This window comes from Falco cherrug, chromosome Z, assembly GCF_023634085.1.
Source record: "Falco cherrug isolate bFalChe1 chromosome Z, bFalChe1.pri, whole genome shotgun sequence".
NCBI classification, from domain to species: Eukaryota; Metazoa; Chordata; class Aves; order Falconiformes; family Falconidae; genus Falco; species Falco cherrug.
The window spans coordinates 15836216-15972166 of record NC_073720.1 but is presented as its reverse complement, the minus strand read 5'-3'; the positions used below and the strand labels follow the sequence as shown (position 1 = coordinate 15972166).

Here is a 135951-nt window from a genome sequence, read left to right as displayed (position 1 = left end):
ACTTAGTCCAGCTGGGATTTAATAAAGCAGTTCTATTGTATTTTACGTTGTGGAAAAGTATGCTGAAGGAAGAACACACTCAGTAGGAAAGAGGCTGTGCCTTTCCTAATGTTATCTTCCTCAGGAAACACCGCTGTGGCTGTAGGGACTTGCCCTTCTACCACTCTCTGGGAGCTATGGGGTCATGGTTCTCAGTCCTATTAATTAATGGGAGTCACTTCTGTGCGTGAAAGCAAGCCTGGCTGGCAGCAGGGAAAATTCAACTCACTCTTTCCTTCCTTTCTTCAAAGTTTTTGTGAATTTTGTGAATGACTGCAATTAGTATTTTGAAATGAGTAAGCTCCAGAATTGACAAATTACCGATATACCACTGTTTAAAAAACAGAAAGACAAATTGTGGCAATGTGAAAACATTGGTACTGATAGTAAATACAGTGTGTGAAATGAAATCTCTCGTGTTACTACCAGAAAATCGGTAGTGATTATCAAGTGAATAGAAAATTCAGGGATTATTCCCAATTAATTTGATATACATGACATTCATTCCCTTTGCTGTACACACTAGCTATTTCTACATTAGCCAAAATAATTAAGCTATCCATAAACCTGAAGGCTCTGCTCTCATATGCAGTTTAATATGCCAATAAGAACAATGCAATTTCCTGAGGATGAATAACTAGGTCCTTGCTGGGAGCTAATGGGCCAAGGTGTGCACAGAAACACCCTTCTGGTCATTAATCCCTGGGATCAGCATGTTCTGATTATTACTGTATAATTAGTTAATAAAACCCCTTTCAAAGTGGAAGAGAACTGCTTTCTCTGAGCAGAATGTGCACTGCACCCGTCATAGTTTATTCATTCTGGATGAATATGATTCTCATTTAAGAGGATGTATTCTGGGAATTTAACAATTCTCTTGTAATGTTTCTGTTGTTTCCAACACTGCAAAAATAAAAGACGGTGAAGCTTATTCATTATTTTAATCAAAAGCAATTTTTAAAGATGCAACTTATGTTGGGAACAGTGGTTTTAGCAGGGTATAAAAATTAGAGGTGAAGAAGGGAAACTGATATTTCAGAGGGAGACATTTGCATGTGTGACTTGGAGAAGATGACATACAATCTGAACAGCAATTATTTTCACTTCCTTTTGTCCAGAATTGAGTGATATTTGATTTACTAGCTGCTACTAAATTACTATTAAATGTATTTTTTTAAATAACTGTTTTGAAGAGTAGCTTTTCTTTAAAAAGAATTACCTTGAGCTGTTTTACTTCAATGCATATGTTGCATGGCATTTAAGTATAAGTTGCCAGTCCAAAGGTTTTGGAACTCACAACAACTTAATATTAGTGCTTTCCACATGAGATCAGAGTAAATTCATTGAACAGAATATTCACAAAAAAAATGGAAAAGAGACCTCATTGTAGTGAGGTGAAATTATTGTAAAATCTTAAATGAATATCCACAGATAAGGCTTTTGTTTTCCTTTTCCCGGCAGTACTTGGACCAGGTTAACCGATCAACTTCTCCAGTTAGAAAACAGACCTTTTCCGTTCCTCTGTGGAATTCTGATGAGTTTAGGTCCTGTTCCAGAAGGAGGTGTAATGAGAATCAAATCCAGGCAAAATTGTCTCAATCCCTGATCAGCAGCAGCCTGATCTTCTTCATGGGTGTTTTCAAGATACAGATGCCATTGTCAACATCCTGAAATGCTGACCATCTTACTGACACTGCCTGACCAATGGAGCTCTTATGGGTTTGTGCAAGCAATGAACAACAATGTCTCTCTCCTAATACCATCAGATCAGCAGTAGACAATTTTAAATACAAATCTTTGCTGGGAAATTAATGGGAGCACATTTGTAGCCTTTTATTGTGTAACAAAACCTGAAGAAGAGGTTGATTAGGTGAAGTGAGCCCACTAGAGGGCCACCAGGATGCTCATGGGCTGGAGTACCTGTCCTGCAATGGGAGCCTGAAGGATGAGCTGCTTCTGCCTGAGGAAGGGAAGGCTTTGGGTGCACAGCAGAACGCCTTCTCCTGCCTATGGGCAGGTCACTGAGAAGAAGGAGACAGGTTCTCCACAGCAGTGCAAGGCAGCAGGATGAGAGACTGTGGGTCTAAGCTGAAACAAGAGAAGCCCACTATATACATAAAGGGAAACCTTTTTCCTATGGGGACAGTCCAGAGTGGAGCAGGTTGCCAAGAGGGGCAGTGGTGTCCACGTTCTTGGAGCCTCTCAAGACTGGGCTGGAGAAGGCCCCAGGCCAGCTTCTTGCCGCTGCTGTTTTGAACAGATGGTTGTACTGGGGACCTCCTGTTATTCCTTCCAGGCTGAGTTGCCCAAGTCCTTTAGAAGGGAGGCCAGGGACGTCTCTGTGCTACACTCATTTGCTTAAGTTGTGGTGTGCTGAATTTGATAAGCCATGCAGTCTCTTCCAGTCCTGTCCATGTAAGAGCTTTACCTATTTGCTCACTCTGTTTTCTAAACCAAGTTTATAGTTTGAAACCCTTGCTAACCCTTTTTCCATTCAATGCCTGATTCATGCTGTGACACACTTATGCTATACTTTTCCATATCTCTAAACTTCCCATTTTAAGTAATGGTTCTCTCTCACAAGCTAAGAAGCTAAGTTAAGATGTTTTATTGAGTACTGCAAACAGTCACTCCTTCAATTATTTTTTTCTATACACCTCTGATTATCCAACCATCCCTTCTTTAGATGCATCGTTGTGTGCAGTTTTGAAAGTCAACTGGATCCCTGGGTGCAACAGAGCTCATAACACATATGGAAGGTCGGTACAGTCTGTATTTGCATTTTTAGTTAGGTCAAGTGAATGTTTCTTCTTCTACAACTAAATTTGTTTAGCTTGGGGATTATCTTGGTGAGGATTCCGCTATACCTATCTGCTCTCTGCTGATTTCTCAAATGCATTCTGCCTTATTTACAGCCTTCTGCTGTTACCATGCAAAATTTCTGTATAACTGAGTTTGTTTCATTTTTTAGCTCATTGCTTAGGTTATGAGCAAGCTGCTGTGCACTGGAGCTCTAGAAACTATAGCTGACAATGTTTTTTCAAATTTCAGGCAGCATTTTTCCCTATTATCTTATAAGAAACATTCCAAGTCATTAGCCAAATCATGTGCTTTGAAGATAATTTAGAGCACTAATTTGTCATTCATCATTACTTTGTAAAGAACAAAGTCAAGTACATGTTACCACCATTCAGGACTTCAAGCCAGTTACTTTCAGCCACCCAATAAATTAAATCGACTGTTTGGCAAGACTTGTTTTCCATAAAATCGTATTAACTCAAATTAATTATTGTCTTCCTCTAAATCTTTATCAATTAAACTCCTATGACAGATTTGATAGACTCTACCTAATAGCAGCCAGCAGAGGTTCAATGAATAAGCTGTTTCTTCAGTTACAACTGGAGAGCATTGACTCAGTAAAAAGGAAGAAGGAGGGCAAGGAGCACAGAAAAGACAGAAAGCTGGGGGTAAGGCCAATAAGGCCTTAACCTTTGAGATTAGATATATCTTCTTGCTTGCAGAGCATCAACCTTCACTAAATGTTTGGGCAAAATAAAGTGCAGCAGTGGAAAATGTATTGCCATGGCAGATGTAAGATGGCTCATTTTCTGTGGGCTGAATCTCCTATGATTGATTATATGATTTCCCACTATTTTGCCTGAGATTACTATCAAATTAAGGCACAACCTGTCATTCTCCTTGCTCCTCCTGAAGTGTGGACAATGTTGCAGCTCTTCCAATCATCAGATATTCTCTCTGGCCTTTCCTAAAACTTACACAGAATCTTCCTCAGAAAATTTATTTCATGGTTTGTGAAAAAGTTATCTGGCCCTGTTGATCCAAGTGTTTATCCCCTATATACAGCTTGGTGTGCTGCTTCGGTTGCTGCTGGCCTGGGAATCATTTCATCATTGTCGTGGAAATACTTCATCTAGTACCTTGTCTTGCCTTTTTACTGATACAAAGCAGTAAATGATCATAGAAGGCTGTTGCTAATGAGGTAGAAAGAGATATTCAGTAAATGGGTGCCCATGATGCTTTCCTTTTTTTTTTTTTTCCTTTCTCCTTAAAACACTTAAATGGAAGTTGCTTTGTTCTTTGCTCTGCCTGCCATGGATTTTTATCTAACGTCATTAACTTATTACACCTTCCTATACTCTGACCTACACATCATATTAATTTTACCTGTTCCTACCTGTTTCTTTATTACATAGCTAGCTTCTATCTGGTCTTCATTTATCCAATAGGAACTTTGGCTCAAAAAAATTCTCTGCCCTGACTGTAGCTTTTGACCGTCTAAACCCTTTCTTAAGGAACTACAATATTTGTTCTTATTCCTTCCCTTTCATCTAATCTTTTCTTTCAGATGAAGTTGCCTAAGACTTTCCTGATATACAAGAAAAGCACTGTCTCCTTTTAATCAGTACTGATGCTAATCCATGAATCTTACGTTACAGGATTCAGAAAGAACTGGAACAGATAAAAAGCTTAGACTTTGAAAGACTTCTAAGTGGGAGTGTAAATAGTGAAACTTTGGGGAGAAGAAACCCAACTTTGTTCAGTGATCTTTTAACTCTGAATTAAAACCTATGAACATTTACAGAAAGCTTAAAAAAACCCCACAGAAACACCAGTTAGCAGTCTGAAGGGGTGAACAGATAAGGATAGGATCCAGCAGCATGCCAGGTAGCATCCAAGTCAAAGATGCAAATTTCAGGATAGCAACCTGGCTGAGATGACAGTCTTACTGCCTACATACATACTTTCTTAATTGGTTTACTGTGTTCTATCTACTTTTATGTGTGAAACATGGAAAGAGCAAGCTAAAAAAAGCAAAACAAATCAACTTGTAGGTGGTATAGCCATCTTTCAAGTCCAGTGGGTTGTTGGGGTTTTTTTTACTTTTAAAAAAAATTATTTTTGTTTGTGCTTTGGACTGTAGTTTCAAGTCCCTAAGCTGAACAATGGTGCCTTTGACCCATGATGTAATTCTTGTACCAAATTACACCTGTTTTATTCTTTTTAACCTGGTTAAAAGCAATGTTTTTAACATTCCAGAATGCAGTTCCTCCCACTAGATATCTATAATGCCAACTATATTAAATGTCTTCTTTTAAATGAGAAATTTCCAGTTCTTTTTGCTTCTTGCTGTACATTCCAGCAGTCGGAATGCTATTTCTTTTCACTTTTTCTGTCATTGTAGGTCAATTTGTTCATGGTTTGCTGAGTTAAATGTCTGTGTTATGTTTGTTTCCTTTGCATAGTCCCTCATATTTTCAAAGTACTACTGTCCTTACTGCTCTGCTTGCCTGCTTTCCCAATAATTATTGCTACAAAGCAGCAGATAGTAGTCAACCAGTCTTTAAAACAAAAATCTTCTGTTTAAGGCTCTGCAAAAAGAAAACCCATTTCATTCTAGTAATACGACTAACGATGTGTCCCTGTTATTTTTATCCTCTTCCCTTCTCACTCTTGGGGACATAAAAAAATGGAGACGAGGTTTTTTTTCCTCTCATCTGTCTGTTTTTGTTTAATATATTGGTACCAGGGTGTATCATAACTAGCAGTGCTTTTCTGGGTGTCTTCATAATTCTATTCAATTTCTGCAGTTCAAATAAAAAAGTCAGGATTTGTGCTTTTCTCCTCCAAAGAGACTGCATGCACTATCTCGTTCTTACGCTATCAAGAGGAATGGTGTATGATCCCAGTATTCATAATGGTTGTCTATGATCTTGATACAGCTGAAGAACTCTTGGTTGGTGCTTACTTCATACCATGAGGATGCCCGGAGAGTTACATCCTGTTTAGCTGAGTTTTGCTTCTTCACAGACAAGTTTCTAGGCAGCTGACCTGCCAACAACCTGGTAACCATCTGATGTCTCCAACTGCATTGAAAACTGTTTCTATTTCTTGTCTTTGACCAGCAGTCTCCACTCTGGAATGTACATGAGTATGAGTACCAGAGTATGTAAGAGAATAGTGCCTTTTATCCAGTCTTGTCGAAAGTCCTGAATACCACCAAGAACCTGAAGTGACTTTATTTTGACATTTCAATTAGTTGTTTATTGAAAGGGTCATTTGATCTGGACTAACATTGGTATCTGCCTAGTTTTGTAGAGTGAAAGATGCTTTAAAACTGATAAAGGTCTCAGCTGAAGTTTCCGCATTGGTATGGCTGAGGACAAGAAGGTCATGATTTTTTCCTACACCTTGAGAAACATAAGGTGCCAGTGGGGTTCCCCACACAAAACTGCAGAGCACATCTTTGTTATTTATGCATAAGCAAATACAGACATGCTAGCAGAGTTAAAGAACAAACTGTATAAGGCTATAGTGATATTTTGTTATTTTGTTCTTGCCAGTGGAAAAACCAGTGCAATCACAGGGATGAGAAATGTCAGAAGTTCCAATATTTGGACAACGACTGCTAAATATCCTTCAGAGAGAACAATTGCTTCAGAGAAAGGGACTTTAATAACTGCTTTTAAGATATACACAGGGCAATTTTGGTTTTAGTTAATATGATGCCACCTTCATTGAATGCTGAGCTGCACCTGGGTGTATGAGAAAAGCTTAAAGCCATGATTATTTTGTAAGCAAACAGTGATGTTGCAGTGCTACCTGTGAGGTGTGATCTTGAGGAGCATAGAAAAGAAAGGGAAAGAATTGTGCATAAAAGAGTGCAAAACAGAAAGGGCTCAAAATTACTCTGCAGAAACAAAGTTACTTTTCAACCACGCAAGACTGTGCTATGTATTTTGAGTGGTAGCCTGTGTCCCCTTTCACACAGGGAAAGGGAGTACGTATACCTTACGCTGTAACTCTGCTAAACTCTGAGCATCTTCCTCCTGAGCTATGCTCCTGTTCTGACAGTTTCAAAGTTCCCAAAGCTGTTCAGAAAGAAAAAAAGGAAAGGAAAGAAGAAAAAGGAATTATCTAGAAGCTTGAAGCTACATGCTCATGTGAAGACTTCCTTAGACGCTTGCTTACGAACAGAGCAAGAGGCAGCCTCTGGCCAGCCTATGGTCCCTCAAGGACTGCAAAGCTAAACTGAATCACATCCCTGTGCCTTAGTGCAGAAAGGCAATAGCAGATCTGTTTCCTTGTTGCTTGAAAATCTTATGCCTTATGTATTCCCTGGACAAACAAACCATAAAAGCAACTATATTGGGGAGCAAAACAATGAAAATGGGTCCCAGTGAGTTTAGGGCTGTTTATACCAGGACACTGTGAACAGCAAGCCTGAGGCAGCATGCCTTGGCTTTGCAATGTGGCTGAGGGACTGGAAATTGATATGAATGAGAGAAAGGAAAGATTAAGAAAAGTTGCTAAGCAACCAGGGGAAATTATTCTTGGAAATGGCATTTGGACTGGGAAGGGCCAATACCTGACCTAAGCCTTCCTGCTGCAGAGGGGTTAACCTAATAAGAGTGCTATGCACAGTTATCTGCAGTGGGCTCTTCACCATCTTAAATGGAAGTACTTAATAGCAAGAAAACTGATTTAAGGATGGAAAAGCTGTAACTTGCAGAAATGAAATGGGCTAAGGGGAAAAGGCAGAATAATAACTGTTTGCAGCAAGAGAGGTACATCCCTGTCATTGCCACAGCTGGAGCACAGACAGCATTAGAAAGAGCACATAGCTGTTCAGCACATCAAGCTGCATGCAGTATGTTTACAAGCAGCATGTTCGGTATTATTTGTTCAAGAATGCAATGTGACAGTATAGTATGTTTTTGGGAAACATAACAGTACATAAAAAGAACAGATTATAATGGATTGCAACAGCCACTTGTTCACCAGCCTCCTGAATTCACATTCAGTATGAAAAATGTATGTAGCTCATTCCCAATGATGAGGAGGAGTGGGACTAGTCCCCTGTTAGCACCGCACAGATAACCTGATAGCACAGTCATATATATTTGTGTGCATGTATGCCACATACAGGAACGTATTATTGGGTGTTGCTCTGGCTAGGGCAGTATCTTTGAAGGAAGCTAGGGAGCAGATGAGAGCCACAGCAGTAACAAGGCACCTAATCTACCTCTAGTTCCAATGGGAGATTGAGTATTTGCTCTCTCAGGGATATGGTCATAGTTCCTACCAAATAGACTCTCATCTCTAATTCTAGACAGAGTCAAGAATTCAAGAATGAAGCTTTTATACCTAATAGTTCTAATGATTGAAACATCTTTTGGACAATAGTCTGACTTGGCAACATCTTTTATACTAGTGTAAATTGCCTTAGGACACTGTGAGGACAGAATTAGATTATTCTGGTGAAAGAGGGAAGTGCAAGAGAGTTGAGCTGAGTTCTTGCTTTTCCCTGGGCAGAAGGAAGCTGCAGGCAGCTCCAGGGAGCAAGGAATAGGATCACACTAAAATGATGAAAGATCCTCTTTCTATGGCCCTAACTCTTACCTTTCTGATTTAACCATGTTGTCTTGCACCAACCATTGAATCTAGCCTCATGTTTTCGGCTAATTAATGTTAAGTTTTGTGCTAACTGGAACGAAGAAGCTAATTTTGTGCCTGTCTCTAGTATGGACATTTGCTCTGGTATGAAAGAACCACATCAACACAGATGCTTCTTGTAAACTCACTGAAGCAAAAGGTATTGGCCTTCTTGCTACAAAACTAGCACATCAGCATCAGCAAGTTAAACCACTCCTTTAAAAACAAACTTTTTTGTGGTTTAACTTCTAAGCTGATCTCAGGAAATGCTAAGGTCTAAATGGGCTATCACCTGCTTATATCCTTTTGTTATCCCTGTACCGCAGTCGTAGACAAGGGGAGTTAGCATCTCTGATTCTTGCATTTCTTGCTCTCCTATCATATACTTCAGAAAGTTATATGCTTACATCTCTGCCACACCAAGAAAAACAATGCCAAGCAGTGCATGTTTCTTGTCAATATTTTAAAGCATGTCAAAATCCTGAAATATTACGCACTGGCTATGCACCTAAAAAGAAATAAATTGTTTGAAATGATGAACCAGCTTTTGATTAAAATATCCTGTTTTGCATCTGCACAGACTAGTCCATTTTCCTTATTTCTACCAAAGATGATTTCCCTTAAAAATGAAAAGCCAGTGGGAGCAGAAAAAGTAGACAAGCTTGTTTTCCAGTTTATGAATAAAAATGAAGTGTGGAAGTTAAATTTATTGGTTCTAAAATCTTGAAGGACATAGTCACCAGGAACAATTTGTTCAGTTCATTGTTGTTAAATCAGTTTTTAATGTTGAATATGATTTGATAAGCTTTTTTTTTTTTTTTATGTCCAGCAAATTCAAGGCAATTTAACAAATAAAACTGCTTTTAAATTCTGCTGCATGTAATTTAGCTGACTTCCAATTTCTATCTAAATGTTGCTTTGACATATCACAAATACATTTTTTAGAAAAAGTGCATACACTGTTTACATTTATGTAAGCAGCTATTGAATTGTAAATGGCTATGTACCTTAACAGTTATTCAGTTTTATTTAGTCTTGTGAAGACATTGTATGCATTCTTTGTTATCAAGAATTATGGAATATAGTGAAAGACCTAGAGAAGTTGAAAGACCTATGGGAGTTGAAAATTCACATATAGTTATATCTTCACAACATTAATCAACCTTTCTTTAGGGAAATAAAGAGAACAAAATTATAATGCATGGCAACATGAATGAAGACTTCTTCTGTCATGTTGGGAAAGGTATTTTACATCAAGGTTTTTGAGTCAACCTGTTATAATTTGAGCATTATGAAATGTTAGATACGCTAAATCCAGCATGGTGGGGTTTGCCTTTGTTAAGTAGCAGTGAAATGCACCTAACACTGGTAAGGAGCTAGAAAGCCAGCGCAGCAGGAAAACACAAGTGTTGGAAGTTGCAGGAAGAAACTTGCTAATGGACCTTGAGGGCATCTCCATTTTCACCAGCATGTCCCACCTCAGGGGGAGCTGCCTCTTCCAGCCCATGGCACAGCAAGCACAGGGCTGTGGTAGTGCAACAGTGGGATGCGCTGCAGACTGGTGCACACGGCCAGGCAGCTCTGTTCTCGAAACCATTGCAGGACCAAGTCTACAACGGTACCAAATTGCTAGAGACAAGCAGTTCCAAGGCTGAAGATGCTTTAACCTTCCCCTCTGATTAAACCAGTTCTGAGAAAGTATGGCTATAAGAGTAGCTCTGACCTTGTGCATGGCCAGTGTCCATACAACCACAGGCAGCAATGCCAGGGACGAGCTGGCAGCAGTATTGCCTTTGCCTTCCCCTGAGTTGTAATACCACAAGGGCTGACCTGGGCCAGGGAGCAGCACTGGAATTGCTTTAATACATACAGCTAGTAATTTTTATCAACAGAGAGTGTGCTATGACTACTCCTGTTCCAGCTGGGGAGTTGGATGTAAGTGGCTTAACTCTGGGGTCACAGGATCTCTGGAATTAAAGCTGTCTCTCACTCCTGGGAAATCTCCTGCTTCTAGAAGAGTGACCTTCTGGCCTTTTCTGAGATTAAAGCACTGTTTTAAAGTGTTACAGGAAAACCTTTAAAATCTATTTGCACACATCGGCTGCCTTGTTTTTCATGCTGTTGTGGTATCTAAATATTCACAAAAAGTGTTGGCAGCAGAGTTAGTCTTCACATGCAATGGAGTGGTGGCTTGAAACACCATGGCTGGTTTCACAGGAGGCTGCAGCCATAAGCAGGCTGTCCGACAGCCCAGTTCAGTTTTGTCACCAGAGGAAGAGGTGACACGTGCTGAAGAAGCCCCACTGTATAATGAACTGCCAGAACATGAGAAGCAATATGGCTTGTTCGCTGCTGGGTCCTGCTTCATTGCAGGAGAGCATGGGAGGTGGAAGGCGGCTGTATGGAGTCCCCTGCAACTAGTCACAGAAACTGCTGAAGGAGAAGGTGAATTGAGCCAGTTTGCAGAGGTGAAAGCTATCCAGCTAGCTTTAGATGTGTCTGAATGAGAAAGGTGGCTGATACTTCACCTCTATACTGACTCATGGGTGGTGGCAAATGCCCTGTGGGGGTGGCTGCAGCAATGGAAGCAGAGTAATTAGCAATGCAGAGGTATACCCATCTGGGCTGCCGCATTATGGCAAGATATCGCTGCTTGGGTAGAGAACCTGATTGTAAAAGTACATCATGTAGATGCTCAAGTACCAAGAGTCAGGCCACTGAGGAACATCTAAACAACCAGCAGGTGGGTCAAGCAGCCAGGACTGAAGTGGTTCAGGTAGATTTAGATTGGTAACACAAAGGTGAATTATTTATAGCTCAGTGGGCCCATGACACTTCAGGCCATCAAGGAAGAGATGCAACATATAGATGGGCCCGGGCTCAAGGGGTGGACCTAACCATGGACAGTATTGCACAGGTAATCCATGAACATGAAACATATGCTGCAATTAAGCAAGCCAAGCAGTTGAAGCCTGTCTGGTATGTGGGAGGATGGCTAAAATATAAACTGAGGGGCTGGCCACGGCTGGGGATTACTGCTCAGGGACTGGCTGGGCATCAGTCAGCAGGTAGTGAGCAGCTATATTGTGCTTCACTTGGTTTTCTTTTCTCCTTTCCCTTTGGATTTCACTCCTCTCTCACTCTTCCCCTCTTCATTATAAAGATTATTAGTAGTATTTTTATTTTATTTTATTTTATTTTATTCCAATTACTAAACTGTTCTTACCTCAACTCTCAAGTTTTACATTCCTTTCCAGTTCTCCTCCCCATCCCTTGGAGGAGGGGAGTGAGCAAGCAGCTGTGTGGCATTATTTACAAGCTGGGGTTAAACCACGACATACCTGCTTGCCTTCAAAGCTCTGCTGTGATGTTTGTGTCCCCGTGCCACATACACCCTGTGAGCCCATGAGGTCAGTGGCTCCACTAAAGTGAAGTCCACTGAGGAAGATGAATGGTAGTAGTTCCTGGTCATGCAGCCTGGTACCCAGGACAGATGACATGCTCAAGCAGGTTGTCTCCTTTAGCAGAGCTCTGAAGGATGCCCATGCATGGGCAGGAAGAAGCTGAGAGCCCTCCTGGACTCACTCAAGGGATGCATTAAACTGGGGTGAAGGCTGGGACTTTGTGCAGTACCTGAGTGTTAGATGGTAGCATGCTGCTGTTTCTTGAATTTTTCCTTTGCATTAGAGTTCCTAACCTGGTGCTGACTCCAAGTCCAATGGTTACCTTAGATGGTAATCTCAGAAGACCTAAAGTTTTTTTTAAAATTCAGGATCAGATGAAAACATGAAAATTAACATCACTATCACATTTTGTTTATGTGTAACAGGAATTTAAGCTTTTTAAGCTCTCATTGCAGTTGCATTAGTAGAAAGTTGTGTGCGACTATTTTATTTCATCTGACAGCACTTACAAGTTCACAAACTGAAAAACATAATGAAATAAAATGTGGTGTTAGCTTGCTGAAAAGCAATGGTGTCCTTCCTCCATTGTGCCCACATTTCCAATGCAACAGGAATGCAAGAGCCACAGTATTGGGGCCTTTTGGAATAAGGATGCTAAGCAGATTGAATTTGGCAATACAAGTAATATTTGCTTAATCTTATGTTTTTGTGCTGGCACAAAATAAATATCACATCTAGGTACACAGGAGCACCTGCTGCCTATTTGCTTATGTGTTGGTAATGGCACTCCAGCTTGGTTTTGGCTGCCTTTTGTTCTGTCTGAGCAGCATAAACACATAGAAAAGATGGTTGCTGCTGCTCTCCACCAGCACAGGAGTTTCTGCACCTTGGCTTGAGACAGGCCATGGGGCTACCACCACTCTGCAGAGAGCCACCTTCTTGGCACAGAGCCTCCAGGACACGGATGCCAGAGGTCTCACCTCCCTGCTTCCTAATGCTTGCCTCCATCATGTTGAGATTTTAACCCTGAAATGTAATCATTTTAAAAGGCCAAACAGGGCAATTTTTAATCAAGAGTGAAAAATTTTACATTACCAACTCAGGGAGTGCCTCTTCCCTGGGATTGCTTTTCCTACCCACTAAGGGTCATGCCCACGATCCCCATGAGGGCAGTGCTGTCCACATGCCTGCAGTAACAGCCTTTCCTCCATCACCACTCCTAGTTCAGTAATTTTTTGTTTTGGTTTTTTTGGTGCATATTCTTAGTAGTAAAGTGTAACCCCAGAGACACCTAGGGAATAATTATGATCCTCATGAAGCATAAAACCACTCAGTATTTCCCACAGGGATGAGGCAAAACTTACACTTTTCATTTTCAACCCTAAAGTGAAAAGAACATTTTCCCTGTATTGTGAAACAATGGCCTCACACTGTGAGACAAACAGTGCTGGGGCACTATTGAATATATTTATTTTCGTGATGCTCTTTGCCTCTGCTTTTGGGCGGATTGCAGAACAGTATTTTGAGGCAGAGATCAGTGCTTGTGCTAGGGCTGGGGGTGAAGGCTGTAGAGAGGAAACAGGGACAATTCAGAGGAGCATCTTCAGATGAGCTTTGCAGAGAACAAAGTGTCTCACCTCCTTTTAGTTTCTGAGAAAGAAAGGCGTAGGGGTGTTCCTGTCCGTATGTATGTATGTAGATGTTTATATATATAAAAGTCTTGAATCATTTTTTAAAACTCTTCTCTGGGAAGAAGGACTTATAAAAACAAGCAGCTGGAGATTAAGAGGAAGGAAAGTCATCCAGGCTGTTTAAAACCCTAAATCTCATTTACGGTCTCTTTTAAAACAGGCCAATTGAATATGTGAGTGTTCCTCGTAATAAATAGATGTATTTTATTGTGCTGCCAGATTATCTCATGGGAAAGATACCAGAATCTTAAAAGCAACCATAATCTGGTTATCAGTTACAAACACTATTGATTTATTTTTTTAAATGAAAATGTAACTGGGAAGGTACAATATTTGCTTTTAAAAGATGACAGTTTTACTGACTTGTGTGGGTTGAGAATAAAGAGGCAGCTGATGGAAAGCCTGCGGATCGGATTGAAGAATTAAGCAGAAAATTATTCCTGCATGAGCTGAAGCATAGATAAATAGCCCAGTTGGCTGTGTTTATGATGGCTGTTAGTGATCTGGGACCAGAGAGGAGGCAGGATTAATAATATTTCTTTGCTTATTAGGGAAACTTTAAATGAAGCCATTGTGATCCTACACTGGTTAAAGCTTCACTGGGAAATGAGAAATTACTTTTCTAGATAGTGAGTAAAGAAGTAGGAACTTCTTATAGATGGGTTTTGCATGTTGATTGGAAATTGGTACTTCTAGGGCTAATGTGTGTGTTTATGGCACAGAAGACTACTTCATTAATGTTTTTGAAGTCACATATGCCAGAGAAAAATGTTCAGGAAAGAACATGTATGTCATTGAGAGAAATCTGCAAATCTGCAACACAGTTCAATGGGAGCCAAGGACACCAAAAATTTAGCAACCCCTTAGGTATGCACTTAAACTGGTGCTAGAAGAGGTGTGCCAGGGCTTGAAACTCATCTCAGAAATGTCAAGCATAGACATTTCACAGATGCTTTTCTATTTCTATGGTAATAAGAAAGGAAAAAAAATCAGAAAGTGTAGAATTCAGGACATGAGTCCAATGATGAGCTGTCTCAGAGGGTCTCTAGCAGTGCAACCTGTTCACTGTTTTTTTCCTGAGGTGTAGTGAGTCACTCTACAAGGAAGAATATTTGTCTGCCATCATTCTACCTGACATTTTCGGTCCAGCAAAGACAGGGGACATAGGACTGTGCTCTTATCTTAGCCTTTCCTCTTGTGAAAAACTAGCTTTGTGGATTTTCAGAAAGAGAAGGGTGTCTGGTGGACCTTAGATTTGTTTAGGAACTTTGACGAGGGAAGAGGGAGGGATAAAGAGAACATGCACTTTTGGAGCAGGTATGCGCCAACTTGCAGTTGCTGGCTGGTGCTCGGATCTCCAGGTGCTGCTATCCAGCCCCAAGTGTCACGAATCCATACAGACCCCATGGCTGTGTTTGGGTTTCTTTAAAATCATCTTCCACTCAGGCTTCTCAGATGATGGATATAGTCATTACCATTTTGCATCCACTTACTCCTAGAACTGGGGTGGTATTGCAGAGTATTGATGGAAAAGATTGCCTCCAACTCATCTAAGGGAACTGCAATGTGCAGACCCACTGACAAACTGTTTCACCTCTGAATTTATTTAGTGTTACTGGGACTGATGCAAGGCACTGTCAAAATCAGCCTTTTATTATCCCATAGTCTGCTTCTCTGTGCAGCACTAAACATACACTGAAAAACTATAAGCAGTCTCACTAGGATGCTGAAGAAATCAGTATTTATGAACAAGCTAAAGGGTAAAAGATGGAGATAAAAACTTCTCTCTAACAATTGCAGGCTGCTTCTTTTTATTAAAATAACAAACCAAAATAAAGTCACGCCATTTAGAACGAACTTGCCAAAAGCAAGCAAGTGCACATAAGGCATAATGGCTAATAAAAAGGGTAGACTGCTGATGAATAATAAAACTTTTGACACTTCTAGCTAGTCCTCAAATAGTCCTATATGGGAGGGGAATCAAAGAAAAAAATTAATTGGGTGCCTTGAACTATTTTGGGTTTGGGGTTTTTTGCTCTTTCAAGCATAAAAAGCTGCAACCCAGTGAAAGCATAAAATACAGAGGTTTATTTCCATTGTAATCCTATCAAACTTCATATTGAAAGTATATACAAATTTGTTGAAATATATATACAAATAATAAGCATGAGAGCATTAAAACAACTAATGGGTCTGTATTTTCCACAGCTCTACTTCTCCTTTTGCAGTGGTTTTTTTTTTACCAGAAAAACCTTATTAATGTCCGTGTATTTACATATATAAAAGAGACATTCATGGTTTTCACTTTTCTAGAAGGATCTAGAAACTCTTTAGTTGCAAGGATGAGAAGAGCCCAGGCAGCCTTTCCTTGTGTTTTAAAGAGGATCAGCTGCTTGATTTTAGCACCTCGTGCCACTTCACAGGGGGAAGCAGCATGCCTCCCTGCAGAGAGCAGAAAACAGGTGCATGTCATAAAATTGATTCAGAATTTACATCCCAAATTGAAGAAAAAGATATTCGAGCTTGTTGATAGCACTGGGCATGCAATTACTCCCAAAGATTTGGTAGTACTATTCATGTGATTAGTTTTCTGTAACTCATAAAAGAGATTAGATGCATAATGTAACTATTTTTATAGTGATAGGGCCAACTAGTGGTTTTTGAACCTCTGAGGGATTGCTGTTTGGTGTAAAAATCTATGTTTGATTATGTTGAGTTAAAAAAGGGGAATCGGAGAACAAGCCTGATTTTGATATGCATTTGATCTCAAAGACAAATTATATTTTCTTTTTAAATGTTCAAAATTGCAGTGAGACCTAATCTACAGAAGCAATGTCAACAGGAGTGTATATCTGCAGTCAGGCAACAAATCCTGAAGTTTTCTTTATCCAATATTTAGCAATATCCAGGCTTATATTACAGCAAGAATTTAACACTTGAGGAGAAAATGTTATTAAAAGTTTTCAACATTATGCCTTACAGTTTTATGCTTTTTTAAAATGAAGGAACAACTGCCAGCTAATGAGAGTTTCTGCAGATTATCATAAAAAGTTTTAAGTGAGAGCTCTCCTAGAGAAGCTCTACAGAAAGATAACTTTTGAAATCAGAACAAAAATATGAGGTACAGGGGGATGGCCTAATAAGTAGAAAATGTCCTGCAGTAAGACTTTACTGTTACTTTTCCAAACGGATGCAACCCAAGGAAAAGAAAAAAAAAACAAAAACAAACCAACAACCCCCCTCACTAAAAACACCACCAAAAAAACCAGCCCCAGAGGAAACCATTTAGCACAAACCTATGCAAGTGAAAAAAACCCCACCCAAGTGGTCTAGAAGCTTTTGCAAGTACAAGGCAGAGAGGCTATTGCCTAACATGCTGAAATTAGGCAGGTTGACTTCAGAGTACAAATACTTAGGTAAGACTTCAAGAAGTTGAAAGTTTGAAGGATGATGTTAAATGAATTTCTGCCTGGGAAAGGCTGGAACTGTGTTTAACCATGGTTAGCTGGGCTGCGATAAACCCTGACTGCTGCTGCCAGGGGCAGTGATACAAACCTGACCTCAGTCCTTCAGAGACCTTCACACCCCCACATCTTGGCTGCAATTTCAGAGCTGATCCCTAAAACCGAGGGATGGTCCAGTGGTGCTTTGCTAAGTCTTTCCCCTCTACTTACAGATATTTTTAGGCTGTAGATGCTGGCATTATGCCCAAGCCACACAGGTGCGAGGTGCTGGCCAGGGAGTGTTTTCCATCTCACAAAGCACCAAAAGGAAATCCTCTCCACAGGGCAGAGGTTCATCCTGATGCTGACATAGCAGGGAAGGGCCAGGGACAGGTGATGATGGTCCCTGCCTGCTCTGCCTCTCCATTAGGCTTGGCATGCATGGGTAGTGTGTGCTCAGGGATGTGTCAGTTCCAGCACCACCAGGCGGTGACCCTTGGGGAGATCCCAGCATTTCCATGCTCCACCCTCACCTGTTGGCCAGCAGGTCTTCCTTGATTTCAGTGTTACAGTATCTGGCACTTCCGACACAGATCACTGTGTTTTCAGCAGTGGAATGAACACTGGTGTTTCAGAAGTTTTATGGATTTCCAGTAAGAGTAAACTCGTGCCAGGGATGAAATGTTGACACGAGGGAGTGCTTGCTTGCTTTTTGTAACCCACAGGTGTTAGCTCTGCACCTGAAAAGCACCTAAAAACATTTGCTCAGGGAGACTGATGCACAAACAAGTAGCTTTTGCTGCAAAACCTCAGCTTCCAAAGCAAATTTCACCTTAACTAAAACAGTAATTTTTTTCAGGAAAATAATGCTATCTGTCATGATTGCACTTGGCAAGCCTCACTAGCTTTACAGTTGTTATTTAGAAACACAGTGTTTGCCAACATGATACAATCGTAGCTGCAAGTGTTCTTCAAAGAGGAAACAGCTTTGAAATGGCAAATGAAATTTGGCAAATTTTGGCAACTACTTCAACAGTGAATTATTACTGAAAATATTTTTTTTTGCTACGTAATTACTGTATTTCCTATGAGAACTCCTGCTGAGCCAGCTCAGGGACACCAGATGCAGTGGTACCACTTTCATAAGCTAAGGCAAATCCTCAGTAAAGTATTAACATGCATCTACAGCTGTCACCTAACTGCTGACAGATTTAAAATAGATGATTCTTTGCATACTGAGCATTTGGCAGGCTAAACTTGGATGCTTAGATTTTGATTGATTTCCATTTCTATGATAATCCTGTGTTTGGTCAGTCTTGCCTCCTGTTTGATGCCAGGGACAGGTATTTGGGCTCCAGAGTTTTCCCCCAGCCCCCTCCGCACACTGTGTGTACAAGAGTTGGCATTGCAGTTTGGTTTGTTGCTTGGAGACAGCTGCAGGGATACACAGGGGCATAAATCACACCTGACTCTGTTGCTAAGGAAATAAGACTGTCTCCTTTTCCTTCAGGCCTTGTAATAAGAGAGGCAAACGGAATTCGTATTCAGGATATTTAAAGTATTGCTTTAATTTACAAAAGTGAAAAGGAAACTACATAATGCACATCTGTAACAGCTTTCCTGGGGAACAAATACTGAATTTTCTTTCTTCTGGAGGTGATTACTGGAAGCACAGGATTCAAACACATTGTGTGATAGAGCAGAATAATTAGACACAATCTGGATTTGGGGCATAAAAACTCAATAAACTTTGTGGAGGGTTTTTAGACTTGCAGAGTGGAGCCTGCTGCTTACCCTAATGTTTATGGAGTTTCAAAGAAAAAAAACGAGAATTTTTTCTAGCAAAAGCTTGACTGCAAAAGTGAAAATTGGACTTGAGAAGCTAGTTTTTCCTTCAGGATGCCCATAAAATAAATGAATTTTTCAAGCTAATGAAGAATCACAGATGCATACTTCAGTTGTCCTTGACAAAACACTCATTAAAGAGTTAGCTAAGAAAATAAATCTGGGGAACAGAGAATCTCTGAACACATTTCACAGTCTCTCCAAGCTTTCCCTTGGGCTTCTTTCCTGAGAGAAAACTGGGAAGCGGCATGAGCATGAAGGCTGATCAGATGGACCTATTGCTGCTCTTGGTCCCTCAGAGCAGTGGGAAGGAGTCAGGCATCTTCTGCTCTGAATCATTCTCTCCCCTTGGTGAAAGTGGTCTGCAAATAGCTCCCTTTCTGTAAACACAGCTTCACAATATGCAGCATACGCTATTTTGCCTTTTTTCAAACAAGATGAAACTTCCTTATCTTTTATCCTTTGCAAAACTCAGGTAAGTCCCTAATCAGCACAGGATACCAAATCTATGTGTTGGCTTCTTGTTGGAAACAAAGTTCATCACTACAGAGAAAAAAAGTCCTTGGAAATTTCACTCTTGAGAGGTATTAAGAGATTTAGACATACTTAAACGTTTAGAGTCTGTTACCAGTACTGGCTGATTTGCAGGTCTTCTCATTTATTTATTTTGATTTATACAACCAATAAAAGAAGAACCTATCTCTGTCCCTAAGCATCCCTCATAATTTTTGAGATTTGTCTTAAACTTCCCAAGCTTTATCAGACAAAGCACAAACATTTATTCCCTTTTATGAATCTTTTGGGAGATCAGGCCCAGTAACCATGGGTCCTGTTTGACTAACCCCAGCTCCTTCTACGACAAGATGACCCGCCTAGTGGATGAGGGAAAGGCTGTGGATGTTGCCTACCTGGGCCTTAGCAGAGCCTCTGACGCCATCTCCCACAGCATTCTCCTGGAGACACTGGCTGCTCGTGGCCTGGACAGGTGCACTCTGCGCCGGGTATAAAGCTGGCTGGCTGGCCGAGCCCCGAGCGTGGTGGGGGATGGAGTTACATCCAGCTGGCGAGGGGTCACCAGTGGTGTTCCGCAGGGCTCCGTGCTGGGGCCGGGTCTGTTTAATAGCTTTATCGACAGCCTGTACGAGGGGATGGAGTGTCCCCTCAGAGAGTTTGCCGAGGGGCACCAAGCTGCGGGGGAGCGTTGATCCGCTTGAGGGTGGGAAAGCTCTGCAGAGGGACCTGGGCAGGCTGGAGCGATGGGCCCAGGCCAGTTGTGTGAGGTTCAACCAGGCTCAGTGCCGGGTCCTGCACTTGGGTCACACCAAGCCCATGCAGAGCTACGGGCTGGGGGAAAGCTGCCTGGGGGTAAAAGGACCCGGGGTGCTGCTTGATGGCTGGCTGAACATGAGCCAGCAGCGTGCCCAGGTGGCCAAGAAGGCCAAGAACATCCTGGTTTTTTATGTGAAACAGTGTAGCCAGCAGGATTAAGGAAGTGATGATCCCCCTGCACTGGGCACTGGTGAGGCTGCACCACAAATCCTGTGTTCAAGTTGGGCCCCTCATTCAAGAAGGATGTAGAAGGGCTCAAGTGTGTCCAGAGAAGGGCAACAAGGCTGGCGAAGGGTCTGGAGTTCAAGTCTTCTGAGGAGTAGCTGAGGGAACTGGGGTCGTTTAGCCTGGAGGACACCTGGGGGGACCTTATTGCCCTCCCCAACTACCTGAAAGGAAGTTGCAGTGAGGTGGGGGCAGGTCTCTTCTCCCACATAAGAAATTATAGGACAAGAGGAAACAGCCTCAAGTTACACCAGGGCAAGTTTAGATTGAGTATTAGGAAAAATTGCTTCACTGAAAGGGTTGTCAAGCATTGGAACAGCTGCCCAGGGAAGTGGGGGAATCACTGTCCCTGGAAGTGTTTAAAAAAATGCCTAAATACAATGTTTAGGGACATCATTTAGTGGTGTATTTAGCAGTCCTGGGTTAATGGATGGACTTGATGATCTCAAAAGTCTTTTCCAACCTAAATGATTCTATGATTGTATGATTTTAAAGACCCTAGTTTAAGTGCCCATCATTTATTCTCCTGAGAAGTTTTGCCTTCAAAATTCAGGAAACAGAGCTGGGCTTTGTAGACTTGACCAGAATACCTTTCTTTAGGCAAAACAAAAATGTCAAACAATACCTATCTTTCCCAGTAATTCCTTCCCTCTGATGCAGGGCAAGGCTGGTGGCATGAATGGCTGGTCCTGGTGATGGCCAGCAGAGGGTTGGGCGGATGGTGGGTCCCCTTCCCCACCACGAGGGACTTCAGAGCTGTGGAAGACATTGAGCTGAGCTGTAGGAAAGCAAAAACTACAACGTGCCCAGGATTTCACAGGCACATTTAACCACCTGAATACTAGTGTGCTAATCATGAAGGTTATTAATTTGTATTGCATTAGTGAACAGAGGACCCTAACAGCATGTCGATGTGAACAACACCTGAGCTGAAGGATTTACTCCTATAGTAAGGAAAGTGAATTGTGATGGAAAAGTGAGGAAACAATGAGGGTCAGGGTAGTGTATAGTGCTGCCAGACCATTTGCCTAACCATTCAAAGGTGTTTTGCAGGCACTGTGCTGTAAGTGGATTACAAGAACTTAAAAGAAATTCCTGTTCTTTCTCTTGCCCTCTTATCTCTCACAGACAGAGGCAGTTTTAGCAGAGAGACTCATTGCCTTTTCATACTTACATTTTTAAATATTTTCTTTATGTTTATCCATGAAATGCCAGAAGTTCCTTCTGTATCTAGCAAGACTTCTGTTTTTCAAGGACGGGGTGCACAGTGAAAGAACATTCAGATTATACCAATGTATTTTCATGGGGATTTTGTTTTTTCTGAAGGTATTATTCCTTGGTTGGCAAACCATTTATCCACTGCTGGCACACACAGAGCTTCTGAAATCCTTTCCTCTCATATTTTTCTTAATTATCCTTCTTCATTGTCCTAGAGCTCCTCTCTGTGCAGCAGAAAGAAGGTGAAACTCCAAACCAATCTCAGCTGAACTTTTCTAACTTACTGAAAGCTACTCAAAAATTTTCTCCCAATAAAGAGAATTTCTAGAATATATTATAGTGAGAAGTACTGGACAAGAGAGCTGGGGTGGTCACTAACAGATATTCTTCTCTTAGACTGTTGAAATTCTTCTAGTGTGGGTGATGAACCATGTTCCAGCTGGACTTCCAACTTCAAGTGTGTGTGCGTGAAGCACAAGTTTCTCAAAACAGCTTTGCTCTTCCTAGAGGAAGTAGGGTTTCAAAGTACTTCATTTGCCCTCTGGGATGCCTTTAGTTTGGGGGTGTAAGGACATCTGTCTCTACAAAGGTCAAGAAAATTTTCAACCTGGGGTTCCAGGTTTGTTTCCAGGGAAGAGGAACAATGCAGGAAATCAGTACATATTTCTGACTCTCCTTTGCAATGGAAAAAGCAGCCTCTGCTTTTCCTCCTGCTTCCACAACACTCTGGATGTTTAGCCAACAGTGTGTCTTGCAAAGTTCTTGCAACATCCAGGGAAAGCCAAAACAGTGTTTGTGAAGGCTGGCTCTCTCACGTTTGGTGCCGAGCCTCCCACCAACTTCAAAGGGGTGAGGATTTTACCCACTGTGTCTCCTCAGTCTGTACGTGATTCAAATTATTTATCATCCAGATCATTCACAAACCTCCCGCTGCCACTTACATTTCAGCAGTGGAAAAATCTTCCAAAAATGAAATTCTAAAAATGGGAGAGAGTTTTGCTGGCTTTTTCACTTCATATGGCTAGTGGAATAACACACCAACGCTCCTGTTTCTCAGATGGCATATGCTTAACATAGCGGTGAGGAGACATTATCAGTCTCTCTTTACAATTTAGCCACTGCTGAATATGCCGTACCATTCCCACACAGACATTTTCAACAAAAGAGTTGTGCTCTGAATCAGTGTGCATTTTCTTCCATTCATAAATATGTATTGTCTGATTTTGATATGCTTACATATGTACACTTGCGTAAATGCCTTGATTTACAGAGAACTGCATCTCACTGCACTTCAGCCCAGAAAGAACCTTGTTAAAAAAAGTCTACTTCAAAACCTTCAAATTGAACCCAGCACTTAAAATCAGACTGCTTAAATGTAATAATAAATACTTTGTTATGTTCCACCGCTGTGCTCCACTCAGAAAGGTCTTGTCATTTGTCTGGAGGATGATGAAACCAAACACTGGGCTTTTTTTCTCTCCAGCTTCTTCCTCTTCTCCAAGTCTATCTGTGCCACCTTCATTTCACAGTGCCTTTGCTAACACTGGGGGCTGCCCTGACAGCAGCTGTGGATACAACCCAGCCATCCCCTGGCTTTCCAGACCCAGGCTCCCTGTCAGCTCTAGTGCCTGAGGAGCTTTCTCTGCACTGTATTCCCAGCACCGCTCCTGCCAGCCTCCTCCTGAGGTTAGTTTAGCTTCACCCTCAGGTATGTGGGCTTTGCAAAGCTGTAACTACCACAAGGAGAACACCCTGGCTCTCCCCTTAGGTGAAAGAAAACAGCACTGTGCTGGCTGAATTAAGTTTCTGTTTTGCACAGTAGCAGAAATGGTTTTGGACACACAAGAAAGGGTATTTCAGTGAAGTTTGTACATCTGTGTGCTACTTATTGCAGCATTCTTTTGCTTTTCATTGTCTTCTCTGTGTGAGCCCCAACTGACATCCACAGGTTCTGGAGCTGACATGAGGAAGAGCAGACACTGCACATTAAATTGTAGTTGTGCTCTAACCTACTCAGCCCTTTCAAGAACACATGTTGAAAGCAACCAGTTTGTGGAAAGGTCAGGAAATATTTATTGCTATAAAAGATTACTTTTCACCTATGGCCCTGAAAAATTGTAAAGGGAAGACTGAGTGCCTGAAAAAAAGCAGAACAACTAAAAGATCATTTATATATTAAGGTGAAGTGATGGTATGCTGAATTCAGGCTATGCTTCAAGGAGAAGAGCTGGCCAGTGCTGTTGTGGGAAGCACTGGGGCTTTGTTTCGTTGTCAGAGTGATTGGATTTGCAAGTGACACTTCGAATTTAGACTCCACTTTGATGAGACTTCCTTCTTCCCTGAAAAGAAAAACACCAAAACCAACCAAGAACACCAAAACCAACCAAGAACACCAAAACCAACCAAGATGACCTCTGGTGCTCACAGTGGGTGTTGTGGGCGTAAGGCAAGGCATGAACAGCCATGCTCCCAGCCCCTGTGCCAGTCCTGCTGACAAGGGCACAGCGAGCACTCCTTTCCATCCAGCTGCTCATCCTGAATGGCCCCATCCCTCCACTGCCATCCTGCTAGGGTCCATTTTCCCTGCCCCATATTTGATTTAGTTGATGGCAAAAGCCAGCTTTTGAAGGGATGCTTTTAATTTGGTCAATGTGCATTTTTCAACAGTGCTCTGGGTGTTAGAAAGAAGCAACCAGACTTTGAGGCCTTGAATGCAAAAAACATGTGCTGAAACCCTCTTTGTCAGACTACGACCGTATGTAGGTGCCTCAGTGGATCAAGGCTGTATTCGGATTTCCAAGCTACTGCATCCAATGAAAAATAGTTAAAAACTGGTAAAATGGGAAAACAGTGCTGAAATACTGCCAGGCTGCAAGAAGCACTGTTTTAAAGCTGCAACCTGCATGAGCTGTTGAAAGTGTGCAGCACTTGCAGCATGTTGGAGGGCAGTTTGCAGGCTCTCCTACCTGCTCAAGAGCAGTGGGAGAGGGCTGGTTGGAACCAGACTGCAACTCTTGCCCTTTGCATTGGTTTATGGTGCTTGCAGGGAGAAGACTCAGATGGCCTTTTTAACCCTGGTCTTTCCCAAGAGAATTAGCTAAATATTTTACAGCCTAGCAGCTAAAATGTTTGACTTTATATTGCAAAAAATAATGAGTTTTAATCTTAAGGGGATTGTATTTTTATTAGGAATCCCTCATACCTTTTATTTGCTTGGTGTCATACGGATCACTACATTTTCAAACTTAATTATCTTTATAATCCAGAGCTGCACTACATTTAATGAAACTGTTTTTAACAATTTTTCATTCCAGTAGCCAATTGTGATGCACAGCAATTAGGGCCTAATCCCATGGGCAGAAAATTCTTTTGGAAACTGATGCCTGATTTCCAGGCTCTAGCCAGAAATATTTACAGCCTTTTGCAATGGTTCATCAGGTACAGTGCAGTCAGGCAATTAAGGTCTTAGGTGTATAATTTAATTAGACATGTAGGTCAAAGGTGAGGCAGCAATTCAAAGCAGGGAGAAGTGGAGCCAAATCTACAGGAATCAGGAAGAGCTTGATGGGAGAGGGACAGACGCTCGCTAAAGGAAAAGCAAGATCAGCTCCTCCATCCCATTGTAGCTGAGAAGACAAGACCAGGGTCAGATATAAGCCCCAGAACTTCATCTCTAACCTCTTGGTGATGCCACCACCTTCGGATATAATACTTCTCCATGCCCTTGGGGGATTCTTTCCCTCTCTTTGTTACCACCCATTTTTTCCATTCTCCTGTTCTGTCCGTTTTCTCTCTCACCTCATTTTCTTGGACTGCAAGAAGAAATATCCCTGGTTTCATGTAAGAAGTTTTATGGGGTTTTTATGTTGTTGCCCAAGATATTACCTTTGAGCAACAGTGAAGTGAGGCACATGACAGAACTCTGACTTCCCACAGTTGGTTGTCATCTCTGTTTCTCTAGCATCTGTGCCAACCCCTTCCTGTATCTCCCTCTAGAGAAGCCAGCTGTACCACCCCTTTTTTTGGGCTTTGAGACACTGCCCTGCATCCTGTATGACCCAGCCTGCAGATGCTGAGCTGGAACGACTGCACCGCTCACACTGATCATGGGGTGTGTGTAATTAAAAAGGAACATTACCTCTCATCGCCTCAGCAGGCACTGACTGCAGCCTGTGAAATGTGAAGGCATACCAATTCAAGTAGTATGCTAAAATCTCATTAGTCCTGCTGACTATTTTCAACACCTTCTGGGAGTGCTTCATCACCATGCAAACAGCAGGTGCCTATTTGGAAAGCCTCATCCAGGAGGCAGAGCTGCATCTTTCACGAAACATGATTCCAGTTGACAAGAGTGGAACTGACCACTGTTAGTACTCTGCAGCTCCTGCTGGAAAGTCTGTGTCATCCATCACGCTTTCTATTCAAAAATAGAAAAGAATTTTCATCTCCAGTGGCTTAGGATATAAGTGCAGTAGATGCACCAGCTATTAACCAATGGATACTTGTTTTCCATCCAGGGGATTGAAATCCCTTTGAATTCAGTGGAGTACTGTCATTATCTTCACTGATTTTGAACTATTCTCCAACAGGCAGAGAAATAAAAATAATTTGTTTATTATTGCTTAAGCAGCCATTATATATTTATTTGCTTTCACTATATTTTCTCATTTAATGCAGTTTCCTTTAGCCTCTTTTAAATAACATTGACTACAGAACGTGAATAGTTTGACTGATGTTTGCTCTTCTAAAAATAATCCTACATCAAAGAAATGGGAACTACATAATAGTGCATATGTGCTGCTCAGTCATAGCCAATATCAATTACAAGATGTCATTCTGGATATCTTGATGGTAAAGAAACAGTCATAAAATCTGAGTCCCTTTTTATAGCACTTAATTTCTGTGCTTTAACAAATTAAGAAGTACTTTATTATCTATTTGTAAATACTATTTCCCTCTTCTCCCTCAGTTGCTAAACACTCTGCCCAGTAGGTCTGAACTACATCCTAAATGGCTGACAGACACAAACCGATTGCATCTACTGTTTCTGGTGGTCCCCTGTAAAATGCTGCAACACTATCCACTTCTGATTATCTCATCCATTTCATTCCTGCCACCTTCACTGATTTTTCTTTGGTTTTTCTTACCAGTATGTGATAACACAATAAATATTGTCCATGAAAATAGGACTTTTTCTTGACTTGGTTCTGTCTTACATTTTTAACAGATTTTACCCTGCCTTGAACATTCCTAACTTGTCTGTGCTAGCTACAACTCTAAAGGTAAGATCTCAGCATCCAGACAATCTGAATTCTTCTGGAATGTGTTGTCTATTTTCATGTTGCTTTTTAGAGAAGATTTTAGTTAGACTGGTCAAAATTTTATTTTCATACAAAGGGCTCTGTTTTCTGACAAAACTAGGTAGAGTCATGGGACTATCTGACTGCCCTGAAAACTTTTCATTCTTTGCTGCTGCTGGATAACTTAAAACTTAGGAAGGGAGAGACTGGTTTAGGGCTTTCAACTATTTTTTTAAACAAAGGTAGATATTTTTGTATTGGTCTTTTGTGACCATGTCAACAGTACACTGGGTGGCTATGTGGATTTGATCAGCCCTGGAGCTTGCTTCTACATTGCCTGTGGTAACTCCACCATGAACTAGCTCATTTAGCTCATGTTTTTGTTAAGACATGTTTTTTTTACTTTGAGAGTGTGCTGAAATTAAAATGCTTGCATCAAACTTTCTCTGCAAGTTGTTTACCAAAGTAAATGTGGGGCCTTCAAGACACAGAGAGACTTGTTCATGACAAAATGCTCATGAGGTTCTACAGAAAATTTTTAAACATTGTCAGGTTGGTTTATAAATAAAAAAGCAACATGTCTCTCATCCTTTTCTGCACTGAAGTTGCATACTTTGTTACGATCTTACAGCACTGGCTAGAAAACAGGGGGTTTCATGTTATGCCATTGCTGCTTTGGTAATGCAATTAGAGTATTTGCAGTAACGTCAACATAACCAAACTTCTTTGTTTTTAACCTGGCAAAAATAGTAGCCACTGTTGTGTTTCTTAAGTAAACATGTTAGGTGAGACACAGCATGACTCTGCATGACAAACTTAGAAAAAAAAAATGTATCTTCTTGCAGAAACCTGAAAAATGCTTTTCAGAGAGAAGTAGCTAAGGTGAAATTGGTTTCCACCTGAGGACTGGATACAAATATTATCATTCATCTTTTAGTCTCTGTATTTTAAGTTTCCAGAGTTCAGTTAACTACAACAAACTGTCTTGCCATACACTTTGATAATTTCTTTCTGTTCTAATAGTAGATGTATTATGCATTTTGGACTTGATTTTTACTCGCATTAAGACACATAGACTCCCTTGTTCCTCTGTATATTATTGTAACATGTCTGTTTAGTTATAAAGTATGCAATTAAAAACATATGTTGGATCTTTATATTATCCTATCATGTTCACAGTCTCTGTAGTTTACAACAACAAAAAGTGTGGATAGCATTAACATTCTGACATTTTTCAGCTGCCCAGAAAAAATATGACTCCTTCTGAGATTCAATATCCCCACCAGCAAGGCTGCTCAGATTTTCTTAGCAGAGAATAACAAATCAGAGTGCAGGATAAACCACATTTTCTGTTGCTTGAAAAGCAGAAACAGTCATATTCTTTCCCATAAAATGAAGAAGAGACTGCTTACCCTGTTTCTACAAAGCTTTGTTTCTGCCTGCTCTGAAATTTTGTAAGCTGCTTTGGCAGGACGAATACTGCTAAATAGATGTTGCTTGATGAATGCACGATGAGATTGTCAAAGTAGCCAGATGAAGTATGAAATGACAAAAAAAAATACTTGTCACTTTATGTATTCACCCATACAATAATTAAAAAAACCCTATCTCATTCAATCAATCTACTTACTTTGGCTTTTTAGGGTTTTATGTGCTTGTCTTACAGGTAAAAATTACTTTTGACACCTGTTAGCCATAAGGAGTAATGAAGTTCAGAATAACATGGATTCACTGTGTTCTCAGGTGTGAAGACAACAATTGGGAACTCAGCTGCAGACAACTGGAAAGGCTTTGCTGCCCGGATGTGACTGATTAAGTCATTTAAAGCCATAAGAGCTGAAAACATGGGATGGCAGCCAGGATCTGTTCTGAAAAGCTTCTTTTAATAGAAATGGGCAGTGAGAAGGATGAAGAGATCAAACCTCAGAAGCAGATCTTACTGTAAAACTTCAAATATTTAAACAATAGTAATCCTTTTGTTCAAAGCCTCATTTTGAATTCATTAACAACAGATTTAGAGTAGCCTCTAAATAAGTCAAATATAATAGGAAAATAACAGAGTGACAATGTCCCATTAAGCCATTTTTTCTTTTACCTTTCAGAGTAGAATGTACTTTATGTAATTTAGAGAAAAAGATCCTGTTACTCCTTTGTTATTCACATGATTAAAATAGATGCCAAAGACATATGAAAAGGCAAAGTATCTGTTAAAATAAAAAAGTATAACTGTGAATGTTTACCATTAAAATGCTAATTTTTAAGAGAACAAAACCAATGGAAAGCCTTTTTTAACAATGAAATTAATTTTGAGCACTGAAGCGACATTCCTACTGGCTAAATTACTCAGTTTTTCTGTTCCATACAAGCAGAGGTGTCACTATTCATCCATGCTGTTATAGATACAGACTGGAGAGAACACAATACGTGATGAACAGACAGTACGATTTCAATTTTCCTTCTCTTCATGGGATCTTCAGTGAGCTTAGCGTAGGTGTGAATAAAAGAGCAAATAAGGTATTTTTCAGTATCTTGGGACCGCCTTTAATTTTTGTTGTACCAGGTAATTAACCTTTTAAAGTATTTTGATTCCTGAAATCCACTTTCTTTGATAGCTCAGACTTGTTATATGTAGGGATTCTAGTAATTTGACCAAAACCGTAACTTTTATTTTTTTGCTCTTTTTAAATAGGAACAAAACTTTGTGTGGATACTCTCATTTTGATTTACAGGCTGCCATTGTCTATAAATCAGTTAAAATTAGTAAAATGACAGGTTCAAGCTAAACCACAGTAAGCTGCTCTTCAACCAAGACGAGCAAAGTGTTCGGTCCGGCTCTTATTAAACTCTTCCCAAGCAGATACATAGACTGAAGCTTCAAACCACTGAAAAGCTCTAGAAAGCTACATTTCTATTTCAAGTCAAAGCTTCCACATCAATGTTTCTTCAGGTTGCTGTAGAATTTTCTCCTACTTTCTGTCCCATAAAAGCTTCCTCTTTCATCCCATTTCCCCCCAAATTATTTAAGCCTGTGTTCCCACAGATTCATAGAGATCCAGCAACAGATTTTAAGCCTGCTATCTTAGCAGTTACAGTGCATTAGAAACAGAAGCAAAGCACTTAAAACATGATTAGGATAAGAAATGTTGGAGGGGACTGTTTTTTACAAAGCACAGTATCAATGGTTTGAAAATCAAGATTTTGAGGAATCTTGCTTTGGGTGTTAAATAGAAGAACTTACAAAAGCTCTGATTCCTTGTGGAAGAGAAGGTCAACAAGTTTCTAGTCAGTAGAGAGGGACCTTTACAGTTCTCCAGGAAAACAGAAAGCAGCATTATTGAGAGACCTGCAATGACATCAGATAGTTTAGGCATTATTATACGTACTAATATATTTTAAAATGTCAAGGGTCTGCAGGCATTTCTTTTATTTTGGTCTGAGCTACACCCAAAGCTTTAGAGACTGTAAGAGATCAACAACAGTATTAACAAGATGCTTAACCTTTCAAAAAGCTGTATACTTCAGTTTTATCTCAGAAAAGATAGAACACATAGTGGTATGGATAAAAATTCAGCAGCAGTTTTCCATGTAACCAGTGCAATCCATTAATAACTTTGCCACTTAAACTGATCTGATCCAATCATGTTGATAAAAACATTTATTACACCTTACTTGAATGCTCTTAATAAATCTTAATTTTTTTTTTACTATAATTTCTGCCTTTTGAAGAGGATGTAAAGTAACATCTATCTTTAGGTCATTAGTGGGTTTTATGTCTTTGTATTGCAAATGTGGATATTCTGCTCCCATTCCCCACCCCCCACCCCCATGTTTACTAATACCAGTGATTTTGGAAAGCGCAGATTAGCATCCTGATAGGCAGGAAGCAATATGGCAAAAATTAAACCTGTCTCAGTCCTGCTTAGTCCTCCCCCTTTTTCATGTTCTGCTTCATTCAGATTCAACATCTTCCCCGAGGTCGACCATCTGCTCACACTACCCCTGTCAAATCCCACCTGAAGAGCTACTTCTGTTACAAAAAGTGAGTGACCAAAACTTCCTTTATTTAAATACCTTGGAAATATTCACTTATTTCCCAAGAAATTGTTCCATTATTTTGTTGCTGAACGAAAAGCTTTTCTTTGTACTTGCTCTGGAAACTTGGACAGAATGAGAAAAGACAGTTATTATTAGTGGCTCCCTGCCTTTTCACTTCCAAAGCCAGCTGTCATAAAAGATGTTGAGCAAGTACAGAAGTTACAGGACCACAGCTGATCCCTCCTAGGAATGCAAGGTGATCACTGATCCCGGCTTCAGGCATGGCTCTCTCCAGGCACTATTTTTGACAGATTTACTAGGTGAACTTCCACGCCTGTGTCAACAACTTTGATTAAAAACAGAAGTCAAAAGACCAGGCTGGTTGTAACAGTTCAAGATGGCTCACAGAGCTTTATCAGGTTCATTGATTCGTTGGTCTGGAGGCAGGAATGTAAATGCTTTGTTAATGCCAACAGTCAAGACGCTTCCCCGAAGGCAGTTAGGTTGGAAATGAGAACGGAATGTATTACTTCGGATCATCCTCAAAGGACAACAAAAAATCATTGCCCCAAAAATTACAGCTCTCCAAGGAGCGTTCAAGTAAGGAGCAATGTTTTGTGGTTATCCTGAGTAAGCCACCGGCCAGGACGCGTGTACCAGTCACCGGGCACGCCGCAGGAACCGGCGGCGAGCCGTGCCCCGGCGGGGCGTTCGCCCGGCCACTCGCCAAGGCCAGGCAGGCTGTGGCCAGCGTGAGGGCTGCGCCGGGCAGCAGCCGCCACCCCGGCTGTGAGCGCCACCCCGGCCGCGGGTGCCCCGTCGGCTGCAGCCCTGCGGCCGAGCCGTTGGGCGGGCTCTGCTGCCTCCCGCCGACGGGGCCGCCGGCCGGCTGCGGGGTGTTGGTGTTGGCGCTGGCGGGGGGGTGCCGGCGCGGCTCCCGCCCAGGCCCGGGCCGTGACCCCGCTCCCTCCCCCAGCCCCCTGCCGTATTTAAGGCGGGCCCGCCCAGCGCTCCGGGCCGCGCCGCCGGTGCTGCCGCCCGGTACGCGCCGCTGAGAGTGGCCAGGCGGGCAGCCCGGCGGTGGCAGCGGCAGGCCCGAGGGCTCTGGCAGGACCCGGCGCCGCGCCGCACGGAGGCGGCGGGAGCAGCGGCCGGGCTCGGCGGGGGGAGGCGGGGCCGGGCGGGCGCTAGCGAGCGGCGGCGGCAGAGCGGCAGGGGCGCGGCGGCGGCATGGCTTCGTCGCAGGGCAAGAACGAGCTGCGGTTCGCCGACTGGATGGCAGCGCTGCCCAGCAGCATCCACCGCACCCCACTCACCAACCTGGCCATCCCAGGTAGGGGCTCCCGTCTCCCCGCCCCGCGGGCTGCGGCGCGCTGGGCAGAGCAGAGCGGGGCGTTCAGCGCGCACCAGTGCTCCGCGCCGCCGGGGAGGCAGCGAGCCCGGGGCAGAGCCGCGGTGGTTCCGCTCCTGCGGTGCCTCACCGTGCTCCTCTGCGCCGCCCCGGCGGTGAGCAGCGGGGCAGGCGCGGAGCGGGGTGCTGGCCGGCCGCAGTTCCTGCGCCTCGAGGTGCAGTGAACTTGGAGGCGGCGGCTGGCGGAGTGACCGGGGCCGCTGCCCGGTGGTGCGGGCGAGCCCGGTGGTGCGGCGAGCAGCGTGCCCCGCAGCCGCTGTGCAGACCTGGCGGCCCCTTCGCCGGTCCTCGCATGCGAGCGAACGCCGCGCGCTGCCGGTTCCCTGCTGAAGCTGCGGCGTCTGAGCACGGGGGAGCCGGGGAGGGGAGCGGGCTGCCGCGGGGGCAAACGCGTGGCACCGCTGCGTGACTTCTTTTCTTGTCGCCTTCAGAAAACACTCAATCTCAACACTACTTTAAGTAAGACGAAAAATGGCAGGTCATGGTGCTCTGTGTGTGAACGCGTTCTTGGCTGTGCTCTCTGCCTTTCCTTTTGGTAAGGTATTAACTACAGACTCGTGCAAAATACATGGCAGAACCCAAAGCAGTGTGGCTGATTCAGATGATCCCTGGTTTGAGGGAGCACCCCATTTTGCAAGACTTCTGTACCAGCATCTCGCCCCTTCCGAGATGTCTGACAGACATGAGGTTTCGGAGATGCTGAAGCCCTAACATCTCTTCAGTTCCTTATGAGAAAGAAACGTTTACTTCTTACAAGTTTTGCGTAGCAGCTGCTTGTGTTAGAGCAATTTTTATGACACTAGTCAAAGATCCTTTTTTTAAGACAATGTAATTGCAGCAGCTGTTTGCTAGAACGCAGTTTTTGTAGTTCCATTCAAACGCAAGTCTGCCCTTTTAAAAATCACGTGCCTCTTTGTTTCTACAGTTTACACAAGCTATGTTTAGTATTTTACTTGCTGCGCTGGTTTTTGCCATTGGTTGAATATATCCTGTGTCCCTGTGAGGCATAGGAATCCAACATAATTTGATACAACAGTTAGAGATGTTGGAGTTGTAAAAGCTTTTGCTGTTAATAACTTGTCAATAATCCACAGGCTGTGGAATTTTATTATGGAATATTGGCTATGATGAAAAATGAATCTCTGATTAATTGGGCCTTTGCAAGTTAAATGTATTATTTTAGAGACTTTTTTTTTTTGGTTTTCAGGAGATCATGATCAAACTTACTTGCTTCCAGAAGCAAGAAATTGCCTTTGATGTGCATGACCTGTAACTGGCTTCCTTGACTGAAGCATCATGAGGCTGTTGTTATTGGTGCACCCATCTCATCTAGACCTCGGTTACTTTCTCGTAGCCTCTTTGTAAAATATAGAACAGTTTTTCACAGTGGATGTTTTTCAGAGCTTTGGCAGTAATAATAGGAGCTTTCATACCTTAACATGTTTAAATTAAAAAAACCCAAACAAAATAGCCTACTGTGATCTGTAAGTGCCAGTTAATCCCAGCACAGCAATAAGCGGTAGGCAAGTTCGGCAGCCTGTAAATGCAGAGGCTGACCCCTTACACTGGCAGAAGGGTTTTGTTAATGTAACAGCCACGCACACAGTCTCAATTCTTGTGAAACAAGCAGCAAACTTATATGACTTGAATGGCATAGTGTTAAGACCTTTGAAATTTGCTGTTGTTAGTTTAAGTTGGCGCAAACCTCTTACCTGCCCATCTCACACTTAAAACAACAGCTTTGGCAATAGAGCCTTATGGCAATATATTTCATATTAATTTATCAGTTAGGGATCCTGGCACACAGGCTGTAGATATTGGTGCAGTTTAAATACTATCTTCTAACAGTATATTTACTATTATATTCAATGGAGTGTAAAAATATACAGGATTAGTGCAAAGGCAAACATGGAATTGGTTTTGACCTTTAGGAAGAAGTAGCTTGATAATGTTTATTTATATATTCATAATGTTTATTTAGAATTTTCCTCCCAAATGACCACAGCTGAACATTAATGCTATGTGTGCATAATAGCTACTAACATATAACTGCTGTTCAAATAGTTAATGCAATGAATGTGTAGAAGTGAAAACCTTGTATGAAAAATCTTCTTAGTTTTAACTTGCAAATTTTTAACTGTTTTGGAAACTAATGTTTACTTAGAATGTGTTAGTAGAATTACTGCTGTATTTTGTAAATAGCATTTTTTTTACATTGTTGATTCTTTTTTTTCTTACCAAAAGAAGTTAATAGTACATTTTTATTTTCCCAGCAGGATGTAAACTTCCCTCGTGCAGTAGGAATACTGATTTTGACCTTAATTCAGCAGGATAGAATTCAGTTCTGGAGCCAGAGTAACAGTCCAGTACTAATGTAGAAGAAAAACCATTAACCTGAAAATGTTAGAATGAATTTTCCAAATTAATGTATCACCACTTATCCAATACAGAGAATCTTCCACTATATTAAGGGGAAAATGTTGTTGTTTTATTAGAAATCGTCAGTACGTTTCTCCTTGTTTAGACAGAGTGGTTGGAACTGAGATGATACACTGTTTTGTTTTTGCAAAGACATGCATGTAACATTTTAACTGTTGCAAAAAGAAGCAGAAACGTCTTGGTATTTTGTCATGATCTTATTTAAACAATACTGTTGAAAGTATGTTACGTTCATATTATGTTTAAAAACATGATTGAGCACACGTTTTTATTTTATTTTAAATGGTCAGTTTTTAAGCGTATGCAGGCACAAATTTGTCACCACTCACACTTGCATAGTCAGTGCTGTATTTTGTTACTATTTAAGTAAATTCATTTACTTGTTTCATTCTGTGCAGTCCAAGCCAGGTAGTTTTGTTTTCCTACGACCAGGAATCCAGTGGATGATGCAGAGATCTCTAATGTAACTTGTGCTGGCTTTGTCCATCAGAAACTTTTCCATTTGGATTTCTTCCAAATACGAGCAGGATGCGTTATGCCACAGTGTGTTCTTCTTTCATTGTGCTGTCTATGTTTTCTTGCACTGCAAATGATGGATTTTCAAGTGAAGGATGCCAGTAACAAATAATAATATACATTGTTTGGAAATAAAGTAATCTTTTAGATTCCAGAAATACCATGTATATTTAATCTATTGCTGTGACAATTAGAACAATGAAATATTATATTCTTAGGATTTCAGCCCAAGGCGTGTGACTCCTAGCATTTGTAAACTACCTCTTATGTTTAAAGATCTGTCCGGCTAAACTCACAACAGCCTGGCTAAGAAAAAGGTGGAGGATTGTGGATTATTTTCTTTGTTGTTGTTTGCAGGGAGTGTCCTTCAGTAGTTGGTAAAGTGTAGTTTTGTTCAATGCCTGTGCCTCTTTGACCAGGATAAGGAATAGTTTTCTGTAAACAATGTATGTTTATGGGACTGAAATCTTTGTGCCCCCAAGTTGAGGCTAGATGGCGAGGTATAGAAAGCCTATGTATTCTGCTGCGTTGGTGCCCTCTTTCTTAATCTGCGTGGAGGGTATGAGCTGTGTGCAATGCAGTAAAATAAACGTCAGTAGGCAGCATTTCCTTATGAATTGACCCACTTACTGATGAATTAACTTTCTCACTGGCACTCTGTAAATATGTATCTAGTTTTGTATCGGTGTTTTTTTATACAAATAATGTGTCATACATGTTGCCTTTTCCCCTGGACCTAATATTGCAAGCCTCTGAGCACATCTGTAAAAATAAGCTATGATGGAAAAAAGTATTTTCTTCCCCAAGTAACTAATCCTGCCACCAAAATTAGTGCTAGCCTAAGATTATGGTTATCTTCATGATAATCAGGATATGATTAATCCTGACGTGTGCTAGGAACAAGTCTGTCCTTCACATAGTATAGATAAAACCTTCTGAATTAGAGACCCACAATATCCCTCGAGTGCGTGATTTTGAGAGTTGGGACTCTTCAGGCTTTTGTTTCACAGGAGAGTTTTCTGGTTTCTTTGAGCAGATGAAACCTTTGGCTTCTGTGGCTGGAGGACTCGCTGTGAGCAATTTAATTCTCAGTGAAAATAATTTTCACAGTGATACCAGCTTGGCAGCTATGTTTGCTTAAGGTAGTTCCTTAAGAGGAGTGCACAGACCTGACTGGCTTCTTTTTGTTTCTCAGATGATTTAATTTGCTCTACAAAGTTCTTTGTCCATCAGCCAGAAAGCAATTACTACATGTGGCAGAGCTAAAGTTGGCTTGTGATAAGCATGAAGCTGTTGGCAAGTGGAGTATTTTTCACACTATCCATCTTTAGAAAGGGTATCTAAGACTTGAAATTTATATTTCCCACTGTCCCACCATAACCGTGCTTTGAAAAGAAAGAGCAAGACTTCACAGAGAGTTAGTTCACAAAAAGAGAGGGTGTGTGTTAGCGTCACAGATATGTTAAGAGCTGAGAGATGGTACAGATAGGCTTGGGAGCAGTATGCATATGTTACTGGAATATTTTAGCCATTTTGTGAATGACAGCACTGCTGAGGCAACATAACAGATCTGTTTCAAAAACCTTGAATTCCTCTCTTCCATTGTAATTCTTTGCAAATGTTCAAGTAATTACTTCTTAGGTGGACATTTCTCATCCTGAGCCCCACAAAGAAATTCTTTTGTCTTAAAAATAGCTGGAAATACTTTCTTGTTGGTTACATAGATAAACATAATTTTTGCTGTTTAAATGTAATTAGGGAGCTCTTGAGTTTTCAGCTTGGATAGCTGATAAATTGGATGCTTTTAGAGTGAAGAGTGATTGTCTTTGGTAAGCACTTGGGACCTGTTTCATCCTTGTCTGTCCAGTGGTGGTCAAGAGGACCTCTTGCCAGGGTCCGATTCTGTACAAAAGTAGCTCCACCTAGAACTGTAAACTAATGATGCAGGTAAAATTATGAACATATCATGCAGGTTGCCCATTAGCTGTTGACATGTATGTAAGTATCTGGAAGAACTGTTCCTTTTATCAGTGCACCCTGTACTCTATTTCAGCACTCTTCTACCTGAAATAAGTACTCTGTGCTTTATTTTCCACTAGGAAAGGGAGCGAAGATCTTCATAATTGACCTCCTTAACTTTCTTAGAATAGCTCTTCTTTCTTGATGGTCTTTTCACATCATGTTTATCCACAAAAGTGAATAAAGTCTCTCGCTGACACTGCACGTGCTAGTGTTTGCTTTCCAACCCTCCCAGAAATATCTCTGTGATAGTTTCCTGTGGCATTCACCATTAATTTCCCCTGCTGTGACATGTTTCTAGTATGCACAAAATGAAGCTCTTTCATCCTTCACGCTGCTATAAAAATCAAACAGTTCAAGCCCTTCAGTTTCTTGCCCATCTGCTACAGGAAGTAATTTGAAACTGCTTTTGCTTGTTTCCCAACAGGAGCTATTTATTTAATCCAGCAATCTCTGTCCACTCCGTCTCCTGCAGCTTAGTTCCAGCAGAGCTGGCTTCTTCTCTGACCTGCCTTGCATTCTGCCACAATGGCAGGTATGGCAGAGGGATCGGCTTTATTGCCATCTGGAATTATTCCTCTCTTTCCACCTCACTGAATTCCTGTTTCATTTCCTCTCTTGGCCAAAAATTTAACTGTTCTGTGTATCCAGACTGCCCTTTTGACAATTTTTAACTTTGTGTTAATTATGCGTTTTGTGTTTAGTAACTTTCTACACAGTTCTTACTATAGTGCAGCTTGTACTGTCTTTCACACAAGATGATACTTGCTTTGAAAATGCTCAGTCAACTACGCAAGAAATTAAGAATGCAGGTGCAAAGTGGACAAAGTTAGGGAGACTATGACATTAAGTCCCATAAGAGAGCTCTGCAGTCTCTTCTACTGCTCCCCATAGGGGTATTAATTAAAATTTTAGCTAAGTAATTATAAATTGTTTACTACATCTGAAAAGTATTTGTGTTGAGGAATACAGTCAGATTTGTGTTTAACAGTTCTGCTCTCCAGAGAGCAGCCAGTTCCAGGGAGAAGAATCTCCACACCCATCTTTTCCTTTCTTCGAAGGGTGTACAAATTAATAACAGGTGATTTGTGAACATATTTGCTTGTGCGGTCCGTATAGTAAAGCCCATGGGACACTGCAAAGAATAGAATTTGGAATAAAGACTGTTCAGAATCTGAAAGTTTGGATTTTAATGTAAACTTCTGTGATCTTCAGTGTTTTTTTTGATGGACCTACTGCAGCATACCGTGGTTTAATCTTATTTCCATTGTTTTGAACAGCTGTATGGTATCAGTTAAGAACTGTACAGAAATACTGAAATACTCGGGCAAATCAGTGTAAACAAATGCAGTGAAACACTTCTTTTTCCCTTCAAGTAGCTTGCCAGAAATGGGAATCACTAGTGATTTCCTCTGGGGGACACCCACCTACAAGAAGGGCAGGAAGGAGGATCCAGGCAGCTACAGGCCTGCCAGCCTGACCTCGGTGCCAGGGATGGTTATGGAGCAGATCATCCTGGGTGCCATCACACAGCACATGCAGGACAGCCAGGGGATCAGGCCCAGAGCACGGGTTTGTGAAAGGCAGGTCCTGCTTGATGAACCTGATCTCCTTCTACGACAAGATGACCCGCCTAGTGGATGAGGGAAAGGCTGTGGGTGTTGCCTACCTGGGCCTTAGCAGAGCCTCTGACGCCATCTCCCACAGCATTCTCCTGGAGACACTGGCTGCTCGTGGCCTGGACAGGTGCACTCTGTGCCGGGTATAAAGCTGGCTGGCTGGCCGAGCCCCGAGCGTGGTGGGGGATGGAGTTACATCCAGCTGGCGAGGGGTCACCAGTGGTGTTCCGCAGGGCTCCGTGCTGGGGCCGGTTCTGTTTAATAGCTTTATCGACAGCCTGTACGAGGGGATGGAGTGCCCCCTCAGTGAGTTCAGAGGTGACCCCCAGCTGGGGGGAGCGTTGATCTGCGAGAGGGCAGGAGGCTCTGCAGGGGGTCTGGGCAGGCTGGAGCGATGGGCCCAGGCCAGTTGTGTGAGGTTCAACCAGGCTGAGTGCCGGGTCCTGCCCGTGGGTCACACCAGCCCCCGCAGCGCTGCGGGCTGGGGGCAGGGGGCTGGGAACTGCCTGGGGGGAAAGGGCCTGGGGGGGCTGGTCGGCAGCCGGCTGGGCATGAGCCCCCCGTGTGCCCAGGTGGCCAAGGAGGCCAGCAGCACCCTGGCTGGTGCCGGGAACAGTGTGGCCAGCAGGGCCAGGGCAGTGCTGTCCCCCTGCACTGGGCACTGGCGAGGCCGCCCCTCGACTCCTGTGTTCAGGTTGGGCCCCTCACTGCCAGGGGGACGCAGAGGGGCTGCAGCGTGTCCAGAGACGGGCAGGGGGCTGGTGCCGGGGCTGGGGCACAAGGCTGGTGGGGAGCGGCTGGGGGAACTGGGGGGGGTCAGCCTGGAGAGGAGGTGGCTCGGGGGGACCTTGTCGCTCTCTACAGCTCCCTGACAGGGGCTGTAGCAGGGTGGGTGTCAGTCTCTTCTCCCAGGCAGCCAGCAAATAGAACAAGCAGAAATGGCACCAGGGAAGGTTTAGATTGGGTAATAGGAAAAATTTATTCATGGAAAGGGGTTATCAAGCATTGGAACAGGTTGCGTAGGGAAGTGGTTGCATCACTTTCCCTGAGGGCATTTAAGACAGGCACTGTTAGGTTAAAGGTTGGACTCAATGATCTTAACAGTTTGTGCACCTGCCTTCATGTATTCATGCTTCTGGTGGAAAACTGTACTGTTATATTTGCACAGCTTGAGGACATATTTCTCATTTTTATAGTAAGGGATCAATTTATTTACTGTATATCATAGGGAGCAAAGAAATAATTTGTGCTAAGAAGTGGTTGGTTAATCTAGAGTTCTGAAATAATTTTTTTTCTACCATTGGCTACATGGAAGAACAACTAAACAACAAAATTATAAATTGCAATTTTAAGTACCAATGGTAACCCTCCTTAAATTGTCATCTGTCCAAAATGCTTGAGGGAGAGCTGAAGGTCTTTCTTCCCTCATAGGTTAGTGCCTGTTAGATGGGGACTAAATGCTGAGAAGTGCTGAATGCTGATAGGTCTCTTGGAAGCTGAGGACCCTCAGCTTCCATCAGCTCAGGTCCAAGTATCCAAAGAGAAGCTTCCCTGTGTGGTGTTCCTACTGTAGCAAAATGCCATAGGCACTTAGTTGTTTTTCTTGCAATGTAATGGAATATACGGTTTCCTCTGATTGCAAGTACAGATTTGTCTTTTTCTATTTTAAAACCATACCATAGTCTTCACCATGATCTAATTTCAAATGAATCACTAGAACAGTGTTCAGATGCTCTCCCACCTTTTAAAATGTATCTGTTCATATTAAATAAAGTTTATCTTAATCTAATGTCTTATCTGGTTAGCTCTCATACCTCAGGCTTAAATACTTAATCTTAGAGTTTCAAGTATGAAATAAAATATTGCAGAATAGATAAAAAAGGAGAAAGGGAAGGAAGAAAAAAATGGAACTACAAGTACAAGAGGCTTCACTCCCTTCTGTGTGTGATGCTTAGGGTGTTTCAGATGGTTGGAGATGTATGACGTGTTGCTGCTATGAAGGTGAAAACCTATCCATGAAGTTTATTGGACTATAAATTTTGCTTGAAATTTAGAAAGGCCAGGATAAAGGGCACTGAACTAATAAATTCTGTAGCTTTTAAAAAAAAACCAACAAAAACAATGAGAAGAATAGTGTACTTTGTGTTTTACTTTGTTGTTGTGCTATTGTCCACAACATACTTGTATTTTGATATTTTTTAAAAAATCTTATTAAACATTTGGAATGTATTTATACTTTGGCAGCCATGCAACTTGGTTTTATAACTGCAATAGGCTACTAAACTGGGAAATAAGTGAGAGCGGGAAATGAGTACAATATATGAGTTACGTGTAGTGCTATGTAATCAAACTGTTGGCATAGGGCCTCAGAGTTTGTTTTTGCTAAATCCTTTTGTTAAAACTTTGCATTCTTCAAAAATAGGTGCTTCAAACTAATCTGAATGTTCACACCAAAGACAAATGACACCCTCTGAACTAGCACGTGACTGGAACTTCTGATGTTTCATTTAGTTGCCTACCATTAAATGCTAGAAGAGAAATGGAGATTTTCTAGTCATTTTTATTGTCTGTGAAGTTGCTGTATGAGCTTAGGAAAACTGTTAAAAGTCTCTACTGTGTTTTCTTCTTTGTAGACCCTGGTAATCTCAAGACAACCACTGGTACTGAGGCCTGGGTTAGGAAGTGTGCTTCACAGGTTGTGAAGCACTGACCCCTAAGCAGTGCTTTGGGAGGAAGGCTGGCTGTTGGTTTTACACTGCAAAGCTCACGCAGGCTTTTAGTGGAGTGCTACTTTCCAGTCATGTGAACGCCACACAGAAGCTGCTTTGTCAGCAGAGAAGTTTGAGTAGGTACTGATTCTAGTTGCTGGCACAGGAATGCCAACATGTTCGCTAATTTAGGATCAGTCTTGTTTCTTTCTGTTGAAGCCCTTGGATTTTGCAAGACTGCTTGTTTTAATCATGTAGGTAATGTTCACAAATGCTGTCTCAGAAGCCATGCAGGCTGGGAAGGTGGTATTTCTTCTATATCGTATAGGCAGATACATTTTCTGTCATGAGATCCAAAAATGTGTCTTTTGCACTGGGTCCCTCTTCTGCTTTGACATTTCAAAAGTGGCTCATCTGTGTATGATGGACAGATCAGGAGATCACTTTGAATCTACTGCAGAAGACATCTGGCAGTCGCTTTTTCTGTGGCTGGAAAGGAAGGAGGACTACATTGGTGCTCTGTATTGCACTGCAGGAGGAGTGAATCATTAGTCAGTGCACTGGCGTGAGCTGGGGCTCGTGAGTCTGGTTTTGAACAGAAATTCCCCAGTTATTCTCAATGACAGAAAAGGAGAGAAGGGTGTTGACTGGAAGTTCTCCTGGAGGCAAAAATCTAACTTGGACATTGAATAGCACATGCTGTGGGTTTGGCTGCATTGATGTCTGTATCCTCACTGTACTAAAAAAAAGTGCTTTTATGGGGTTGCATCATTGAATCCCCAGAACATCTTCTCAGCAGGTGCATGCTGGAATTAGCTGCGCTCACTGCCTGTGTGTAATGGGCTTCTGAGTGCACTACTGGAGTCAGCAGCATTTTTGGGTTTTTTTTGGTCAACAAACTGCGTGTTTAAATTAATGTAAGTATGAGAATCCAAGTCTGGAATTTTCTGTTTCGGGCAGTGTTTGTGGGTAGTTTGGTGGGTTTTTTTGAAGCTCCCCCCCGCCCCTTCCATGTTGGTATAATTCTCTCACCACCCCCAGCTGAAGTGCAGGCTTTTCCAATGGCATGGAGATGCTCAGGTTTGATGAACTTTAATCTTCAAAGGATTGCTCGGTTAGAATTTTGGCTTACCCTGCTTCTGATGCGAAATTGACAGCCTTTATGCTTGCCGATAGGAGAGGTTGCCTCAAAAGAGTACTGTCTGGGATGGGAACAGGGAGCACATATATTTTGACCTTTAAATCAGTATTCAAGGCTTATCTAATAGTGCAGGCTTTTGCTGCAAAAGGGAAAAGAACTTGTACCGTTAGCCAAGCGTTTCGTGCATGTGCTTAGTGAGTGTTTTGAGAAACATTTTATAAGTTGACAATAAATAAGGAGAAATCAAACCAGCTTCAGTAATTTTTGGATGTAGTGGTCTTAGGGGAAACAAGCCAAGGGACACTGTGAAGGACACAAACAGTACACGTACATGTGAATGCTGCTGCTTTTAGTGTGCAAGAGGCAGGAATCCTTTTAGAAATAGGTGTGGAATATGAAGAAAACTGTTTTTTTTAAGATCAGCTTTAATGATCTGGCTTTTAGTGATCCAGGCCATTCTAGCTGGGAATGATGTGAGTATGAACCAGTAAAATCTGATGTGAACATGTTTGAGAGCTTGGGATGATGTGGTGGAGGTACTGCGGAGAAATGGTTTGCTTTTGCACCATTATGTATTTGGCCGTATCACTTCTGCTCTGCAGGAGTCAGAGCGAGTCGCTGAAAGGTTGGCTGGTTACATGGTGTGGGAGATGCAAGGGATCTAAGGCCGTGGTGGGAAGCGCAGTGCTGAAGGAGATCAAAGGTGCAGTTAGTTCAGTGCCCTGGCTATGGCATCTTTTCTGGCCTGTGTCAGGGAAACTGCTTAAGGACAAGGTAAGGCTCAAGGGATATTTCCCCTGATGTGTACCTTCTTACTCTTCTGGGCTGTGGATTTCTTGAACAAAAAATTTGCATCCAAATTATCATGTTGCATAACCCCTGATAGACTGCATTTCTAGCGTCTTTAGGGGAGCTGTCCCCTTAGTCTGCAAATGGGGCTGGAGTAGAGAGTTCCCCTATTGCCTTTGGCTGCTGGAGAGTGCAAGTTTTGTACAGCCACGGGGAGAGGGCGCCAGAGGGTTTGTGACATTGGGTCAGTGATGGGACAATGTGACAGGGACAAGAGAGGACTGAGACAATTTTGAGTCCCTGCTTGTGGGACTGCTTCATTTCTGTCACTGAATAGATACTGGATAGAGCAACAACACCTGCGCTGGGGGCAGTGGATGCAGCCTGAACACCTCCTTCCCAACTGAGCATGGATGTTAGTCTTGTTTGTGGTCTCCTGGAGCCTGTCCATCTCACCAGTGTCCATCTCTGCAGTGATGGAGGGGTATGGCTGGAGGACATCCTTTTCATTCACCCAGTGCACAGTGGTTTCTGGCTATTTACAGTCCATATAAATCAACATTCCTCTGGAGGAAACATGTATCTTTCTGAATTGCATGTATTGTGATACGTACTCTAGAGGAATTAACATTTGTGTGGCCTCTTTAAAGCCCAGCCTGCTTCTCGGCTAAGTCTTCAGGCAACAATAAGCCACCAGTGTAATTTTCAGAACCAGATTTTATCTTTCTTTGGCATTGCTTTTCCCAAATGTGCCAAGAGAGATAAGGTTTCTTAATCTTTAAGGCACCTTTCTAGACTTCGAATTGGCTTGAATTTTATCAGAGAGGGGAGGTGATGGTGTTTTGTTGTCACTTTCTTTTTAATAATAGGTGTTTTCATGTTTCAAATGTTATTCAGAAGCGCTGATAAACTTAATACATTGAAAGCAACTTCTCCCAAGTCAAGTGATAGATAATGCCCTTTCCTTTTGAAATTGCTGCTGTCTACAGGATCGTGCTGTGCCTGGAACACTGATGCCAAGAAACTAAACACAATCCCTTTTATGTCGCACTTCCAGTCAGGTGTCATTTCAACTCTGCCTTAAGTGTGGGATACAGGCCAAAACCACTTTGTTAGTAGATATATAAAACCAGTAGAAATATGGGTAAGTGTTCTTCTAACATAGAAATTGCATTTAGAAGTAAGTGGGAATAGGCTAGCAATTGTGTCTCTGTCTCAGATAATAATTTGTGAGCACCGTTTTAGGAGTCAAAACTCCCACCAATTTATGGACAAACCAGGAAAGATCCAGGTGGGAGGAAAGGAAACATGCTTGAAACAAGCTTTTTGCATGAGTTCAACCCAGTTCACAGTTAAGCTTGCGCATTTTGTTTTGTGGGTTTTTTTTATTTCTTTATTTTGGACAGTTTATTTGTTAGTAGAATTCACAGACTGCCAGGAGAAATTCTGACATTAGTCTGACTGGGACTGGTTTTCTACTGCTTTGTACCATGTGTAAATGCAGATCTGTATCAAGTGTCACTAAATCAGAGCAGTAACTCTGTATTTTTACTTTGTAAGCTATGCGGCGGTGTGGAACGAAGTCTGTCTTTGTTAGTTCCTAATGAATAAATTGCTCTGAGCAGCTGAAGAAAGCAGTGCTGATTAGATGATGGGCTTAAATATGGCCCTCTAAAATACCCAATGCAACTCATTTGTCAGAAAAGTAAGTACCAGCTTATGTTACTTCCAGTCTTTAAGTTAACCATTAATGCATAGCTACATGAAAGAAAAGATAAATTGTCTTCAAAGTGAAAAAATCACAAACCTTACAATTCAGCCTTATCTAAAAATTCCATTGTCTTTGATTATGACCTAAATATGAATTGGGGAACAACATTAGAGAAAAGCGGGATTTGGGATTTTACCTATTGCATTTTCAAGTCAACTGTCAGGCACACTGTGATGACTAATAGTGCTAGATCAGGCCCTTAGTTTGTTGTAGTGAGTTAAGCAACATGCAGAAGAGGAGGAAATAGCATACAATCTAATTTTTTTGAGACAGTATGCTACTGAAATACCACTTAGTAATATTTTGGATTTGGTCTGCATTGTAATAATACTGGAGCCAGCTGGCCTTTCACAGTCTGGCTCTTTTTTTACTATAAAATTAAGAAAATACAGGCTTTCAAATGTATTAACATTCATATTAATGCATTTTAATATTTAGGCAGCAGTATTTCAAAACCAAGCTAGCTTATTTTCAGTCTTAACATACCTTTTAAGTTGTTCATATAATTGAGGTCTGGAGAACTCATGGGACAACTGAAGGTTGCAATTTCTGCACTTTTTTGTCTCCTGGTTCAAATGTAACATTTTGTTCCTGGAATTACTATGGAATTGAGGTACACATAAAATGTTCTCGAAGAAAGCACTTTAGCATGACTGGTGTACTTGAGGCCATGTATGATTGTTTTATGACAGCAGTATGAGTCTGTTTTCTGAAGCCCTGAAACCCCAAGGGTCTTTGTATCTCAGATTTTCATGTCATATGACTGTGGGCTAGTTTGCAAACAAGTAGCTTAAATAATACTGAGAAGCAAGGGGAGAACAGAAGAGCAGCTGTCAGAAACTGCATGGATTTGTGTATTGCATCGAAGGTAAGGATTTAGGGAGTTCTTGATGCCTGTACTGGGTGCTGAGAAGAGCAGCAGCGCTGAAGATCCTTGAGACTTGACAACGCAAGTGGCCAAACAGGCTGACTTTGCTATTAACCCAGCTGAAGTATGCAGCAGACACCTCTCTGTATCAGTGTGTGAAAGCACTGAGGATTGGTGGTATGACTGATTTAGGACAGGGCTTCTGACTTCTGGCTTTTGCTGATGCTTCTAGAGGGAGGTGTGAGATCAGATTCACTAAAGTAGACTTAAAGATGTACCTTAGAGCTTGTCTAAAAGAAACAGAGCATGGAAAATGCGCACATCATTTAACCATCTCCATAGCCTGTGTACTAAACACAAATTGTAAAGGATTCATATTCTGTATTACAACACGACGTTTTCCATGTTTCATGAACCAGAAAACTAAATGGCGTGCTTAAAATGAGAGAGGATGAGGCAGGAGTAGGAAATTAACATGAGTTTTACAGATTTTAATTTTAGTGACTTAGCCTTTGAACCACGCTTTTTCTAAACGGTAGAGTAATTTAGAATGGATGTATTCTGCTCTGACAGTGCATTACAGTGCTGTTTAATAGAGGGTATCCAAAGATTCTTATGACAGCTGACACATTGGGTTTTGATGTCTTGTATGTGAGACTTGTGTGGTTTGTGCGTAGTCTTACCAACAAGTAAAGGAAACATTTTCCACAGGAAAGCAACACAAGTTCATTATCAGAAGGTGTGATGGTATACAGAGCACTAGATTGCATTGCCCACCTCTGAGGTGGTCTCTGAAAAGAAGGACCAGTTGCAGGCAAGACCAGATCACAAGCTATTGTGGCAGATCCCCAAGGGTGAGCCACAGGAGATGAGGTTTTTGCCGGCATTTGAAAAGCAAAACAAATGTTACAGCAGCTTCAGCTACATAGGAGGTTTGCAAGGTCTGCAGGGGAGGGACTGGTCAGTTAGCAACAAATTGTGTTACAGAAAGGGGAGTTACATGCAGACACTGCTTTGCTGTTGCGCTGGATTTTTCCTGGTGCCATCCAGCAGCACTTCCCTTTTCAGGAGGTAAACCATAGCCAGCTGGTTTTATGTGTCCCCTTCAGTCACCCATGAAAAGAAGCAGAATGTGGGATGTGGTTCCTGATGTGAAGATTGTTGGGCAAGCTGCATATCACCATGGTCTTTAATATATGCAAGTGGGGCATGGGACAAGGTGTGAGCGCTCATAAACCTCCTCTAGCACTGTGTGAAAGCTTAAAGGCACCAGTAGTTTCATCCATTCACCCAGAATCATGCAAGAGAGAGAATATAGTAAGTTAAAAGGGGAATAAATACACTGAATGCTGGAGCGGAGGACAAGTAATTTAGGTTATTACCTTAAATCCCTGCCTGCAGATTAGAGGGTAAGATCGACCAGCTTTTAACTCCATCTCTTTGCAAAGCATTGCTTCAGAAAGCATCTAGAGCCCAGAAGTGGTTTGCTGTTTTCACTTCTAAGATTTGAACAAAAGTGAAGGAAAACGTGCCCTCAAAAAGAGGAGGCACATGATGCTATTGGGAAAATAAGTGAAATTTATGGTAACAAAACCCACATTTTACTGCTAAATGAAAGGATATAGCCAGGCACTTCACCAGCTGCAGTTCATTTGTGAACTGTGGAAAGACTGCTTTACTTCTGGTCGTCCTTATGTATGTTCTGAAGATACGTATTGCTGTGATATCCATGCCTATTAAATTTTTGTCCTCAGGACCTCTGTTTGGAAAGAACTGTCTGTATACCATTGCAACCCAGGCCTTTATTTAAAAAAAATGTAAAAGTGACAGAATTTGCTGTGAAGAAGTTTAAGTAAAACTAATGATAACGTGTGCAAGAAAAATTTTCTGCAAGCTCCTAGCAGAATAGGGCTGTGTTCTGACGATTCATCTCTGGGATCAAGCTATTTTGCCGTACTGAAATATTCTAGGAGTGCCAAGCTAGGATATTTAAAGTTTAAACTGTTGATGGGAGACTTTTTTTTTTTTTGTAGCTGCCAGATTTAAATCAGGATGTGGAATTTCTGAGGGCCTAAGGCAGGGGTCCTTAAACTTTTTAAACAGGGGCCGGCGCGCGGATGCAGTGGCAGGCAGCCATCTGCGGCTGCTTGGTTACCCCCCCAACCCCCGGCGGGGGGGGGGGGGGGGGGGGGCGGGCAGGGGGTGTCTGTAAATACCGGGGGTGGATTGAAGACCCTGGGGGGCCGTATCCAGCCCACGGGCCATAGTTTGAGGACCCCTGGCCTAAGATTATGTTTTCTGGTAGGCCTGTGCCTGCTGTTAGATGCTGCTTTCTGTTCTCCCTGACAGTGACTTCATGTTGACTTCAGAGAAATAAGCTTCAAGTAATTTCTTTTGGGGGGTGGAGCTGATGACTTTCACAAAACCACAGGTTAAAAACTGTTTACTGTTGTCCTGTTGCGTATGATACCTCCTAAAAAAAATATATCTTGGTAGTAGTGTTTGCATCTAGTCAACCTGAATGGCTTTCTGGTGAAGAGGCACTAAGGTGGTAAAACTAGTTTCAGAGCAGGGTGGTTTTTCACTGCTGCAATGTCTGAGTCCTGTTTCATTTAATGGTTTTCATTAATAACCTAGATGAGAACAAGCTCATTATGTAATATGCGAGTAATAACAATTGAAAGAAGCATATGAGGAAAACAGTAGCCCATATTGCACCACAGTGAAATGAACTTCATTTGAATAAAAATTAATAGGCTGGGGCTGAACTATACAATTATTCAAAAGGCAGACTTTTTTTTCAGTAGGGAGTCTTAAAATGTAATAATTCAGGAAGAGGCCTGGAGGTAGTGGTGGCTGAGATTTTGACAGATGAGGCAGCTGGGAAGAAATCACCACTGCAGGCTTCAGCCACATGCTCAGAAGCATGGTGTGTAACACAGAGGTGGTAGTCTGGTGTGTCTGCAAGTGAGGTATGGTATTCATTGTTACTGGAAATAGAAATGGAAGCTGGAAGTGAAGTGATAAAGCCCTTTGAGGTCATGTGGCTGCGTGAGGAGTAGTGAAGTACCCAGTTATGACTCTGGAAACGGGGCTGAGATCAGCAAGAGGCCACAACAGCGTAACATATCAATGGTGGATTAATTTACTACAGGATTTGAAGAAAAGGAATGAAGCATGATCCGTTTGAGGTCCTTTAAACATGAATTGGAAAGAGTGCCTTGTTGTAAAAGAGAAAGTTGTCACGTTACCAGGTGGTTGCCCTGCATGACTTCAGACATCTCTTCACATCATTTACACACCTTCAGGAAACATAAGTTGAAATACAGTATTTTTCAACAAGCCTTGGTTGTTGTAATGCATGGTATATCACAGTAGCTCACGTGTAGAAACTTGAGGGCTCCTGGGGGATCAAGTTTATACAGTCATCTTGAAGCTGCAACTTAGCTACAGGTGATGGTGAAGAAGTGCCATCTTCAGACCTCCCTTTTGTTCCAGCAGCTTTAGCTCTTGGGCCTCTTGGAAGTTACACTGCATGTGGGTAACCTCAGTTGGGTTCCAAAAAGCACTGGATTTAAGCTGCACAGGGACTTTCTGCTGCAGGTTGGCAGTATGTCAGTGATGGTTTTTACTTGTGAGAGAACCTTCCATGGAACGCTTCCAGAAACTTCTTAAGAGGTGGAAGAATGTTCATCCATGCCTCATGGATTTCTCTTGAACTGAGGTCATCTTCTGGCAAAAAATATTTAGAAGTAGTTTAGAGAGCAGCAGCTAAGATGCTTTTATGGTTCTTCATCAGGGCCTAGTTAGGCGGGGTACTGTAAATTGAGTGTTTGCTACTACTGCAAACTGGGTGTGTTACTGGAACTGTTGCTCTGTAAGAATTGATGCTGCTAATCCCTCGGTAGGGTTGTCTTTGCCATGCTGTGTAAAAAGCCTGGGCAAGCACTGGAAGAGTGAATTTTCTTGCATGACTTGACCTGCTCTCTGAGCTCTTCTGTGCAGGAGGCACCTTAAACTGTCAAAATGGAGTGCTCCTTTTCAGTGAGGTTTTGTGCTGAGTAGCTCTGTCTGGTAAGGAGCCAAGACCTGTGACTTTGGAGCCTCTGTCTAGATGGTTGTATGAGTGGCAGAGCCTAGCCAGTTGAGTTACAGGCTCATAATTACGCAGAACTCACTCATCAAGAAGCAAATTTTGAATTCTTCTCTTACCGGCGAGGTTTTTTTACATGAACAAGCCCACAAACTTAAGAAACACTTTATAAACTGGAGGATGACAGCCACATTTCAGCCTTAACTAGTTATGGGTGTAATTCAGGTGAGAATTAAATTCATGCTTTAATGCTTTGCGTGTTCTGTCTCAGAATAAAACCTGAAGCAAGGAGGATGTGAGGAAATATAGTAACAATTAAATGCAATGTTACTTGCCAAGGTACGGCAATACTTTGAGGTTGGCTGTCCCTGAGCAGTGGGGGGACACCTGTTCAAACACTGTACCATGGCAGATCCCTGAAGCCATGCTGCCTGTAACTCTGCTTCCTGTCACTTGTGAGCCTAGGCAGGCTGAACCATTATTTTTGGCTACAGCCTACGCTGTCCTTTCTGCTCTGCCAGCATTTCAGCCTTAACCACATGGAAAAACCTCTGCAAGATCCAGGCGGAGAGAAAATCTGGCCTCTCCGTATGTGGTTCTGGGGTGCTAATCATGTTCTGTGTTGCAGAAATACGTCCAGAAGATGAAGGCAAACCAGAGGTTCGGTGATGTGGAAAAATGACTAGTGTCTCCCTTTTTAAAGCTTATCTTGTAAAAATACATTCTTAAAAAGAATTCCTGTTAGTACTTACACATTTGCTGAATGTGTGTTGACGTGCTATGATGCCTAGAAGGGAGCCCACATGGTACCAGATTAACATCTTTAGAGTGATTCTGACTTTCTGAGCTGTCCCAGTATCTGCAGAGGAAAGAAAGAACCAAGCCCAAACCTGCACAATTACCATGGTATTTTTTACTTTGTTGATACTACTTGTAACAGCCCTTCCATCCCCAATAAAGTATTTTTATTTTTCCTTCCCCTACACCCCCCCTCCCACACACACCTCCCCTCGCTTCGCTTGCAAAGACATTATGCCTTTTCAAACTGTATTGGAGGTTCAGGTATATGGCAGTGGCATTGTGTATAAAAGTGTTTCTGACGTGCTGTGTTCCATAATCACAGTGCTCTGGTTGCCTGAAAAGAGGGTATTTTTGTATAATATGTTGGAGTAGGATTTCAAAGCCTCAAGAAGAACAAATGGTGAGGAATTGCTCACCTCAGCCAAAGGGAGGAGGGGGAAGCTGGAGATACTAGCAGAACAGGCTGAAATCTTTGCTGCTCCTGTGCATGTCAGTATCCTTGAGGGTCAGTTGAAGATGTCCTGTAAATTCTTCCATGAGATGCCCTGTTAAAGCTTTTAATGACACATTTTATTCTGACACTAGAAATGATAAAATCCCGACATGACTATTTGCTCTATTAAGACCATGAAGAAGGTTGATGTTAGAGACCCTGTGAGACTTCTATTTTTGATGGAAAAAAATTGAGTCTGGTTAAAGAATATGAGCAATGGTTTTTTTTAGGATGGCTCTCTGGTAGGAACATAACTATCACAGCATGCTCTGGGGGTAGTCAAGAAATGAAATATAAATGTAATTTTTACTCCATATATATTCAATTTGGAATTAAACTGCAATTTTTACCAATGAGGCTGCTAGCACAACGGATAGATTGAGAAGTGAATTCTGTTAAAGTAAGAGAGTGCTTTCCAGAAAAAGCAGTCCATCTTGGCATGAGGTTTTGGGGTTGCTGTAAAGTCTATTGAATGGAATTATTCTCTGGCTTGAACAGATTTCTTCTTCTGTGCTATGCAACAGTGCAGCATAAATAACCATTACTGTTGTGACCTTCTCTCTGTAAAGAGACACTGATTTGAAATCCTGTAAGATTGTCACTGTATGTTTTCCAGTAAATTCCATATTATCAGGGAAAGAACTTGGAAAGTAACAGATGCTTTTCCTCATTAGAAGTTGACAAAAACCAATGAAAAAGGGATACTTTATTTGGGATGGAAAAATAGGCATTTTCTCATTCAAAAATAAAAAGTTTTACTGTAGTCATGAGTCAGTTTAAATGTATTAATTCAGTAACGGTGAGGCATATCAAACCCAAAGGATTTATTTCAAACCAAGATGTTATGTGTTAAGTGCCATATAAACAGCTGTACTGCCATCTCCCCATTGTCCTGCTCTCCAGTGACCATCAGCAGAGTATGTAGGGAAGAGCAGGAAACGGGGTCAAGCAGATCTGCTGCTTCCCTTGTATACTCTCGCAGTTTCCAGCAACTAAAAATGGCATAAACTTTGCTTTTGTTTCACTGAAATGCTTGCGCACCTTCTAAGTCTTTTGGTGATGCTGGATGGAGGGCTATGCTTTTTCCAGACCATGAAAATTGTTCAGCTAGTTCTGTTCAGAAAGCCTCCAAGAACAAAGTAGCTTTTCATTCTGTGAGGTTTTCCAGATCTTGAGGGTTTTCTGTCTGGGTCATTTTACAAATAGGACATTTCTTGTGAAGGATTAATTTGCAGGGACCTGAACACCCCTGTACAGAATGCTGTACTTCACCAGAAGTGAACTCTGTGCAGATGAAGTTCCTATTTTAAAGCTGTTTTTTAAAAAAAATGAACAGATTTCTTGTTGCAAGTGTCCATTTCTGTGATGCCTGCATTATGTTGTGGGTTTTTTTGGGGTTTTTTGTTTGGTTTTTTTTTTTTAAACTACTGTGTTGTGTATTTCAGTTTTTTGGTGAGGTTGTTAGATCAGAACTAGGACTTGTAGGATGAAAATTCTTGGCAAAGAGCCAAGATGAGCTGGAAATACTTGAGAACTAAGTACATTTCTACCTCCAGTCTTTTAAATCCACTTCTCTTGTAGAGCTGGCTGTTGTGGGCGGCTTTTGTTGAACAGCCTATATCGAGTTCTAATATGATTTGGGTGTGAATCTGTAGATGTTGTCTGTTAATTCCCTTGGGTGTTTCTGTTCTGTAAACCAACTGTGTAAGATTACTTTCCTCTAAAATAATACCTTTTGAACAGCCTATATCGAGTTGTAAAATGATTTCGGTGTGAATCTGTAGATGTTGTCTGTTAATTCCCTTGGGTGTTTCTGTTCTGCAAACCAACTGTGTAGGATTACTTTCCTCTAAAATAATACCTTGCAGGCATTCTTGAGAATAAAATGTGTAAGCTTGGATTGATAGGTGATCACACATAAAAAAATAATTTTTTCTCTGATTTAAGTAATAAAAAATATATTATGAAATGGATAACATGTCTTGTTAATTAAGGTTTAACAGAAATAATCTTTTTCCTATTACCTCTAACACCTGGCAAGTGTGGTAGTATCACCACTTTGCAGAGGCTTCTGAGACCTCTTTCAGAAAGCAAACCATCATCACTTCTTTCTGTTATTAAAAATAAAAAGAATAAAAAAGCCTGCAAGAAGCAGATGCTCCTCCTGACAAGGTTATGAAAGAACACTTCACTGCAGTGACAATTCTGCTGCCTGCTTCAGGAGGAATTTTACCTGGATAGCTAAATGACTGGTTTACTTCTGTGTGCCCTGAAGCACTGATTCTGTTTTAGTCTTCTAAGAGCAAAATTTTGTTTTTTAGGAGCCAGAAACAGGTGGTGATATCTGAAAATACTTACTTAAACAATATGTGGAGAATATGTGGACTGATACAGTATTGCTGTCCAGATTGAACAAGGAACAATAATTGTGATACAGTTAATCATGGGCATTTAATCATGGCTACAACAATTTCTTAAAACTAGATTTTTTTCTCACTTTATTTCTTCCTTCTCAGTTATTAGACTTACTTAATTGACTTATACAACAGATAGTGCAATCCTGTTGACTTGCAGAATTTTTGCTGTCCTTACTCTTACTGTCTTTTGACATAGGTATGAAACTTTTCATCTCAGTCTTTCAAAATTCAAACCATTATTTTGTACTATTTGATTTAGGTAGTGCCTATTGTCTTTTTGTTCTTTTATGGTTTTTTGGGGGTTTTTTTTGGGTTTTTTTGCAGAAAAATATGATGTTTGTTAAGGGGTTTCCTTTGAATGTTTATTTCCCTGCAGCAGGGTGAGATCTCAAACACGCATGGTTTGGAATGAATTTGTAAACATAAATTGTTGTGGCATAGATCTGGGTAGACAGAGCAGGGTGTAGTAATGGAAACCACGTTGTTTTCAGCTGTAACTTGTATTCAGTTTTTCTGGCTTAGGTATAATCCTTCCAGTATCAAACTTGCTTAGGTAGAACTTAGTTCTCAGTATGTTTTATAAAAGCTCAAATTCTAAAAGCTTACTCATAGCCTCAAAACAGATAAAAGAATGTCGAAAAGGGTACAATCTGGCTGTGCTCCTGGTTCAGTAGGTTAAAAGCGTTTGGGATATAGTAAATTAAATGTATGAAAAGGTACTTCTTGAATGTAGTGACCCAGTGAACTTTATTGAATGCTCACATAGCCTCTCTTACAAGAAGCAATTATGCGTGTCAAACTAATCTGGGGGAGTTTACTCACTACTACTCATAGGAGAATAAAATTATGAATCTGACTGATAACTAGGTTGCAAAATGCACAGTATTATTAGTCCCAGCCAAATTCACTGTTTCAAAGCAAACTGTGGACTAAGCTACATAATATGAGTGAATCTGTGTGCTTGGAATATGCATAAAGACTAGAAGCAGGGACAGCTGAGCTACAAGATAATGACACAAAAACCCTATAAGCTGCATAAAGGCAGTGAACCTTCTCAACAGGTGATCAGCAAAAGGTAAAGGTAATGTGCATGTAAAAATTTTTTTGAAAACCTTGTTTACAACACTAGCGCTGGACTCCCAAGAAGCAAATGATATCTATATATTTTTTAGGCTTCCAGGTGCTTAATGTCAGAAAGAGAATATTTACAGAATGGAAATATTTTTCTCTGCTATTTAATATATTTAACAGGTGTATGCCTGCCAGTTTAGAATTCTTGCTGGCACTTGCTTAGGTATAATGCATGTATGAGTTTCCTTTCATGGGAACTGGTAAACGTTTAAATGTGGATTTTCAAATGCACCTGGAATTCGTGAAACCAAGCTCTTGAGAGGTCAGAATTAGGTCAGTGTTGAGGTTCATTTATGTGTTGCCTTAAGCTCGCCCATTTGAACCTTAAGTAAATTCTTGTGGGCTTCCCTGAGAACAGCGAATATTTTGTGTTTTCAAGACATTTTGGAAGTGGCACTGTTATGCGACAGTGTTCATGATACTTGCCCCTTCCCTAATGCAGGGCAGACTACTTACTGCTACTGTCTGTCTCTGTCTGGGTGTCCTGATTTCACCACATGTTCTTGAGTTCCTGGAGAGGGCAGTGAGTAGGACTAGGATGTAACAAATGACTGCAAGGATCCATCACAGCCTTTCGAAGGTGGCTGTACATTTTTCAGGGTAGCTCTTTAGGCTCCCATTCAAAGGAGTTCTGCACACTTTCATGCATAGAGGTATCTCTCTCTGTCTCTGAAAGAAAATAGTATGTTTTTAAATTTGTGTGTATATTTGTATATGTGTGTATGTATATGTATCTTTATATGTGTGTGTATATATACATTCTGGAAGTTAGCACTTTGGAGCACATTGTTAAAAATGGACTTCCAGGGGCAGATTAGCTCAACCTGTCCCCTCTCCCTGCTGTGCATACTCAAAAGGACTGAAGATTAAAGGGGCTGGGCTTGCTCTGCACTGTACTTGGACACAAGCCTTGCATACTGAAAGGAGTAGTTAGGAGATGTGTTATTTTAAATCTTGTTGAAATTGTGCAGTTACCTAGCATCACAGATTCACAGAATAGTTTGGGCTGGAAGGGACCTTAAAGGTCATCTACCCCTGCGATGAACAGGGACATCTTCATGATGAAACGCTTGCTAGAGACCAGTACGATGTCACTTTGAGTTAGCTCCTCATTAAACCAGCCCTCCAGGTGGGAGAGCCAACAGTGTTCCTAACAGTAGCTGGGTTACTCTTCCTGCACTGAGAACAGATACACAAACCTGACATAAATATAAACAGAGATTTGAAAAATTAATTTTCTCTCCATTCCTGGCTGCCACCATTAGTGTTACGCAGATTTGTCTTCCTTCCTTTGCACTCTTTTTGTCTGTCCATCTCTTGTCCTTGTTTTAGATTGTACGATGTCCAGGGCAGAGGCTGCCCATGACTTAGCATGCTTAAGTTCTACACAGGGGTAATTTTAGTAAAATCCTAATTAAAAAAAAAACAAACAAAAAAAAAAACAAAAAACCAACCAAAACCAAAACACCAAACCCAGAAAAAAACTCCATGGGGTAAAGGACCACACTTGGTGTTCACTGGCTGCTGTTTATTTTGTGTTGGGTTTGTTTGTTTGTTTTTTTTTGATGAGTGAGTGAGAGTGGAGATGTCAAGGGCTGGAAAGCTGTCCTGGGCCAAATCCTGATTGTTTTGAAGCTTGCCTTTTTGAAGACAAGGCAGAACTTTTCCTCTCCAGTAAAGTATGTGACCCGTTCAAAGAATAAAGAGCTATCATTCATGTCATGCTTAAGTAATCGCCTTGTTAATAAATCCAATAATTTGGACATGTGCTGATCATTGCACTGACATCAATACAAGTGTGTGTGTTTGTATATGTATCATAAGTTTTTCTGTGCCTGCTCATTCAGGTGACAACTCCCTGTTCATACGGGATGAAATTAGAATTTATTTTGCAAGCTGCAGAACTATATGGGACAAATTAAGTGATAGATGAACAAGGAAAACTTGGTCAAAAAGTTCTTAGGTCTTTGTAGGAAACCTTCAGAAGCTTGTCATGGCTTAACCCTGGCCAGCAGCCAAGCCCCACGCAGCTGCTCACTCACTCCCCGCCTCAGCGGGCCGGGGGGCAGAATTGGAAGGGTAAAAGTGAGAAAACTTGTGGGCTGAGATACAGACAGCTTAATGTCTAAAGCAAAAGCTGCACACACAAGCAAATGAAAACAGGGAATTCATTCACCAGTTTCAGCCATCTCCAGGAAAGCAGGGCTCTGTCACGCATAATGGTGACTTGAAGACAAACACAATAATGCTGAATGCCCCGGCCCTTCCTTCTTCTCTGCCAGATTATATACCCAACATCATGCCCCGTGGTATGGAATACACCTTTGGTTAGTTCAGAGCAGCTGTCCTGGCAGTGTCCCCTCCCAGTTTCTTGCGCCCCTGCAGCCTTCTCTCTGGCAGGGCCTGAGGAACTGAAAAGTCCTTGGGTTGGTATGAACATCACCCAGTAACAACTAAAGACACCAGTGTGCCATCAACATTGTTCTCACACCAAATCCAAAGCACAGCACTGCGCCAGCTACCAAGAAGCAAATTAACTCTATCCCAGCTGAAACCAGGAAAAGCTGAACAATCCTTTTTCAGAGTAAAGATTGCCACAGTCTTCTCCAATTCTTTCTTCCTCTGTTCTCCATGTGTGTGGTGCTGTTGAACATATGGGCACCTGCACCCTGGGTGGTGCAGAAGCAGTTGAGCAGCAATACCTGTCGCTCTGGCAAGAATGCATGTGGGAAATCTCAGAGAACATGTATAAGTTGTGGCTGCTCAGGTGCTTTATAGTAGTGATTGCTCTACTGTTTGTCAAAGAAAGAGTGTATTTGTCAAGGCAAACTATTTTTATTTACTAGATAACTCATATCTTTACCTCTTGTAAATGAAAGTACCCCAGAAAAGTTAGTTTCAATGACGAGATCCTTGCACAGGCACTTTGGTGTAGTCTCTGGACATTTCCTGGGTTTTTAAAAGATGAGTTATCACATCTTCTTTCTCTCTGTTTATTTTTTTGTCCTCAACACCTGTACATGATCTGTCTGATTTGGTTGGAAGAAGCTGCTGGGGGGAAGCAAACTACAAGTGGAGATTGTGTTCTGGTGGGGGGTGGTTTTAATTCCCCAGCCCCCCTGCATGCGGAAGCTGCAGTCCCCTGCTCACCACAGGGAGGTTAACAGGGGCTTGCAGCAGCCCGGCACTTTGATCTTGCATGTGAGATTACACTGAAGCTCAGTAACGCTGTGCAGGGGGCATGGGCCCTGTGAATAATTTCGTGTTGATACTTCCTCTTAGGTTATGAATCTATAGGATTTGGGGCCATAGGTCAAGTGCCATCTTTCTGCCTCAAAGACTCCTTAGTAGCCAACGCATGCCTTTGGCATGCCTGTGCGTGAACAGCAGGGTAGAGTGGGCTCCTTCAGGACTGACCGTTAGCAGAATTTCCCACAGAAGCTTCCCTGGAATACATGAATTTTACCTGCAGACTAAAGCATGGGTCACCTGAAGCGAAGTAACAAATGCCTATATGCGAAACCTCCTCTACACTTTCTTGGCTCTGCTGCAAGTCTTCTGCACTGTAGGCAAGGTTATTATGACTCCGTTTCTATTTCTGTCTCCTGCACAGCCTTTTCTTCTGTTCCTGTCTGGTCTCTTCTGATATGGATGATCTGCTTTATTGCATTGTCAATTCCTGGCTTTTCTTTGAGGTTTTTCCATTTTCCATTTATGAGCTGTGTGATTTTTTCAATATCTTCTGACTTTGTGCCCCTCCACCCCTGCCCCCTTCCCCCAGCCATGGCTTGGGCTTGGTACAGTGGTTAAGAACCATTAGCAAGACAGTAATCTTTGGCCAGGAGTCCTCATTGCTGAGGATCAGTAATCACTTTCACTGGACAGACAGAGGTATTTCAACTCTCTTCCTGAGAAAAGAGACATGGAGTAAAAGTTTAAAGCAATTCAGAGAGCTGCTACAGTGAAATGGAATTTGGAAGATGATGCAGTCAGATTACCCACTTCCACCTGGTGCCACAGTTTTGTTTCCAGTTCTAGTGTTGTTCTGGTGGGTTTGAAGGGCTTCAGAAATGGTGATGGTTGTGGAGAGTCAGCAGAGGATATACGGACCATGTTTTCAAGCTGAAATGGATGCTATCTCTAACTGCACGTATTGTCAGTTGGGCTGAAGGAGGAGTCTTTATTTCATGCCGCTTTTGAAGTGAAAGTTTTACATCCATAGACTGAAGAAAATGGACAGAGGAACCTTGTTTGCTAGGATTCATTAGAGGTAAGAAAAATTTTGGAAGTGTGGGATGCAGATGTAGTATTAAACTTTTGGCAGTGAAAGGAGTACTGGCTTTGGAGGCTGTAGGCAAACTCAGTGTCCTTCTAATTTAAGTTAAATGCTTATCCTCCCCAGCTTTGCTGTGATTGTGCTGTAGGATGCATGCTAAGGACATTCTCTACTGAATGGAACCTAATAGGGCTTTGAAATATTGATGAATAAAAGGTTAATTTTTAATTCTCCAACTGATTGAAATTCAATGAGCTTTTGTCCAAGAGACTTTCTCACATTATATGGTATAATGTGTTCGCACATTTAAATAAGCTAGGAGCTACAGGATTTTACTTTCCCGGCGGCCAAGGCATTGTAACAGAAGAAAATCATAAATTCATTTATGTTGGAAAAGACCTTTAAGATCATAGACTCCAACCTTTAACCTAACACTGCCAAGTCTACCACTAAACCATGTCCTCCAGTTCCACATTTACATGTGTTTTAAACACCTCTAGAGATGGTGACTCAACCACTTGCCTGGGCAGCCTGTTCCAAAGCTTGACAACCCTTTCTGTGAGGAAGTTTTTCCTAATACCCAACCTAAAGCTGCCCTTTGAGGTGCCGTTTGAGGCTGTTTACTGTCGTCTTATAATGCTGTTTCCATTGAGCTAATCCAACCATAAGGTCTTCAAGAGTTCATGCAGTGGATCATATATTAATAAATTAATATTGATCCCATCTGAACAATGATATACTGTAAGCACAGATATAAAACATGTTGGTGTATATTTATGTGCTCCTTCCATATGCTGAATCACTGACCTGCTGTGCTGTCAGACTTGAATGCCTACATTTGTGCTTGTGGTTTGGAAGACCTGAGCCAGCTAGAATGATGGTCATTTCACTTCTGTCCTTGTTCATGTTTTTGTTGTCTGATGGTTTTGCTTAATTAAAATTCATTAATTTCTGTGATGCCTGTATTTAGAAATACAGAATGATGGTCACAAATTCTGATTTTTCGTTAGTGGGATAGAATTTAACAAAGTACAATGGAAAAGAAATGTTAATCCCTGTTTTTTGTAGTGCAATGTTGTTTCATTTGAAATGGATGAAATACAACTAATGTTGTTTTGCCTCTTTGTGCTGCCAGGATAAACAGGGCTTAATAACACTACAACGAATAGTGGCAAAGAACTGAAAAAGACGGGGAAATGTTTCCTTCTGCCCCAGGAAGATATATTATTCAGTGACTGCCACTGTGATACGTACCTGAGTGAGCCAAAACCCAGCATAGCTGGTGCTCAGATTGCATTTCTGTTTGAGTGAGCATGAACTGTGTTTGCGTAAGCAACAGCCACTTGGTAGGAATGGCCACAAGGATGAAGCTGCTAATGGTAGGTCACCACAGTATCTGCTTCACTGGCAGTTGTGCAAAAGATCGGTTCCGTTTGTGTATTTGCCATCAAAGCATTTATGAGATTATTTATTTATTGTCTCAGGCATTACAAGTTTATCCACTTCCCTGCCAGAGAAGATAAACTTGGTCGCTTTTGGTCCTGCCTCCTTAATGTTTTTTTCCCGCAAACTGGGGAGATGATTGCTGGTATATGCACGTAATAAAGCCTGTCAGACACAGCCAGCCAGAATGCTTCTGAATTCACATTTAATTTATTCACAGCACAGCAGGGAGCAGAACTGATGGCTGCGAGTTAATGTGCTGCACTTTAATGAGATAACTGTTTGTCTCCCAGGTTTTGAGGTTTATGCTAGTTTTATTTGTCAACCTGGCTAAAGCCAGACCCATAAGGAATCACAGCTCTATTGAAATATTTTATTTACTTAGCCAGTGCTTTTGCCAGAAGAGAAATGGGTGAAGTAATTAAATAATGCTGCTTCTATTTTAGAACAGGAGGGTTTTTAGGGTTTTAGGGTTTGGAGCCTGCAGTTTACAATATGTCCTTGCCAGTATTCTGGCTCAAGAGTATTACCTAGATAAAAATATTCCATTTGCAATTTCTCTGTACTTGTGGAATTAGATTTCCACCTGTCTTTGAAAATGGATCTGCTCTTCTCATTTTCTTTAGAGGTGTATTACTGGGGAGGAGGGGCAGGGTGAGAAACTCTTGTAGGAACTCTCTAATACCAAATGCAAGTGCAGAAATTTCAGCGTGACAAGAGAGAGCTTTAAAGTCTCCTGTTAAATGACAGATTATATGGCTTCACTCAGGTTTTGAAATCCAGTTCATGCCAATCAAGTCCTTGCATTACAACGCAGTCTTTCAATAGTGTCGGTTCCTCCTCACTAATTACTGCATTCATAATGAAAAGATGAACCCTAGTCAAGAAAAATGAGGTTATGATGCGTCACTAATGAGGCCATTTCTGTTTTGTGCAGTGGGAACACACAGGGGTCAGGAGGCATCTTGAGCATCAGCCCTGCAGACACTGTCGAGTTCTAGCCCTGGCAGGTCTGCTGTCTGAGCCAGACGCCCACCCCGAGGTGGGCAGAGAAGAGCACAGTGTGTGGACACAGTGTCTGTTACAGCAGTCTTGCAGTCTGAACTGCTTTAATCAATGTTAGTGTCCTTTAAGAAGCTTCCATTAATTTATCTAAAGTCAGTTGAAATTCCATTTTAAGCCTCACTTGTACTTATGCCTCTCTTTGGTGAACTTGGCAGTGTAAGGTTAATGGTTTGACTCTACCTTAATGGTCTTTTGCAACCTAAACAATTCTATGATTCTGTGCAGAAACATTCTGTACACAAAAAGAGTGTTTGGAAAGGAGTCTTTGAGTCATAGCTAACATCTTTTGTGTGTGTTAACCTTTAATGTCTAAAACCTGTCAAAGTGAAGGTCAGATTGACCTTTCACTTCACCATTGTACCCTTGCACTGTGCTATCTGCAAAACCAAAGCCTGTTAAACTTGCCACCTCTTGCAGCACGAATACAGCCATGTTCTGTGTCAGTTATTTCCGAACTCATATATTTGTGGGAGAATGCTATAATGGGCTTTAGTTGAAATGTGCCTGATTTTAGCTATAATCTCCTCTTGTTTCTTTGCTGCTAACAGAAGGCTGGGAAGTGGAGAGGGATGGGGAGGGGATGTGGCACTGAATGTAATTGGTTTTGGGAAGAGGGACAACCAAATTTGTGTCCAGCCCTTCACTGAACGACTTTAGAAAAAGACATACAGGGGCTATATTTGGAAATACTAAACTGTGTTTGGCAATTGAGTCAGGTAATGTAACCCATAGAAGGCACATGATTGAGCCAACTTTCTATGTATTTATTCAGCCAAATTAAAAAAAAAATAATTGACTTAAAATGCTTTGCAGGTGGAAAGAAGCACGCAGACAAAATATCAGCGCATTTGGCTATGTGTAATGCTTTTTATTTATAGGCATGTTTCCTTTCTCTTGGACCATGGGCTGCCTGTTAATGTGTGTTTCTTCCCAGATGCCAATAGCATATTAAAAGGAAAAGTCATGCACGTATGCAGGGCAGGGTTGTGGAGGTAGCTGGGGGAGAAGGAGCTTTACCTTTCAGCAAGTGCCACTTCTACAGCAAGACAGTTCACAGCTTCCAGGGCTTATTTCTCATCTTAGTGATGGAGCCTTAGATATTAGAGCAGTCTGAGATTAATAGTTATTTACTTGGCAGAGGAAAAGGTAAATTACTGCAACAGATTGCCAGGTGCTGTTTCCTGTGTCATTAAGAGCTGGCAGCTGGGTTTTTTACCTGTTGATCAGGAGTTAATGGGATTAGCTTAATGAAGAAGCTTAGGGTTCACAAAAATATTAAAAGTGTAAGAGGTTTGGGTTTTTATTAGCCTCCTGCTGTTCAAGAAATAGTCTTTTTAGAGACTTTGCTCCAAATTTGTGTCCAAGGGTGTCCAATTTGATGTTATTGTTATTTTTCTTGATGCTTTCATAGGATTTCCAGGTCAATTTGTTGCTGGCAGTGACTGTTTTCATCATGTTAATGAGATTTCTTTTTTTTTTCTTGTTTTGTCTATTACCAAATTACTTTGGCAGAATTTTAGGGTTTGCTGTATAGCCTTGGTTTTGTTTCAGGAACAGGTTTTTTTAGTGTGTTGGAACATGTTTCTTGTTTCAATTATTTCCTGTGGAGTTGAGTAGCTGAATGAAAGGTATGGCTTCTCAGTGTTTTAAATTCTCTACCTAGTTGCATATGGTAGTTAAAAATGAGTAATATTTAGAGGTTTAGGGGTGTAGGTCTTCTGGGTATGGTGTGTAAAATTGAGAACTAAATGGTAATGTGGCTTCATTTTTCTTCATTTTGGGCAATCTTCGTTCAGACACCAAATTCATCATCTTCCTGGTATTGCAGTAGTTTCCTTACAGCTGTGATATTCCAAAGAATGCCAAAAAGAGAGTATCTTTTGAGGACTGGCAGCTATAATTGGAAAAAATTGGATAAACTTTTAGGTGTAGAAACCTTCCTCCAGGCCTGAAATGGAAGCAGCAGACTTCAAGCAAAGTACAGAAATACAATCTGACGCTAATGCTAGTGCCATCTAAGAATAAACACAGTCTGAGTAGCTCAGTCTGTGAAACATGGAAGTGTTACTGTCTGGATATCAAATGGTGCCCAGCCTGGCTTGTGCTGAGTGTATTCCAAAAGACGCTTTCCCTTGGACTGCCGGGGACTGACCATCTAGGCACTGTTCTCGTGTTGTGGGGAGAGGTACCAAGATGGCTTGTGTAGTTTTAGTTTGTCCAGCATAGTGTTTCGGAGTGATAGGCTGTTTCTCCCCGCAGGATGCCTGCCTTATAGCTTACAGAGAGCGCTCACGTATGGTTTGTAGTGGTTCTTCTGGGCTGTGTGTTGCTATGTACCTTCCTCTGGATTTCTCATGTAGTGTAAATGTGCAAAGAGAATGGTTCATTTCCCCATGGATGTTTCTGCAAGACTCATAACAGCAACTCTGGTCTTGCAGGCTTTCCTTCCCTTTGTCCTTGTCCACGCTTTGCTACCTGTCACATCAAACACAGGAGTCTCACCCTGGGTTTCAGAGCCTAGCTTCCCTCAGCCTAACTGCTGAGTCCTGGGAGCCTTGGAGGGATGGTTCTTCCCTGTGTTCCTGTAGTAGTGGCACCTTCTCTGGAACCTGAGTCAGCATTTTCCACAAGCACAATCACCTTTCTTTTATGCTTTTTTTCTGTATTTCTGTGGGGGAGAAACACTGTCTCAGAATGGGAGTCTTGTTCGAGTCTTTCCCTAAAATTGACCTCTACTGTGATGTGAAAGCATGAAGCACTTAGCAAGCAATTGATGAGCTGACACCTTTTTTATGCTGTTAGTTACTACCTTAGTGTTTCTTTCAGCTCCCCTCTTTTGATTTTTATTCCTACTTCATGCATTTCTTTTTATGCATAGATCCTTGCAGAGGTGCAGGCTGTCTGTGATGTGTCTCTGTAGAAGTTCCTTCAGCTCTTATCTTGAGCAAGGCAGCCATGTTCCTTGGTGAGGACTTCTTCAAGCTATCCCAATACAGACATTACTGCTGTAATTGTACCTCAGTGAAAAAGAAAAGAAATTGAGATATACTGAATATGGGAAAGTACATTTAAAAATTAAAGAACCAAAACAAATTGAACAATTCTGGTGCTTAGTTTGAAATATTGTGGGCCTGGATTTTGAGGACTTCTTGCACGCTCAACTGTTTTCACACACCCCTGTGCCCTTAACCATATTCCTTCTTCTGGACCATGTGGCCTGATGTCTGGAGTGACTGAGATCTCCAGGTCTTTCTGATGTTCTGTTGTGTGTCCTCACAACTTAGTTCCTATATAGGGATTTAGAGCAAGAACACTGTAAATTCATGCATCCAAACGGGGATTATATGCTGTTTGGGCACTGAGCTGCTCATCCATGAGCATGACTCATTTCTGGGCAACTCTTACTTGCTTGGGAAATACTGTGGTAAGTAGTAAGACTTTCTACTCTTCGCCTGTCTGCCACAGAGGGGTTTTCAAGGTCATAATTTTCAACTTTAAACTTCTGAATTCTGTGTAGATGGACTTTAAATTCTTTTAATGTATGACTTTCAGCTTCTTAAGACCCTAACTTGCCTGTTAGTAATACAGGGATAATATTTCCCTCCCGTTAAAGATGCATTCATTAATAGTGGAGGTATTTATGCTGGGATTCATCTCACCTAATTTTAGCTGCCTGAAGTGGGCTGTTTGTGTCATTTAAAGAGTGGAGAAAAAGAATCACCTCCACTGGTGAACTATTCTAACTTACCTTAGAGACCTATATCTGGACAAGATAAGTACACACCAGAGGTCCCTCTCTTTCTCTCATCTCTGCAGGAATTTAAATGACTCGTACCACTTTAGATGAGAGGTGTAATTTTAAGCAGCTGCAATGGGTGAGGTGGTCAGGGTGATAAACATGGACCAGCTAATTGGATGTTCATCTGTGTGATGAAATTGAACACCCAACTCATTGCTACTTCTGCAAACAGCACATATTCAGCTGGGGGCGGTTTTACTGCTAGAATTTTACTGCCACAATTTTTATTTTTTTGTTTTTAATGCTGAGGATTCAAATCCACCCATGAGATCCTGGAAATCTCTATGTCTAAATATCACTATACTGTTGCAGGAGCAAAACCATAAAAACACTTCTTTCCTTTGGCTTGGTTTCAAATAGGGTAACATCAGTTTTATCAAACTGCCTCTGTTAGTGCTTTAATTCAGCAAACCGAGATTGCTAGGTACTGTTCCCTTTCCAGTCAAAACATCAATCAGAACTGCATGCTCCACAGAGTACTGTACAAATTAACATTTTAACATCTCTATTGTAATTATTCTGAGCATCTTTCCTTTATGACACTCACAAGAAAAAGGATGACTTGTCACTGAGTTTCCTGACTCTAATTTTCTCCCTATGTAAGTGTGCTCTCCCAGCATCTCTTTCCCCACCGTCTATGCTGTGTGTCTCCAGTGCCCATACCCAGCTGAGAGCTCGCTGTCTTAGTTACTGAGCTGCCACAATAGAGGGCAGGAAGGATCCAAACAGCCGTTATGTATGTGAACAAGTAGTTTGAATGTTCAGAGGATCCGATGAATAGACAAACATATGATTTGACTGCTAGGGAGATGATTTGATGGCAAACAAAAGGTCACCTACCAGCAAAACTGTTAACTGGTGGCATGAGGGTGGGGACTGCTGTTCTGCTCACTGTTCATTTTCCTCCTACGCTGAGGGGCAGATTCTGCCTCCACTGCAGCTGCTCTTGCCACAGAGGATGAGCGAGCTTTTTGGGTGATGTGCCTGAGCGTGACCACAAAATAGAGCATGCAGCAGACAGGGATGAATTTCAGACCAGATCGGTTCCCATATGTCTCCTGTTCCTCTTTAAGGGCCATTTATGTGTGGTGCTATACACAAACCCATGTCTGGGTTTTCACACTTGCCTTGTCGTCCTTGAATTTACTGTCCGAAGTGCAATGCCTTGTGTGCCTCTGTTGCTGCTTGACTAGTGAAAATCAGTTTTGGCTTTCTATATGCAAAATGGAATTTGGCTTTCTGTATGCAAATAATTGAACTGTCTTGTCTCTGAAGTTCTTCGAAGGAGGCTCACTTGTGCTTGTGGAAGAAGGAAACAATTAGTATTTTATGTGGATTTGTGCATCTGCACAGAAAGGTGTGTTAGTGAAATAAAGCAAAAGGCAGAATATATATTTTGCTTGAGGCTCAGGTGCAATTTTGGCTTTTTTTTTTTTTTTTTTTCTTTTTGATAGCTAAGCACCTGGAGTGGGAAGTACTTGTGCTTGAAGGGCACTGCAGCAAATAAAAAAGCCATTGTATTGCCACTCTGCTTAGACAAAATGGCTTGCAATTCAAAAGCTTTTCTTCTCAAGGCTTTGTGCTGATTATTCCTTTGGCTTTCATTCACCTGCAGCAGGTTTGCTTTTTATTCTTAATGCTTAGGGGAAATTATGGAACACCTAGCAGATCCAGCAAATTCATAAATCTCTGCACTTGATAACTGGGCTGGATTAAGCCTGCCTGGAACAATGCTTTGATATCAGCTGTGGATGTCGAAGAACTGTATAGCAATGAGATCTGAACTTTCACAACACCAACAGCTACATCACTGTTACAGTGGGTAGACATCTTTAATTTCAATTTTAAATTCCTGCCTCTTCAATAGCATGATACTGCGTGTTGTAGCTAAGCACTGTCAAGCTGGAAACTGTCTTGTCTCACTTGGAAGAGCCTAGATGTTACTGACTCCCAGGAATAGACTGAGTCCTGCAAGTCAGAGTTTCAAAGGTCTTTGGGAACAGAAAGAAGTATATGCTCAGAGGATTTTTCTAAAGAACTGAAGAAAATTAGTTTCTATGTCCTATTGAAATGTATTTTAAAAAATATTAGTTCCTATAGCAAAGCCATGATTTTTTTTAAAAATTATGTTCCGTTAAGAGAGATTTTAATACTTTTAGCTATTAGTTTGCAAGTGGCTTTCAAAAAACTAGAGTACTTAATTGGAAGACAGATATGTCATAATTCATGACGCAAAAAGATCTTTTTAATTACATTAGTAAATGCTGTAAGATTAAAGCAACTGCATGCTGATAAAGATGCAAAACTGGTTTATAACAAGTGCATTGCAAATTTTCTAGACAGTCATTGTAATGTGTGAAATAGAGCTAATTAAAGTATGTCAGTAACATAATGTACAAAATGGCTGATTGCCAGTTGAGGGAAGAGATTTTGGAGCTTCCTGCAAATCTGAATTTTTCATTAATATGTTTAGATTTCAAAACATGGCCTCTGATAAGAGATATTTATTCTTTGTTTATATGTCGGTGCTGTTGCTAGTAATAGAAAATTATGGACTAAGTGTTTGTCATAGCTGAGAAAGAATTTGCCATGCTATTATTTTGATACTTGATTTTTAAAATATTGAACACTTTCACTGTATGCAAGGGTGAATGTTTACAGTCGTGAACAGAGCACAAACCCAAACTTCTGCAAACAGGCCTTGTGTGTTGTACGTGGGATCTGTCCCATCAGTGATGACGCTGCTGCACGGGAGGGGAGGATGATGTCCCCGTGGCAGTACCATCTGGAGGACCGTGTGCCTCCAAGGATGAAATACAGGCTCTGCAGCTGCCATCGAGGCTGTGTTCAGCTCACTGAACTGACAGCGGCACTGAGGGGCTGCCTGGCTGCCTGTGGCATGCGGGTTTCTGGGTTGAAGAGTGGCAATGCAGCAAGGTGGCCCTTTGAGGTGAGAGGGAAGGCCTCATGGTCTGTGACAGACATTACCAAGAATGTATAGCTGCCCTCTGAGTCTCTATTTGCACCACGTACTTCCTTGATTAGAAATTCAGCAACACCTGGTTCTTATGCAGCACTTTTTACTAGAAGAATTTTGATGTAATATATCTTATATATCCTCTGTTTTCAGAAATAACAATTGTGTGATGAAGAGATTTGCACCAAAACTAAGCACTGAATTTGTCTTCCATGCTGCTTTCTGGGTCACAACTGTGTGTCGGAGGGATGGGGGTCCTGGGAACTTTGGCTGCGTGTGCTCCACTGCTTCAGTGATGTCCTGGCTGGAGGGTGGTTCTGCATTCAGCAGAGAGGTTAAGGTTGTGAAAAAGCTTTTTAAAGATAATTGCAAGTGGCTTGCTGGATTGATTTTTTTCCCAGTGCAGCTGCTCCTAAAAAAAGTAACAAGGACTTTATTCTTTGAAAGATTGAGTTACTCAAAATTTGTCAGATTCCTGAATTAATATATATGTCTATAATGGGAAGAAAGGCAGAGAGCAAAAAAAAGGCATTTTCTGATAAAGATGCAGCTTTGACCGTCTCCTTGAAAAACAGCCATAATAGCAGTGTGGAACAACTGCCATTGTGTTTGGCTGTGGAGTGGAACTGTCAAACTGAGACACTGCCTGCCAGTGCCATTTTATTAAAGAATTAATTAATGGCTCAAAACAAAAGGGTCTCCTTTCACACAAGCCAGTCGCCAAGGACCGTCTTGGGCCAGTCCTTGCAAATGTCTTGAAATAATAAATATTCAGGGTGGCATACAGCTAGAGAGTGGAGGGAAGTGGTATGTTAAGGCAGTTTGGTCTGTGATGTTCCTGCCTAAGGACAATCTCTACCCAGAAGAAATAGGTGACACAGAAGTTATGAGAGAAATTCAAAGGAAGCATGAAAGAATATGTGCTGACATCATCACTGCACTGTGTCAGCTTTAGCAATAACCACAAGCTTTACCATTATTACCAGCTATGGGATTACTGCAGATAATATTTTGACTTCTAAGCTGAGGAAGTGTCATGTTAAAGCCAAAACGCAGTCAGCCTAAATGGACTGCAGTCATTGCCATAATGTTCAGAGAAAACATGGCTTTTCTGGTCACATTCATGACTGAAAGCATTCCTTGTTTGGATGCTATGAAAGGCCTTTAAAACATATTTCCTAATTTTTAAGTTTTACTGTATAAAATTAACTTTTGAACCGGGGGGTGAAAACAGCTGTGATGAGTTAGAGGGAGGATGAGAGTAGTATTCAATTACATGTTAGGAAATTACTATGAAATGTTGTATTTATGTAGTGTTAGCATGAAACAGCTAAACTAATTATTGTTTTTAAAGACATAAGCATATCCAGTGTAAATTAGATTATCCTGAGCCTGGACAAAGTGCAGATCAGCTGACTGTTCATTCAGTTAATCAATAGTACTGCCTGTGTTGTTTCATTGACTTCTTAATGCTAAATGGTAAACACTAACAGCCAGATCTGCAGCAGTGTAAATTGGCCTAATGGGTCATTAGAGCTATACTGATAAACACCATCTGGGAATCTGATGTGGACTGTAGACTGGAAATGTAGGAAATGGCATACTGCTATTTTATAACTTGTTTCATTCGTGTCTTATAGTCCTCTGTGTTGTATAGTAGCTTATTTGATTGCTATATTGAATCAAGCAGGGATACTGTTAGCAAAAAATAATGCAAGAACAACTGGATTGAAACTGGACTGCTAGGCACAGTGTGTTTGGAGGCCGTCTAGGTTGATCAGTCGAGTGGGGCTCTGAATTGCCTGTTCAGTGATGGTAGAAGAGATAAGTAAAAGGCAGCCATTGACAGTCTGAATCCTCTCTATTCTGTGTGTCTTCAGTTGTCACTATTCTGTTTGCAAAATGAAATTGTTAGTCTGTATGTTCCTGGACTGTGGAGGATGTGCACCAGCTGATGTGGCCAATAGACATGTTTTGCGGTCCTAGCTAAGACTCTTCCAACAGTGGCACTTGTAATGCCTACCTGCGGTGTAGTGTGTGTTGCTATTTTTACCACATAAAATAGTATCCAAGTGAGTCCTGTTTCCTGCCTATTGGTTGAGACTGAGACCTTTCTTCAGGCCTCTGGTGTTTTGCTGTGGTTTTTTCCTTTTCTTCTGTGGTATCTCTCAGTCTTCAAGGTAAAAAATGAAAGAAGTCATTTGTGTGGATAGGAATGTTATTCAGAATTACAATTACAAGCACAAAAACTTTGGAAACTATTAAACCTCATATTTTAGTGTTTAACCTTATTCAGAAATCAGTTTATGAACGTATGGGGAAGAGGTAGTGGCAGATTATCCTATATGTCTACCTGGAGGGCTCAAACCTCTGCTGAGACGTAGCCCCTGGCATAAAGGGGATTCTGTTTTGTCACAGTGTGGCTGGTCTGGCAGTGCTTACCCGAACACTGATAGGCTGCAAACATACTTGCACCCAACTTGGATAGGATTTATTTTTAAACCTCCTTGTTTGGTTGCAGAGAGGTCTCCTGTCTATCCACACCTCACAGCCAAGAAATCAAAATGCAGTTCATCTTTGCTTATGTTTCCATTTAGTAGTAACCGTATAGTTTTATTTAAACTTGTTCTCTGGATACTCCTTTTCCAGCTGGGTACATCTTCCCACTGTTATCTATAAAGCCTCCTGGCTCATTGTCTTCTAGTCTTGGTGCTCTCTCACTGCAAGAGGCTGTTTTTCTGGCTTTCTGGCATTGATCTAGTGTTTTATAGGTGTTGTAGTTGCTTTTCTTCACTCAGCATGCAGCCAGTCACATTTTTATCTTCTGCACGTGCTCCTAGAAGGGATAGTTTACAGCGGCTACCTGTGGCTATGGAGGCCTTCCATGAGAATTTAAGCAGCAAAGTGTGATGCAAGAAGGTGGTGAAAGATAGGAGGGCAGCTTTGCTGTGAGGAGGATGTGCTCTGAAACCTGCCACAGACTCTGGGGGCCAGCAAGCTCAGAGTGTGTCACCATGTGATGGTTCATGATGCCTTGCAGCTGATGTCTTACGAAAGCCACAGCTGTCTTGAACTCTTACATGCAAAATCTTTGAATTAGGTTATCTTCCTTGTACTGCAGTTGGATGTAAATGTCAAATGCTGATTATGTGGAGGAGTTGGTAAGCCCTCCTAGAAGGATGTTTTCCTCTGTAGTTCTTTCCCAGGGACTCAAGTTGTAAAGCAGTGGTTGTACATAGTAGAGCAGGGCTGTACTGTTTTTGCAGACCCCTGGGTTTGAGAAGGCCAGTGAAACCATGATGTAGTAACTTGGTGAAGGGGTTATGTTTATGGCTGAGTAAGCCCCTGTGCTTCCTCAAGGTGACACTGTTCCAGTTGCCCATTCTCTTGCACCCTGTTGAGTTACAGCAAAGCGAACTGACTGCAGGGGACCCCTGGGCCAGAGGGATACTCCATTTACATGTGCATAGCTGGTGACTTCCTATTCCTAAAGTTCGGGCTTCAAGTGCGTAGGGCTGCCTTTCTAGACTTTTGCAGGAAAAAATGCTTTGGCAAAGATGACATAGTGTTTTCCCATTGCATCTCAGGGCCTGAGGGAAAATATTTCAATTTCCCTGTCGTGAGCATGAAGTCAAACATTACAGTGTCTTTGCTTATAGTTGAGGAGACCTTGCATGAGAGAGACTTCTGGAGCACCTTGCCTTGGGACCCATGTCTTGCATTCAGTGCAGTGGCTAAGGGAGTTACTTTGCTTGTAGCAGTTTGTCAAATGTGCCAGGCAATATACAAAAGTAGAACAGTGTCTAATGTGAAGATTCAAGGCAACCAAAAGATAAAAGGTGAGGAAAATAAGGAAAGGTGCAGAGGAAGTGGAATAGTCAAAATGTAACACCTTACATGCTTCCCTCTTCCTCCCCTTCCTTTGCAGTATTTTACATCTTTCTGTTATCTTTCAGCCTTGGTGTCATCGGTCAGCTAATTTTATATGGACAGCTTATTAAAAGTGGCCTTTTAAAAGGGTTTGTATATGAAAGCCTTTGTGAACTGGCTCAGAAAAGGGAATAATATTTCTCCCACCTGCTTTCCCAGCTTTCTCCCACAAGAATCAGATGAACTGCTCACATTTTCCCCAGCTTTGCAAGCTCAGTGATGGAGAAAATGAAAAGGAATCTGGCCTGGATTTCTTGTGTAGTAATAGAAAACTTTTATCAATATTGTCCCTAGGACAGCCAATCCTGCAATGCTGATGAACTGTCAGTGCAGTCATTGCAGTGCAGGAGGAGTCCTTATTCTCTGTGTTGCAGGTGTCCTTGCGGGAGAGTCTCATGCTTGTACAAACAATTGAAAAATACTACCTTTTAAAGTTCTTGTGGAGATCCATCTCATGGCAGTGGCTTTCTTGTAGACAGAAAACCTGTTCTAAAGCATCATTCTTCCACTGGCTTTGCAATGCAGTCTCGTTTTACCCAGCCACACCTCCTGGTTTTCCTTCTTGGCCCTCAAATAGTGGTTAAAGGTACAGAAACTGCATATGCTCTGCAAGTAATTTCTGTCAGCTACAAGATCACTAGAACTGTGCAGTAGTGATGCTAAGATGTAACAGAAAATACTGCACTGTTTTTTTGATTTTTTTTTTTTTAAAAGAAGGGAGAGCACAATAAGATAAAAACTATACTGAGGCTAATGTATGTGTCAATGCAGCCGTGAGTTAGCAAAGAGCTATACTGTACATGCCAGAGAATAAAAGTGTAGATCGAAGAAGAGGGGAGAGGCAAGAGATGGAGGAAACAGAAAATCAAGCACCTAAAGCATTTGTGTTGCTGAAAAGATACAGGAAGTGGTAAGTGAGAGATCCATGTAATCAGAAGCAACTATTTCAAGGGAAATGTCTCTTGTTACCAAGACTATTGAAGGATATTTTCCATGGAAAGAAATCAAATAAATAGAAGCACAAGAATCAGAGGCTGTCTGATTTGATCCTGTTTTAGAGTGTGAATACTTGTGGCTATAGATGGTTAGTAGTGCTTTATGTGTGCATGGAGAGGAAGAGCTATGAACAGACCAACGGCCTGCTCTCTTTTTTTATAAGCAGACTCAGATGCATACTGCCCTTCAAGGCTGCCCTGTCAATGACAGCATTGGGTTATGAACAAGAATTATGATCAGAAGGAATTCACTGTGGGGAGATGCCATTTTGCATGTTCAGCAGAGCTGCCTGGGGTCATCACAGCTTCTTGCTAGTCCCAAAGCTATTGGCTCACAGTTCAAGTGCTGCTGATTGCCCCAGGAGATATAACTTGGATGCTGATGACATAGTCAGCCAGACTGAGCTGGTGCTGGAATAAAATATGCCCCAAACTACTCCTGGCACGTTCATTTTATGATTAGAATCCAAAACACCTCTTGCTATTTTTTCCTCCCTGATATGTTCACATTCTTGTATGCTAGTCTCTTAATTAAGAAGAAAAACAGCTAATATGGTACTTCTGAGACTAGCATTTAACTAAAATGTGAGCTCTGATAGAGATCTCTGATGTGTTTGAACACACAGCAGTGAGTTGCAGAGCAAAAAGAAAAAGTACCATAGTAGATTTTTTTGCAGTGTTCTCAAACGTGCAAAAATTTGAAACAATTGTCACTTGTGGAATGCTGGTGATAGACAGTAGCTACAGCTCTGTCCCCAAGTATTTTATCTCCAAGTGATTAGATAGTTAATTCATCTTAAGGTTATAGTTGTCCATAAAAGATAAGGCTGTATATGATGCTGATATAGAATATTCTGTTCGATCTTCATACATGCAGTAAATTCATAGATGAGAAGGCTGTGGCAGTCTGACTATCTCAGTGCTTGACCTGCATTATGCAGCCACAGTGTTGCATCTGGTCTGCTGTTGAAGTTGTAACTTCTGATGATCTTAAACCATGTATTTTAGCTGCTTGGTCAATCCTGATGTAAAGATTCCTTTAAAAAGCTGGTAGTTACTGTGTCAGAAATAAGAGCTGATTTACTCATTTTTGAAAGCTTGAGTTGAAGTTCTTGTTCCATGAACCCTGCTGGGTTTTAGCCTGATAGGTGGAAGGAGCCGCCTTCTGTTAAAAGTCTGCTGACAAACCATCATGAAATCAGGTTTACAGTTTCACTTGACTGAACAAATAAAAATAACTTTTTTGTGGCTTATTGTAGGGCAGGTTTTAAATTTTTAAGGCATTTGCACCTTTTAAAATTCTCAGTGCAGTGCACAAATGTCCAACAGCGTTGTTTTTTCTTTGCATCTGGTATACACACAGGTAATACTACTGCCTTCCTCCACCTTTTCTCCTGTGTACAGTTGGGAGGTTTAGATCACATTTGGAAAAAAAAAAAAAAGTGGGGAAGGCACACCAACTGATTGTCTCAGTCCTCAGCGTGACAATTTCCACTTATACATCTATAATGCAAAAATGTTGCCCACGCTGTTTGCATTTAGATGTCTGCAGGAAATCTGGTGACCTGACTTGCGCTTGACAGAGCAGCTGAGTAAGACTCCAGGGGCTGCGGAGATGGGGAGGGGTAGTGAGCAGTGCTGCTGCCCAGAGCTTGCCATGCTGCCACTGTGGTGTTGGGTGAAGCCTCCACTGAGCTGATTAAATGTGAGAATTAGTGTGCTCCACTCTATGTTATGGCCTGATATTGCAGCATTTTTTAAGGTTTCCAGTGTTGTTAATCTTACATTTATCTGAGTAAAGATGTGCTTGTTTAGAACCTATGTTTGATGAAGCTAATAATTTAATGTTGATCTTCTAGAGTACAGTAATCTGAGGCTCTTGTAAAGCCCTGGCCTTTGGCATACTGATCCACTGTGCTGTCTTCTGTGTGCTGTCTGCATGAAGTCTGCAAGGAAATCTGTCTGGAGGTGGTTTGACTGGGAAGAGGTGGGAGGCTATCTACACTTACCAGTGTCTCAGAAAACATTATAACACCTTCTCCTACACAAATAATTATAGGACAGTAAGAAAATTACCAAGTGAGAGGGGAAACATGCTCTCAGGAAGGCAGCATGTGCTAATTTTCTGTTGAAGAATAGTTTCTTTAGCAGGATTGGCCTTGTGATGTCCATCGTTGAGTATGTGCTCACGCTGTTTGGAAAGCTAGAAATATAATTACATCTTATTTTTTCTTACTTCTTTACTTTTTTCAACAGAGTATTAGAGAATTTGAAATGCAGAATTTACTGATGTAGTGTTCTAAGATCAACAGGAGCTAGTCTTTGCATTTACAAGGAGGAAGCTGTAAGAGACTGAATTGTGGCACGTTTTTGTACACCAAATGTATTAATTTGAATTGAATAATGGGTAACTTAATCAGATTTTTAGTCAGGCTTGCCTTGTGTATGGTGATAATTGCCAGTTACCTTGGGCCTTAAAGGCAAGTAGATCCTTCCCCACCTTCCAACCTGTTTGATTCTTAGAAGTGAGTTCCTTAAAAGAAAGAAGCAGTGTTTAGGTGAGGGACTGATCTAGGCTCAGTCTAGTGACCAGAAACACTTCCCCAGTGCAGGCACTGCCATAGTCCACAAACTGTCTCTTAAAAAACAAATTTAAATGGTAACAGCTTCAGACTGAGTCAAGAGCAGTTCGGTTCATGTTTGTCATAGAAGTATTGACAATGTTAACAGTCATAGGCGCCCGTTGGAGGCAATTGTAGCCATGTTCAAAGGCACAAAACAAAATGATCCTTGGGAGTATTTCGCAAGTGATAAGGAAATGCCACAGGAACAAGACTAAGTGTTTGCTTAAAATGCTTTCTTCCGCATGAAAATTTAATTTGTTTATAGGGAGGACAAAAACATAATCATTCCACGTCTGACAGTTGGTCAATAGGTATGAGATGCCATCTCCAAACTGATAGACTACCTACTTATTTCTTCTTAGCTAAGAAGCTGGTTCAGACAGTCTTTTTCAACAGTCTTCAGTGATTTGTAGTAGTATGTACAAATGTTTTTCTTTTTTTCACTTCTTATTGGACTCAGGGTGGGGGGCTGGGGAGGTGTTGTGGTTTAACCCCAGCTGGCAACCAAGCCCCATGCAGCTGCTCGCACACTCCCTCCACAACAGGGTGGGAGAGAGGATCAGAAGCATGACAGTGAGAAAACTCATGGGCTGAGATACAGCAAGTTTAATAGGTAAAGCAAAAGCTGTGCCTGCAAACAGAGTAAAACAGGGAATTCATTCACCACTTCCCATGGGCAGGCAGGTGTTCAGCCATCCACAGGAAGGCAGGGCTCTGTCATGCATTACGGTGACTTGGGAAGACAAACGCTGTAATGCCAAATATCCAACCCCCTTCCTTCTTCTTCCCCCAGCTTATATACTCAGCATGACATCCTATGGTATGGAATATCCCTTTGGCTAGTTTGGGCCAGCTGTCCTGGCAGTGTCCCCTCCCAGTTTCTTGCACCCCTCCAGCCCTCTCGCTGGCAGGGCCTGAGGAACTGAAAAGTCCTTGACTTGGTATAAACATCACCCAGCAACAACTAAAGACATCAGTGTACCATCAACATTGTTCTCACACCAAATCCAAAGCACAGCACTGCGCCGACTACTAAGAAGAAAATAAACTCTATCCCAGTAGCTGGTGCGCCTGTTGTAGTTGTGCTGTGACATTGGACGTGGATTAAGTTGCTCCAGCTGAGATGTTTTGGCTGAGAAATGCACTTCCACCTATGGCAGAAGTAGTATTAGAAACCATGTCTGGCAGAGACTGACAAAATGTGACTTTGAAGTGGTTTTCAACAGAAAGTAGTTCTGCTCACCCTTGCAAAAAAACTGTGTTAAAATGTTTGCAAACCAATTACTGTGCACCTATCTGGTTTTTCATGTACAATCAGGTAGTGCGTTCCTCGACACACAACAGGCCCAATAAGGCAGCACAGCACAGACTCCTGATGCCGTGTCCTTAGACATGGGACCAAGGTCTGAGTTATGGTCATGTGCAATTCCGATGGCTGGTGCAGGCCTCATCTGGTGGTGGAGGGAAAGTGCACCTTCATCTCCAGCAGGAGAAGAGTGGGGGTTGAAGGGGAGACTGCCAGTTCTGGGGGATAATGGGGTGGGCAGGAAGGAAGCAAACATTTTCTTTCCTTTTCCCAAATTGTCACCAAGACCTTCAAGGCAGAATGGGGTACAAGTGGAGGAAGAGAAGAGTTTGTTGGAGGTGATAGGACTGGCGCAGAGGACATGGGCAGACGGAGTGAATGTCTGATGGAGAAATTGTGACTGTGCTGTATTTGCAGTGGCATTTAAATTCTTGCAAAGTTAATAGTAATGTAATGTTGCTTTAACAGCTTCATTCTCTGTCACTCCTATCACCCTTTTTGCTTACTTTCTCAGACACAACCAGAATACATCTCTTTTGTCACTGCCTGCCTCTTCTTCCTCCCTGATATGTGATGACTTCAATTTATCTGGTGTTAACATAACTCCAAAGCAATTTGGAAATCTGTTCTTCTGAAAGAAGTGAAAGCAAAACGGGGCTCTTTCCTGCAGACATTCATGCACATAATTAAAATCATTCAAACAGTTAAGTGTGCTTAGAATTGGGCTTTGGATTTGTACTTTATCAGTAATCTTCTATTGAAAACCAAGGTTAATTCATCCCTGTAGTTAGAGTTTGAAAGCATTAAAGTGTTTACTTAACAGGTTAAAACTGTTGACTTTGGAAGATTTAACTGTCTGGATATAAAGTTGTTTGCTCTATCACCTGGAAAAAGATTTTATTTAAAAAGTGGAATGATTTGTGTTTATGTTACCTCACAGATTTCAAGTCTGTTTAATGGGCTTATTTTAAAAATGTCTTCATTTTGGTTTGTTGTTTTTTTCCAACAGAAACCTCAGGGCTTTATATGCAAAAAGTGAAATGGCTCTTCTGTTTTCACTGCTTGAGAGGGGGTGAATCAATTTGACTTACATTTGGGCTAGCTCACTGAATACAAAATCCAGGCTTATAAAATATTTATTCTTACTTTCTGATCAGACAATTCACTTGAATAAAACCCAGATACTCTCACATATTAAAAGATTCCTCTCATGTAAAGAAAAGTCCCAACTTTTTATCTTTAATGAAAATCCCAGTTTCTGTGCTGAGACCCAGTTACAAGAGTTTGTGTTTGTTTGGGTGGCCAGGACTCTGAGAAGAGTACCCACTGCCCTGACCTTCCATTGAGAAAGTTTCCTGAGCCTTCAGAAGGCCAAAAGGTAGACCCAATCCTGATCGTGCTGCAGGCAACTTTGCATGAAAAGCTTGGCTAATTTATGGGCAGTGGAGGAACTGGCGGGTAGGTAGTTATATGGGATTTCTGCAGCTGTTGGAGATTGAGATGGGGGAACCAGACTGTGGGTGAGTTCCCTCACCAGGTACCTGTATCCTTAGCTTGCTGACGGTTTGGCCTGTTGTGACCATGGGGTCTGGGTGAGTGAGTGCTGGGAGGTGGCCAGTTCAATCTCTGCAGGCTTCTCATTTCAGACACAGAACAAAACAGAATTTGGGGAATCACAAGGAGAAAGCTTCCTGATCTCTCGGCAGAGAGGCAGTTTTAGGCTTCTCCATTCCTCTTCAGCAGATCTAAGTTTGCATGGGGCTGTCTGTGCATTTTTAACTGGTTTACCTAGAAACAGCAGCACGGTGCTTGGAGAACCGAGCTGTTTCTCATAGGGTTTGGACAGAGTTTATGAACCTAGAAAGAGGTTTTATGGGTAGCAGAGCATTGTCTAAACATGTTACTTCATAACTAAATGTGATCAGAAACATAGCCAGTGGGCTTGTGTGTACAAGAATGGTTCATACACATACTCTTGTTCTGACTCTGACTTGTTCATTACTGGGATTTTTGCATTACCTGAGCTACTGTCTGCCTCCCTTCCCCTGCCTTTGGATTGTCGAGTGCAGAGTGTGTATAGGTGGCTAAGCCCTGTGACCTTTGGTTGGTGTCAAGGGCGCACAACTGGTGATGAACACTGGAAGAACAATTGATAAGCGAGGCAGTTGCCTGTAAGGAAGCTGAGTCACTGCACAATCTATAATCTCTCTTTTTTTCCCAGCTGCTTTTGTTTTGCTCTCCAGGGTAATCTGTATTATCAAAGCTTGTATCACCCAAGCAGTTTGAATGCTAAAGGTAACTGGACTATGAAGTCTGAATTGCATTGCTCTTGGTGGCACCTTTTGGTTTTCTGAGATGGGCTGTGGTTTTGATGCAGAGAACAGTGCTCAGACATCTTAAAAAGAAGGTGAAGCACAGTATTGACATGCACCAACTCTAGTGCTCATGACTAGGCTTTGCTATTCCTTGAAATTGCAGTCTAGCTAGGTAAAGATTCATAGGGCTTTTTCTTGTGTGGTTGATTTTTAAGGTCAATCAGGACAGTGAGAGCAGACCAAACGATATTGCAAGAACATCTGCATTGCTCTCCTGTGTACCAGAGGTCACAGAATTTGTTCTAGCTGTTCTTCACAACATCCAAGAAAGGTGTTGTAATCTGCCTTGATTGTAATCAAGCCCTCATTGACAAGGATGTTTTCAAAAAAGTTAGGCTGCACCACATGTGACATTTCAGCAATAGTCACCAAGGGATGTCATCTAAATATAGGAATACAACAACAGGTAAAGCTTTCAATGACACCCAGAGCAGTAGTAAAAACCTCTACTTCCGACAGCTGTTGGATAAATCCTAGTGCAGAGACAAGAGGAGCTTAGAGATGTATGGGAGAAGGGGAAGTGAGTAAAACATGCCAAAACCTGTGAAACTTTGCTTCTGTGTTTGTGATTTTGTGACTTGTGGATCTTCAGGGTGTGATTGCTGCTGTTGGGAGCACGTTGGGCAGTGCTGTTCAATTCAGTACCTCTGTTTTTGGTGTTTACCAGGCTGTTGTTAAAAGGGATGGCCAGGGCAGGCAGTGAGGCGAGGGGAGGGCAGAGTGAAGTTCAGGTATGCTTGCCAGCTTTATGAATGATATGTTAAAGCTCAAAAATACTAGCATTGCGGTGCCTCTGTGTAAATCTCTGTGGGACTGAAGAAACGATTTTGAATTGAAATGCACTCTTCCTGAGGGACTTTTTCCAGCAATGAGCCCAATTATTTTTTAAGGAGGTGGAGGTGGGGTGTTAGCCCTCCAGGGAAACCATAAATATGTCCATAGCTGAGCTGTAGTGGGTTATATATTCCAATTGCCCTATCATGGGATTTCAGTAAAGAAAACAAGAGACATTCTCCCTAGTAAAAGTACTAGCAGCTCTTTTCTTCCAGTCTAAGTGATTCAGCACATTTTACTCTTGAATATCTAAATACTGTGTGGCCACATCTAAGTTCATGAAAATTTAATGCCTTGCTGGTTGAAACTGGCCACTTTGGGGTTTTGGATCACAGCCAATGCACACGTTTTAAGTGTCTCTTGATAATTGCTTCTAAGGTTGAGAGACAAGAAATGAATTTTTATCTTAAGGGAGAGGTGAATAGGCAAACACAGAATAATTTGCATTGGAAAGGAGCTCTAGAAGTCACCTGGTCCATTCCCTGCCCAAAGTGAGAGCTAACTACAAGTTTGATGAGGCTGTTGAGCCAAGTGTTGCGGATCAGTGATATCAAGTCCAGTCCTGCTGGGCTTCCACTCCAGGGCTTACCTGGTTGCATGGGGAAGTTGTTCCAAGTAAACAAGTCTTTTTCTGCAGGGCTGCTTTCTAGCCACTTGGTTCCCAGTTAGCTGTACTACTGCATGGGATTATCTGTCCTGGGCCCATCTTGCCTTTGAACTTCCTAAGGTTCATGTCATCCAGCTTCTCTGCTGTGCTGAAGTTTCTCTGTATCCTGATTTTGGCTGTGTGATGTGTAGGTGCCTGCTGTATTAAACCATGATGCTCTGAATACCAACTTTCCCCTCTCTTAACCTCTTCCCTCAACTTAGTTTCACCTGAAAACTTGCTGAGGGTGCTCCCTGTCACGTTGTCTGTGTCAGGGATGAAGATGGTAAACAGAATTGGCTTGCAATCAGCTGCAAGTTAGACTTTGAACCTTCAGCTACAACCTCTTGAGCCCGATGGTCCAGTCAGTTTTTCACATGCCTTATAAGTAGCACTTGTCTAGTCGGTGTCTTCCTAGTTAGATTGCAAGTATATTAAGGGAGACTGTGTTAAAAGCCTTGCTGAAGTAAAAGGAAAATTTTGTTTTCCCCAAAGCCAGTTGTTCCATCCTAGAAGGCAGTCAAGTAGGTCAGTTATGATTTGCCCTTGCTAAATCCATGGTAGCTGTTCCCAGTCACCTTTTTACCATTCAATAGCTGGAAATGGTTTCCATGAGGACTTGCTCTATGATCTTCCCTGGTACTGAAATGAATCTGACAGACTGTTCCCAGGATTTACCTGCTTTCCTGTTTTGAAGATGAATGTAACTTTTTGCCTCCTCCAGTCAACATGACCTGTGGAAGTTGGGAGAGGGTTTTATGGTGATCTTGGCCTGTGCTTTCTGTGTGTTCAGATGACTCTTGCCTCGTCCCACCTACATGTATGTATCTTATCTATATAAGTAGTCTTTAACTCAGTCACCTTTTACTAACGTGAAGCAGTTTGAAAAAGAAAGTACTAGGCAGAGACATGGGGTACTTGAGAGCAGACCTTGCCAGTGAAGACTAGGGCAAGGAAGATACCAACTACTTCAGTATTTTCATTGTCCTGCTTTTGAGGTCTCCTGCCCTGTTCAGCAGTGGACCAGCATTTGCCTTGCTCCCTTTTACTGTTGACATATCTGCCAGAGCTCTCTTTCCCACCCTTCGCAGATTTTCCACCCCACCTCCAGCTAAGCTATGCCCTTCCTCACTCACTCCCTGTGTTCCTCTGTTCCTCCCAGGGAGCCTGTCCCTGCTTATACCTTCTGTACGTGGCTTTTTAGGTTTAAGCTCACTCAGGAGTTACCCATTCAGCCAAACTTGCCTCCTGCCTTACTTCCTTGTTTTCTTGCACACTGTTCATATGCTTTGGAGAGGTTGTCTTTCAAGTTCAACCATTTCTCCTGAGTCCCTTGATATTTAAGGTACTTCTGCCACAGGTTACAACTTCGCAAATTCCTGAACTAGTTGTGACTGTTGCTCTCAAATCCAGGTTCTTTATTCTGCTATGTGCCTCCCTCAGTATTTTAAATTCTTATATCACCTCATAGTCACTCTGGATAAGGCTGCTGTCAGCCTCTATGTCCCTAGACGTTTCTTCCTTAATTCATACCACGTAGTAGTGCTCCTGGTCTACTGAAAGGAGTGCCTGTAGAAAATAAGTCTTTGATGCTGTCCAGATTGCCTGTGCTCTACTGCTCTGCTCTTCCAGTAAATGTCTCAAAGTTCCCCATAAAAACAAACCCTGTTATTATGATGCTTCTTTCAGTTGTTTAAAGAAAGCTTTGTCCGTTTTCTCTTTTTGACTGAGCAGTCTGTAGCATATACACACCATGTTTACACCTTGTTCGCCAACCCCGTGATCCTGATCCACAAGCCTTCATCCTTGACTCCATGGATCAGTGGTGTGTTGTGTTGTTGAAATAGTGGGAAAACAATGTGCAACACTTTAAGAAAGTGCTAGACATGTAGTAAACTGGTGAGAAAGTATGTTTGTACACACGAGGAATACCAGTGCTCCCTCCATGACTTTGGACAAGTCGTTTTCCCTCTCGTTGCTTCCCCATCTCAGACTGTGAAGTCTCTGTGGTAGAGGCTGTCCCATACATCAGGTCAGTGTGTCCTCTGCCATACAGTAATAAAGATAGTTTATGGGCAAGCACTACTACCTTCCAAAGACTGCAGGCATGATGACATTAGTACTTTTGAATGTACCCTGCATCCTGTCTTCATGGAAGCTGATATTTGGTAATACAGAGAACCTGCAAGTCCACTTCACAGTGGCAAAGTAGGATGGGAATGTCCCTGTGCAGCAAAGCAAGACTGGAAGGAAACCTGGCTGCTAAAGACAACTGTGTTCATACAGGATTCTCTCATTACCAGGAACATAGTGATTTTGCGCACAACAGTAGAACAGATCATACTCTTAATTTGGCCTGCCAAGTGCATGGATTTTGAATATCCCTCAGTTAGGTTAGGGCAACAGGGCAGGATGAAGGCATAAGGAAACGTAAATGAATGAATGATGAAAATAAATATTTAAATGACCTGTTCAAATTACTTACACATGTGGAAAGACAAAATACTTCCTCTATTTTTCAGTCAGGAGGAATCTTTACATGCTTTTGAATAGCAGACATCTGCTTTGTTCGCTATCAGCCAAGTCAAGCTTTGTTTTCTTTTTACAGTATTTAAAAGTATTTACAGTATTTTATAGAGGACTTACTTGTTTGGGTTACAAAACATGGAAGTTCTCATTGAACTATGTGCTTTTCCCACACCTTCCACATAGGAATCCCCATTCTTAGGCTCAAATATGTGCATGAAGACCCTAATTAAGAAAAAATATTTTTCTGAACTATCCTGCTTGTAATGTTGAGTCTTTTCTAACTGTGATGTTCCCCCCAACCTTTCCCTGGGTTTTGCATTGCCAGTAGCTAAAAGCTACCTTTTGACAAGTTGTTCACCTTAGTTTTCTGCTATGAGAACTGTGCTGCCTCTCTCAGCTGAAGTAGTTTTAGGTAGCCTTCGGCACTGTGTGTTGCATATTGGCTGTGGTGGTCAAGTTTAGCTACCTCTTTGCAACTTCAGGTTGCAAGTGGCTGTAGATCAGACAATAGAGGACAAATGGTTTAATTAATCTTAATATCATTTTGAGCCTACCGCTGCAATCAGTTGATCATGTTTATACATGTACCTACGCTGACACAAAATCTTACTGAAATAAAAAACGTCAATGGACAAAGTGAGGGTTTGCAAGATCCATCTTTCTAATATCAGTAGCTATGCCTTGTTTTAAAGAAGACTGGATTTACTTTGATTTCTAGATCAGTGCAGGTTACATTGAACAGATAATTTAATGTATCTCATTGATTTTCCCTGTAATACTGTTGAAACACAAGTCACTGCTCTAATAATTTGTTTTACCATTGAAAGTCAGTATGCAGATCTGGTCCCCTGGGATATCAATGTGTAATCAGATACTCCATGATCTAATCAGGTTCTGCAAGGAGTATGCTGTCAATTCAATGCTTAGCAGTAGAAAGCTTCATCAAAATGGAAAATATTTAAAGTAAATATTTAATTAATATTTAAAGTAAAATGCAGTTCAAAGAGACAACCATGAAAAGTGGGGTGTGCAAAATTTTAAGACGTTTCTCAGATTAAACAAAGCCAAATCCAAACTAGAGTCTAAGATGATTTGTTGTGACACTATTGTTAAAGAAGGAAATGTTATAGTTGTCACTTCAGTTTATAGGGTTTGTTCCAGTTCAGTTAAAATATAGCATTGCCATCAGAAATTACTGACTAGCAGGATTTCATTAATGTGATACTTGCCACAGCATGCGTGATTTGGAAAATAATTTTGAAAAGCAGCTACAAAAATGTCAGCAGCAGAGGGTATGACCTGGGCTCTGAACTCATTTTGATGCTAGGATTTGTATCTCCGAGGGCCTAGCCCTACAGTCCATTTCAGAAATACAAGTCCTGCTGACCTTGAAGGAGTTTTGCAAGCAGTGCGACATAGGCAGAGGAGCAGACCTGCTTGCTGTGAGGAGTCTTGGCAGAAGCACCTCCTTCAGCTGGGGCAGCAGGAGTGTGGCTCTGCCTGCAGCCAGACAGTATTTCTGTATAAATGGCCAGATTTCACCACCAGGTATTAGAAGGCTAGTGGTAGGCAGGGGTGATGATTATCTCCCAGGATCAGCTCATCTTTCCATAAAGCAAGGCGAAGTCCCTTAGAGAGGAATGTGTTTGCAGATGTTGGCTTTGTCAGCTGCTTTCATGTAAATGTCTAAATGCTGAGCAAAATAATTTTTTTGTGTGTGTGTGTGGTTGTAGGTTTTTTTAGTGGACGTACCTTGAGACAGAGAGAATTTTGCACAGCAAAGTGTCTTACATATTTGTATTCAACTTCGCTATGTTGTGGAAAATGGTAACTTATATACGCAGGCAGGTTAAGTAGTATGTCTTGTTCTTGTCCATAGCGTGTAGTGGAGTTTTGGTATTTTATCAGTGAATGCAATGCTGTCCTTGGCTTCATCTGTTGTACTTACGTAGCAATGGAAAGCAAAGAATTTTAGCGGTAAATTTAAGAAGGAGAACAGCGTTCAGTAACCTTGTTGATGATCACATCAGACTTGAAATAAAGGAATGGTCAGAAAGATTGCATGTCCTTGGTGTTTTTCAACTCATATTTTAGCTGGCTGTAAAGGTGTTGGTGGGGGTTGTTGTTGGTTTGGTGTGGTTTTGCTTTGGTTCTGCAAACTAGGCAGTGCATGATTCAGTGTGCAGGGCCAAGCCCTCCTCCTCTCGGCTCTACATATTTATTATGTGACCAGCTTTGCTGGAGTTACACCAGGACTGCTTTGACATTCAGAGCCCGCTGACTTCAGTGAGCTTAAAGGTGTAAGAGCAAGCTAGGAGAGAGCAGAGGGAGTGCCCAGACAAGTGGTGGAACAAGCATTACGTTTCCTTCAAGTTCTAGTCAGGTGCTGCTGGGGTAAATGCTGCCAGAGGAATGTAGTGTATTGAGAAGGGCAGGGGAAGAGCCCATTGGTGAGTATGGGTACAGCCAGAAAATTATGTTTATTAAGAAAGAATCACTAATGACTTCTAATTTATGAACAAAATATTGATTGTTTTCATCTGTTGTGTTTTTAGGGTCTCATGACTCATTTAGCTTCTACATTGATGAAGCCTCTCCAGTTGGGCCTGAACAGCCAGAGACGGTCCAGAATTTTGTGTCGGTTTTTGGGACTGTGGCTAAAAAGCTGATGAGGAAGTGGCTGGCTACACAGACCATGAACTTCACCAGCCAGCTGGGGGCAGGTATAAGGTATTTTGATCTTAGAATTTCCACCAAGCCCAGAGACCCAGACAACGAACTCTACTTTGCTCATGGTTTATTCAGTGCCAAAGTCAAGGAGGGTCTGGAAGAGATCAATGCATTTCTCACTGACCACCCAAAAGAAGTGGTCTTCTTGGACTTCAATCACTTCTATGGGATGCAGAAGTATCATCATGAAAAGCTTGTCCAAATGCTCAAAGACACGTATGGGAACAAAATGTGTCCTGCGATATTTGCCCATGAAGTCAGCCTCCAGTACCTGTGGGAAAAGGAACACCAAGTGCTGGTGTTCTACCACAGTCCAGTGGCTCTCGAGGTACCATTTCTTTGGCCAGGCCAGATGATGCCAGCTCCCTGGGCAAACACAACAGATCCGGAAAAACTGATCCAGTTCCTCCAGGCGTCAATCACTGAAAGAAGAAAGAAGGGCTCCTTTTTTATATCTCAAGTAGTGCTGACACCAAAGGCTAGTACAGTGGTGAAGGGGGTTGCAAGTGGTCTCAGAGAAACAATCACAGAAAGGTAAGTTTCTGGCAGGTAACGTGCTGACTGTGCTGAATGTGTGTGTTGGTGATGCTGCTTTCCTAATTGCTGTTAAAGAAACTCCAGCACATGTATTTCCTCTATGCTACTGTGGGTTATTCAGAACCTGGGCATAATCCTGAATTATTTAAAGAGAAACACATTGAGGGAGAAACTTTGTATCTTGAAAGGCAATCTGGCATTGAAGCCTAATGATACCTTACGGGATTGGCTTAGCCTTTTTTTTGTGTGTGTGTGTGTGTGAATGCGGGTTTTTCCATTTGTTTTCTTTTTAGAATGTGATTTCTTACCATAAGCACTGAACATCTTGCCTCGGATTTCCTTACTTAATGTTGACAAATCTATCTGAATGATCAAGATCATTTAAGTTTTTATTTATGCATTAAGCTTCAGGTATTGGGTAAATATTTTTTTCATTTTGGCTTATCAGCAAAGCCTGACACTGCAGAATTTGCATCCTTAACTACCTTTATACACCTTAACAATGTGTGGCTTTTCTCTCTGCATACCATCATACGTTATATCAAAGATACCAGGACACCATTGGAGTGAACTCGCCTCCTGACAGGCATTCATTTATCATACAGGAAAGAGACTGCAGACCATTGTAGAGGTTCTGTACGTGGAATACTGTGTTGACAGTCCATTAATTGTTACATTACAAAAAGAGCCATCTGTGCAAAACATGCATTATTTATACCATTCTGACTTTGATAAATCAGAGCCAGTTTTCAGCTTAAAGGCATATATGTGTGACTGTGTTCTTGACAACTTGGTAGGAAACCTAACACAATGCCAAGACACAAGAGCTATTTTTTTCCCCTTAAAAAAATAAAGGGTTGCAGGGTGTCACAAATTTATAATGCATGTCAATGGCCTGCTAATGTTCTGCTCCCTGCCTGGATCTGCCTGTGCCAGGAAGGTGTATCGGGAACAGTCCCCTTCTGTGAGATGAATGATGCAGTGCCTGTGACACTGCAACCTGCAACAAAAACATGCCTCATTTTTGAGAAAGGTTGAGCCATTTTTATGGCAGATTTCCTAAGCAACTTTTAACTTGAAAAAACAGGGCAAAACTTTACCTGAAATGGTAAAACACTGATGCAGAAGGTTTTGTAAGCAGTGGAATATGATTCAGAAGTGCTTGAGTGACTGCACTTGAATATACTCCATGTATGTTTTTATAGGTTCCATTGGACTAGTGATCTTCCATTCTGCTGAGTCTGAAGAGCACTTCTGTGTACTGAAATGCTACTTTGTTGTTGGGTTTTACTGTTGAACACTCAACTTGTTTTTGAGGGATTTGTTTTCCCTGGTAAACATCTTTCCAAGTGTTCTTGTCTCTTCTCATTGCAGGGAGGTTGGACTAGATGACCTTTAAAGTTTGCTTGCCACACGAACTGTTCTATGATTCTTTAGCACAATCAAGAAACTACCAGGTTCTTCTTAAAGCTTGCTGCATCATTAAAATAACCATTAAAAAAATCTTTTCTTCTTTGGCTCGTAATGTGCTTCCTTGAAGCTGCTTAGAAAAATAAAAACTTCAAATGGATTCTGGATGTGTTTGGCTAAGCTCTGAATGACTTGAGCCTTTGAAGCCTTAGAATGCCTTTCTCTACAGCAAATTTTGAGATTATAAACTAACTTGAAATGTCAGTAACTGAGTAACAGTATCTGAATAACAGTTATAACAGTAACAGGGCTGGAATACCTGGGAATGTTGGTTTTCCAAATTTAACAGATTTTTTTGCATGAGCAACGTGTGTAATCATGTCTGCTGCAAGAATACTTTTTCCCTTCTTTGCCTAGCTCTTAACCTTTGCAAAAGAAAAGGACCTTTAAAATTATCTCCAAAGCTAGTATTTAATCTTCCAAGAGTGGCATCTCATTTTGAATTTTTATTTTTATTACAAAACTGTACTGTAGGAAGACACAGGCTTGGCATGTGTGTTAATTTACATACAAACTGAGTTTGTATATTGAGTGAACTGCTCTAAAAGTAAACATCAAGTATACTCAGAACTGCTCCTCATTTGATGATGATAAAAAAATAAATAATGAGCAATTAAATCATGCAGCACAGTAAGTAGAATTTGCAGAATTCTCTACAGTCTCACTGCATTAATGCATTTCAGTAATTTAGAAGTATGTAAACCATGCTAATGGAGCCAGGGCATATATGGTCCAGCTGCACTGTGTTCGTGCATGAACTATCTGCTAAAAAAAAAAAATTAAAAAAAATTGTAAAAACATTATTCTGTACCTTTCAAAATAAATGCACAGATCAGATCCCATTATTGTGTCCAGGTGGTAGATAACATATGTGCTTTTGTTGCCAGTTTCTGTATAGATTTATACATTTTGTACTATTTTCTACTTATTAATGAACGCTGGCAAAGAGCTTTGCATTAAGAATGCAGTACCTTACTCTTGACAGCAGTTTTGTAACCATACTTGGATGGTGGTTTTCCCTTGCATTGAATTTTGAAAGATCTGAATGCAAAAGCACAGTAAGGTTGGATTTTTCAAATAATTCTGGTGTGATGTATTTGCCCCTAAATTAAATTTTACATTTAAGAAATGTTCATTTTGCATTTTCAAATAAAACCTGTTGTCTCTCCATGCACCCCCCACCCCCGGCATCTGTACAGTGGCAATTTACATGTTCTGTGATGTTGTTTGTTATCCATGAGATTATTTACAATTTGAGCATTGGCCACCTTAGTGGAAGAACTTGTTTTCTCTCAGTTGCAGCATCTGTCAGACCTGGAAAAGTATGAGTGGGTGCCATACAGCAATCCATGCTCCTTTCTGCTTCTTTGTAGCTGATGTTGTGAAAGAGCATGGTAAAATATTATTCCATAGCCAGGATGGTTGGTTTAATAGCTTTTCATCATGGCTGCATGTGGTGGTGCAGGTCCACATGTTCAAACTTCAGTAGAGCAGTCTCCTAAGGCAATACATTTCAGAAGGAGATGAGATGTTATTTGTCAGCCTGTTACCCACAGCACAGGTATGCACAATAGGGAGGTCCATGGTAACCTTGATTAAAAAACAGAACAAAAAGCCAAACCAAAACAAACCCCAAAACCAAACCAAACAACCCCACAAACACACACACACCCCAGAAAAAAAAAAAAAAATAGTTTCATGCTCCTAGGACTGGATTCAGTAGAAGATATGCCAGGACTAATTTTTACTGATAATGCTTGCTTGCAGGTTTTGCTGTCATCACAGGTAATGCTCTGTGGGACAATGACTTGAAAGAAGGAGAAAATATAAAGCTATCAAGCTTTCTATCCTGCACAAATAAAAGAGGGAAAAACTATTTCCTTAAGCTCTTCCTAGGACTGTAGCTCAGCATTACAAAACTTTTTAACACAGCTGTCGTGTTCATTACTTGAATGAGGAGAGTTGCTTGAGTGTGTGTACATTATTTTTCTTGCATTTGCTGAAAATCTTTGAGGACTTCACTGTGCTTTCAGGCTTAGCATTGTCATGTGCTGTTGAAATGCCAAGAAATACTCTCTGATGAGCAACAGTACATACCAAATGAATTACGTATCCTCTGCTTATTGAATTAACTTCACAGTGAGGCAGCTGCCTTCTGTGCATCTGAAAGGTGGTTGTGAAACAGCCTTTTGATGACTGTAGACCTGTTCTTCATAATAATCTGGTTTGTTTTCTGATTTGCAGTGAAATTACTAATTTTTATCTGTGACACTGGAGACAGCATGATATTCTCTTTGTTGTCTCTGAGGTTGAATAATATAGAGGAAGAATACATATCCTTCAAAGGATGCAAAAATCCTGTGCTACTTTTAAAGCTTTCAAGAAATAGAAAATAAACACATACTCAGCCGGTTATCCTTAGAGATTAATTTGGAAATCAAGTGACAGTGTTCCCTGTAGCTCACATGTGACTAAATCCTTGCCTATCATGCTAAAGCTTCCCCCTTAGCAACCAAAGCAAATAATAAAATAAAATAAAAAAATTTTAAAAATCCTGTATATAAGAATGAACCTTTGAAGTGCAGGCAGAGCAGCCACACTATTAACATAACGGGTGGTAAGTAGGCCACAGAAACTCTCTGGAGAAAAGCCATCTCTGGGTGCAGTCATAAACTAAGCAGGGTCAGATATAGCTAGCGAATAGGTGGATATTATATGAAAAATAATCCCTGAAGTTGCAAGAAGTGGAATTTTTTTGAGCTGGTTACTGAAGGTGCACTCCTTCTCCAAGCCATATCTCGGCCAGCTGAATTTTCAAGAGTTTATGTTGCTGGAGGAGTGAGATTTGATTATATTTTGATCCATGATTGCTACCGACAACTGATGCAGTTCTTAAACTATGTTATGTGAAAAATAAAACCAGCAGAAAAATGTATTTTCCTAATTGTCTGGGCATCCCTCCTGCTTGTAACCTGGATGTATGTCTCCGTTTGGAGCTGCAGGAGAGCAGCAGGCTCTGATGAGCTGGTTTGGGTTTAGGACTCAGCAGCCCCATAGCGGCGCAGGTGGCGTGTGAGCCCTTTAATGCAGAGAGGCCAGCGTGGGCTCGGTCCCTCACTAGTGTGTGTGGTACAGGCACGCTTTGCCCTCACCGCATTGTGGAGGCAGCTTTCTGTGCTTGGGGGGGAGGGGGGTTGACCCCAGAAGGTCCAAATATAATTCCTGTTTATTATTAGGAATAATATTAGAATGCCATAAAACCTAAAGGCACAGGATTTTTAATAACTTCGTTAGGGAAAAGTGTATATCTACCTGTTAGTAGTCTGTGGGATTTAGTCCACAAAGGAGGTTGGCATGGTGATCACCAGCTCTGTGACCACCAGTGTTGGTGGTGGCTTTGCTTTGCGGTGTTTGGGGTAGTTGGCTTGGGGTTTTCTTCTGGGTGTGGGGATGTCTCACTTTCCCTCTATTTGGCCTGCTTGTAACTTTTATCATGTTATGCACCAAAACACTTGCTTGCGGTTATAGTATATACTGCATGACAACTTGTAAAAATATTTTTATGTGAGATCCTATCATCACAGTCTGACCCTGTGTATACAGAAAGCACCAAGTGTTTTTCATCATGAAAAGGAAGTGTTCATTCCCTCAGCCCTGCTGCTGTAAGCTGTCACTAATGTCTACTTGTCTTAAAGATTTCATGCTTCAACCTGCACAGCTACTGTAGTGAAATTGCAAATGGCTCATTAAGTCATCTGGGTTTTCTTTGATCTTTCTGACATTACTTAGATCTCTAAGGAAACTCTACAGCTAATACATGCTAACAAGTGCTGACCGTGGGGAGAAATACATTTGTTGATGCTGGGCCTGGATCTGCCTAGCTGCTTTTACCTCATTGTGAAGGAAGCTGTTCCTTAATGGGTTGATCCTTTTCCTCTTCATTTATAAAGTACAAAATGAGCACAGCGGTTTACACAAAGAAGCCTTTCCAGATTGATTCGCAAGGTGGCATTCAAGCAGATAATGACTTTCTGTAATACAAAGACATTTAATACAAACCCAAGCAAATACAAGCTCAGCACGCATGACGTCTATGTCTCTATGTTGTATTAGCACTTGCATGCATTGCCTTCAGGACTAGGTGAGTAAGTAGGTCTATAGGCACGTCCTTGTCAATTTTTAAGCAGAGAACCGGGCAGCTCTGGACTAACTAACATGCAGTTACTATATGTTTGGAAGTTTGAATTTTTAGTCTTGGGTAGCTTCTCTGTGGTCCTGGAGTGGTAGGACATGGATAGAAATTGTCAGAATATTCCTGTCAGCTCTGAAAACCCTGTTGCATGTGCTGTATCATTCCTGATGGATTTGGGCAATTCTCAGCACCTTCTAAAGCCTTAGAGGACTTTTAGTTGTAATCTAGAGAGAACACATCCACACTGTCCCTGGAGAAGTCACCTGCGTATCCCCAGCTTCTGCAGTGGCTGTCTGCACTTGCATGGTAGGCTAAGGGAGCTACAGAAAGCCCCTGGGATCCATTGTCAGGAGGTACACCAAGCTTCCAATTAGTTTTACTAAACAGTGCCCCGTGCTTACAATTAGCCTTTGTAGACTGAATGAGCAGTTAGACATGCAGGCTATAGCCAGAGCTGTATCGGGGCAAAGCATGTGGAAGAAACAGTAAGGGATCCTGGCTCCCTGGTGCCACATTTGTACAAAAGAAACAGCTGGAACAGAGGTAGTGGGAAAGGACTTGTAAACAGGGAAGACAGACTAAAGGTGTCGCTGATGTACCACCTTCTGTATGGTGCAGAACTTGCATAGGGTATAAAAATGACCATGTTTTTCTTCCATTAAAACAGTGATGCTAAAGATTGTTCCCTGGGAATTTGGTAATGTCTGGGATGGAATGCAATTCTTTCTTAGAGAACCACTGTCATGGTGAAAGATGCTGGTTTGATACCATATAAAGCTTAGTTTTATTTCTTTTCTTAAAGCCTGGAAATATTTAATCCTATTTTATTGATTTTATTTTTTTCCACTACAACATTACTCCTAGGCAAAGGCTTTATAATTCTGTTTTCTATCAGGATTGATTGGGGATGGGGGGAGCTGAGTGGGGTGTGTGTGTGTGTGTGTGTAGCTAAGTTATAAACTTCATGTAGTCAGAGATTATAGTAAGAGCTTGTCTATAATTATAATGATAGCATCGCATGCATTGTCCTAGGCTGTACAGTTGCTTCAACAGAGAGCAACCTATCATAGTAAAATGTCTTTCAGTTTTTCTCAGACACTAAGAAAAATAATGGAAGACATATCTTTAAGACATTGAATGATCACACAGTGGGATTTGACCTTTGGCAAGATTTTAATATTGTAGCTGTTGATCTGAGTGGTTTTGTAACTAAGCAACTGTCATCCAGAATGTATTATAAAATAGTATTAAGATATGAAGGACACTGAGTGGACTAGGAACCATGGTGAGATGCAGGCACTCTCCCACTGAAAATTTTTGGTTTCTGAGCCATAGCACAGGGGAGGAACCTTACTATAATTTCTTTCATGGTGGGGTGTTGAAACCTACTTAACTTTCTTTCAGACAGCTCCGTGATGCTCTCAGTTGTGCCAGCAAGCACTATTGTGTAGTAAATCAGATCTTGGGTGATGGGCTCCTTAATTTTGCTGCTGGACAGTGAAGGACAGCCATGGACTTTTATTCCCTTCCCAGGAGGATTTACATACTCTGAGGTCTGAAACTGGCTCCTCTCCTTTTCCATTGAGACCTGTTCAAATTACATCCCTGAAGCAATGCCATAATACAGATAATTCCTGCAGGTGTGGCAGTGTGCTGTGTTGCTTGCGTAACTGGGAAGGGAACGTTTTAGCCAGTGTGCTCACTGCCTTGTTTGCCAGGGTTTGAGAGGATATTGCAAAGAAGCTCACCTCCTTATGAGCAGGCTTCTTCCCAGAGTTAAATTCCTTACAGTTTCCCTTGGTTTTGCTGCTTACCAGAGGACAGCAACAACAGGGCCACCCTTCTGCTCCCTGCTTTTAATTGAGGATAATGCTAAGGCAGTGAGGACTCAACTCCTCAGTACTCTTCCCTGCTGTCCCAACTGAGCCATCAGCTGGGTGGTGCTTGTGACTACTGTCCCTACATCAGGAGAAGGATCTGCCTCCACTCAGGACCACTGTTGTCACATCGTTTCCTTGGCTGCCTTTCACCATCTCTCTCCTCCCATGCATACTTTCTTTACTTTGCTTTCATTTCTGCCTTAGGGGTGTGGCAAGCAGTCAGCCCAGCAAGTTTCATTTTTACTTCAGCTGCATATGCAGTGGTGATGGTTAGGATTTGGACAATTGAGATTAAATAATTAAACCTGAAACCAGTGTTACCATCAAGCCTTTAAGGTTGCCACTTGGAGGAATTAGGAGAGGATGTTGTGTACCCGGAGATGCTGTTTCAGGCGGTCATAGGGTGCAAGGTGGGCGGTCCAGAAGTTTATTGCTGCAAGGTCATCAAGGTGTTTGTGTGTTGTCTAAGACAGGCGCTGTTTCTCTGAAGAGTATGAGAGTGTGGCAAGTGTCTGTGCCTGGTTTGGTCCGTCTGTTAAGCATCCTTCTGCAGAAGGTAAAGGACAGGGCTCAGCTGAGAGGGATGAGTAAGGTCACCTCTGTGGCACTGGAAAGCAGAGCCATGCTCTCTTCCTGCTCTCACACCAGGCACAATAAATTCTGCGCCTGTTGCTAATCTCTGCTCAGAGAGTGTTTGGCTGATAATAATCTGTCTCACCTAGTGGCATTTGTGGCTGGCTCCCTCTCTCCATCAGACAGCTTTTCAGTGCTATTACTGTCTGACTGCACTAGAACAGAAGAGACATAAATTCAGCTTGAATGGTTTTCTCTTGGTGAAAATCCTCCTTTGAGCTCTGCAGTCTGAGGAACATTTGTGGGAGTAGTAATCCGTATGAGGAACATCTGGTTTTGTTTTTTTTTTTTTCCTAAACTATTTGTCATGAGAGTTATCGGTGGGCTGTTGCTGAAAAATAATTTCTAGCTCAGGCAGGACTTTTCTTTATTCTCTAGTAACTGGAAATAGTGCATTGGATGGACTGACCACAGGCTTGTTACTGCAGTTCCCTCTAGTAACCTGCTAGCTTCTTTTCTGCTTGCAGCCAGCATCAGCCATACTGCCTGTGCAGCTTTTCTCAGGGTACATCTATTCTGAGATCCAGACTCACATCTGGTTATTTTTTAAAGTAGTGTGTACTTTTCTCCAGGTGTATGCTTGTGAACTCTTCTCATCTCTCAAATAATGTGTCTGCTGATGCACAATATACCAGTGCATTGGGATGTGCTGACCCGAGTCAGTTCTGCATGGAGGTGTGCAAGGTCTCTCTGGCTGGTCTTTGACACTTGAGGTGAGGCAGATGCTCATCTGAGGCTGAACACCATCAGCATCTTGTGTGAGAGGTCTGCAGAAGGAAGGGGACTGCAGCAGCTCTATGGTGAACGTGCAGCTTGATCTGTATCCCACAAGAGTGTGAGCCACTGCAGGGACTCTCATGCTCAGTGCATGGCTGATGTAACAGGTCTGTGTTTTCTTGTGCTGATGGAGTGGAGTGGTCCAGCACTGTCTCCATGTCATGGTTAAAGAGGAGGGAACGACCTCTCTCTGCAACCTCTCTTGGCAGTCTCTCTTCCCACGCCTATTGAGTGGATGGACCTCAAGGCAGGGAGTGGGGGAGCAAAGTCCCTCCCACTGTAAGAGAAAAACAGGTTCAAGACCCCCCTGAAGAACCTGAAAATACAGAGGTTTATGGGATCTGAAAAGATGCATCCCAGAGTCCTGAGGGAATGGGCTGATGGGGTTGCCAAGCTGCTTTCCATGGTATTTGAAAGGTCCTGGCAGTCAGGTGAAGTCCCCGGAGACTGGCAAAAGGGCAGCATTGCACCCATTTTTACCAAGGGTAGACGGGAGGGCCCTGGGAATCTACTGACCTGCCAGCCTCCCCTCTGTGCCTGAGAAGGTCGTGGAACAGACTCTTCTAGAAGCTCGCTAAGACCTGTGGAGGGCAGGGAGGTGATTCAAGACAGCCAGCATGGCTTCACCAAGGGCAGGTCCTGCCTGACCAACCCGGTGGCCTTCTATGATGGAGCGACTACATGCATCAGTGGACAGGGGAAGACCTGCAGGTGCCATCTATCTGGACTTCTGTAAGGCCTTTGACACGGTCCCTGACAATATCCTTCTTTCTAAATTGGAGATAGGGATTTGATGGGTGGACTATTCAGTGGATAAGTAATGGGCTGGATGGTCATATCAAGGGAGAAGTGGCTCCATGTCCCGATGGAGTACAGTGATGAGTGGTATCCCTCAGGTGTCTGTATTGGGACCAGCCCTGTTTAATATCTTAATCAGTGACAGACAGTGAGATTGAGTGCACCCTCAGCAGATTTGCAGGTGACTCCGAGCTGAGTGGTGCGGTTGACATGCCTGAGGAATGCCATACAGTGGGACCTGGACAAACTCAAGAAGTGGGCCCATGTAAACCTCTTGAGGTTTAACAAGAAAGTGTGCAAGGTCCTACACCTGGTCAGGGGAACCCCTGGTATCAATGCTGGCTAGGGGATGAATGAATTGAGGGCAGCCCTGTGGATAAGGACTTGGAGGTACTGGTGGGTAAAAAAGCAGAACATGAACTGGAAACATGCACACACAGCCCAGAAAGCAAACCATATGTACTGCACCAAAAGCAGTGTGGCCAGCAGGGCAAGGGAAGTGATTCTGCCCCTCCACTCTGCTCTGTTGAGACCTCACCTGGGGTACTGCATCCAGCTCTGCAGCCCTCAATACAAGAAAGACAAGGACCTGTTGGAGTGGGTCCAAAGGAAGGCCAAAAAATGGTCAGAGGGATGGAACACCTTTCCTATGTGGACAGGCTGAGAGAGTTAGGGTTGTTCAACCTAGAGAAGAGAAGGCTCTGGGGAGACTTTACTGCAGCCTTTCAACAGTTCAAGGGGGCTTATAAGAAAGATGGGGACAGACTTTTTAGCAGGACCTGCAGTGATAGGGATAATGGTTTTAAACTAAAAGAGGGTAGGTTCAGATGAGATATAAGGAAGAATTTTATTATGATGAGGGTAGTGTAACACTGGAACAAGTTGCCCAGGGAGGCGGTAGTCACCCCATCCCTGGAACCATTCAAGGCCAGGTGTAGGGGGCTTTGAGCAACCTGAGCTGGTTGAAGATGTTCCTGCTGATTGCAGGGGGCTGGACTAGCTGGCCTTTACAGGTCACTGCTGACCCAAACTGTTCTGTGTTTCTATTTCTTTGTTATGATGATTCTCAATCAAAGATCTATCTTGGCTTTACCCTGGGAGGATTTTAGTTTATTGTTGATGTATCCTTTGCAATCCCTTGCTATATTTTTACAAGCTATAGAATGCATTTTTTAGTCTACCTTTTCTCTTGTGGTCTCTGATGTGGTTTGTTTCATTTGTGATATAGCAACCCTGTTTCATCAATATGGAGTTCTCATTAAATAAAATACAAGATCAGTTCAGAAGTTACCAGTATTACGGGAAAAATGAGAGTGCTTACAATATCTGCCTACTCGTAGTGCTGATCAGAGCCAGTAAGAGCTCTCCAAATCATCAAAACATTTTTGTTTTTAAAGCTAATTTGAGGTCACATAAGTGGTATGTTGGTTAATATTTTATTTCCTTGTTTAGGAGTTTGGTCTACAGTTGTTAGATGTGGCAGCAAGTGCATGTTTGTGTAAATTGTTTCAGCCTAGCAATTACAAAACCACTTGTCCTTTTTCCCATTAGTGCAGCTTTTTATTGAAAACTGCAGGTGTTTTAAGTTTTACTCTTTTTTTCAGGAATGTATCTTTCAGTGTTTTTCTCCAAGGGAAGTCTATTTTAGCAAAATAATTAATATGTCAAAACATTGCAACTTTGTACTTCTATTACATTTGTCTTATCTTCAGATTTATGCTACAGTGTTAATAGCAATGTTTAAAGCTGCTTCTATATTCACAAGTTTTCATTTCTGTTTTCAGAAATAGGTCTTGAACTTTATTTGATGGTAAAGGCCAACATTTTCTATTTGCTTTCTAATTAGAAACAAAATCACATTTTGAAATGCTGGAGTTTCTCACAGAACAGCAGTTCTTCATTTCAGACTAGACAAACCACAATAGTCGTGTGGCACTGAAGTACCCAGCCTTTACTTGCCCCTCAATATCATTGTTGATCAAGTGACAGTCTGCAGACAATATCATACTTTTTCTCTCATTCCTAATGTCCATTTTAATTTTGTTTATGTCTATTAGAAATGACATTTTTATCCATTAGTTATAGGGTGACTACTACTGGCTAAGTAAAGCAGAAGTATTATTAACAATAATTTACCTGGTGTGCACGGTAATAAAACACTGTGGAAGGACAGAATTCTTCAGGGAGACACTATCTAAGACAGAGTGTGGCACATCTCCAGGACTTTTACCTTTTTGCAGAAAAAGTAAGTCAGAACCTGTTTTTAATTCTTCTCTAAGAAAGTTCAACCTCATTATCATTATTTTTACCAAGTGAAATGCCCTGACTGCCCTCTTTAAAATTCAAAATGATTTGAAGTCAAGGCAGACAGCATGATGGTAGATGTAGTCTAGTTAGTGATTTGGGACTATGCAATGTGAAAGAATCTGACTCAGCTTTATGACTGATCTGAATTTTGTTGTCAGTCATGTTGCCATTGATTGCATCATTCACACATTTCAAGGCTGCTGGCTGTAAGTTTGAGTTAGAAGAAAATATGACTATCAGCATTTGATTACAAAATCTGCCAATGATCACTGTTAAAAACAAGGGCTTGAAGGTCAACAGAGGTGTCTACCAGAGTGAAATAAGCAGATTTTATTGCTTCCAGGAGATTCCTTTGCACAGTGCAGTAAGTAAACTGTACCACTGTTACCTTAATGATAGACCCTTCTGAGCTGGTTAAAATAACTGTATTAATCCTGCTTATCTTCATGTTAGGTTCTGCTATATTCAGTGTGGAGCTTGGAAGTTAGTTTTTCATCCAGTTTTTGAATTGTCAGAATTCTTCTTGGAGTCATCTGGGAGCCTTCTGGTATCACATCTCCTGGTACCACTGGGGAACATGTTTTATAAAAGCTTTAAGAAGTGAATACATTTAAACAGGGAGGAGAGTGATCTGTCTAATCTCCATAGCAGAACTGCTGAAGGACTAGCATGAGCATTGCACGCATTAAAGCAGACCTATGAAAACAGTGGTTTAGAGCACAGAGCCGCAAACATAATGCCCTTATCTAAAAATGGCAGGGGAATGGTCTGAGCTCCCACAGGCTTTTGGGAGAAGGCGAGGCTGAAGAGCTTAACTGGAAAGGAGTGATAATTAAAGATACAGAGGCTAATGGAAAGTAAGACAAATGTGGATGAGGTTTTGCCAAAAGTGGATGGTGTCAAATGATCTTCATTTGGTTTTGTAACTAATAATATGGAAGTTTTACAGGAAAATTCTGGGATTTCAATAATGCAGCTGGTAAAGTGTTGAATGGGATATTGCAAATTCCAAAATGAAATTTGGGAGTCAGAAATGGAGTTGGGACTGGTTGGAAGTACTAGACTGAAGAGAAGGTAATGGTAGCATTCCTCAGAGAGCCTGGTTGTCTCTGATATTTCTGTGAAGGACCTTGAATTCAGCTTTAGGAGACTGCTGATGGAGTTTGCTGATAACACAAAGTCAAGAGGCTATCTTGATAGCTGGGAAGCTGAGGGATGACATACAGCAAGAACTGGATGCCTGCAGAATTTAGAAATGAGCTGGAATTCAGTGGTATAAAATGCAAGGTCATAATGATAGGAGCAGGCTCTGGTAAGGTGGATCTCATCAGCTGGGGATGAGAGTGTCACCCCTGCCTGGCTAAAGCTGAGCCCTCAGTGGAAAGCATCTGTGAAAAAAGCACTATCTTCTTGATATGCACTGAGGCATTTCCAGCATGTGCAGATTGCTGCCCAAGGTGTGAGTAGGGTATTTTTAGGATATTCTGTGCAATTCTGATCATCCATGTTCAGAGCAGCAGATTAAAATTGGCACAAGATGCAGAGAGGGACTGCTAACTAGGATAATCTGGGAATTAATTGCTGAAGACATAGAGAGACCTTGTCTTGTTTATCCTAGCACATAGCTGTGTGATTGCTGTCTATAAATACCACAGGTGAATAAATACCAGGGAGGAAGGCCGGTGTTCTCACAAGAGCAACAGTTACACATTGACTAAATAAATTCAGGCTGGAAGTGAGAGAAGGGCTCCTTGCCATCAGAGCAGTGAAGTTTTCCAGCAGTGTTGGAGCTGGAGAAGCCTGGGTGAGAAAGCTGACTGCTTTTAATATGAGCTGTGTCAGCTTTTGAAAGAGGAACAGTGATCATTTGCAGATTCCTCCCACACCCCCTTCTGCAGGAGAACATCGTGGCTGCTAACCTGTCTTTTCAAAGGCAGCTGTGCACGGTCTTGTCCGTGCTACCTGCTTTGTCACTGGAGATGACAGGACAGGACTGCAGGGTGCAGCATTCTTTTCCCTGCCAGGTGCTTGCAAGGAGCCCTGGGAGCAGTCTGGTCTTGAGGCATGCGAGGAGCTGCTGCCTGGTGATGGGGAAGCAGGCACTCCTGCAGTATTCATTCATAACCCCACTGGTTATTGAGAAGTCAGAGAAGCCTGTGTCAGGGGGACGAGACCTCCTGACATGGGACCATGTTGTTAGGAAAAGATGGTCTGGTGAGCATGTCTCCCTCAGCTGTAGCTAGAGCAAACGTTTTTCACTGTGAAAGAGCAGTGGCTGTTCCGTAATATCTCCTGGGTACTGTATCTGAAATAATTATAATGGCTATAATACAGGGTTTATCATACAAATTCTTTGGGCTTCTTAATACTGGGTAGTGAGGAAAGCAAGTGGAAGGAATGAGTAATAATAGCTCAGGGAAGGCTGCTCCTGGTAAATGATGCACAGCAATGCCCAGAATGCTGTTTAGGAGGATATTGCCTCTGGGATCCAGCTGATTAACAAAGCTGGCTTAGCTGTGTGAGGCCAGAGCTAGAAGCCAGAAGTTGTATAAAGGATAATAAGCAGCTTAGTCTCCCTCTGTGGTGAGATGAGGCAGTTGTGGAGGAGCTAGTGGATGTGTGATGGCCCTGGACATCCTGCAGGCTGTAGTCCAGGTGCCAAGCGGATGTGCTGGGTGGCAAAACCCTAGGTGGCAGTGACAGCAGCATAATAAGGAACCTTGTAATAAGGAACCTATCTATTTGATACGCAGCTTGGAGGGGAAATGATAAAACCAGCTTTGCACATGAAGACTTGGTGGAGAAAGAGGTGGAGGAAGTTCAGTCCACACAAAAAGTCAGTTGCTAATAATCAAACGAAATGGCAGGAGGAAGCAGAAGAGGTGGTGCCTCAGATGGAGAGAGGTGCAGCAGGGAGGAATTTTTATGCTAAACAGAAATTTGCTGGAAGAACAGATTTCTGAGCACCACTATTTGTGAACTTGGGTCAAACCTGATGACTAAGTGAATTTGAGGAAAATATGTAGGAAAATATGTAGGAAAACATTTAGTATTTTCTAACTTAATATTTTAGAAATATTGAAGTGTTTTGACAGTGTGAAAATAAACTCGTATGTTAAAATAACACCTAATTTAAAATTAGTTAAATTTTAAAATACCAAAAAGTAAGAAAAGAATGTTTAATTTGGTATGTTGAACATAAACTAGAATTTTTTTTATTTGGCTGAAAAACTGTATGTTCCTATGTAATTTTGTCCCCCACCATCTCATTTTCTGACTTGTTTTAATCACATCATTCGAATCAGAGCTGTAATTATACTCAATTTCTGTTACTTGGGTGTGCAGCCTGAAGTTCTTACTATATTCTGTGCTGCTTCTTGCTGTCCAGATAGCAGTAGTGATGAAAAAAGGTACAGGGAGATTGTGATTTTTCAAAGGCAGTTAATTTTCTCATAATTTTCCATTTAAACTTTGTTGGGTGAATTGCTTCATTGTAATCTACTTGATGATGTTTCATGAATGAAGCAAATTTCTGCTCTGAAGAATCAGAAAGTGTTAAATTCCTGGGAATGCTGCAAGACCCATATCTTTACTGCAAATTTCTCTTGTGGTTATTCTTTTTGCATTTTTCAACATTACAGTCAATATTAATTGTTGTACAATATGTCTAAATAATGTATTGTGGGATAAACTGAACGAGGTACTATGGCAAACAGCTGTGTGCAGTTTGTATACTTTGGTTGTCTGTTCTCTGGCACTGCAGACTGGCTTTGTATCTCCACTTGATGGAACAAAAATATTAGAACCACTTAGAGCTGTTTATCTGAAAGAAAATGGAAATTGCTTTGCTCTGTATTCAATCACAAAGGATTCAAATATAGGTCAGATTTAGTTCATTTTGAAGCATCTACAGGAAGAAAATTTTGCAGGCTATGCTATTAGACTAAAAAAATATATTTAAGTGATTTAGATTTATTGTAGTGTCTATTTCAGTGGAAACTGTACGACGTGTGAAATTGTTACGGATCATACAGCAGAGTGACGGTGCTGGCAGCCAGGAGTTTCTTAAATAAACTTTACCTTCCACCTAGCTGTTCTGCTTTCCATGATAGTGATACATACCGCTTTACTGGCTTTTCCAGTTACTCAAAAGTGGGATTTTCAGAATCACTTTGCTAATTCATCTGTGTTCCAAGGTTCTGGGAGGACTAAGCACTAGTAAAAATCAACTCTTGTTGATTCAGCACTTTGGTAGACTCTATTTCGTTGTTCTCCATATTAAATTTCAGAGCATTTCCTCCATGCACAACTTATTTTTTTCCTCATTCATTGCCTTTAATCCCTCTCTTCTTCCTTGCGTTGTTCAAATTTTGCATGCTCAACAATGTGAGTTTTTTAACAAGGGGCTGAGCCATCAGCAGCAAGTGATGCTTGTGAAGCAGAAACCGAACTGGGGAGTAGCTGAGCAGCTCTGTACCTGGGGTCCGCTACCAAGTTCCTCAGCAGGGTAGCTCTTTGAAAGGTCCCAGGTGACACATGGTGGCAACCCTTGGAGAGTTGGCTTGTCTGAGTCTGGTGGAGAAAGCCTTTGCCATGAATGGCCTATTACTGGCTACAACATATATGTGTGACAAAGCAGCTCCTGCTCTGCGTCAACTTTAACACCTGATCTGAATGGTGTAATACAGTGATTCAAGTGTAATGGGTGTATGAATAAATAATACTTTTTTTTAAAAGAACACAAAGACAGAGGGGAGAAAAGCCCCAAACCCGTAGCTGTTCCCTTGACAGGTGTGAGATGTTTTCATATGTAAAGCAGAGATTTTCTGTGTTTCAAAGGCAGTGGAATAACTTATAGTTCCTATTTCCGTAGTCCACACTTATTGTAATTTCTGTGAATTTCTTGAACAGTCAGATTTCTGCGTGGAACTGGGACCAGGACCAACTGTCTCAAGCAGTTAAAGTATGCTACATGCAGACACTTGTGTAAATGAGTGTTCAGGCTTATCTCTGGACTACAGAAGGCTGAAAGGAATGACATCTGAATGGCACTGAGATACTGACATCACTCTCTTCCCCTCCATTTTCGTAGCTTAAGACTTGCACCACTGTCATGAAAGTGGGGGATGTTTCTCCCCTGTGTGAACTCCAGCGAGATAACTGATTCACATAACATCATAGAATGGTTTGGGTTGGAAGGGACCATAAAGATCACATACTTCCAACCCCCCTGCCATGGATAGGGACACCCTCCACTACCCCAGGTTGCTGAAAGCCCCATCCAGCCTGGTCTTGGACACTGGGATGAGGCATCCACAGCTTCTCTGGGCAGCCTGTGCCAGTGCCTCACCACCCTCGCAGTAAAGAACTTTTTCCTAATTGATCTAAATCTACCCTCTTTCAGTTTAAAGCCCTTCCCTCTTGTCCTATCACTACATGCCCTTGTAAAAAGTCCCTCTCCAGCTTTCTTCTAGACCCCCTTTAGGTACTGGAAGGCTGTGATAAGGTCTCCCTGGTGCTTTCTGTTCTCCAGGCTGAACAATCCCAACTCTCCCAGCCTGTTTTCATAGGAGAGGTGCTCCAGCCAGACTCTGATCATCTTCATGGCCCTCTTCCAGACTCGCTCCAATGGGTCCCTGTCCTTATGTTGGGGGCTCCAGGGCTGGATGCAGTACTGCAGGTGCGGTCCCACCAGAGCAAAGCAGGGGGGCACAATCACCTCCCTCAGCCTGCTGGCCACATTTCTTTTGATGCAGCCCAGGATTCAGTTGGCTTTCTGGGCTTCAAGGGCACATTGCTGTGCTGTGTTGAGCTGCTTGTCCACCAACAGCCTCAAGCCTTTCTCCTCAAGGCTGCTCTCTACCCATTCTCTGCCCAGCCTGTATTTGTGCATGGGATTGGCCTGACCCAGCTGCAGGACCTTGCATTTGGCCATGAGATTTGCATGGTCCTACCTCTCAAGCCCATCAGGGTCCCTCTGGATGGCATCCCTTCCCTTCAGTGTGTTGATGGCACCAGAGAGCTTGGTGTCATCAGAAAATTTTCCGAGGGTGCACTTGATCCCACTGTCCACGTCAGCAACAAAGATGTTAGTGCTGTCCCCAATACAGACCCCATAGGAACCTGCTTGTCACCAGTCTCCACTTGGACATCAAGCTGTTGACCACAATTCTTTGAGTGAGACCGTCCAGCCAATTCCTTATCCACCAAGTGGTCCACCCATCAAATCTATGGGATTAGATTGGAGACGAGGTTGTTGTGCGGGACAGTGCCAAATGCTTTGCACAAGTCCAGGTTAGAAGAGCAGTTAATGAGCTTGTCTGACTTCATCTGCTGGATCACTGGAAAAAGCCAGCCTTTGAACACTGGAATCCTCATGGCAGGCAGTAATTTTCCTGTTAATCCATGGACTATCACGTATTTGTCCATACTAGCATAATTGCATGTGTTACAAGGCTGCCTTCAGTCATGATTTAAAAGCTAAATGCCTCACTTTGTGTGGTAGCCATTCAAGATTTGAGCTTTTGCATTACCCACTTCAGTTCCTCCTTACATTGACCAAAAGAGTAGCCAAAATACTAAGTTACCTTATTAATGAGGTCTTTTATACTGCAAGGTCCCCTGAGTCCTTTCCCAGCTGTCTGCATTCCTAATGCTTTTAGTTAATGCCTTAGGTGCAAAGGAAAGGACCCCGATTGGAGAAGAATAGGATGTTGAACATTAATCACCTCCAGAACCACCATTTGCAGTTATTAAATATCCCATTGTATTTTTGTACAAGCATAGACGTGTAGGTTCAATAAATTCAGCTGAAATGTTCTTTGAAGGGAGGGCAGAGAAGGCTCTTTGCACTCGTTTCTTCCTCCCCTTAGAAATGAAACGCAGAAAGCTAACAACAGCTCAATAGGAGAGTGAAGACATCTGGCCCCTAGTGACTCTGCACAGTACTGTGATCAATTACGTTTAAAATATTCATCTGACCCCAGCACAGTAGTCTGCGTCATCTGATTAGATGTGTTTCCAAACTGTATAAAGCAATTGGAGATGACTGAATTATAGATAAGCAATTCAGAAGAATAAATTCAGGGCTGTTGGACGTTAATGTACGTAGTTCTTGTAAAATGACAGCTTGTGGGCAATGTAACATCCATTCAGGATCCAGGGAAAGGAATTCTCATGAGTGCCTTTGAGACTATTAATAATAAAATTTCACCCGGGGGTGCCCAAATTTTCTGGTTGCAGTCAGTCTGGCCTTGGTAGTGCCCATTTTGTGGCCACACTACTGCTGCTTAGAGAGCATCTGAGGGGTAAGGAAGTGAATCTAAGGAGTTCCTTCCCAGCCCGTTCATGCCAAGCTCATGTAAATCTCTGTGCTTTGGTTCATTTTTTCCTTGGTTGTGTCAATTCAACAGTTTGGGAGGTGCTGTTATAAATTAAACCTCATCAGTGCACTGGGCCATTTGGGACAGAGGGAGAGCAGAAATAGTTGATCTGTTTCTGTTAATCCAGACCATTTCCATGTGCTGGTTTTTATTTTGTCCCTACAGGTCTATTAGCACAACTGAGAGAATGGTAACTTGTGATCAGGGAGCAGAAACAAACATCTGGCATGTAAAAAAAGAGGACCTTTTAAACTACTTTTGCCACAGAGAAAATTACGGTAGAATGATGTACTGTGGAGTGGTATCTAAAGTTCATGTTCTGCAGGGAAGCTTATTTACTGATGAACAGTAAATCTTTAGGAGGTGCAGAGTAAGGACATGGTAAATACCGTTGAGCAGCACACCTTAATGCCATTATTATTGGTGGCGTTTATTTGTAGGTAGCCCAGTTGAAGCTAATTGGGATGTATAAGAATATTTACATAAGGGATGCTCTGAATACAGAGGAAGGTTGTGACACCTCCATCGCTGGAGGCTTGTAAGTACTGATTAAATTGAACAATCACCGGGAGTGGTTTGTACCATTGATCTCAGTATAGTTGGTCCTACCAAGGATTAGCTGGATGAACTTGAACACTTTTCAAGGTTCTTTCCAATTGCAATTGTTATGATTCAGTGGCACATGAGACATCCATTGCTCCCACTGCAGCGAGAATTCTCAGCATCCTTGAAAAGCCACAGCCAGCATGTGCAGAATTACTGCTGCAGAATTAATCAGTGTTGGTGCAAACTGGGTAAAATTGGATGGAGGAGGGAAAAGTTAAAGAGTGTAGGGATTCAGGTTCAGGCTAGTGTGAGTACATCCTCCTGCAGGGGAATGCTGTTTTTCTTGAACAGTAACAACTATTTGCAAGAGGCTTCAGGGAGGCATGGTGTGTACTTTACTGGAGAGGGAAGAAATGCCACATGTAACTTTGCCCTGAGCAAGTGGACCTGCTTTAGTTCTCACTGATGTTACTGGGAATGGGCACTTAGTGCTTGGCAGCATCGCATTCTGTACATGAGACCAGTTTCTCACTCTGGATTAGGTTGTACTGGCTCCCTGTACTCCAGAAGAAAACCCGTTCTCTGCCTTTATTGATCCAGCTGTCATTAAAGCATTGAACAGCCCTTTTGTGTTTATGAAGTTGCTTTTCCTCCTTCTCTCCCTTGAAAGCTCTGCAGAGAGGGACGGCTGTTTCACCGCAGGAGGTCCTACCTTAGAGTGCTGCTGTCATTAGTCTTCTGTCATGTTGTCAGGCTTTGATGACTCAGGCATTATTAAAAAACAACTAACGAATCACCCCTCTTTCTGAATTAAAATATTCTAAGAGCAAAATTTTTAAAGCAAATTTTAATGTGATTATTTAGGTCATGTTTTCTTTCTGAAAGCTTGTAATGGGAGTCACAGTTTTGCTGCTTGAACTGAAGCTACTTGAATGTTTAATTACTACTTTTTAAACAAAACCATTGGAGTCCACTTGAGATCTTTGATGTATTAAAAAAAAAAAAAAGGGAAAAAGTAACTTCAGTATTCAATAGCTTTGAAAAGGGCCATGCATGTTTTGTAGTTTAGGGCAGTACTGCTGTGTTCTTTAACATATCTGGCCAGCCCCAACCCAGGTCAGTGGAGCTGCAGCAGGATGAAAATAGTGCCCCAGGTAGTGGGGCGAGGGGAGGAGACTCCTCTCTTCCTCCCTGCGCAGGTTTGGCTGACAGCACACCTTCTCTCCTCCCTGGCTCTAGGCTAAGGCAGGCAGCAGCCTTCTGTTTGTGTGTGGCTCAGCATTACACTTGGTATTGGCAGCCCTTGGGGGTTAGGAGTGATTCCTTTGAGAAGTGGGATTATGGCTGCAAAGGTTGGACTGTACAGCTGTGGGATGCAGCCGACTCAGTTTAAGGACTCAAAGTATTCTGCAGCTGTCAGCAGCTGCCTGGTTCTTTGTAGCATGTTAATTTAGGAGTTTTCATCTTGTAGGCCCTTCAGAACATTTACTCATGCCACTGAAACCTGACAACACATCTCTGAGGCCAGTAGGACTCCTGATCAACTCATCCAACTTTCATTGCATCATTTACAGGAGGGGCAGATGAGGCACAGGAGGAGGGCTGGAAGACGAGTAGCCCTCAAGAGAGCTAGAGTGTCTCCTGCATGAGGTTTCAACAGTGCATTGCTGTCATTATTACCAGTGCAACACTGTTTTGTTAGGAAAAATCATTACACTAGCACAACAGAGCTGTGGATGCAGTTACCGTACAACTACACCTCTGTGATTAGTGGGGTAACAGCAGAGATTACTGGCATTGAGTATCTACAAATGTGGCCTGTACTCACATGGCTGGGCTGTCCTCAGCCTTGCAGGGTTGGGATCTGAAACACTGGTGCCAGAGCTCCACTGAGACCCTCAAGCATGGACATCCAGCATCCTCCACAGGAAAACTAGAACCCACTTAACACAGAGGCAGTGGTGCTATGGGAAGTTTGCAAGCTGAGAGGCATGCATATGCTTATGCACAAAATAATTTCTTACCAACATTGCAAGAATATGTATGAAGACCGCAGTACGTACTGAGTTTCTGTGAGCACAGTCATGTAGGTGGCTGCCACACAGCATGGTTTGTTCCTCTGACTAAAACCTTTAATGAGAACAATTACTAGTTTGAGGCTTGCAGAGACTGGAAATTACAAGGAAGGGTGAACAAGGTTTGTGTTGCTATCACAAAGGCACCCTGAGGAATGTTAAAGCAGGCTTATTCTAATAATTATTGTGAGCGTGTGAGATATTTGTACTAAAACGGAGCAGTGTATGATTTCTTACAGTCATTGATGTAATCCACTTTCTAGATGGCACTATGGGAAGAGGGTGATCTGTATGGTTTTTTTCTCTGAATTTCTATCATAAGTAGAGTTGTATAGCCTAGACCAGATCTTTGAGGTCAGTGGAAACTTCTGTTCAGGTGTTGTTTTTTTTACAGGACTGTGTTCTTTGCCTGTGCAATGCAAATAAGCTTTCTGTTGGACAATCTGATTAATTTTTTGACCTATCTATAAATGCTCTCTAACCTCATGAAAAAAATATTTCTGTGACTTCATCTAACAATTTGCATATGAGCAAATGGTCATGCAACCATGTCCTGTGTGAAATATCAGTAAAATGTAAATAACCCATTTAACTGCCAAGTCTAACTGGAGGTTAAATGGCTGGGCAAACGGAGTTTAAGATAGAGCTCTAATCAAAAGGTGGCATGACTATCTGTTAAAGGCTGGCTTATTAAGAATACAATAGGAAAAAGAAAACAGTATTTCAATCTGTATTGCTATATTGACAGCAAACTCTATGGTCTGAGCACAGAACTGTATCAGAACTGCTTCAGAGCAAATAAAGGACACCAAAATAAGGTAATTATGCCTCAAGGGGGAGTAAAATATCAAGACTATCAACTTACGCAGAAGGAAGGAAGAAAAAATCTGTGCCTGCCTACAATCAATCACTTCATTTAAACCTGAAACTCTTTGAGCTTAAACAGGAGGATATTAAAGACAAAGGCAACATACTGCCACCTTACAAGTTTAGCATTGTGTCTTTGTCAAATGTGCAGCAATATCTCTTGCATGTGAAGATGCTGTGGAGTTTTAAACTGCTCTGAGCTCCTTTTATCACCTTGGTGGTCTGTGCTGTTCTGCTGGGATCTGTCCTGGTTCTGGTTGCTCACAGATCTTTTCAAACAGTCCAGGCATTGCTGGGTATTTCACACCTGACCTGTGCCTGTTACAGTTCCATGGAGTGCAGATTGTCAGGATTGCATAAACTCAAATCTAAAGGTAGCTGGCTGAGTTCTTAAATCGCAGAGTGCTTTAGCTCAGTTTTATGAGCTAGTGTGCATACATACATGTTCTTCAGTCATATTGAATCAGCGAGTGAAATAAAATGTGTTGCTGGGCTTAAATGTGGATCTTATGATGGATTTAAGCACATTTTGCAGCAGCAAAACCTTAAGTGTTGTGCATTCTCCTGGAAAATGATAGAAGGGACTAATTATAACTGCTTGGGTTTTTCTGTACTGAACTGTTTTGAAAACTGAATGATTCTGATGACCACTGACAAGTACAAGTACAAGACACTGACAAGTGTCTGCCAACAGTTCTGTTTTCTTCAGGTCTATTTTCCTAAAGCTTTTGGGAGCAGATTTAGGTTCAGTATGTTCAGCTTGATTTAAATTCCTGTCAGACCAACAATTTACATCTACCTTGCCTCTGTGAAAAAGGATGTACAGCATGCTGGGTGAGGGGGAATCACAGATTTATAGATGTTAGAGCAAAGGGAGAACACAGTGTTTATCTATACTGTGGCCCTGCCCAGTCCATAGGTTCTTTCATTTATCGCAGCAGCCTGACGTTGACTGAGAGTGTATTTTTTGAACAACATCCAGGCTTGAGTTAAAGACTCCAAGTGCTACAGAGTTTGTCACAGTCATTGGGAGTTTGTTCCAATGGTCAATTACCCTTTCTCTGAAAAATGCCCTCTCTCTGAAAAATATGTACCTTATTTTCTTGGAATGCTGTTAACTTCTGTCTTCTGAAAACTGGATCTTGCTGCCTGGCTTCCTCAGCAGGACTGGAGAGCCCTTTATATTCCCATAGGTATTTCTTACAATCTTCACTTTATATTTTCATGGTGTCAGAAAAATTTCTTTATACTTACAAATCCAGTTAGGAAGACATCTTTTAGACCCCAGTATTCCCATGCGAAGGGTCTGACATAATAAAAATATTCCATTTTAGAAAAGAGTTGATATGACTGTGGTGCTTTTCATTTCTGTTACTAACCACTGGTTTATTATTAAATATAACTCATGGCTAGGACATGAATACTGGGAAAGAAAGGGTATTTGGTAATATGCTGTACTTACACTGTAGAAATCAGGGTTGGTCCAGTGTCTGCCAAAATATTATTTTCAGCATTTCTTTGAATGTGTCAGACATGCTTTGCAAATAGCTTGTGTTCTCTGTTACTGCTTTTTCCCATAAACAATTCCCATGTAGTCATATAGCTGGATGATATTGAAAAGGTATCTGGTTTATGCCCTTGTCCCTAGGCAAGATCAGTAATTACTGTGAGCCTGTATGATCTTCCTTCCATTCTTTTTACTGAGAAGTTGAAGTGCAGTCAATATATTATTTCCAAGAGAATTAATGTTATAAAAAGAAGGGGGCTGAGCAGTAACCTGTGTCCTTTCTCACAAGGTTCTCTTAGAAAACAAGATCACTGGGAGTCACTGTTGGTAAATCCTGTCTCGATGCATTTGTCTCACTGCTTTATGTGTATTGTCCTTTTTTCTCCTTAGGGCTCTTCCTGCAATGATGCAGTGGGTCCGAACTCAGAAACCAGGAGAAGGTGGTGTGAATATTATCACCGCAGATTTTGTAGAACTCGGTGACTTTATCAGCACAGTAATAAAGCTCAACTATGCCCTGGATGAAGGTGAAGATGACACTACTTGATAGTACTATAATATGTGTGTTGTTGCATTGTTTAGAATTTGGGGGGACAAAAAGATTGCATTTTAAAAGAATTATCTTGTAAAACACTAATCTTCCTATAACACGCTAAAGTGTTTAGGGCTTTAGTGGGTGGGCGTAGGGGAAATGTTTTAATCAATTGTGATCAATTTTTACATTTGTGTTTCATGTGAAGAGCAAAACTAAACATGTTTACAGCGTGTGATAAAAGAAGGCCATTTACATGTTTTCCATGAGTATCAAATGCGATTCATATGTCTTCTATGGTTATGAACAGTGCCAAGAAATTTGCTGCTTTTGAAGCAAGGGGATCTGTATTGCCTGTGCCTGCCCACAGCAGGATTCCCAACAATGTGATCATTACACCAGGAGACTGAGGACAGTATATCTGGCCCACAAATTTTAAGCCACTACACTTTATCTATTAGGTGGTTTAACTGATCATATTTATCAGTGAGCTACAGGTTTAAATGCCTTTGTGAAGTAAATCCAAAGTCATGCCTCTAACACACAGATATCAGTGGACAGTTAACATGATGTATTACGTATCCTGCACAGAGCACAGACTAAGTCCTGCTTGCCTTTCATTCTCGAAATGTGGTTTTCCAATGTCTCTCCCTAGGTCAAGTCAGCAGATAGATGATGCTGGCCTAATTCTGTACTAGGAGATGCCAGTACGTATTTTTCCTGGTTCTGGCAGGAACAAAGTTAGGCCAGCTTGGAGCATCATACCATCCCAGGATTAATTTTACATAAAAGCCTGATCCAACATACACTGAATTTAATAGGAAAATTTCCTGTGTTGAGCCTAGATTGGGGATAGGATCAGGAAATTGTCTGTACTGTAGGTGGTTGGGATTTTGTCCCATAGTGGAAATGTGCTTTCTGCAGGACTAAAACTTCAAATACTCAAAAAAATAGGTGCAGTCTAAGCTTCTCTTTAAGGCAGCTCCAAACACAACACTTCTCTGCTGATTACAAAAGAATCAGTGCCAGTTTCATCACTGGCACTGATTACTCTACTAAAGAGCATAGTAGTTCAATTTCTAGCAAATAACCATAATCTATAGCCCTTGAATTGTGGGATGTAATACTGCGTAACACAAGGTTGGAAGTCTCCTGAATGGCACTGTTCTAGCAAGGAGCAGAATTGCTGATCATCCTACTTTTAATGAAACATATATAAAACTCAAATGTGTGGAAAACATAGTGATTTATAAAATGAGAGCATTGGCACTGTATGACACCTAACTGGATACAATGCAATCAGTCATATCTCCTGGATGCATCAATGCACAGACACACTACTTTGAAAAGCAAAACATTTCATTTGTACAAAACAGTAGATGCTATAATGTCTTAAAAGAAAAATGCTCTTTGAGATATTGTAGAGCTTTATGGGATAAAGACTGAGGTCAAGTTTCCATTGATGTTACTAGAACTTTTGGTTGAGTGAGAAAAGAGAATGGCATCATACAGTCCTTTGCTATTCTCTGTCAGATGGTAAGGAATACCATCTACCATCAGATTTTAGAAAAACTAAAATGGTGTTATCGAACAGGTGGGTTACGAGGGGTTTATAGGGTTTTTGTTGTTTTTAATTTAGGAAGAAGTGGAATAAAATGAAAACTTGCTGCTATTTTGTACTGAGAGGGTGCCTTGGAAAAAGTGTGCATGTGTGCACTGTAAAGAAAGTTTAAGTGTATGTGTAGTATAATGACACATTGAAATGTATGTATATGACACAAAGACATCCATGCACACTTGCATAATGATACTCGGGTTTCTGGACAGAAGAATTATAAATTTGGTTGAAAAAAACTGTGCAGCTGTTATGACGCTATGATGCCTGCTTCTGTAGCATTTTTTCTGTATAGGTTAGGACTGTAAGATTCATCCCCAGTGAAATCTGTAATCTAAGCCAGTTAGGTTTTTTACAGCATTAAAACTTTACCTGAACTGCCTCAAAAATTTACCAAGAGTCACAGCCCATCTTTGCATTGAACAAGGGGTAGGACTCTAGTGCTTTCACCCACAACTAAGCAAGTTATGGGGTGGGTTGAGGCATTTTGTTTCCAGTTTCCATAGACTCTCCAAACAAAATTAATGTAAGAGACACATAAAATCAAACATGGAGTATATGTATTTTTTTAACCTACCCTATGTGTGTGTCCTGCATAGAAACAAGAGTATTTTTGCTTATTTATTGGCAATGTGGTGTGAAATGCTCTTTTCATTTTTCCGTTTAGATGGGTTTGTTTGCTTCCACACTCTTCCTGTCATCCTTCATCTGCTTAAGCACAGTCAAAATAGTTAACCTATCCTTTTACTATAGTAAAGTAAACTGAATCCTTGGGTGGAGCGAAAACTAGGTTTCTTTTTTTGGATTCATATTGAAATTCTGTTGAATCTGAGAGCATCAACAACACCACATTCCTGCTGGGACCCCATGCTGAAACACACACCAGACACACTGAACTTTTTGCTTACTCAGAGGTGTACTCAAAGCAAATGTTCTGCTGTATTTAAGAAAAGTGTGTGTGTGTGTGCGCGCGCGCACCTGTATATATGAATAAATATAGCGCTATCTTGGGCTTGTTAGCATTGTTATGAAATGTTCGCTTGGCATTGGTTTTATTCTAATTGTTATTTGGGTGCTGGAAAATAAAAGCAAAGCAAAAAAAATCCTCTGACACAAAGGATAATAGACAAACCATATAGTTTCTCCATCAATGGGGGAAAAATAAGTCTTAGCAAAATGTTAAGTTTTGATCAGAAAAATTATGTTTTCATTTAGCTGTTGATCTCCTTTTTATTGGAGAAGCACAGCATTTTCTGTTAGGGACAGGTAAACAAACTCGCCTTAATTACTAAAACAAAAAGTGCGTGTATGGGGATATTATTCGTGCTTTTCTGGCAGTTTTATCTGTGAGGCCCCAAAACTGTAAATCCTGATAGGGATACATTCCCTGCTGATACTGTTTGAGAGATTTCTCCAGAAAAGAACAAGCCAGATGGGACTATGCAGTACAACTGGACCATTCAAGAGCCCAGTTTTGCCACCCGTATGCAGCTAAAACTCTTTGTTTTCACACAGAAATGTACTTGTGGGTTTGGGTCAGATGAGTTGTTCTGACCTGATTCATTTGGGAGGTTTCTACACACGTATTATGAGGAATTTTGGGTGGGAAATTAGATGATTGTGATTAGACCATCAGAGAAAAAAATACCTGTCTACACTATTGATCTTCATAAGCATCCGCTTACTCAAACTGTCATATTTCATGTATCAAAACACTTTTTTTCTTCCTGTGCTCATTTTCCCTCTGGCTATGGTTCATTGTATACCCATCAAGTAGTGTCGTTCTCTGATGTTTTCACATGACTACTTGATCCTTTCTTTTCAGTCACACGTGAAAAATTGCGACTGCATTACACAACACATGCAGTGTCTCAGCTGGTGTAAACCCACCTGGCTCTATCTTCAAGTTTACACAGGATGACATGTTCAGTACTGATCCAGCCTGCAGCGATCTGGACCAAATAGCAGCTGGTCCTGGAGTCTGATTCCTGCCTTGCGCGCAGAGGGGTAAGATCAGAATCAGACCACAAGAGCCTAATTTTAAAATCAGTGGGTTATTGCATTCCTTTCTGTTGGTTACTTTACTGGTTTTGTAGGTCCTGCCATATCAAGCCATCTTCTGAACATACATGTGTGTGTATATATACATACATCTGTGAGAGGAAATGTATGACCTTGTATGCTCAGCTAAGTCTTTCTGTCATACTCATACAAATCTAGACCATTTCTACTAACTTCAGAGTAGTTACTAAGCCTTTACCCTGGGATGAGAGGGAGCAGATAGTCAGTGTGTAGTAAGTATATGCTGTGTTGTGAAAGAAATCTAAAATTTTGGAGCTTTACTCCACGTATCAAAAAAGTAGAGTACCCTGAAAACACTAGTCCAGTGCTGTTTATCCTGACTGTATTATATGGAGCATTAGATATTAGCAACTGAGTAGGCTGTTTGGTCATTTCAAGAGTTCAGGTAATACTATTTTAAACTTCTAAACTCCTTTTCAGTGATGTAAAAGCTAGTAGTGTATACGGTGTACTTACCATATCTCAGTGGTAGCTTCTGTGTTACATACAATCAATGTTGTTCTGAATTGTGTGTGTTCACCCAATGATGAGGTTAAAATATGCTGTATAGTATGTGCAATGTATTGATTACAAGTATGCTGGAGTTCAGTGATCTATTTTGTTTTTACTGTGCTGCTGTTTTGTAGGTTTGTGTGTGTATGGGAGTATGGATTGTCTACAACTTGCAAGAAAATAATAATAAATCCTAAAGGGAAAGGACAGTTATGTAACCTGCCTTAATGCATTCGTATAATATTGTTTAAATCCCATAATTATCAGTTCTGATTTCAAATGTCAGTCCGTGGGGCTCACTTCTTGGCACTGAACAGTTAACTTCAAGTTACTTGGAGCTCACTTATGGTAAATAAGGAATAGGATGTTTGCCTGTTTTACTGCCTTGATTGTAGGGGGTGGCAAAGACATGCTTTCAAGTGTGATACAGATCAAATCACTTCTGTACACACAGAGCTCCTGCTGATGCTAGTGGAAATTCTGATCATGTATTTGAATGGTCTAAAATTCATCTTTGGGGATACAATCATGATCGGAGGGTGGTGATGCCCTGCCTTTGGGGAAGTGCCTGGATACTGTGTAGTACTATTACTGTCCTGTGCCGGAACATAGCTGTAAATTTGCTGGAAGAACTTTGAACTGTGCTCCAGTCGAGGGTGTAAAAATGATAAATGTCAGAAGCTGAGCAGCCTGGTCTGGCCTGCCCACATGCAGCATTCTGCTTTCAGGAGCTGTGGAAGCTTTAATTAAAAAAACTATAATAATTTCCCAGTGGATTGCAGGACCTACGCTCTACGTAAGGATCTCTACATTACCCACAAGTATGAGCCCTCTACAATTCTCACAGCCAGGTCTGGCTCTCGCTTCATGGTTTCTGTCTGAGATGCCCCTGCCTGGTGCCAAAGGTAATTCTGAAAGACATACTGAACACAGAGAGTGTCCACCTTGTGCCTGGCTGGTTGGACAGGATAGGCAGAGCGTGCCTGCCCTATGGTATGTTTTGTACGAGGTCAGCCTCAGCCATACCCACCTGAACAGTGATTGAGGGAAGGCAGAAGTCTGATTTCAGACCCTCTTCTGTTATATTTGTCTAGTTAAAATGCAACCTCTTACCACTCTTGTCCTTTGCCTGTGCTCAGCGCTCCTTATCTCAACTTCTGCATACGCATCCCTTTAACTGCCAGCTGTGAGCAACATGGCTCAAAGTGAGGATTATAGGTTTGTCATCCTCAGTACACCATAGCAATCCACAGGTTCTCATAAGATGTTAAATATGGGGCTAAAATATGGCAGTGTCCCATAACTGATGTCCCTGGATGGTTTATCTCCACATTCCTCCATTTTATGTACACATGTCCTTTTAGGTTGACTTCTCGGCTGATGAGAATTCAGTTATAAACTTTGCCCCTCTAAATTAAAAACAGGTTGGATGATATTCCAATGAGCATCTCCTCAGATGGAGGTACACTTAGGCTTTTTTTTCTGCAGTGAGGTGACATCTCTTCCCTCAGCTCTGGATCCTAGAAAAGTAAATTTGGTCAGGAGAGATCACTTGAGTAGCTGAAATTGGTTTTGCTGAGAAGCTGTGAACCTTAAAGCAGAATCCTGGGTTTATGTGTAATTATTATTATTGAAAATAAGAATGCATGGTTAAAAACGTAATTTTAAAAAGAAAAAGAAGATACATCTGGGCTTGCCAGGACAGTTGATGAGTTTCTGACTGCCTCAGTCATCAGTAGCTTTAAGATCATGTAGCTGATATATAGGTTGTTATTGCGACACTGCCTCCAGACACTGTTCAGGATCTCTGTACAGAAGCCTTATTATTCCCAATGAGCATTAATGCATTTGAATGACTTTTCTCTGTTTTCGTGGGAAGGACAATTGTGTAACACTGAGGACATGGAGCTCCCTGTGTGTTGTGCCCACAAAGGTTCACAGAGCTGCACCTTCTCTTTTTAGGATCCTTTCAGTGGTACTTTAATAAATGTTGTGTAAAAAATGCCTACAGTTCTGTATTGCAAATGTGAATTTTTATGATAAGAATGTGTATTTAATGTAAAAACAGAGTAACATAAAATCCAATTTCTTTGTATCCAGTGAAACATCTAATAAAGTTCTGGTACCTGTATGCTTGGTGTATGGCTTCATTGCCGCATTCAAGGCTTTCTGTGTAGGAGGCTTCTTAAACACTGTTTTGCGATGCGAGGTGGAGCCAGATGTTGGGCTGAGGCTGTGCATTGTGTTAGGGTGTGCGTGCACTGCCTGGTGAGCACATTACAGTGGGAGTACCATTTCCACCTGCCTACGTGGGACCCTGGAATACCACAGGGCGTTGTGGTGTGCTCATGCTGCCAGGGAGACAGTAGCCTCTCGGCTACCTCTTGCCCCATCATGGCTCTCCAGGCCCAATGTGCCTCAAGTACCAAAGTGTATGACCCTACTCTGTAGCCTGCATGAGCCCATGCTGCGGGCTGTTGCCCCTGGTGGAATCTTGTAAGAGGGAGGGAGGTGGAAAGCAGGGGGTGTACCTCTGAAGTGTTAGCCTGTCCCATCACCCCCCTGGACCCTCTCGGCGTCGCTGCCTGCAGCTCACGCAGGCATGGTGAGGGGTACCCGCCACTGAGGCAAACCCAGCTTGCCTGCAGGTGCCAGTGGAGCAGACTCGCTGCTGCCTCAGCCTGGCTCCAGGACAAGCCAGCCAGCAGGTGAGTTCCCTCCACCATCTCCCTGGTGCCTCCTGTGGAGTTCAGGGATCTGTTCCTTGGAGGGGGTTGCAGGCAAGCCCCCACCAAGGGCTCTCTGTATCCAGGAGCGCAGCCAGCAAGGCCAGGCTTTGCAGTGTCCTGCAAAGGTGAAGTGTGGCATGTTAGGAGCTAAAGCATGGCAACAGGTCGGAGTTTAAAGTTCATATTACTTTTTCTTCCTAGCAAGGCCAGAAATGTTTTCCAGGACAGACCTCTGTTGCTTATCTCTCCTAGAGCCTCAGGCAAACCCATCCCCAGTGTTCTGCTCCTGCACTCTTTGTGCCCTCTTGCTTTGCTGGGTTCGAAGCCAGGACCCAGGTGCAGGCAGCCAGGGTTGCAGAAGAAGATGCTGTGAAAGATGAGCAACGCCAAGGAGGCCTCTGTCAGTGTCTCCCTGCAGAAACCCATGAATTAGATTTGCCTCCTGCTTAAAATGTTCCCCCTCCTCTTCCTACCCCACAGGTACTGTCTTGCCAATGGGAGCCTTATGGGTTGCTCAGTACAAAGAATGAATTTTCCTTATTGCAAAAGTGGTTGTCTTCTCTCCTTTTCCCCCCTAAACTCCAATAAAAGAATCAGCAAGCCAACTTTATCCTGCTGTTGCAATAGCTACTTTATTCCAAATATGGGTTGCTTCTGTCCTAACTGTTAATATAGTGGTCTGATGTATGGCAGAACTCAGCTAGCTGAGGTGCTGGTGCCTTTTAAGAAAGCACGTGCAAATCTAGGTGAGAAAAGTATTTAGTAAATGGTTCTCATTCCAGAAAGCAATTGCACATTACATCACTGGATTGGAGTGCGGAATGGTTGTTTTACTTTTATATGTTTTTACTTTGATAAACGAGTTCAATTACAATGCAACTATCCTCTCAGAAGGTTAACTTTAAATAGATTTTATGGAAATGAGCAGTTTATGTATATAGGCACAGTGTAAATAATAAATAGGACTTCCACATTTTTGGCCTATTGTCTTGTTCCTTTGTGCCCTAGCTGCAGTTTCTGGCATTATTGTTTTTTCTCCCAGCAGCTGAAATTTCTGAGGAAAAATAATTGCATTGTAAATGTATTGGTTGAAATCAAAGTAACTTAAATAACTGGTCTTAGTGAGGTTTAAATCTTTAAGTACAAAACAGCAATTTAGATAATAATTTTTAGTTTTGCTTTCCCTTTTTTCAACATAGTTTTTTGTTGTCTAAAGACTGGTTAATCCTCACCTGTAACTATTAAGACCCAATTTAGCAACTAATTGGAATAGCACATTAGACACAGTATGTCTTTGCTAAACAGGAGGGTAAGCTATACAGATGGGTAAACAAGTATCTGTTTTAATGTACATTCATGTAGATTGCTATTTAATCTTCTATTTTGTGAGGAAGCAGTGAAAGGTGTTTCTTATTTATGAAATTGGGGGGGGTTAGATTTTTTCATGCTGTCTCTTGAAGATGATTAGAGCAAATTAACATATATAAAATCAATATAATGGTTAATAAAATGTGTTGTAAATCAAATGGAGCAAAATATGCTGGACCCCAAAGAAAATCTATATCAACACTGAAATCTATGGAAAATCATTTACTACATGAAAAGTTTGATCTGGAGTTAAGGATTTGAGTAAGTTTTCTTTTTTATATAATTATCAATTTATCTCATTTTTTTTAGGACCAAAAGGCCCAAAAAACATGCATACACTTTTTGTTCATAGATGAGCAGAAAAGGAAAGTCTTCCTGGCTTTTAGGTAATTTTTTTTCAGCTTTGAAAAAGCTAATTATTGAATGAAACTGAGGAGAGGAAAGCTTATTGATTTCTGCTGCAGAGTTGCCATGTACCAAAAAAGTCAGTCATTGAGGAAACTTTACTCTGCAGTGCTTACAGCTGAGGACCTCACTCATTTCAGTTTTTTACATTTGTCTGTGTTTCAGTGTGAACAAAGTGGAAATTATTTTACAGTACTAAATAGTAAATGTAAGCTTTAATTTGGATCAGTATTGATCAACAAAGCTTTCACCTCTCCTTTAAAATGGTGGAAGTGATATTAATTTTTTTATATTTATGGCTAGCAAACCTGCCTAGATATTAGGGCAGCTGGAATAAAATCTGCAGCTCTTGGTAAAGAGGGAGAATTTGACTCTTGTGCTGGTTGAGAGGAGTACGGCTGGGGTGGCACAAACTGCAGCAGGAGCTGGTCAGCTGAAAGGGGCCCAAACGCAGGGTTGGATTTCACCGGGTGGCTCCGAACAGCATCTGCTGGGGTGCTGTGGTGTGGAAAAATACATGTGTTTTGGGAGGATTCAATGAGAAAGTGGCAAAAGGTAAGAACAAGAGGGCTTTGTTCACCTGAGAGGGGAATTACTGCCTCAGGAGGCATCACACAGGAAGGGACTGGGTCTGCTGCTTTGTAAAATGCAACAGTAAATGCTCCAGGTGCTTTCTTTCACTGGAAGACACAGATGTAGGTACCCTGCCTCCCTGGTCACACAGGTTCAGCCCAGCCAATATGGCCTGAAAGACATACCTGAGCACCCTCACCCTCAAATAAATGTGCTCAAGCCAGACCAAGACATGGACATAGAAAAACATTAAGGCTGAACAATGAGCTGCAGGCAGACAGGAGCTTGCAGGGCTTCAGGAGAGCCATTGCTTCCTCACAGCATTCAGACTAAAAGGAAGAGAGCTTTAAAAAACTCCTGTGCTTGATTTAGTGATGCACATGGTCCTTGCTCACTAGGACTATGTGATCTATGCAGATATATTCTGTTTTCTTGTTCCTGTGCAGTTTCAACAGGCAAGGAAGTGTCATCCTTATTAGCAAAACTATTGTCTGACCAAACTGCTTCCATTATTCAAGTAGCTGTCACATTTCTGAAACTCATAAACATCTTAAAACAGAGCTTGTACAATTTGCAAGGAAGAGTTGGCGGGCATGAGCTGGGGTCTATTATAGTTATGTCTGGTACTACATAGATGAAACAGCCAGATTAGATCTTACCTTGGAGTACAAAAGTAGATTATTGGCCAGTTGTCTAAGTCTGGCTTTGATTTCTAGTAACCCAGAAAAAACATGAGACCCATCTCTCAGCTTGCATTCAAATCCAGGAGGACAGAGCATTATGTTACTGGGTCATACCAGAACGAACTGTCTGTTCCCGAGCTTCCAAGCTCTGCCTGTCCTGGTCGTGATGTAGCCTGAGGACAAGCTCCTGCAGGTGAGAGCACTGACACCAGCCAGTATTTAACACTTCATCTTTCCCTAGTGCTGTACTCATCATTCTGGTAGTCCTATGACCACAGTTACCAAAGATCTTGCAAAGGTTTTTGAGGGTTGGTTTCTTGATAGCAAATCACCATTTATTTCCCAGCAGTAATGGGAAGACTTGCCCATGTTCATTAAAATGCTTGAACCAAAATGGAGCAAACTCCTTTTCCATTGTGTCATGTATTTGCTACCCCTTAAAATTCACTTCTGCTCTTCATTTAATTTCAGCATTAAAAAATAGGAAGCATGAGAAGCTGTCAGAAATAAAGCATATTGGATGTGCTTTTACATGCTTAAGCCTCGTAGCTCATATGGCATCACTGCAAGCTCCCAAAGTGGCCAATACATTTTAATAATACCATTGTCATTGAATTGTTTCAAGAATAAGTGTCTGGTATATTTTAACTGAAATTAAATGTGCAATTAGCAGTGAATGTAGATAGTGAATGGCTGTAGCCTATTCTCCGGGCTGTTGAGAAATGTGTGTTTGTCATCTGTCTACCTCTAATGACTGTTAGCATCAGCACTGAAACAAACTGTAAATAATAGAGCAATAAAATTCAGTTGCTTTGGTGGCCAAAAAAGAGCAAATCACAGTAGAGATCCTGAGGACAGAAATAAGAACAAACCAGAGCACATCATTATATGTTCATCTAAGCAGCATCTGCACCTCCAGAACTGAGTGCAGTTTGGTCAGTCAGTCTTAAGGAGCATGTGACTGATCTGAAAAAGACTCAGAGAAGGGCAACAATGCTGAGCAAAATTGCAGCTAACTTCCACGTCAGGAAAGACTAGGTCAGGACTCTTCATACTCCAGAAGGGGCTGATATGAGAAGATAGGATAGACATCTATGAAAACATGAGTGTCATGGAAAGGGTGGACTGCAACTGGTGGCCCACAAGTGGGAGGAGACATCAGCTGAAGCTTGCTGGAGGCATGCTCAGAGCAAACAGGAGGCAGCTTCACCTGCTTTTTCACTGGGTAGCTCCTCGCCATGGGATGCTGAGGTGGGTTGAATGTTTTCATCAGCCCGAAGAGAGACTAGGGAAGTTCATGAAAAATACATTTATTGAAGGTTACTAAATACACAGACACTGGATTCATCACAGGGAGTTCCTAAGCTGCAAATAGTTGGGGGCTGCGAGGGTGCTCTAGGAGCTGGTCTTTCATAACTGAAAGAAAAATTACTACTTTTGATAGTAAATAAAGTGTAATCTTTCACACAAATCAAAATCTGATAGCACTTGTCTGATGATGAATAGGAAAAAAGTTAATTCATGTTATATGGCTGTGAAGGTAAGCTCTGCTTGGATAGCTCACCCTTGAGCACCCCACAGATTTGTTATCATAGGATCACAGAATAATTCAGGTTCATCTATTTACATATTTAATCCTTCCTAATACCCTTGGCTAGACAGAATTATCAGATGCCGAAAACATTATCTTGGAGGAAAAGATCCTGCTATGCCTTCATTCATCTATTTGATGTACTGATTTTATAGGACTTCCTGGCTATTCAACCACCATGCACTTGTGTAACTATTTTTGTGGGCTAAAGATGTGCACATATAATTCACAGCAGAGTGGAGAGCCAGGAGTGCTTCATTAACTGTAGACACAGCTCGTCACAGGCCCTAGTATCAAGCTGACCTGCATGCCTTGTCTCCATAGTCCAATCTAACAAGCTATTGTGCCTTCGTACTCCCTGTTCTATGAAACAAACACCTCAATAGCCTTTTCCAGATGAAAAGCAAGCTTCCACATTGAATGCTTTGGGATGATTAACTACATAGTAATACAAATAGGTAATCATGCCCATGATTCATAGACTTGCACAAAATAGCAGTGCTCCAATTAATCAAACCTTTTAGAGACAAGTTTGTCGTCTGCTTGAATTCCTGCGTTACTAAAGCTCTAGTATGGTCAGATCAGGTGCTTTTTTGTCATGTGAGGATTATTACTCTGTACATCTGTTTGTGCAGACAATGTGTTCTGCAAGAAAATCAGGTAATCTGTATTCTCCTTACTAGAACAGTTCAGTGTGCAAGCTAAACTCGGCTGAACCTTCTTGTACATGTGCATGATCAGTCTGCATGTAACAGAGAAGGGAGGGGGAACTTCTTTCAAAAAGCTGCTGGCTAAATCAAACAGCACCGCCATAAGCACTGACTACACAATCTGAACAATGTGGGATTTTGGCTTGCATATAGCAAAATCAAAGCTGAGAGTGAGGGAACGGCTGGGGAAATTAGCTGCCTCCTCTTCGGAAGGCAGCAAGGCAAAGCTGGTGTATCTCAAGGCTAGTGAAAATTAATGGTGCCTTTTGTATCATGCACAGCCAACTAGTGCTGGAAGTACACTTGCTTTTGTAGTGACAACAAAGGCTCCTTGCATTTACTGCAGAAGATGAGCACGGACCACCCACTCAGCCATCATGGAGTACCTAAGATACAAGAAATTTAGGCTTTGGGTTTTATTGGCAATAATTTGTTAAAGAGCTGGTGTCCTGCACTACCTCACCACTCTGAAGAAAGCACATCAGGTAGGATCTTAGCTTTCGAATGTTTCAGCTAAATGGTTCTGGTTTTATAGAATTTGGCTGCAATTTAGCCTGAATGTGGCAAACTGGTGATCTAAAACCAGAAATAGGAGCAGATGAAAGCAAATGCAATCCCACCTTTCCTCTAGCTACCTAGCTGGTGAAGGGAGTAAATACGGCTGCTCCTGCTCTCAATATTTGTTATCTTCCCTCTGCTTTCTTTTTAATAAAGCCTGAGTCCTAAATTAGAGTTTTCTAAAAGGTCTTGACAAAAAGAAATGTAAATCAACAATTTACTATGAAGTTGCTTTTCAATTTTCAGGGCTGCTCTTTCTGTACATTCGAGGTGTCAGTTGTGCAAAGGCTGCAGTTAAAAAGTAAGTGTAAAGTATGTTAATTCCCCTGTCATCATAATGTTTAGTACAGTAGAGCTCTGAGGAGCTTTCCCCCTGATATTCTCTTTGTGCAGCTAAGATTAGATTTTGGATTAAATAAATAGAACTTCTAGAGTAACAAAGGACCTTTGTTGTCTTAGAGTAAAAAAGGACCTTGAAAAAGACCAATTAAATGATGTAAGAACTTATATATATATATATATATATATATATATATATATGTTACTAAATTAATTATCCAGTGAACCTCCTGCTATTTTTTTTATTATTATTATTTGCCTTTGACCTTCTAGAATATTGAAATATATAGCTTGGAGAATTAAGCTGACAATTTTTTAGTAACTTTTAGTCCCATAGCATTGTGCAGAAGAATAGAGAATTGGACCAGAATGTCTCACTTTTCGTATCAAACCAAATGCTTGATCTGCTACTGCTGCAGGGAGCTTTTTTTCTCTTTCTTGGGCTTTGTGGACAAAAAAACCCAAAAACCTGATACTGTTAACCAGTGGTGTTTAATGCCAGTGTCCTGCAGCATTGCATGACCTTTGCTGCATCGATTGGATCAGGTGAGTGGAAGGAAGTGGTTTACTGGAACCTTGTGGGAGCAAAGTATCAGTGGAAACTTTTGGTCTCCTGTGTCCTGTGGGACCCAGTGCATGCTCAGAAATAGTTTTTAAATAAGGATGAACGGGATTTATTTACAGGTCTGCAAAAGTTCCCTTTTACTTCAAAGCAAGTGGTAAATATTGTAGCACTTATGATCATGTTGTCCCAAAATCAGCATTCTCCACCTGGTGTGCTAAGCCGATTAACACATGGAGTCAAGGTATTTATTTATTTATTACATGTCTGTGCAGACATGGGTGCTAGGTGGTAAATCAACAAAGTTAGCACAGCTTTTCCTGGTTTTAGGAGGTTTATATGCAGTTCAACAAACAGATAAATTAGTTGACCAACATGACTGGCTATAACTTTGCATAATATATACAATATGCATGCTCCAGAGTTGGGGGGGCTGGGGGGGGGGGGGGGGCACCTGCTCAAAGTTTCTGCTTCAAGGGGAGTTACTTTTACTATTATAATAAGGATATGTTTCTTTCAGGTAGTTTGGGTTGGCAAAAAGTCTGCAACTTTCTTACCCTAGCTCCAAAAACTGACTTTTCAGCATCACTGTATCTGTGTTCTGTTAGACTCTTCAACGTCAGTACCTCTGTGTTCTGCCTGTTTTCTTTTAGCCTTATCCGTTCCTTGGATTGTTTGACATTCCCCCTTCACCCATTTGTCATCAATCTGAGTGCTATTTTGATGCGCTGAGAATTTATGACTCTGAATTGTAAGAACTTTGTCAATTTCTTCGGAAGTTGAACCAAACTGTTTAAAAAGATTTGTCTGTAAATCTATATATTTTTATCCTCTGTGAAAAAAAGAAACTGATTCTGCCCTGTAAACAAACATCGTATGTTCATGCTTGTGAGCCCTTGTCTACCAGTACGCACTTAGAGGGGAGAGAGGTGACCTCCTCCAAAGAGGAATTGTCCGGTGTTCTGTTATTTTACAAGCTTACCTATGGGTTTTTTGTTGTGGGTTGTTCGGGTTTTTTTCCCTTTTGAAGTTAGCTTCTGGAAACACAGTTTTTCAACACAAAATTGCTAATCTCTATCAAATTAGCTAAGTATTTTGTCAGTGTGGGAGTCCTGGGCTCCAGTCTCAGGCAGCTCCCCAGGAACAGGTTCATGAGCTGGCTTATCTGCAGCTCTTCCATTCTCTTCTGCTGGGGCTCTTTTATGTTGCATAGAGCACTTAAATACCAGCAGACATGTGGAAAACAGAGTATCTTGATTCATGTCCATACTCCCCTAATAACTGGACAAGATGGATGGGAACAAAACAGTTTGGGGACCTTTCTGTTGCTATTTTTGTGCTAATAAAGGGATGGGTGGTTTCAGAAGAGTAAAGTAGAAAAGAACACAAAATATATTTGTCTCCTGTTGTTTCCCATGCATCTTTTCTTGAATTGCTGCACAAAATCGTTGTGGTGGGTGGTTCAGAGCACACTGACAAACAGAAAACCCTTTTTCTTCCTGAGTAAAACCAGATGTTGATTTTCCCTATCTGTGTTACATTCATTTGCATATGTGGAGCTATCTGGGAGTCAGGTGCCATCTTTTATCATGGTATTGCCTTGTGCTTGCCTCTTACAGCATTTCTGGTGTAAGAATGTGCCTAAGTTTTGCTTTATCTTGCCTGCTTTCAGTTTATTTGCTTCACTACCTTGGAGCTTCCCTGACATTTATACCTCTGCAAAGTGAGGGTAAGATACTGGTGCTCTAATTCGCTAGCACTTCATATTCTTTTGGCAAAAGTGTAAAGGCTTGGGAACTGGAGCTTCTCTGTGGATTTTGCAGGCAGCCAGGAACAGCAGTGGTAGGAGGCTTGGGGTCTGGCACGTGCCCAGCTGCCCATAGTTTAGCAGAAACAGCCTTCCTATCCACTGGGGAAAGCAGCCCCCACTACATGGTGTCGCAAATGATTCCATTTTAAACTACAGTATGACAGTCAGTTTCTATACCTTCAAGCTGTTCTTAAACAGCTTTTTCTTTGTCTGTCTGTTGTGGCTAAGCTGTGCTATTTGAGGTTCATTAATTGCATTATTTTGATAGATGAAGATGGCTTTTCCATTTCTTTGTTGTATCTCAAAGTTTGCCTTCAAAGGTGCAGCTGGGTCTCCTGTATGGGTACCACCTCTCTGATAGTTCCTGGGCATGTCAGGATATATCCATGGCTCCATAACACATCCAGGTCCCTCTGTGTTGCGGATATGTGTCCAAGTGGCAGGTAGAATCCTTTCTTTAAAACACTGTCTGCAAGCTACATAATCCTGTTGCTTTGAAGGTGACAAACTGTAATTCTGAGTGTGTTTGCATATTGATGAAAGAAAAAAGAATTTTCAGGAAATTCAGGAGAGACATCTGACTCTGAAATGAGCTCTTTCTTCAGACCAGACCTGGGGCTTGGATAATTCTCAGCTTTTAAGGATTCAGCTCTTGGTTGCTATATATCTATATATAGCTATATGTAGTAAGTGCAGTCCTGCTGCAATACTAAAGCAACATATATACAGCTTATTGCATGGCTCTCATCTATCTATGTGTCTCATTTGTGTTTAATCACACTGAATCCAGCCCCCTGGGAATCATTAATGGTTCAAAATATTGCCACGCAGGCTGACCTGCAAATCCCATGCAAAGAATGTTGCACTGGTATTAGGGGGTTTACAGGAATTTTGCAGTGGCTGTGAACTAAGCTATACCCAGGCACCTCTACTGATCCTTCTGTTTTCAAACCCAAAAGTCTAGCATGGGCTTTTTTGGTGGGGAGGGGGACAAGAAAATATCCGCTGTTAGGACAGTGTCCTCCCACCTTCCCAATCCTCTCTGTGCCTGAAAATGTGCTTGTAAAACCTAAACACAGTGAAGTTTGATAGGATTTAGAGGATCTGGGGTGCATCAGTCTCTGATAGTTTGTTTCATATTGTTGCTCAAGGACCAAATCAGATGAAAATGGGTTCTTGGAAAACCATGAATGTGCAATGTGGCCAGCTGTAAGGCTGCAGGGACAGTTTACCCAAGTGCCACCAGCCAAACATTCAAATGTGTTTGTGTGGTACTTTGAACAATTCAAGACTTGATGAGCACTTTACAGCAGCTTAGCAACCTGTAAAATCCTGCCTTGCAAGCCAAACACATATGATGCCAGATGTGCCTGTTTTGTCCTGAAGTCCCTAACTGCTGCTCTGCAAGTGGTCAGTGTATTATTTCCAGTACCAGCCACTGTTAAGGGTGGCATAACTCATTTTGTAAGTCTCTGCTGTTTGATTCAGCAGTGTTGTGCGTTATATTGTCATGAACTGTAAAATGTGTAATTCTTACTGCAATACTGATCCATATACAATCTCAACATATGTTAGCCCTGGACTTAGCACTGAATACTGAGGCATTAAATGGCAGTGGTTGCTTCCCCTTACAAGGGTGATGGCACAACTGCAAATCACTCACCTGAATGCAAATAATAAGGCTTAGCTGTAACTTAACTAATACAGATCTAGTTTTCATGGTTATCCACACTGAAGACTTGAAAAAGATCAGTTATTGCTTGTGTTTGTGAATTTGAATCTCAAGTGAATAGTGCTATTAGGCTTCAAGAGGTGTTTAAAAAAAATAAATCAATATTTTAGGAGCACCAATCTTCAGCATTCTTGCCTTGCGTTAGGCAGAAAATAGTACACCTGGCTATAATGAACACACGTGCATGCACGTATACATGAGGCAATAATTGTATTAAGTAAGTTGTGATTTCTCTTGGGGAAACATGCTCCCTGTTGAACAGCACTGCTGCTTCACATGTAGCTGAATGTGTCCTTCTGATACAAAGATTGGCAGCATCCAAACCTGCTTGCTTTCTAACCTTGCCGAAGTGGGAAGCCTAGATGCAGCTGGGTAAGGAGTTCGATAGAATTAAACTCGATAACAGCAGACTGTTATGAAGTAAGCTATTCTTTATTGTAGCACTGGGGCAGCACTGGGGATAGCTCCACCATAAGTGCTCCAACAATCTGGCAAACTTTTAGAGACTATATACCGTAAAGTTACACATATTCATGTGATTTCCATTTACCTATACATGAGATTTCCTGGAATCCATTAATATATGCAAATGTATGGTCCCCATGCATAGTTGTCTTCCCTAGTGGTCTTTGGGTGGTCATGGGGGTCTTGAGATGAAGGCTTGTAGTCCTCTTCACTACACCTGCTGGTTGACCTGTACTTCTGCATAAACTCAAGGCTGGGATCAGCAGACCATATTCGAGGCGATTGTTGCCACTCTCTTGTAACTTGCTTATTTCTGTGATTCTCTGTATCCCTTTTCAAGATTGAGTTGTCTACCATGGGATCATCCAGCTGTCTCCTTATCTTACCCCTATCCCTTATTTTTCAACCATCCAGAGCCTATTTTTTCAACTAAGCATCTAAATTATTTACAACATCTTCCTTGGTCTCAGGGCCTTAACCCCTTCACTAGAAATTCAGCGTGTATAATTTTGGTACTATTTTGCTTTATTTAATTTAGTAACTCTAAAAACTGCCGCTGGATCACATTACCTTTCCTTTTAGTCAGATTGTGAGGATTCTAGAAATGGGAAGTTTTTATGTACAGCTGCTATGAGATGCCAGCTGGATCACATCTAATTAGATAGTACACACTCTGGTTAAGTAATTGGTTTTTTTTTTTTAGGCAATGTATCCTTCTTTTCTTCAACTGTTCTAATTCTTCCACAAGATGTTTGTGATCATCAAAAAGAACCCCTGAATTTCTGTCAGTGAAGCTGAATCTCACCTTGCTCATTCGTAAGAAAAATGGAGTTGAGTCAATGTGGTGATACCAAAACACTATTTTTTTTATATATTTAGGTATCTAGTACAAAAACAGTTGAAAATCCTTCATGGGCTTGATCATACAGATGTCTTCCTCTTTGCTGTCATCTTTTCCTCCAAACTTCCAGCTCTAGTCACTGAACTAATCCCTCCTCTTCATTCTCACCTTCGCTTACACCCATTGAGTCTGTCTGACACTTCATCTAAGAGAAGTTTCTCACCTGACTTGCTCTGAATTTTTTTTTATTAAAAAAAGCTCCAGCCACTAGAATCATAAAATACCAAAAGAATTTCAGAATGAAGAGTACTTTACTGTCTTTTCAGTGTTCTGCTTATGACCTTGCTTTTAAGTTTGACCTTTTCTGATTTTTTTCTGAGGGAATAGCCTGTTTATACCTAGAGATGGAGCTAACCACGGCGGTAGCATTGTAATTGTTCCGTGCTGGTTTTGTGCAGCTTAAAAAATTCAGGTCACTGGCCATTTTCTTACCTCTGCAGAGCAGAATTAACACTACAGTGTCAGCTGGACATTAATGACTTAAATTGCCCTTAATGAAATGAAAGATACTTTGCATTACCTTCTTGGCTGGGGTGAATAGCCGAAAAAAGAAGGCAAATCTCTGATACATGTTGCTTGCTTTATTTCTACAAGTTCCCTTGGGCTAAATTACTGCAGTGATACAGTTCTTTCCTCACAAGGCTTGCCATCATTAGCTGTACTGAAAAACCTCTCCTTAGGAGTATCTTTACAGGGCAAAGGTGGTGTTCAGCAAGTGTTCATGTAATGTACTGTGGGCCTGGCAACTGCAATATGCTGATGCTGCACTAAGTGTTCAGCTCATTCCAGGTTCTTTCACCAAGACAACTTCAAACATCAAAATGGGAAATTTTATACCCAAAATCATGATTCTGGAATATCCCTTTCATAGTTACCAGAAGAAATACATGCCACACTGGCTCGCTGTGGAGCAGCTTTTGGTCCCTCAGCAGAGAAGGATTTAATGGCAGTCTGGAGCAGCTTGTGGAGGAGGGGCCATAACCAGCAGCCTAGGGGGCTTCCAAGCCTCTGTGCAAACAGGATAGGTGACTGGATGGACGGAAGGAGGGAGAGAGGGAGAGAATGGGACCGGTGGAGGAACTGGCAACAGGTCACTGCTGCACCATAAACTGGACAAGCAAAGATGAGTGTCACAGCTGGGGTGTTACGTACTGGGAACATAATACAGAAGCTGGGAGCCAGAGCTGTCTGTGCCCAAGCACTGGGAATAGGATGAGTGTGGAGAAAGTGTGGGTGGGAAATCAAGCCTCAAAATGCCCACAGTTAGCAATGTTGATGCACCTGGGGCCCAGGTGTGCTGCATTAGTCGTGAAACCTCCTTCCTCTGGGGCTAAATGCCAGAGGGCAACACAGGCTTGCATCTTCAACAGCTTCTTCCATCAGCATCCTCCCTGCATCCTGCATTCTTGTGGCTCACATGTACAGAACAAAAACCCTTCTGGAACATTCCCCCCTTCTACCTAACTGTCTTCTCTCTGCAGTGTGAGCTCATGCAGCTGGCAGGCAGCAGAGGAGGGAGTCCTGGCTGCACTCAGCTGTGCTGCAGCATGTGATGAGAGACAGAGCTGGTTGTCAGCGACATCTTTATCCAGGAAAATTAATAACTTGAAGCTTGTGTAGTGGATTTAGAAGTAAACAGATCTTTTTTTAAATAGGTGAATAAACCCGAGTCTAAAAATAGATAAGGAAAAGGGCAAGAAAAAGCAAATGACTTGGTGTAGTCCATAGAAAAGAAGGCGTGGGACTGGGTGTTGTAATTTCTAGTTTCTAAATTCCTTGTGTTTGGTTGTCTGAACTACCCTTTCCTCTGCTGCCATATCTTGAATTTCATTAATTTAATTACTTCAATAAGAACTGGAGCAAGACCTTAAGCTGGGATTTTCAAGGAAGTTTGAGAGAGTCAGAGACTCATTGCTGGTTTCCAGAGCGATTTTGTTGTTTTTAAAGCCTATTGGAAAGCCAAGATCTCAGGTACTTTTAAATGGTGGCTTAGGGAATTTGAAGTTCTTTTTGTTTGCCTCCTGCTTGCAAAGCAGGAGGTCAGAAGAATAAGTGGACCCTGGTAGAGCTGTCAGTTGACTGTTGTATTTGTTGGCCATTGCGCATAGCCATCAGATTCCTTGATAGGTAAGTAGGTACATGTGCTTTCTACAGTACATTTTTAAGAAAAAAACAATGTTGTATGACAGGTAGACTTACAACATCACAGTATGACCTACTGTATCTACCTCTTGAATGCTTCAAAATGTATTAATACAGGTAAAGCTGAAGATCATAAACTCAAAAATTGCTCAGTGAGGACCTACTGACAGGGGAGGGAAAGGGACACAGACTGACTGCATGGACACCCAGAACGGGGAGCAAGGAAGGAGTTGGTTTTCCCTCTTCATCAGTCTAACTGTGTGAGTTTCCACCCATGTCTGCTACAGAGGACTTAGCAGTGTGAGCAGATCATGCAGACATAATGGAGATTCCCCCTTTATTTTCCTGGATATGCAGGGATTTACAGTGCAGCTCAGGAGGTTAAGCCTGCCAGATGTGGCCAAGCTGGGAGCTGTGTCAGCCTGAGGGTCTCCTCACGTACTCTGAAGGAGCTAGATGGGAAGGGTGAGGAGGAGGGTGTCTCGCAGAATGACTGCCTGAGCCATGTGACATAGTGTGTCATTTTTCTCCCATCTTCACATAGGTATTCAAGGAGTCATGCATGCAGGTCACATGCAGGTAAATGCACATGCAGTAAGTTTGGCCTGCAACTCTCCTTCAGACACACAAATGTCAGCATAAGGCTTGAGAATTAGAGACCCACAGCTAAAAACCTAACCATTAGCATGCAAAGGAGTTTCAGTATCATCAGAGTCCCCTGTGCTTTGTCTCCCCTGTGCTTTGTCTTATCATAAATGGATCATGAATAAAACATTCTGAGTCATGGAGAAGAGCACAGCTCCCATAATTGCAGGTGAGCGATGTAAAGATGGCATGGCAACGCCACCAACTCCGTCCCACTGTAGGACAAGGGGAGTGACAGAGAAACAGTCATCTCGGCTCTGTCAGCAAAGCCATCTCAGGAGCCTGCCTGCTCGCCAGAGAGGCAGGTGTGCACTTGCAAAACATTGTTAGGCAAATCTACATCCATAGCTCCTATCTTTGCTGCCAGGATGCTGGACCGCGAGTTTAGGTCCATCCCAAGGCTTGGGTGGAGAGCTGAGAGCATAGCTTTCTAATGAAACTCCTGCACTGACTTTTGCATTTCATCAGTAAATTCTGTCCGGCATTGCACAGAATTGCCACACCACAAAAATACATACATGAATCACGTTTGCAGAACTGTAACTAAAAAGGGGACAGAGCTGACTTTGAGACAAAATTCCTTTCAGGATTTGTGGAAAGTTTACAACTACCATCATGCCCATGGCACAGATGTTACCATCCAGCAGAAACTGTGGTGTAACATGCCCTCTCTAAAGCTTTTCTATAGGGGCAGGGGCACTAATGGCAGAAGACAGAGGTGCTGTTTAGTTCCAGGGAAAGGAAAGCAAAGCACCATTTCCAGATTTGCCTTTTTTCTGGGAATACTTTGTATAGGATTTCCCATGTGAAGAAGGACCTGCTGCTTGTTCCTCTGCTTCTATTGTGATGACCTGTAAAATAGCCACACAAATAAGCATGCACACATCTGTCATTCCAGCTGTGGCTCTGATTAGAAAGATCTAACCATATACTTGTTCAAGTTACTTTCTAAATCTGTCATGATTGGTAGTGTGTCATGTTTCTTGGAAGCAGGCTGTTTCAGGTCACAGAGTGTAATTAAAGGCAATTAATGCAATTACTCACAACTATGCTACTGTTAATGCTCCAGATGTCATTACAGCACTGTGCTTCCTGCTGCTAGCCCTCACAGGCTGTGCCTTTATGTTCGCCTAGTGTTGTCATTGTGGTTAAACCAGGGGGCTGGAAATGGGAGAAAAGTACAATTTATTGTTCCTAACTCCCCTCACTCTGAAAATTTCAAGTGTGCTAGGCAGACCCCAAACCCATTTGTCTATTCTCTTTTCTTTTCACTGACTAATGAAGAGTAAGGAGACAGGGTGAAGACTGCCATGGAAAATGGTCATAGCTGAAATATTATAAAGCACTTATATATTAAAAAATATATTTTACAATAGTCTGTTCTACAATTAAACTTGTACTAAATGTGTCAATTTCCACTAATGAGTTTTATATTTATGGAGTAACTATTCAAAAGGACTAACTGTAGGCAGTAAAATCGGAAAGACCTGAATTAGCTGTGAACTTCAAACTTTTCATTTGGAATCCAGCCCTGTCTTTCCCTTTTGTCTCAGCCACTGCCAAGTAATTTACAGTTCAAGAAAGGCTAATGGAGCTATAAACAAAGCACAGATGCCTCTCACGTTTCCTTTATTGGGCTGTGTTATGAAAATAGCCACTGCTTCCAGAGGAGAGCACATGCATAATTACAGAAGTGCCTCAAGTCTCCTGTTTATCTGCAGAGCAGGTACACCATAACTCATCTTTCATCTTCAGCAGGGCTGGGGCTGAAAGCTACCTGAATTCACTCTCTGTCCTTGGGGTTTATTTTTGTAAAGTAGACATTGGCCTACCAGGAAGATCATTAAACTCATTAAGTCTCTAAAAAAGGATTGACTATGGTAAGCTTGGTTTTAAAAGATGTCTCAGGTAGATAGCGGGATATCTTTGAATCCCCTTGTGAGCCTGTCAATCACCACACACACATTGAAGTTCAACATTTCCCACTCACACCAGCACAGAACAAAAATATCTCAGATGAGCTGAATGGTGTTGAAACCGTTTTACAGTGATGCAGTTGTGACTGAATTTGTTAGCACTAGGTCAAGGCTGCCTCGTGTTCTCCTGTGCCTTTCCTGAAATGCAGGCTCAGCAGGGCCAAAGCCTGAGCAAACATCACTGTCCTGCTGTAGCTCATGTCTCGGAGCACTGCCTGCTTCCAGGGCCGGCTCCTAATGCTGCTGCTGCTGCTAACGGGATGGGGGCATAGGGTGGCCTACGCAAGCCAAAAACTTTGGCAGGGAGGGCTGAGCCCATCTCCCCGCTTCCCACTGGAGATA

The 135951-nt window shown here is 41.7% G+C and overlaps 1 protein-coding gene across 2 annotated transcripts; it reads left to right on the top strand.

Annotated features, from left to right (window-relative positions):
• The first annotated feature begins 32009 nt into the window (after positions 1 to 32009).
• On the top strand, positions 32010 to 117075 carry PLCXD3 (phosphatidylinositol specific phospholipase C X domain containing 3). 2 transcript variants are annotated; one of them, XM_055699752.1, is made up of 4 exons: positions 32010 to 32316; positions 86554 to 87262; positions 112090 to 112226; positions 115672 to 117075. In XM_055699752.1, exons 1-4 carry the CDS (start codon positions 32214 to 32216, stop codon positions 115728 to 115730), a joined length of 1008 nt encoding a protein of 335 aa, XP_055555727.1. In that variant the 5' UTR covers positions 32010 to 32213; the 3' UTR covers positions 115731 to 117075. The 2 variants fall into 2 exon arrangements, with proteins under 2 accessions (XP_055555727.1, XP_055555728.1); XM_055699753.1 differs by lacking the exon at positions 115672 to 117075 and having other exon boundaries at positions 112090 to 112248.
• Positions 117076 to 135951: the final 18876 nt, after the last annotated feature.

What these genes read in the sequence shown, in the direction of transcription:
- PLCXD3 (XM_055699752.1), top strand. Translation starts at nt 32,214, where the DNA reads ATGGCTTCGTCGCAGGGCAAGAACGAGCTGCGGTTCGCCGACTGGATG. An exon ending in CACCAACCTGGCCATCCCAG is followed by an intron (nt 32,317 to 86,553) that starts GTAGGGGCTCCC and finishes TTGTGTTTTTAG; the next exon opens with GGTCTCATGACTCATTTAGC. An exon ending in AGAGAAACAATCACAGAAAG is followed by an intron (nt 87,263 to 112,089) that starts GTAAGTTTCTGG and finishes TTTTCTCCTTAG; the next exon opens with GGCTCTTCCTGCAATGATGC.